At 39.9% G+C, this 144,179-nt stretch overlaps 1 protein-coding gene and 1 long non-coding RNA gene across 15 annotated transcripts; one reads left to right on the forward strand and one right to left on the reverse strand.

Annotated features, from left to right (window-relative positions):
• Positions 1 to 718: 718 nt before the first annotated feature.
• Positions 719 to 109,480, reverse strand: MBNL2 (muscleblind like splicing regulator 2). Of its 14 annotated transcripts, none has more exons than XM_032680741.1 (10): positions 109,332 to 109,449; positions 71,051 to 71,885; positions 35,234 to 35,398; positions 32,094 to 32,294; positions 30,670 to 30,933; positions 24,303 to 24,356; positions 23,477 to 23,630; positions 20,201 to 20,236; positions 18,705 to 18,799; positions 719 to 3,653 (listed from the first exon to the last, which is right to left on the reverse strand). In XM_032680741.1, exons 2-10 carry the CDS (start codon positions 71,222 to 71,224, stop codon positions 3,639 to 3,641), a joined length of 1,158 nt encoding a protein of 385 aa, XP_032536632.1. In that variant the 5' UTR covers positions 71,225 to 71,885; positions 109,332 to 109,449; the 3' UTR covers positions 719 to 3,638. The 14 variants fall into 14 exon arrangements, with proteins under 14 accessions (XP_032536632.1, XP_032536628.1, XP_032536636.1 ...); XM_032680737.1 differs by lacking the exons at positions 18,705 to 18,799; positions 109,332 to 109,449 and adding exons at positions 76,834 to 76,921; positions 79,567 to 79,716; XM_032680745.1 differs by lacking the exon at positions 24,303 to 24,356 and having other exon boundaries at positions 109,332 to 109,480.
• On the forward strand, positions 84,620 to 97,605 carry LOC116783304. The gene is made up of 4 exons (XR_004355625.1): positions 84,620 to 86,798; positions 92,078 to 92,221; positions 94,802 to 96,490; positions 97,493 to 97,605. It is a non-coding gene; the product is annotated as an uncharacterized LOC116783304 (long non-coding RNA).
• Positions 109,481 to 144,179: the final 34,699 nt, after the last annotated feature.

Here is a 144,179-nt window from a genome sequence, read left to right on the forward strand (position 1 = left end):
GTGACCTTGGACTCCTTTCCAACCAGTCTCATGCTTATGAAATGTAGGTAACTTTATGATACAAACTCTTCTTGATTCTGTTGAATTGTATTTCCTTTCTTTAAAGCATTTAAAAAAATACACAAGAGAAGGCAGTGTAAAAAAACCACAGAGCTGCAAGCCAGAGGTTTTAATCCCTCCTCTGTCAGTAGCTTGCCATGTGATCTCTGCCCTTGGGCACACAACTCCTCTGTGATGCTGCTCTCTCCTGAGGAACTAGCAGGTAACAGGGGATTATTTGTTGGTGTAATACTCTCCAAGATGTAGGAAAGAAGATGCAGAGGACATGGCGCCAAAAAAATCCCCCAATAGTGAGGCAAGTATGAGCCACACCGGTGAGATAACCACTGCCTGCCTGCACCCCAGCACTAGCCCGTGGGCAGAAAGAGCACAAAACGGCTGTCTGAGGCTGAAGCATGGCATCCTTGGCACACCATCTCTGGCAGGATAAGGGTATATGCTTCTTCATGCAGCATCTGCATGTGTCCTCATCCCAGGGACTACACTTAAGGATTTGTTACTTGAACATGCTATTAGGGAAAAATTAAAATACAATAGAATAAAATAAAAAGTATATACTTTTGTAAAAACTCCTCTGCTTTCTTTTGGCTGTTTTTTGTTACCCCAGGCGCCTCTTCCCAGAGCCACACCACAAGAAAGGACTGCCCTGGCTCCGCTCTCATTTTAAAATGCTTCTTTTTATTTCAGTGGTTGTACATTGGGTGAATGAATTTAACGTCACAACAGAAATAAAATGGCTATTTAACAGACCACTAGTAATTATATATGCTGAAAAAGAGCGAATGAAGGGGTTTCTTTTAACTATTACCGAAATATTCATTGTACATGTCATCAATTATGCCGGATGAGAGAGGCAAACAAAAAGGTATTTTGGTGAGGTGTTGTATCCTTTGAAGAAAATAAATACTGAGACATCTCAAGTTACTTAAAACCATGTCTCAGCTACAGTATTCACTGTCTCCGTGTTGGCCCATCTCATGGTTCTTTTAGGGGGTTATATTTGTTGTATTTTTTTTAATTAAACAAAGCATTTAAAATTTAATAATTTTCATTAGACTTTTTTTTTTAAAATATAAACAAAGTTTTGGCAAATAATATTTATACAGAAAAATAGTTTTAGATCTTCCCAAATTTTGAAATAGTCTATAAAATTACTTTATAAATAAATAAAATGCAGAATCTGTTGTACACGTATTTGCACATCTCTGTAATTGCCTCCTTACTGTTAGCATAGGTTTGTACTTGTACAGTTTTCAGGAATATTACAAAGTCATAAAGTCGGAAAGTGGATCTCTTATTAAAAATACATTTTCTCTTTTGTCTGTCAGTTTATCTGGATGAAAGACCTGATGTATTTGAAGCTTCGTCATCCATGGGCAAAAAATATTGGATTAATTGTAAAAAACATAGATTAACAGTTATTTTGAAACATAAAAAGTTCACACAAAATGATGTCTTGAAGAGTTATCTACATAAAATATTTAAACAACATGGATAATTTACCATTTAGTATTATACAATAAGCTACCCAAATGCCTAAATTAACTATTATAAAAAAATAAAAACAACTTTGACAGATATAGGCAAGTTGCAGTGTCAACTACCTAGTTATAAGGACTGAGAAAGTCTACAAATATTAGTGTTTTAATAGTATATAATGGTGATACCTTAACTGCTAAAGTAACAAGTTAAGATACATTATTTTTCCACAAATTAAAACTAACGCAACGTTACAAGCACTATGTTAATTTTACAACCGAATTGTGATTATTTTTTTTCTTTCGGATGATCAAATCTCCAGCTTTATATATAAATAGATAGTAATTAGACATCGGACAAACAAGATTTAGCCTGGAAAATAATTTCCTAGACAAATAATAATATGGTTAGTGCCTTCAGTCTTTCAGAACAGGCAGTGCTGCCAAAGTTTAAAATAGTTTACAATCAATCTGAAGAGGTTAAGTTAAAATACTGCAATCACTAATAATGTCCACATAGAAAACTTATGCTGCAAACAATTATACATAATATCCACTTATAACAGCTGTCTTGTTTTTTAAACAATAATTTAAAAACTATGTCATTTATGTGATACATGTGCAACATATAAAATGTGAAATATGAAATATTTGGTACAATAGTGCTTGAAACAAATCTCAAATCAAACAAATGAAAGTTTAATTATACATATATAATTACCTTGTAAATCAACAAAGTATTTAAAAAAGTAAACAACATTAAAATCTGCTTCATCCATATATAGGTATGTATGTATATATAACGTATATAATTGTATTAAAGATATCTTCATACTTTTGTGACATAAAATATGTTTTTAAAGAAAAACAATTAGAAGAACTATTTTTCTCCACTCTAATCTGGTTACAATCTTATAATCCAATTAAAAAAATGCAAATACAGTAATGATTTATTAAACTGAATCTCATTCTACATTCTCAGTGTTCAGTTAATAGCCTAGATTAAAGTCACCTATGAAGTTTCAGTGACTCAACTGAATTTTAATTAAATTAGAGTATCATACAATCTCATCTACAGCCTTCTTTTTCACCTTTTCTTTTGTTAGTTTGGTCTTGTTTTGTTTTGCTTGATTTTACACTTCTAGAAGTTACTTCTTAACAGCTTGGATCTTTTTGGTAACCTGACTATGAGTTTCAAAGATTATTCATGTCCAGTGAGATTTGACCATTGGCATCAGGCTCACTTTCATCAAGTTTGATGTGACAAAATTTAGGCACTTCTGCAAAGTCTCTTTTAAAAACATTATAAATATACTTGTAAAATAATATTCTCAAGACTTTGTTCTTTTGGGGATTGAAAGGGGTATGAAGGTTCATACTGTGCAAAATTTTTTAAATTTTCTTCTGCTATTCTGCTATGATTCAAATGCAACTTCTCCATACAAGTCAAACACCAACCATGTGCATCTAAAGAATTTGTGCTTTCCTTTGGACTTCTTGCTAAAAATATCAGATTGACAGGATGATGTGCAGGACACTGGGCTGCGTTTCACTTCCTCTGTCTTGGAATCAACTCACCAGGGGAGCAAAACCAAGATTTTTTTTTTTAACCGAGACGAAAACCCCCAATCATAGTTCGGGTGAAAATTAAACCTGCAACTGGGGTAAGTTTTTAGCCAATAGAACTCAATTATTGCTGAGCTCAAAAGATTCATAAGCATTGAATCTCATGAGACGAACTTATCTGGACCATTTCCGTTAGTTGTAGTTATGGAGAAAAGACAATATTTGCAAGAATTAAACTATGCTTAGAAAACCTTTAAAACTAAATGTTACCCTTTATGTCTTGAAACATCACAGCTGGTATCAGGTAGTTAACTATTTTAGGTTGGAGTATAGTAAGCATACCATATTTAATATTCATATATGACATAGCAGCACTAGCTTTTTTGAGTTTTTGATTTGTCCATAAGAACAAATTCTTGACTTAGCATGCAGTTTGTGGCAACTCTAGAGAGGAGGAGACAGGGTAGTATGTACAGTAGCCGTGCTTGGCCGTCCGCAGGGAGGCTTCGTGACACTCTGTTCCGCTCCTGCTGGCTATTTCAGGATTATCTGTTAAGAGAAAGGAAAGCGTGATCGCGCTTTTAGGGGACACGGGGAGTGCAGTTTGCCCAGATGGCCAGCGTTGGACTAACTAAGCTCAGGCGCAGCTCACACAGGACAGCATCCTCTATTCTCATGCTGCCTGGGAGGTGCTTGCATTTCACAAACCTAGTCATCTTCCCCTGCACATTGGTCCGCACGTGCGTAAGAACATGCAGAGGGGGCATTTTATGTGTCAAAATACTGGAGGTAGTGCTGAAGCCACAAAAGAAGGGCCTGGCCATAGGCAGGGTGTGCATCATCAGCGTCCTGGCTATCAGTGGAGGTGGAAGCAGCCCTGTGCCTCCCAAAGAAGCTCAGAAGTGCACCATTGCCTGGGGCAATTCTCCAACTTCTACCATGCTCCTAGAAAGACAGAAAATGACTGGCAAAACAGTGGAGGCAGGGCCCCTCACCACTAACAAGCAAAAAGATCTCAGAATTATAGAATCAACCAGGTTGGAAAAGACCTCTGAGATCATCGAGTCCAACCCTTGATCCAACACCACCCTGTCAACTAGATCATGGCACTAAGTGCCACATCTCTTCTTTAATACTTCCACGGACGGTGACTCCACCACCTCCCTGGGCAGCCCATTCCAATGTCTAGATGTACTAGGCTGGGTGTTTTCACAAAGCTAAAGTGTCTTTTCAATGCATTTTTAGCAGCTGCTTATTTCCTAAAAAAATTATCTTCAGATCAGAGAACTTGAGAGGTTTTCTCACACTTCCTTATGCCAGGGAATCCAGGGGATGACCATAATGGTACTTCTATGCGCCTAACTAGTCACTAACCTTGCTGCGTTACCTCCACAGTGTCACAAACAGAGGGTGGAGCAACCATTTTACAGGTGTAAATTCTTGCGTTTCCAACACTGTGAAGGTTCAATGCATGATGGGCCCAGCAACCAACTCCACTTGCTCACAGTATTGGAAAATTGTCCAGATTTCCATCACCTGCCTGGAATGTCTGTCAGTGAAAGTGATATCAAAAGCCAGCGGTGTAATATTTTATCACACCGTTGCTAACTTTTGCTCCAGACTTAAGCACAAGTCTAGAAATTAAGAGTGCATTGCCTGCTCTTACTGTTTAATTTGGCACTCGATGCATTTTTAAGCTGTATTTGTAGGTGGTATGCAAAGCAGTCATGACAGTACTTTGACCTACTTGTGCATTACAAAGCTAGATCACTGCTTAATGCAATATTTATATTAAAACGGGGGGAAATAAAAAGGTGTTTTGAAAGTAACTTCAGCAACATACTACCTCTGACATACAGACCTCCAAAAAGAAACAGGCTTGCCTCTGTGCAAGGCACTTGTTCTAGTCGCCTGCCCAGTCAACGTCCCTACACCTCACAACTCCACTGCCCTGCTCTCTGTACACAACTACTGTCTCCCTGACCCTGCTGAACTTGCCAGCATGCCAAAAAACCATCTTTGATTACCATCAGCACTGAAAATCTGGTGACACGCGAGGACCCATTGTAATGACACGGTACAAACACCTGCTGCTCCAAAGGGCTTAACATCTAAATACATCATACACACAACAAGGACATATATTTTTAATGAACTTCCACCCATTGTGAGCTTGTTAGCTTATCGCCTATCTTCTGTTTCCTATTGAAATAACAAAGAAATACCTTCGCTCAAATAATAAAGCCCTGCCTGTGGTAACTCTCGTCCAGCTCCAGCACGGTGGTTTGACAGTACGTACAAAGAATGCAGCCGTGCTGAAAATAAGAAGTGACCAAGATTTTCAGGACTGATATTTTTAGCATGTTACAACCCAACATGTCAATGTAATTAATAAAGCAGCTTTAGCTATACTGGGTTAGCCATAATCACACAAGTGTATTTAAAGGTTCCTAAGGTCTCATTTAATGGGACATAACCTGAAACCTACTCAGTGTAAAAAGCCCCAGAATTTCAGACACTGCAGTTGACTACACTGTCTGCCAACTTCTGAGGGCATAAACTTGCATTTTCCTATAGCTTTTCTTCTCCCTATACAGGGAGACAGATAACTGCCCCTTATGCCGAGACTTCTTTGGTCAAATAGTCCCACAAGACTGATGTTCCCAATTCCCCCAAAATCTGTGACAGAGAATGCAGAGGGCCTAATCTCAGGCTGTGTCATGGGAAAATGGCAGGACTATTCCTGGCACTGTGATTAACCCAAGTGCCACTCACCCTGCTGTGTGCAAGGCAGGACAGAGGGGTCCTGGGCAGTGTGAAAGAGCAGGGATCCCTTCTCTTCCCTGCCCTGGTGAGTGGCAGTGGCAAAGCCCAGGATAAGGACTTCACTGCTGTGTCCCTATTCCTGCTGTTTCTCTCCTCCTGTCAAAACTCAGGAAACAGCAAAGATGATGTAAACACTTTCCTTTTGTGTGTGAGCATGTCCTGTTTACGGGTTGTGGGTGCCAGAGAAGCAGCTGGAGCCCTCACTGCCATGCTTCTCCCACTGCCAGTGGCTACAGATCTGGCTTGTTCCCACCACATAGTCCTCGACAGGGGATGTAACTAGGGCATGTTGCACCCGACTATTTCTAGTACACGTAGGAGTCCTCCTAGGAAAAAAGCCTCAAGCCTCTCCTTCAGAACAAGCTTCTCCAGTGCAGTCACAGAACTGAGGAGCTACATTACTTTTTTAACCTTAGTCACAAAGTGTAAAACATCTCCCATAGTCTTTAATTATATGTTCACACCCTACTTCTTAAAAGATATCACAACTCTGCCATAGCTACATACACAGGCATCAGCTTCTGCAACTGTTTTTTTTTTCACTGTGTCTGACAGAGAAACATAAAATGCTAAACTGCTTTACATGGAAAACACATTGTGAACCTCTTCTGTTTAATTTACAAACAAAGTAATAAACTGTGATGGAAGACAGAGGCTATCTAAGTCTGCATCGCTGCTAATTGCTCCATCACTTGCATGCTGAAAAAGAAGAAGCTGTGAAGAATTATACCGGTGAAGGAACATGCCTGCAAACACTTACTACAGAATCTGCATTCCCTCGTTACTTGTAAGTAAGTTCAACCATCTTCATGTTCACTGTGCTTTGAAGAATTACATCTCAAATGTATGTATATATGACTTGTCGTATTTGCCATACTATTATATCATTACACTCCACAGCAACGGGATATAATGTATTGACACTTTTACCGTAGTATATATAAGCATAAACCCCTAAGAAACAAGACTATACAATGAGTGTGCATTGTTCCATGTACAAAGGTCTACAGGTCAAGCATGGGAAAGCATTTTCTCATGCTCTGTAAGATCCACAGGTGTGGATACAGACGTGCCAGAAAACATACCTTCTGCTGCTGCACTGAGAGATCTAATAAGAACTCTATTTCCAGTATAAGCAGAATGGCCTGGCTCTTACAGTCTGCAGCAGTAATGCACAGAAGATTTAATAACAGGAAATGGCATTTTTCAGAGGTAATCACAGATATAGGGTACCTTCTCTGTTGCCTTCTTGCTTGTTACCTGTTTAAAGTGGCAAAAAGCTGGCTACCCTTTAGACTAAAATTACTAAAATTGTGCCAGTGATAGTTACCAGACCTCACTGAAACTAGCACCACATAGAGTGAACCTAAATTTCTGCAAGCTGCTTTCTAGCCACCAAGAAGCATTTGCTCTTCCAAATTTTCCATCTCTTTAGGGGTGGCATTTTCAGCTCCTAAATGCCAAGACTTTCTTCCTTGTCTACTGGAGCATGGCTCTTTTAAACCTTTACCTTCAGGACGTCTGAGGAATCACACTGGTCATTAAGCCCCCTGTGCAACACAGAAAATCCCTAAATCCAGACAGAATTGCTCCTAAGGATGGTAACAATTCTGCAGTGTCATCCAGGGGAATGACAACCAAGAGAGATGTTACTGCCAATGGTTTCAGCTTCTCACTGACTACCAGCACATGGTAGTCAGCAGACAAATCTATGTCAGCTTGGGATTTCCTCAGATGCACCAAAGGTGGCCGTGATCAGTCGCTGACTCAAGACTTAAAAAGTAAAATTGAGAGTCTGTTAAATTAAGGTGGAAATTCCACCTTTGTGAACTCGTTTCAACGCCCAGGTTACTGCTTTATTTGATAACAGTTCATTGAATTAACCAAATTACTGAGAATCATGACTAGGTACTAGGAATTTCAAGAACACTGTTTGTCTTGAGATTTTCTGCTTTGAAGCTACAATTCACAAAGCTTTCTTCTCTCTGAGTTAAATTCATTTTCCAGTTCCAGATTTATTATACAACGATGAATACAGAAAATTTACCATTCTGCATGAATCATTGTGCATGAACTCTTGTTCAACTGAAGATCTGTCACAGTGGATCAGCCAGAAAACATGACTTTGCATCTACCTCTGACACATTTCTCTTTCAGAAGTTTTGAAATTATTACTCTAAATCACACTGTGCTCTACAGGCCTTAATATATTTTAAGGGGCATTAAGATTGTATTTGACCTCTGCATTGCAAAGCACTTATCCCTCCAAAAATACATAGTAAACATTTTGGACTGCTCAGCCTTCCATTTTAAAAGCAGTGTAGTAGTAATAGGAGTTTCTTGTAGACAAGATTCATCTCAGATGATTTCAGACATGAATGCCTCAGCTGGTCACCCATTTTACATCTTTCTAGCCTACCTCAGCCAATTGATTTTAGCACGAGACAGATTATCAGCTCATGATGCCATTTTCCCCTCCACCAAATGTAAGAGTTTGTGGTGAACAGTTCACACTGAGGTATTTAACTTTTGGACACCTGCATCGGGACAGATGAATCCTTCCACAGTGACATTTTCTGTTCTCATGTTTTTCACCCAAGTAGCAGACTGGTCAGATATAATCGGGGTATACATTAAAAACAACAGATATTTTCAGACAGCCGGCTCATATCAGGCTGCCTCATAACTTCTCCTGCTTTCTAAAAATAAATCTAACACCAAGTATTTCTTCCCTGTGACATGGAACCAAAGACTATTTATATTTCCCCATGCCTTTGGGAATTGCTTCCAGCTCTTTATTTTTCATTTACTCTTAGATGTTCTTTTGTGGTATGTGCCCTGTTTCTTCAAAATAAATCAGGGTGGTTTGATTTTTTGTTTTGTTTTGTTTTTTAAATTAGAAGTGAAAAAAGATGAGTAAATGTTCAGAGACTTACTGCGAGTAATCTCTATTGCATCAGTTATGCCTAGTCATACTTAATTTTTACTTAGCTTTACAGATGGCCTTTATCAGCTCCTTTTCCCATAGCTTCCGCAGCAGCATCTCCATGGAGCACCATCCCAAACGTTCCAATCCCTCACCTCAGGACTCCCACTGACACTCTCCCAAAGGATAGGTTTTGTCCCTGTCCTCGACTGGCTAACAGCTGAGTTGGCTCCAACTCTCACTCGCATTAAATGCAGTCTGGCTTCTTTCTTTTCCTCTTGATGGCCATAAACTTCATTCTCATTTCCAGCATATTATCATTTAATGTATATGTGCTTTGTTTCTCTCACTAACCATGGTACTCTACCCATCCAGGGGTGAAGGAGGTTTTATCTTATTGTTTCTCAATTAAACCAATGCAATCCCAATATCTTGATCTACTTTACTCATCAATAATGTGACCTCTGATTTGTACATAAAGGGCAAGATGCCTTGAACACAGATGACCTCTTTGGTTGCCTGCCCATACAGTGCCTAACATGGGGGACATCAGGTGTTTCTTGAGGGTTGAAGGTCCTGTTTGTTTGGCTTTCTCATAGCCCATACCCTCACATGGTAATTCTGGTGTCCTGCTCCATCCTCTTTTTTTCTTCCCTAAATCTGAGAATGCCCAGTTCTGCCTGTCTCATATGCTGATAATAAGCCACTGGAAAAGGCTGAGGGTCAGATGTCCACACTGAAGTGGACATCTAGCACATTTTCATTCCATCAGGTACAAGCTATTGGCCATCAGGGTGTCATAAAGCTGACAAAAACCTTGTCTGAATCCCAACTCTTCATGACGACCTAAAAAAAAGATCAAGGCAATTATGGGGATTCCAAAGAGCTCAAGGGTTCAGCAGCATCATTCTCATTTATTATTCATGAAGTCCTGAAAGAGAGTCTAAAGCCACTTGTGCTGCCAATCCCTTAGCTCACTTATGAGCTTCAGTAGGTATTTACTCAAGTAATAATGTATAATATTTAAGTTCAACTTAATGCGTATTTACTTACTCTGGAGAAACAGGATTAGTTGTTTCAAAAATGAAAGCAATCTGGCTTTATTTATTCTTCTTTAAAGTAATAAATAATGCAGTGCTAAAAATTGATCATAACATACTCTAATATATTCTATCAAAATCTATTTTTAAATAATTGCACAGGCAGCAGATAGACTACATAGAAATGAGAAAACCACTGCTATATTATTTTGGGAGCACCCATACAGTGACTGTTTTGAACAGCTACTCAATTTTACCTTTCAGCAGGTCCAAGCTACTGCAATCATCTGTGTTTTGCACTTCCTACTTTTAGGTCATTTTCCTTCTCTTCTTGAATTTTAGAAACTTCCAGAAAAGGCTTATGCAGAGGAACTGAGAGCACAAATGAGTGAAAGACCAAGCACAAGTTGTGCATTATCTGTGAAAGTGCCCATATTCCTCTTGGAGGGGTGTTACTTCTCTGTCCCTGCATTTTCCTAGGCATCCTCACCTAGCTTTTTTTTCTTTTAACGAAACCTGCTTTGCATTTTCCTCCTACACACCGTGCATGCCCAAATCATGCAAGATGAGGCTTCCACTACAGCATCCCTTTTAGGCAAATGTACCACTGCACACAGAGCGTGGGTAGCACTTCCGCAGGTTCCATTGCAGTTACCACCATCCTGAAAGCCCTCCTCTCCCAAAACCTGGAATTCCAGTTCAGACTTCCTTCCAAGCAAGAGCCAGGCCACTGCAACATCTTAACTCAAACACAGAAAGGTACTGAATTTATGTTCATCAAGGTTACTCATCAGACACCCTGCTTATAATACTTGTGTTGGTTTTATAAAACTCACTATATTTATAACTTTGCCAAGGAAATCTTAACCTTCATGACTTTTGACTACTTATCATTTCCTTAATTTTCTTCTATCTGAATGCTCTCACATAAACAGATATACATGTTAGTGTGTGTCATGGAAGATAATACTGCATAAAAAATGAAGTCAGGTAAGTTAACAAATTTCTGCCTTCAGCTGAAAGTCACAACAGATACAACCAACCAACCAACAAATAAATAAATATATAGATTTTTCTTCTGTGGTTACATGGGCAGCCTCCTGCACACTCAAAGACAAAGACTGGCATTCTGGTAGGAAATAAATCATACACTGAGATAAAAATATGATCTTTGTTTGATTCAAGGGAAAATAACTGGAGAAACTAGAGATGTGCAGAAGCAGTTATTTCAGAGAACAGAATCCCAAACAAGTACATCTAGAGCTTTGCACTGCTCCGTGTTGTTAAAATTTTATGATGGAAAAACACAGACTCACATGAGCTGTGTGTATGCACCATGAAACAAACTCAAATGCCTACAAAATTAGATGACCTTAGAAAAATTTTCCTATGTTTAAATAATAAATATATGCCCCAAAAGACTTCTACTCCACTTGTCAAATTATCATTTATTGAATAATTGAAAGCAAGAAAACAAAAGGAAGTTATCATATCAATTATCAACACTTTTTTTTTTTAATTTCAATGATATGAAAGCTAAAAGTCTATAACAGGAAAGGGAAATCTGTTTTGAATTTTTTTTATGTTAAACAAAGGAGTGTTTGCCTTTGCTTACTGCTGATGTTGTGTGACACTGCCATCTAGCAGGCTATCAGAAGAAGTCAGGTCTTAATCCTGCTCTAGGGAGAAGGGTATGATGGGAGAATTTCTAAAAACAAATCAGAGATTTTTCCATTTCTTCCAACTGGCTTCTTGCATATAAGCACGTGATCTAAAATTCTGTATGCAAGCCTCCAGAAGTCTGCAACATCTACAGAGAAACAACATACTATCAGAGACCAAAAACTATTATTAAAAGTAAAACAAAGACTTGGTTAAAGTTTGCATTAGACTAAAATACAGTTCCTTTGCATTTTCCAGGGTAATCTTTTGGCTTTGCTTCCTTTCTACCTTACAGTTTAAGAAAATAAAGTTTTCTTGTGGGCTTTAAGATTGGAAACTCTCTCCTGAGTCTGCAAACTGTTAATTCTGCAAGTTATAGCTACTTACCTGTAACTTGGTGTCAGACAAGATAACTTGATGGAATTGAGGCTTGTGATTCCTGGTTGTCTAGCATGAAAGAGGCAGCATGCAGTTTAAGTTTGGCTTCTCCATCTTGGTACAGGTACAAGGTAAGATGTCCAGTACTGCATTCCACATGCCAAGGCAACATAGATGGGCTTCCTAGGCCCAATTCTGCCACAGGCTGGCTCCCTGCAAGCATTCCCTCAGAAAATGTGTCTCAGAAAGGAACCTGTTTCTCTGTCTCCCTTTTTGGACTTTTTAACGTCAGATTCAAATCACCCTTTCTGTTGTTTGAACAAAATTTTCTAAAGAAGTTCAAACCATGACAGAAGTATTTATCTTGAGATTTTATGGAATTTTTAGACCAAAACTTTCAGTCATAAAAAGACAAAAATTCTTTAGATTCTTTAGTATTCCCAGCAGAAGCGCTTTCCTACCTGTTGCCCCATTCTCTCAGAAACTGCAATTAAAGATTTTCAAACCACTAATAAGAATTTTGTATAGGCTCTTATTTGTAAAGTTCTTACATCTGTTTTCTTTTCCCACCTTCCTTTTCAAAATCTTGCTTTTAAATGACAAAAAAAAGTCCATTTGCTACTATTTACCAGATTTTTCAATTCGTTTTCTCAGTATATTGCTACTCTTCTCTCCATTTACAAGTACAGCAGGTTTCCATGAGAAACAAAGGGAACAGTGAGTAAAAGCCTGTCAGCAGTGCTATGGGCAACCCTCTGCCCCATCAAAAGGCCTCCCAGGGCTAGAGAGGTAGACTGGAGAGGAAGCCCTTTTGGGGAACACCAGGCAATATTTGCAAGAGGGAGCAACCAGCACTTCTGCTTTATGCAGAAGGAGAGATCCGCTTGAGTAGGGGCCAACATTTCAGCCTAAGAAGAATCTGCCTCCCTTGGGAGTGGTGCTGCCTTTGCAGGCACCTTGGCAAGGAGAGGTGTTCTGTTGCTGCACGTGCTGGCTCTGCTCCCTCCCGAGGGAGTCACCCACATACGGTACCTCAAATTGCAAAAATTTGGGATGTTTGTATTTTACAATATGTTAACTAGTTTTTGCTGGGGCAAATATTTTAATTTTCCTTTCCTCAAACATAACTATTTTTATTTTTGCTTCATGTGTTCTAACAGATTTTGACAAAACTGAAGGCTACTGAATAATTTCATAATTAATATCTGCATAATTGCCACCTAATTCAGTGAGAATGCTGATGCATAATTTAAAACAGCTGTGCCAGATAATCACAAGCCTTAGCATGAGACAGCCTGTTGATCTTATATTTCTTTTCAGACACAGCTTATGAATGTTTCACTCTTCTATTGGATCTCTCCTTTAATTTTTCCTTCCTGGTAAAAGGTCATAATACTTGTTGTCACTAAATAACATCTTTAAGCAACATTCTCTGTAATGCTATTTTAATGCTGTCAGTCTCTGGTCCATTTTCATTGCTACAGAATATAAAGCCATGTACTGTTCTGAACTGATGTAATGTTAGCGAGACTCACATCATTTGGAATCATTTGGAATTTTATAATTGTCATCTAATAACCAGGAACTAAGCAAGCACCAATTGAGCTTGAGGACACAGATTAGGACACAGAAACACTGCTGTCTTAACCCCCCGTGACACTCAATGAGGTAATAAAACCTAGTCAGTAAGCCAACAAAGCCTGCAGATCCCTTCATGTGATCACTCAATGCACGCTCAGGTCATCTGCTCACCAGGGTTTTAGTACCATTTTGGCTAAGGTCTCCTGCCTGTCATCCAGTTGCCATTTCAGAAGTAAGTGTGCATATTTGCCTGTAGGTCCTGTATTGCATCTGCCAAGCTTGTGAAAATGTCTTGGATAACCCAGACATCCAAGGTTATCTTAGGATAATCTTAAACGTCACTAGACACATGTTTAGGCAACTGAACCAAGCCCTGTGAGACTTCTGAAGGACAAGCCAGACTACTTTCTAGACTTCATCTGACTAGGCCAATAAACTTCACAGTCTACAATGGGTACTTAAACTTCTATCTTGCATGTAGACACCGACACTCAGACACCAACACTTAAGTGTCTTAATTCTGGGCTAAGTCCTAACGTTTTAATTCTTGTGGGACTCACCAAGGCATACATATAAATGAAACAGTAGTAAGGCTTTCTACTTAGAAATTTAAAGCCCTCCCAAGCAGGTGTTGCCATTATTTAAAATTGAACTTCAACCCCAAAATTCAGAATAACACCTCTCTCAAATAATGTTAGGATAAATCATCCTCTGTTAAACCATCTTTGGTGTGCAGGGTAGAGAAGTCACATCTTTCTGCATTTGCATCAACATGAACATCCCCTCCAAGTGGGCTCTACTTAATCGTTACCTAAGTTTCTAATCCTGTACTTGCTTACAAAGCAAATAGTAAAACAAGAAGAGAAACAAACTTCCAAATAATTTTCCTTAAGATCTATGTCTTTTCTATCATCCTGAAATTACAGTACTGTACATTCTTAGCCTAAAATCATCAATAAACACTACTATTTCCCTCTACAACTACCTGAATGGAGGTTAGAGTAAGGTGGGGGTTGGTCTCTTCTCCCAAGTAACAAGTGATAGGATGAGGGAAAATGGCCTCAAGTTGTACCAGGGAAGGCTTAGATTGGATATTAGACAGTTTCTTCAAAATATGTCAAAATACTGGAACAGGCTGTCCAAAGCAATGGTGGATTCACCATCCCTGGAGGTATTTAAAAATGTGCTGCACTTTGGGACATGGTTTAGTGGTGGACTTGGCAGTCCTGGGTTAACGGTGGACTCTATGATCTTAGAGGTCTTTTCCAACATAAATGATTCTGTGATTCTACCTGTGAGAGAAGCTGAGCAGGTAACAGTTCCCTTGCTTGCTGGAGTATTGCTAGTCCACTAGCTACAGAAGTAACAATTAAAAGCTTTGGTAAAGTTCTTTGAAGTATATATTTACACATAAAGACCATATTAATATTTAAATAAGACTTTCACATAACTCTGTCCACATGCATGCACTAGAGGGAGCTAGGACCAAACCCTCCATATACATGCCCTAACACTGCTTCCTTCTCATGATCATTTCACACTACTTGGAACTTTGCTCCCAGAAAATGCTGTCAGCATCCCAAAACACCTGAACATAAGGTCATTAAGGATCTACCTCTGAAGCGCATTTAAGCAGTTGAGGTTTCAATTCTGACTCTGAAGGGAATGGCTGGAGCAACTGTGAAGGGGGGAAGAAGGAAAAGGGGAAGGGCCTCTCACTTCTGTCTAGACACCCTCCTGGACTCCTCACGTACCTTTGGAAGCCCACCTGCCTTTCACTGAAGAGCTGAAGTCCACCCCCTCAATATCCTCTCACCACAGCCTGGCAGATAAGAGTAAGCGGGGACACTCCCTCAAGGGATGTCCTCACACAGTGAACAGCATGACCACCAGTGCCTATATTAACATAGTCAGTTTTTAATCAGGCTTCATAAAACAGGGTTTGCAGCATTTTTGCCGCATCCTGTTTCCATTGCACTGAGCCAAAGCGATGCTCTTCCCCTCTGAAGTACACTGCAAGAAAATTATTTTGGTTTTTAAAACCTACCCTTTGTAAGTCAGGAAAAGCAAGGGATTCCTCCCAATTTTCCATGTATTCTTAACTGATGTCACCCTGTACATCAGTTTAATCCTACACAATCTCCTCACGTGCCTTGTGCCATACATTGAACACACAATGCCCAGAGTTGCTGGCCAAGCATGACTGACTGTGCGTGTGTCAATGCAGATACATTTTGAGCTGCTACTTGTGTTATTTTCTGAAAGAAAGGATGTACAGAAGACATGAGACAGAGTTCTTTTTTTTTTCAAAATACAAGCTGACAGCACATACTAAATAATTTACTGGACCCAACAGAGTTTTTAGGCTTTTCCAGCCATTAGCTGACTCTAACTTTTGGGATGTCGACTTTTCCTTTCCACTGGTGCTTCAAGGACACCAGGGTCGATCCAAGGAAGACCAGACATTTTTCCCCATGTCAAAATACTAAGCCAAATTACACTAAGCTAAATGATTAAGCCCTGCTACAACCTTCTTTTCATGCCTAGCATTGTGAGTAGAAGTTGTGAGAGCTGAAATGGGACAGGTTGAAGTCTTCAGGTTGTAAAATGAAATACTTGGGAGTACCATACCAGAAGACACAAAGAACGTTATGACCACGAACAAAGTCATCTTAATTACCAAGTTAATAACCTGCTCCTGTTTTGTTTCTTGGGCTAAAAATATACTGAGAGTTAGGACCACAGAGTTACTGTGGGACCTTTCCTAGTGTTGTAGGTTTGTCTCCAATCTTAGGAGGTTGTAAATAAACAGAAAACTTGGGAGTTTTGTCTCTTATAAAGAAGAAGTAACTACTAACTACTTACCCTAGTTTGAAATACATAATTTTTCTACAGTAGCTTTTAAAGACTCGCAATGACTAACACAAAAACAAGAGTGAGAAAAAAAGACAGCGACAGCACGTGCTACAGAAGCCAATGAGAACAGCTGCCAGAGTGGGACTCATCTCCTCCACAAGCAGCAGTGCAGAGCTTTGGTAACATACCCACACCCCTTCCACAGGCAAGAGAAAGAGGCAGGACCCTCCAGGGCAATTTTACCCTGCCCTCAGACGGACTTCTAGAAAAGCAGATGAACTGAATGCTAAACTTCCAAACGGCTGAAGTTAAACAAGTGAAAACCCATCCTCCTGCTAAACCATCCATTAATTTCAGCATGGAGTTGTATGTATACACACACACAAATATATAGCACTAAATAAATAAAACCAGACAGTTTCTATAACTGCTGTTAAATTTAAAATGTTCTAATCCTCCAAAGCAAACAAAATCTGCACTGGGAAAGGAGGGGCTCTGCCTGCCATCCTGCTAGATGAGAAATTGCATTAAGGCACACCTATGTCTTTGTGGCACTAGTTACTTGTGTGAAAGTGTTCCTATTAACTAAAAAAAAAGACTGCTAACTGGTCCTTTTGTAGGCATACACACATTCTACCTTCAGCCACAGTTGGCCCCTCTGGCACTGGAGTGCAGGTGGTGGACCTGCCCCAGCTGCATTTCTGTGCTGGAGAGGGTCCTAGCTGAAACCATCCCCAAACCACCTCATTTTCTCATAGTCCCTTGGCATCTTCAAGCCCCTTTGTCACCACTTTGGGACCACAAAACTACACTGGATACCACCAAAAACTGTTCTGCTGCAGACACTGTTCTGGAAAGGACCGTGAAATACACCATTTGCCTGCTGCTCTTTCAAGCATTTTTTACAAGCTAGCTCTCAGAAAAGTACACACAAAACAACAACACTTTTGGTGAAAATGCTAGAAGCACAAATGCCACAATGTTGGCAAATGAACTTTAAAAAAAAAAAAAGAGAAAATGGACTGGTTTGTGTTTCTTCAAGGAAGTAGGGTGTATTTCAGAGGTAGTATATTTTTCATAAATTATTATAAATAAACTCTTGCAACAGCTTCTATTTTTCCATGGGATACTCAAATAGTTTTGGGAATGACAGCAAAAAAAAAAATAAACCTGCTGGTATAACATTATTAAGCAAAACATTTTCACTGATTTCTTTCTAAGCCCTTGGCAAGTGGAGGGGAATGAATCAACAGGTGAGAATATCCACTGGGTCTGCAACAGCTTATTGCTCTGTCCAGGAGCAACACAAGGAAAGGTAATGGGGACACAGCCCTTTGCTTTCTCTTGGTGAGCAAATGTACTTGCTTCCTCTTCAGTCTGACCTCTCAGAACCTGAGGGAAAACACCTCTCAGGTGGAAGTGCTGGAGTATGGTTCCAAAGCAACGGAAAAGCCAGAGCAACCCAACAGCTGTGCAAATCCTTCCCCTGAGAGATGCCAGGTCCATTAGGGTGGAAATCTCTACAGCCCCAACAGAGGAGTCAAAGCTACGCACTATGGGCTCCAACAGATATGTCTTTCGTGGGAATCAGGTCATATAGGAGGAGGGGGAAACCTTACCAAAACGAAAACTGTTATTAACATAAACTGCAGAAGAAGAGGAGAAAGTATCATCTTTCCTAGCCTGCCTCAGCCAATAACCCTCAGGGTTCTTTCTAATAACATCCTTCCTTGGGGAAATATAATTACCAGGTTAAAGATACACTTTCAAACAGAAAGAAGCATAGTCATAAATATCTTGAGTGCTGTTTAGATCACTAGCATTTATAGAAAACATTCGATTTTTTTCTTTTAATTTTTTTCCAGCTGCCTTGTCCTATTTGTCATTTTTGACAGCTTCCATGCTTACAAATTAGTCACTTCCACACACCTCATGGAGAAGGCTACATGAACACACCTGAATGTTTGAAATCTGTGATGATCTTCCTTTTGAACTTAGGTGTTAATAATAAACTTTTGTAAGTAGTCCAGTACTAAGGTGATTCTAACTCCAGCTGGGTTAATTACACAATAATTAGGTACAAACATCGCAACACAAAACACAGCTACATCATTATTTGCAACAAATGTTAACTCTAAATAAGTGCAACCTGTCCCACAAACACTTGCTATAAACGACTTAAAAATAAACGAAAATTTGATGGGGTAAACACAGAAATAAAAAAAAATTCTCCGGGAGAATTTTTTTTGTTAAAAAAAAAATTAAAATAAAAATCTCAGCACTCATTTAGAGTTCAGGATCTTGTGAAAGAAAGCTTTAAAAGGAGCAAACCTGATTTGCTGTGGCTGTTGCGGCGAAGGGAACACTTGTTGCAGGAGTTGTTGCTGCAGAGACAGTGGCGGCCGTAGCGTTGTGCATCATGGGTACTTTCAGGAGGGGAACCATGGAAGCAATGAACAGGAGGGTGCAGCATTATGGTAAGAGAAGTGGTATTTTTGGCATGGTGAATATCAAGAGCGGCAAGCCATCATCATGGGTTAAACCGGCAGATGGCATGCAATCACAGTGCAAAGCGAGAAAGCGTGGCGGAGAAATAAAAAAAAGGGGAAAATAGCTTATTACAAGTACAATTAAAGGAAGGTTGTCAACACAATCAGCGATTCCCAGAAAAAAAGAGTAAGGACCACTGAAAATGGGACAGTTGTCTCTAAGAAGAAGATTACTTGCACAAGCGAGGTCTTTACCAAAACAGCCCGTTACCTGCATATTGTTATATGGGTTATTTGTTTTCCCCCAGTACAGATATAAATCACTTCAAAATAAAATTCTACTCAAAAAGGCACAGTGGTTTGAACTGGGAAGAAGACTGATCAATGTTTATCTTAATTTTTAAACACAATTAAAAATTAATTATTTTCATGTAACTTCATTTTGAAGTAAGCCAGATACTCGCTGTCTTCCTTTATAATCCAATTTATGCATTTTTTCCTACTAGCACTGCGTAACTGTTTGACTTTATCAGAGTTAAATTACCATCTGCTTTGAGGCAAAAATCAGGAGAGTGATGATGATAATTTTCCTGATATAAATACTACTTTGTTTGCTCTAAAAAAGCAAGATTGATTTTGTGAAAGTCACTGCTTTTGCTCATTTTAAGAATGAATTTTAATCAGCATCTTCATGGGGGAATTATTAACTTGATGTTTTAAGGCTTGATATTTTAACCATTTTATCCGAGTAGGCCCAAAAAAACCCAAAAGTAAAATCACTGGGATAGGGCTATAGCCTCTTAGAGACTGTTGCATTGGACTTCACCCTTGCATGCCCAAAATGTTAATTTCAAGCTGCAAATATATTTAGAGGAGTAGTGAGATTCAGATCACAAGTTTCAACAGAACCTCTCTGGATCAAAGTAGGCATTTCTGGGAAACGCTGATAAAACTTTCTAACACACAGCAAAGGAGAAATAGGCACACCACTATGAAACTTTAAAACACTGATGAAAATTTGCTGGCTTTTTCCAGTATTTTATGATTTTATAGTACTAGCCAATATAAAATATAAAGAGAAATAAAACTCTAAAAACTGAAAAGCAGACTGGAATTCATGGTATTATGCTTTTGCAGTGTAGTTGTTATAGCAGGTGATATCGCGTCTAAACTGCAGCTTTCATCTACAAATCTAAACACTCTGCAAAGTCAACCAGAAGGACAAGCGAACCTTTAATTCTAGTCAGTGTCTAAATCTTGCCTAGGATTTTTGAAACAAGTGAATATACATCATATACAGTATAAAAAAAGAGATCAATAAAGAAATTTGGAACCTACCAATACTGGTAGCGGGTGTCATGCACAAAACTGACCCTGCGTGTCATGCAATGATAGGTGAAAAAAGTGGATAAAGGGAAGAAACAGGTTAGCCGTTTAGAGTTAACATTCAAACTGAGATTCAAGCATAACCACAGAGAAGTAAGTTAGTTAAATGAAACTGTAAGGTCATTCATAGGTTTGCTTTAACACAAAAGGGTGATTGTGTTCTTACTAAAATCCTAAATATACTGTGTGATTTTTGGCACATTTCTGTGCATATTCAGGATACTTCATAAACTTTTGTACTTATTAATTTTATCATTTCACATAGTACTTTCGTAGCAACAAGTTTTTGTTTATAGAAACAGCTTTGATTAAAGGTCACGGTATTTGGGAATTTTAGAACTCATCGCATAATTCAGACAGCTCAATATTGCGCAGATCAACATTCACCAACTTTCTGACATGCATCAGAGAAAGAAGTTAAAATGCAATTAAGACAATATTATTCTGCAGGGGCTTTGCCAAATTTGCGTTTGATGTTAATGTACCCATTCTTAACACAATTGGAGGTGGAGCGGTGCTCCTGAAGAAAATAAACACTACTTTGACAATTCCCCAAGCTAAACACCTCAAAGTGTGTAACATTGCAGCAGAAGGCTCCCAGTGCACCTCAGAGTTTGGAAGCACTGCTTGCCTGGAATGCTTAACCTTTCTGGAAAAGACCAAATGGAAAAAAACATCAGCATATTTTCAGTACAGTAGATACAGCAAGCTGGTGAAGGCACGCAGGGAAGGAGACTGTTCCCAGATACATGCATATTTGACACAAAGCCGAATATGCTTCCTGCATTCCTGCTTAATTACTACCACAGCACCTTAGAGGACTCTGCAGTACTGGTGTAACTATGAATGACCTTACCCAAGAACAGTTCCCAGAGAATACACAAAGTTCCTCCTCTAGAGGCTATAGAAACACTAACAAACAGCAATGGAAAGAGAGAAAAGACCTCTTGTTTTTAAGATCGTTCACCAAACAATAAGGAGAAAGTGACAAAGCAATCAAACTGATGTAAAACAAACAAAGTGCAGAGTTTTGGAGGTAAGCCATGCTAAGTCAAGCCCCACTCTTTTTGTTAAAGGAGCCAGTGGTTAAGAAAGCAGAAGAGTTATATAAAACAATTAAGTTTTATATATATTCCAGCAGCAAAACTCGTTTTAAAATTTAATACACGTACACACACACACACACACACACACACACACACACACAAGGAACATGTTTGAAAATTATACCAGTTTAGAAAATACCACATAATCATTTAAAATGCAACAGATAATGTCATGCATTGCTCCTTAGACCTGGGTGGCATGACAGTCCTTACACCCGCCAAATCCAACCTTCCCAGGAAACGTGGGAATATCAATGCAGCATCTTTAATGGAAAACTCATGACACTCACTCATATAGAGGGGGTTTCCCTTTCCTAACCTTGTCCCATACCCCACTTCTCTCTCTAATATCCTTTCTAGGTGCTGATGGAATTTGAGAAGACCAGGAGGTTCATCACTGAAAGGTTTTCTACTCTGGGGCTTGGGCTCCATCTGCTATGTTACACTTCTCTTTCTTTTTTTTTTTTTTCATGCACTTGTTTTGGGGCTTGCCAACAACCTGGCCTGTAAGGTTTACTTCCAAGATCCACCCTTCTTACCATCAGAAATTTGTCAGACAAAACTATAATTACAACCATTAGCTGGAAAGAGGGACACACAATAAAAGTACAAAAAGTGAGCTACTTAAGGAAGCATGAACACTCCAAAAGTCTGGAAAATATCCAAACGCTCTTTCACTGAAAAAGGTTTAAACTACTGTATTTTCCATAGTTAATTTGAAGTCCTTGGCAATTGCAAATAATAGCAGTAAGCCCCAAAAGGGAGTGCTTAAGAAGGAAAAACACCTATTGTGCTGCAAATTCTCAGGGTTTCAATGTAAAATAAATTTGTGGAAATTTCTGCATGTTTGTAAGCACAGGGCAGTCTTCCGTTCATGTCCAAATAGGCAGTCTCACGTGTTTTTTTTTTCCCCCAAACACTCCCATAAATGTCAATGTGTTTTCTGCCACAGATATTCTAGTGCACCAATGTGCTAAAAATACAGCATGCTATAACTTACTATTACAAATACGGGGGCAGGCTCCAAGGTTGTTACTGAGGCCTTATAGAAAAATTCCATGAAGTCAAAGCCATCTGTGTTTGCTTTTTATCTTTAAAAACATATGGGAATGCTGATAGATTGGGAAATCATCATGTGTTGTGTTTCATTCCTTGTTTTACCGACATTCTTTCTATAAACTAAAATAACATTGCTGAAATGTCAAACGCATTTGTAAACACGTAGTTTTAAATCATTCTGGAAGTTCACACTGGATAACATTCTGATACTAAAATATATTATTAGTCAATTATGAATGAAATCGCAGAATTCCTTAGGCAGGATATTTACCTTCGGGAAGTTTGGAGTGGGGGTGACTGACATAATTTAAAGGGTTATGTTGTTACTGTTTACACAAGCACCTAGCACATTCCTTTTCTTACAATGTTAAAGAGAAGCCCTGCCACCAGCCACGGTGCTCTGATTTTTACAGAGTTATGAGCACTGAAATGTAAATTGCATTCACTCATCTTCAGATCATCCTTATGAGGAAGTGTAACCCCAGCTATGAGCTGCAAATGCTAGGAAAAGTTCTGGTGGTGTTCCAAAATGAGAACCACAAAAATGCATCTGATGCCTCAAAGCCCTTTAGTACAGCTACAGGAAGCAATGTGTTTTGCCAGTATTGACTGGAAGGTTATGGCTGGTGTTCCCCTTCTCAGGGTGCTCGTGTGCAGCTGGGGCAATCCCCACGGCTGCACAACAGCAGCCAAGGGAGCAGGAGGATGCTGTGGCATCTCTGGAGTGTGATGCTTTTCTCAGCATTTTTGTTAGCGGAACTTTGCCCTCTTGTCATCTAGGTGAGTGTTGGCAGATACAAGTCAAAATCCAGCCAATTTAAGGTAGGCAAAAAAGGGGCAAACTCTGGACAATGATGAGCAAGGCTGTGAATGTGCAAAAATGCAGCTTAACGGCATGCTGAAGTTTCTCCTTGAATTGTCATCCTGTGCAAGAGGAATTAAAATAACATGTAATCATCTGTGCAGACTTCACCTCAACTGGGGCAGGGAGCAGTTAAGTGCAACTGCCTGACTTGGGGCTACCTAAGGAACACAATATTGGTTCAATGTGGGTACAACATACCTGTTGGGATAAACGCTGCATGTTGCTGCAACTGAGCATTGGCAAGAGCCTGTTGATAGTGCAAGACACTGGGATTGAAAACGGCACTGGCACCATTGCTTTTTTCAAGTGCTTGTCTCTTTGGTAAAGGGTGAAGAACACCAGGAGGAAAGGCCTGTAAATAAGAAAGTTAGTTAAAATGACGCCATTTTTAAGACGTTGTCTGTAACATATATACAAATATGAAAACTTAGTATTTTTTAAAGCGGCTAAAGATGCCTTGCCATGCATATTAACTCAAAGCACAGCAATGTAAAATGAGTGAAATTTTGTTATTGATAGCAAAAGCATGGTACTATTAACCTAAAACTGTAGCAGCACAACTACTGAAAAGAAACGTTTGCTTTAAAGCAACGAAAATGGCATTGCCTTTAAGTAGGTTTTCAAATATTACAGGGAGAAAAAACCACTTGTGTTTCATTGCCAAGTATTTTCTTTTTTTTTTTAATTTAAATATCATTTCCTATTATTATACAGATTAATGGATTACGTTACACGTTTTTAATTACAAAAGCAGTTTTATCTCAATTCAACTTTTCATGAGAGATTTAAAAAAGATGAAACTGTGTTAGGAACCAAACTAAATAGTCTGCGGTTTATTACGTATGAGAATGAGATGGATAAATAGAGCTTCCGGTAAATTAACGAGTATGTGAAATCATTTCCGGTTGATGTTTGAAAAGTAAAGCGATACAAATTTCATTAGTTGCTTCTCTGAAGGAAAAAAAAAAACCAAAACCAAAACCAAAAAGCTACATGCAAAGCAAAAGGTGAAAGGTCAAAGTACCAGGTCTACAGTTGCTTCGAGAGGTCGCTTCATTGCTTTGGCAGTCGACTGAGTCTTTTAATAACAGGCAGCGAGCACATGATGGCAGTGGGCCAATGGGAGTCAAGCGAATTAACATACAGGTAAACAGCAAGCAGAGGTGCATCATGGGAACGGCATTGCATTTGTGGATAGGTGAGAAGGAAAAAAATATTCTGAATGCAATATACAACATACAAAACACTAGGCATGCACAACAACAAAAATGTCTTCTAAAGAAATGAATATTACATTTTGAATTAGTACCGAAGCAAAAATGCATCTACTATACCTTAGTTAAAAGCATATAAGAGAGTAAAATATAGATGTTTGAAATTCAGGAAAGTTGAGTAAAACAGCAGCTTGCAGACACTATTAAGCATCATATAAACACTTCACAGAGATGCAAAAAGTTTTAAGGATACGCCTATAAGAATTCCTGATAAGTTAGTTAAGTCACATTTCAAAGTGGCAAAATCAATTTGGGAGGCTACATTTTCAAACGTAAAGCACTAGTGAAAATTGTAATGCATTATGAATGCTATTAACATCAGTGCTTACAAGGCAAAGGTATTTTAATTTAGAGAAGTGAATCATTGAATGGATTTGGGATTCAAAATGAGAGAGGCTCTCCTTTGCCAACGTCTAGTTACACTAACTTATCATTAATTCCTTTTCTTTCCTCCTATAGCTGGGTCATTTTTGTAGATTTTTTTTTCCTTGTAACTTACCACATTACATTGAGAGGGAAAAAAGGCTTTCAGAACTGAAAACATACTTGAAAACACACTTTCTAAATTTTGCTACAGTCTTCAGTACTAGCTTCAGGTCAGGAGCAGGGAGTAAAAATAATGCTCCCACTATATAAGTGAACACTAACCTAAGAGTTACGATATTAGTCCAGCATTATTAATTTTTTAAAAGAAAGTATCTAGGCATAGTACATAGGCATATACATTTATGTATATTTTCATAATGAGATCAAACTTATGGCTGATATGATGGCATTCTGTAAAAATCTTTCTCATATAAAATATTACTTTCAAGTTTTATAACGTAAACAGTTCTTAAAAACATTTAGAAAGGAAAGAAAAATTTATTTAGAAATCAAAATTTTTACTTTTGTTTTTTAAACACAGGCTGGTATTTAGCTCTTTTTAGAATATACGGATTATGTCAACCTTGAAATCAGTATGTGGAAATAGGGAACAAAAGTGGTGGGAAAAAAAAGGACAAAATGCCTGCATAGAGCTCGTGGTCACAAGGTTAGCTAGTGTCAACATGCTATAGTCAATGAGGACTATTCTGTATTTTGCAGAATAGTCCTCATTTTGCTTATTCCTTGTTCCTGTCTCTGTTGCATGAGTCTTCTCAACACCATCTGCATCTCTCCTTTGGCACTTTTCTGGATTACATACCCTGATCTGTAGGATCTGCTCATCTGTCTGTGTCCAAGACCCAGACATAACAAGAAACACCTGGTGCAAAATGAGGATCTGGACAGACTTCTGTCTAAGCAGGGCACCGTGCAGCCAAGGTGTGATACCTGCCACAGGTACCACTGAGAGGGCATCACTCTGCCTGTATGGGGCACAGCCTCAGATCCACTCTGCCTTCAGCACAGACCCAAGTCCACACAGAGGTGAAGCAGTACAACTGAATTCAGCATTATGCAATGATGAAGTCCGCAAATTCAAATCAACATCACTAAGAGTAAAGCATTTTAGTTAATTACATTTATTATCCAAAAGCAGATTTTATCTAATCTCACTTGTGAACTTATTATCTGTTTATTATTGCCTTTCTCCAATTCTTCTCCATGCTCTTCTTAACCTCATCTCCCTACTTTGAAGCTTTTGCTGGCTCTCCCCTCAACTTCCACAGCAAGTTCAGTCTCACAGTTTTCTCAACCCAAAGGCTTTAACTTGATCTGTTTCTAAGCCTACTCATCAACCTCGTTTCCACATAGTCTCCCACTCTTTTCAGGCTTTCAAACTGCTCATTTTCCTCTCCTACAGTCATATTTTATTTTATTTTATCCTGATAGTAAAATTTCCTTTGCCTCTTTCTGTTCCATCAGGTTATCTCCTTCTTAACATTTGATCTCCTACATAACTAACAACCAAAAAAATCAATAGCTACAGGCTGGAGAGAAAAAGGCTACGGAAAGGAAATAAAGATAATAATAAAAATTATCAAAGATCCAAGGCATAGTATTTGTCTGCCATATGTCACATTGGCAAATTATAATGTCTCCTGGAATACAAGTAAGATCCACACAGCAGTGGCCTCCATGGATATGCAAGGAGCTCCTGACTAAATTCAAACACAAGAAAGAAAGCACACAAGAGGTAGGAGCAGGGACAGATGGCTCAGGAGGAACTGGGACACAGCCTGAACGTGCAGGGATATGTCAGGAGAGTCAAAGATCACCTGGAGTTGAATCTGGCAAGAGATGTAAAACCCAACAAGAAGGGCTTCTCCAAGTGCATCAGCAACAAAAGGAAGACTAGAGAAAATGTGTTTCCACTGCTGAATGGGGCAGGCAACCTGGTGACACAGGACACCTGGTGAGAAGGCTGAGGTCCTGACAATCCTTTCCACCTCAATCTTTACTGGCAAGACTCGCCTTCAGGACAGTGGGAGACCAGTAGAAAAGTCTGAAGTGATGATTTATCCTTGGAGGAGGATGATCAGGGTAGAGCACATATAAACAAGCTGGATGTACACAAATCCATAGGAACTAACAGAATGCACTAACAGATGGGTGCTAAGGGAGTTGGCCAATGTCACTGCAAAGTTACTCTTAATTATCTTTGAAAGATCCCACCGACTGGGGGAAGTTCCCGAAGATTTCAAGAAAGTAAATGGTACTCCTATCTTCAAAAAGAGCAGGAAGGAAGGTCTGAGGACTCACGGGTTGGTCAACCTCACCTCAGTCTCTGGGAAAGCAATCAAGCAAATCCTCCTGAAAACCATCTGCAAACATATGAAAGCCAAGATGGTGATGGGAAGTAGTCAGCATATATTTGTGAAAGGGAAATTGTGCTTAAAAGCCTTCTGTGATGAGACTGGCTTGGTGGGTGAAGTGAGATCAATGGATGTTCTTTCTCTTGACTTCGAAAAGGTTTTCAATACCACTTCATCCTCATAGACAGCCATATTTAGTATGGGCTAAATGGGAAACAGGTGGACTCCCAGTGCTCTAAAACTCGGAGGAGTGGTTGATACAGAAGACAGATGTGCTGCCACAAAGAGGGACCTAGAAAGTCTGGAGAAACGGGCATAGAGAAACTTCACTAAGTTCAACAAAGAGAAATACCAAGTCTCATACCTGGGGAGGAACAGCCCCAAGCACCAACACACACTGTCGGCCACCAAGGTTTGGTAGAAAAGACCCTCAAGACCTTGGTGGACACCAAGACAACAATGTGCCCTCACAGCAAAGGCAGCTGACAGCATGCTGGGCTGCATTAGGAAAAGCATCACCAACAGGTGCAGAGAGGTGATCCTTCCCCGCTACTCAGCACTAGTGAGGTCACATATGGAGTGCTATGTCCAAGTCTGGGCACCCCAGCACAAGAAAGGTATGGACACACTAGAAAACAGTCCCATAAAGGGCCCAAAAAATGATGAAGGGACCTGGAGCACCTCTTACCTGGGGAAAGGCTGACAGAACAAAGACTTTTTAGCCTGGAGAAGAGAAGATACAGGGGGAAACCTCATCAATGTATACAAATACCTGACAGCAGGGTAAAGATGGGGCAGGGAACAAACGTCAATACAAGAAATTCCATTTAAATGTAAGATTTTATATAAAGGAAGTATTTCTTTTTACTGGTAGTATGGAGCGGGTTGTCGAGAGAAGTTGTGGAGTCTCCATCCTTGGAGGCTTTATTAAGCCAAACAGACATGTACTGGGCAATCTACTCTAGCTCACCCTGCTTGAGCAGGGGAAATGAGCTAGGTGACCTCCAGAGGTCCCTTCCAATACCAACTATGAATTCACATTTTCATTTAGGCTGTACAGTGTTCAGTGATGTTTTATGCTCTCTGAAGCACCATATGAATATTTGGAGTTCCACAAGCACAATGACAGGTAACACTCTCTTCTAACGCATTTTCACTTTTAACCTATATGTGTACCTCTTTTACGGTGGCTTCCCCCTTTCTTTTTACATGATTAGGTGACCTAGTATATCTGAGTACAAATTTCTAACCCTTAGTGTACAGAAACACAGATAGCTCACGTTCTGAAAAGTGGCAGAATGCAGAACTCATTGACCTCCAACAGTCTTACCAGCTTTGCCTACAGTGCTCCAGGCCTATGCACAGCTCTCACCTATATAAGCACCTTGGGCTCCCCTGGGAAGGAAAACCTCTTGGACACAATTTCAACCTGTGAGCAACCTGTAAGTGAACCTTATAGGCAAGCATATGTATTTTTCCCTTTTGCTTTCTAGATCCAACTGAGTATTCTTAGTCATTCTTGGGTGGCCTTGCAGTCATCTAAGGCCATTTCTACCACTTTTTTGTTGTTACTGGCATTCTGGTGATTTTTCATTCACTCTATCTGATCATTTCAAGTCTATATTAACCAAAAAATAGTTGAATTGCAAAGAATCTTGTCTGCTAGCCTAAATGTGCCATCAGAATATTTTGTACAAATTTTTCTGCAAAAAGTTACTCTGTTCTGCTGCCTTCTCCAGTGACATTAGACTGCTAATATTTCAATTCTGTGTTTCCAATGATGCTTTGAGGCTAATGCAACTCCAGTTAAGGCTTATTTAAAATCACAGAATATATACACAACCATTACTGAAGTGCAAAAAACCCCACATAATCCACTCATCTCTCTCCTTTCTTCTTTAGTACAGTGCTTAGAAATATTACACTCTCTAAATGAACAATTAATATTGCACAACAGAAGCTAATCAGAATACAAACCCAACCTTCTTTGCTTTAATTTCCAGATGGTATTCAATTTCTGCAAGCACAGGAAACTTTAACTAAAAATCATCCAATTTGAAACAGAGACTGTTAAGAGTATTAGAGAAAAAATATTAAACCTGAAGAAATATTATTCTGTTTGGTGGTTTATGTTCTTGCATAACTTACCCTTTGTCCCTCAAAAAAGTCTGGTCTTTGCTATTGGCTAAATACAATAGCTTGGGGTAGTTATATACTGTACTGTATTGTGTTCCTGGTAGGCTTTTTACCCAGAGAATAACTGTATTGTCTATAACTATTGTATGCACTGCCCACAAGTCCACAAACCACATCTGCTTAATTATTCGTCCACTGCCAGCAACGAGGACAATGATTCTTCGATTTGCTGCCAGCAGTTTTGTCTCCCAATTCAGATCTTGCATGCTTGATTTATTTAACTTTATCAATACCACTCTAAATTTATCAACTTTCCTGGTAACAACTATAAGAGGGATCCAATACTGGTAAATGGATGGGTTGACTTGTCTGAACAGTTTTAAGTAAGAGGTTAAAATATTGGATAATAAAAGTCCTCAATCTCCTTTCTTCTGACTGTAGCTACAATGTTTTTTCTAATGATTTCCCTTTTAGTTTACTACTTTTAAACCCCATGGTTCAAGTAACTAGCCCATGACAGTGGGAGAGGCAAGAAGCCTCTAGTCATGAGATTCATCTAACCAAAGTTCAAAAAGATACAGACAACACTTTTTCGTCTTTTGGGATAGTTTTGTATCTACAGAGGGCAGTTCTTTCTCATCCTCAGACAGTCACTAATGGTAGAACAGAGCAGTGTGCTGGTTTAGTGTGCTGCTCCACTCCCAAACAGTGAGACCACGGTGGCCAGCTATTTAATTGTCTGACTGCTGAGGTGGAGTGTGTTGAATCTCAGTGGAGGTTTCTGTTCTACTACTGATCTTCAAGGCAAATGCTCTCTCTTTCCTTTTCTTCCTTTTCTTCCAAATTTCCACATGTATATCTGTCATCAAAGAGCTAAAACAGCATATGTGTCCCTGTTCTCCTGGGAATACTGAACCTTACCAGTTTTGTTTCTGTTTGGAGATACTAGGGGCAAATTTTATATATAATCAAGGCAGAGAACAGAAGTGGTATAGAGTGTCATTTGCTTCACTGTCTTGAATAGAAATACAGCATTAAATTAAGGGCATAAAGAAAAAAAGTGCTTCCTCCCATCAAGCAACAGTAATAGTTTTAAAAATTCGTATCTTTTACTAAAATAAAAAAAAAAAAAAAGAAAAATTTTACAAAAAGAGGCAAAAGAGAAAAGAAAGTATAAGCAAATAGCATCAAATTCAAGCAAAATAGGCATCAAAAAAAGGCAGCCATATATGCCAGCACTTACCATCACAGTCGCAGCTGCCGCAGCTGCCTGGGCTGCCACTGCAGCCTGGTTGGCTTGGTGTTGCGCCGCTTTGATTTTGGCCTGCAAATGTGCAGGAGGGTGAAAATACTTGCATTTCTCCCTCATGCAACGACCTTTTATGTAATCCATACACACGGTTACGGTGTTGTCGTTTGTGTCAATCATTGTGCTGTCTGCTGGATGCGCAAAGCGGCAATCAGTCTCTCCACGTGCACAGTTCCCCCGCTGGAACTCCCTGCACACCTACGTGCAAAACAACACATGTTGCAGGGGTAGAGCTCCGTGCAAGATGAAAGGGCAAGCAGAGCCCCGTGCCCCCAAAAGACAGACTTGCCGCTTTCCCCAGTTAGTTCAAGTTTTACAGAAAATTCAATTTATTAAACCCTTCATCTTCTGGTGGGAGAGGGAAATGCATCTATTTTTACCCTTATGTTCTTGGCTCCTCGGGTAGCTCTGCAGTACGGCAGCTAAATGAACTTGACATGCAACAGAAGAATTCACAAGTGCCTTTCCTTTTTCCAGTTTAGAAAACAGCCGGAAAGGATACTTACTGAAGTAACTACCCTTGCAAAAGTAGCTGGGAATGACAAAATATTTTGTCCCTTTCTAACTACACTTTATATTCTTGCAGGCTGACTGGTAGGGAAGGAGTTCCTCTTGCTGAAACTCAGGGAAGATACATGTCAGATGCACTGTATTTTTTATGGAGTCTGCAAACAGAACTGAGAGCCTTCTTAAAAATAATTTTCAAATATGAGGAGAATGAACTTCTTTTCCTAGGAAGAAATGTGCTGTAAAGACTAGTGCTTAGGCTGTTGGGAAAGGACATTCATTTCTGCAAGTCATTTGGCCTTCTTATGTACTTGGATCTCACAGATTCCACTGAGTCCAGCCATTCAGAGATCCATCAACACCCCGGACGCTCTGCACATAACTGGGGGCTTGTCCCTTCCACCTGCTGCAAGGTTGGTAACATTCAACATGTCTATTTGCAGCTGAAGCATGAAGGGTTATACCACTCCCCTAATATTGATCCATAAGGCTACAAAATTCCCTTACTACCAGTGCAGAAAAACCAAGACAGAATTAATACTGAAATAAAAAATATGCTTGTTAGATATTTCATCGAGACATGTATACCTGAGGTATTTTGGAGGTAATGAACTTTAAAAAAGACGAAAATTCATGTTGATGTCTATTAAATGTAAGCAAATGTACTACCTTAAAAATAACAGTGTTTAATTACCACTGGCTGCAAGTGCAGAAATCCTGCCTGGTTACAAATTTTTTTACCTGTAGCAACTAAATTTAAGCCTAGATTTAAACCAACAGCTTTTCCCTCCAGGATCTTTCACACAGCCTAACAGAGGATGTATTTCTAGTCACAGTGGTATCTACAGTACCTCCAGTTTATCAGTCCTGAGGAGCTTCTGGGTAGCAGTTGAACTGGGGACTGAAACCGGTGGACTTCCAGGAACAATGACAGGCGGTGTGGGTAGGATCTCAGTCGGGACTAAGCCAACTCCCGGTGTTACTGGCGTTAGGTAAGGAGCAAAGCTAATAGCCGTGTTCGTTCCTATTGTGGGACCCACTGGAAATGTGGGCTGCAAAAGGAAAACACAGACCTTAATCAATAGCTTACTAGTCGTCTTTTGCTTGTTCTTTCTGGCACTGATTCATTTTCTTAATGAAAAAATTTCAAACAGCTGGCAAAACACACAGCATACTCTCTTCTTTTAATCATGTAACACACTGGAGCAGCACACGAAGAACTGCCTTTTTAACACTATTATTGGAAAAGAGTCTCCTGATGCAAAGGAAGCCATACTTTTAACCTGAATCTCTGTGGAGGTCCAGCTTACACTGCAGGCTTATTTACACATCTAAATGTAGAAATAACATAGACTTTATTGCTTTTTCTCAATACCTGTTTTCCTTGGGAAAACAGGCTATTTTTCAAAGTACCAGATTTCATAGGTGAAGCGTTATTAACTATATTAAAGTCATATTTCTAATAAGAGTATACACAATGAGGTCTTTGGCATGTAACTTCCATCTGTTTGCATACTGTATTTTGCCACCTCCTGCAATATGTTACTGTGGCTCATACATTTAAAAAACTCACCTTTGCAAATGTTTGTGTGCTCAGCTGTCACCAGTGGCAGGCAGAATAAATACTATAATCTCAGCTGGACACAATATTTAGAAAGGGATTATTCAGGCTTTGCTAGAGTTCATCATATGAAAAACTTTGATTGGAGGAAATTATATGGGTCTAAAAATCTTGTTTCATGCCTTCCTACAGTGAGTCAGTGAAGTCATGACTAGAAGAAAGAACACTTGTGTGATGCTAAAACGCAGCCCTGATGAGGCAGAATAGTGGGTTTGTTACCACCGGCTCCACAGGGGGTGGAGGCAGAACATCACTGTGGTCAGATCACACTCAGACCTGCAAAGTGCTTTAGTTCTGCAGAGCTAATGTTTACCCCAGAGAATGAAGGTATAATTATAAATGAGAAAAAACCATGCAGAAAAACAGGACACATCTCAGATTAGCTTTGTCAGAAATTAAGTTTCCAAATAAACCAGCAGCTAGAAACATAACAGCAGAATACTACGACTTCAAAACAGTTTTTAACAAGGGAGGAATGCCTTCTCATTTAGGTGGCCTGCACGACATACAATATGTAAAAATATGCAAGAGATAACAAAGGAGCTGGAAGGGTGGGGGTTTTTTCTGTTTTGTTTTGGGTTTCAGTTTGTTTGGGGTTTCTTTTTTCCTTTGGAACCAATTACTAAATTGTAAGTGAAGGTAACTTAGTACAAAGATGTTTTGAACATGCAGATTAGCCAGGATAAACAACTGTATGGAAATGGCATCTACCAGCCCTAGAAAGTTAAAAATGTGACACGCTCTGGTTTTATCAATGATCAAAACTGCTTGATATCAAGCAACCCAGTTTATATGTCAAATGTGAGCTAAATTCTTAAGAGCGTAATAATGAACATTTATATGAAACAATGGCTCGACTATGTTGAGGACAATATGTGTTATGTGAAATACAAATAACAGCTTTGTATCAGATATAATTTTAAGAATAAATCCACATGTCAAATGACTTCTATAGAATTTTCTTTCACTTTTTATCCATTTGGTCAAGGCTGAGTCATCTTAATCTGGCAATTTATGCAAGACAGAGAAATAAAACCTGGCATTTTTATCACAGCAATCAGTACAGAAGACATTACGTCAATGAAATTGTAAAGTTCAAATGACGAAACGGGCAAGAAGAAAAAAGTATAATTTTCCACTTCAATTTTTCTCATAATACTAAGCAGTGGAATCTATTGCTTCACCAAAACTTTTTCGGATGAAAACTCAAGCAGTAAAAAACCCACAAAATATCAAAACACATTAGGCAAATATAACCAAGATACAATTTGATGAACATGTGAAATTCAAGGAGTCCTGACACCCAATTCCCAATCGCACCTGACAGCAGATGTTTCAAGTACAAAAACACATTTGAAAAAGGCATCTGGGGTGAGCTTCCTGTGACCGAATACAGACATCTGTTTCTGAAATGCTTACACTTGACTTCTGCAGTAGCCCATGGAAAGACAAAGGCACTTAGAAAACCAAATGCAGATGTCTGAAAAAAGCCAAGTGAATGGTAATTAGGAGTGCCTATGTCTTTTGATAAACTATAAATGGACCTTGCAAGTCCAACACAGAAGTTGATGCCAACACTCCAGATGCCTCAAGTTGGAAAAGAAATCCCACTCCAGTGGGATGCCTTACACTAGGCATTTAGATTGAAAAAACATCATCAGCAGCCATGTGTGCAAAGTTTAATTCAGATTACGTGCCAAACCATGGTTTGGAAGTCTGCTACAGTGAGAAGCCCAACTGCAAGGGCAGCCCAGAGCAACTGATGCTGCTCATGTATGCAAGACTCTAGTTCCATGCCACCTTCTGGATTAGAAGCGTCCCAGGCACCATGAGCATCATCTTGAGACAAAATCACTGAGTTTGTGATGTGCACACACCACCAATTCTCTGTTTATCCTGGGACACTTCAGACTCCAACAGAGTAAGAAAATGCTATCCAGAATGACATTAACCTTGGTTCCTGGTATTGGCACTAAATAATATTTAAAGCCATTCAAACCCATAGACTCCTGAGAAACCTGGCATTTCTACTCAAATGACTTACTAGCAAATTATTGTTGTTATTCAAATTTTCACCTCCAGAAAGATTATAGGAAAAAGCCTTGCAAACCTGTCACGAACTGAATGAAGGCAGAAAAGAGGAAAACATTGCAAATTGTTTTGGGATAAAAGAAATATAAATCAAATCTACAGCAACACTCCATTTTATCTTCAAATGCAAATATAAATGAACACATCTCTAGCATCTCGGCAATTCCTTAAGTCAACAGAGAGGGACTATTTTTATTGTTACTAGTTTAGAGAACTTTTACAGGTCAATATAGTCTTCACCTTTACTTACCATTAACACCATTAGAGAAATACACTTACCACTGGCTGTAGTGGTGTCCCTGGAAACATGAACTGCATTTGCTGGGCAAGCATTGCTGCTGCAGTTTTTTGCTGGATTAAGTTGTTCCTGCCATTGATTTCCAGTTGAGTTTTTAAATGTGTTGGTGGATGAAGGTACTTGCAGTTCTCCCTTGTACAACGACCCTGGAAAAAGAAGTCACATTAATCAGCCTCCTGCTTTTGATGATAGTTTAATGCCTGCGAGCAAAATATGATACTATAAACTAAGCAAGAACTAATGAAACGCAGGGTGTGTCCCATGAACTGTCCTGTAGCAGACTGGGAGGAGCGGACGGCCTTGAGCTCTGCCTCAGCCCACCACATCTGATTGATCATTTAGGCTATTAGCCACAGGAAAAAAACCCAAACAAAACAGGAAGGCTTTGAATCAGCATTTTCATTGTTAAGTACAGATCACTGCCATACAATTAATACTCTGAGAATTATCCAGACTACCTGAACTGCCTTTCATAGCATCTTTGTTAGAGTACCTGGTGGTTTTGTGATATAAAAGTTTTTTTATAAATTACATTACATTATGAATAACAAATTGAAACCTTCTTTAAGAGTAATGCAGCTTTTAAGTACATCATATTAAAATAATTGTGTGTGTTCATGGCAGTAAGGATCTAAAGTGGCCACTCTGCTTGTCTTCTCTCATACGTTCACCCTTATTCCAGTTCACTGCCTTCTAGCCTCCTGTTTTTATTACATCAGCACAACTTTGAACTATTTCCATTCAAGTATAAAAGAGGTAAAGCTGGTACTTTTATAGACTAAATTTAGAAGCAGTGCATGGAGCTAAATCTGAAGGTACACAGTAAAAGGAAAGCTCCCAATCAACATGAAAGCAGGAATTTTTAGACAGTAATGAGGTAATAAGAGACAACAAAAATATAGGTGGGCTGCCATCTCTGAAGTGGCTTGTGTTGGAGGAGATGGACAGCTCTACAAGCTGTGTATGCTTGACCACAAATGCAGGTAGAGTGGCATAAGACGCACTGATACATTTTCCCTCAGAAAAGTAAATTGTAGGGTGCATCGGGAGGTTTTGCAGCTGCAGGGCAGGACCTGCTGAGATCAGAAGCTCCTTGATGACAAGGCTCACAAACAATCAGAGAATTTTAAGAGCTGTAACCAGAGGACCTAGAGCGTTAGTCAAACTGCATTTGATACACTCAGCTTGTATAAGGTAAGTTTCCAAATTGAGATGTTTTTAAGAAATGCTTTTTAGACTTTCAGTTCATTGGTATTAGGGCTTTACTATCCATAGCAAAGCAGGAATATCCTCCTACAGCCAAAAAAGCATCAAGATCCCTATACAAGAACATCACACAGTACAGACATACACTGGCTCTGTGTATGCATGCCCACACACATACAGCTACAGACCTTTCAGGAGGCTTTGAATGTCCCCAAACAAGTGTCACACTTTTTACTTAGACACCAAAACACTGCTGATTCTGCCTCTAATCTGCTATAAGGATGTAATAACTAGCTGTACAGGAATGAGTTAAACATGTTCAGGAAGGTTCTCCTGCATTGAGGCTAACAGGAATGCAAACAGCTATTTCCACTCTTTTTAACTATTGAGAACAGCCCTTTCCTGAACTGCCCTGGCCACTGCTTGGGAGTATACCAAACAGCAGAGGCCAGAAAACATTGAGAAAGCTAAAAATTTAAGAAAAAACAATGGTCTCAGTGCTGGTTTAACCTGCTAGTATAGATGCAGCCACTTTCAGGACATCCCGCCTTTCCTTCTGTTGAGTAAATCAGTAATGCTACCTGGTTTAATGAAGTCCACAAAAGGAATGTTATTTTGTCAGCTGGCATGAGCAGAACCAGAAATAGCCATGATTTGACGGAGACAAAAGAAGGCTGGCTCTTTCATTTGGCAGGGACAAGGCCTTTGTCTTCATAATGTTAAACTGGGGAAGGCTCAGCCAAGGCAATGACCATATGCTTTTGTGTTGGCTGATGAGGCTAACTGATTTAGATATTTTTAACTGAGATCTATTCTACCTTAATCTATTTTGTATATGAATGGTTCATACAGCAAATCTAAAAATTAAAACAGCAAAATCACATCAAACTACTGTACCTGATGGAAATATCTACCTGTCGAAACTAAAATGCTCCTTAAATGAGGATTGAGAACAACTCTCCACCACAGTGGCTTCTGAAGTACCTCAAACCTGAAGAGTGCCTCCAGTCTTACCTCTGAAAGCACACAACTACTGTATACCACCACTTCAAGATCTGCAAAGCAACTCACAGTGCACAAAAGATTGGTTATTTCTGAAAACTTTCTAAATAATCCAACCATACAAAAATGTAGTGTCCTCTCTAACCTTATTCAAGTCTGTGCCTCGTTTACTAGCTTTTTGAGCTCCCAGTTAGCAATGAACGTACGTACTATAAAAGAGCTGTGTGGTCCTGCTATGCTGCTATAGAAAACCCTCTAAACAGATCAAGCCTTGTTGAAATTAAATGACCCAAAATAAACTGCAGTGGAATGAGCACTGAAAATAGTGAGGAGATTAATCCAGCCCTCACTATCAAAATTAAATAAATTCTGAGATCAGCTTTTACTTTTTGGACCTAAAATGGTAGCAGGAAAACGCCTAGAAGCGTTTTCATTCCTTTTTTCCCAAATGTTTCATGTCCCAACTACTAATCACTGCACAAGCAAAAATTCAAACTTGTAGTATCATTTCAATCAAATGGGATCCTGATTTTTTTTGTTTATTAAAAAGTCAAATATGAAGTCCAATGGACATGTCAGCACATATCAACCAAACAGCAGAACTGTACACAACGCACAGGTATATTCAACACATTGGTTGGGTCAACATCAATTAGAGTCCACTTCAGATTATTGCAAAAAACTACTATGCTAGGAGGCCACATGATCACAGATACAGAGACAAAGCTGAGTACTTTAACTTTAGGGTGCATCAGTATCAAGTCTCTGGAGAGAGGTTCATCCCAGTTCTTAAAACTACTGCAGTTTAACAGTTGCTCTGCAGACATTGAGTCCCTCTGGCGCACAATGGCACAAACTCAGCAGGACAGGGCAGGTGGCAGGGAAAAATAATTGTTTCTTACAACTTTTCACCTGCTCCCAGATACAAGTTAGAGTCCTGAAACTGAGGGTTTGAAACTGGGTCCCTAGAAACTCCTGTCATCCATGAAGTGAAGGTTATCAACAAGCACATCATAAGTGGTTGTGCACTTCCCATGGGAGTTAATGCAAAAAATTCACTTTCAGTGAGCTGCCTTCTTACCTGCAATGGATAGTAACAATGAAGAGACATCAGATTAAATTCTGAGCAGTCTGTTACTCCCCTCATCCTGGAAGGATGGAACCTAACTCTGACCTTTCATTTCTCTGCCTTTGTTCTCTACAGCTAGCCTAATGCACAGCACCACATTTCATTTAGGTAATGGAAAGTTTTAGCAAAAAATTTACTTTTCTACTGCTAATTATTCAGACTGGGAACATGCTGTGGCTCGTGTTGGGCTGTGCTACAGGCTTCATTCCAGTGAAGCAGTGGGAAAGGGAAAGGGTGCATCAAGGATCTGGGGACTCAAAGGACTTCAGTGCCCATTACTCGGGCACGGCAAGGAGAAGCTCTGCTTCTGCCAGGGCAATGGTCTTGGGAGCTCCTACCTGACTGGCTTAATTTCAAAAACACATCCCTTCACAAGCCATGTGACACTACTAACTTTTTTTTTTTACATCAATAAGTTTTTCTATTAAGAACAATAGGTAGTTTGTCTAAGATCAATCGCACAAGATAGCCCATAGACTAGAGTATATTAAAAAGCTAGGTATGTGCTTTGAATTTTAAGATAAGCAAAATGAGGTAAGTTCAGAAGTAACACCCCATAACTTTGCATATTAACATACTACAAACCCATTTCCTGTCTACAAGTTGTACAGCCACATCTCTGTCTTGAATATTTTATAAATACACAGCTTTCTTCAGTATTTTACTATTGCTCTAATAGTAACAACAATAATAATAATTCATCCAGGCTTGGGAATTCCTTATGCCTAATAATGAGTTAGCTTTTACTTACCAAAATTACCTTTATCTTTCATAAAAATGTTTGAATGGAAAAAAAAAAAAGGCAAAACAATGTTTCTTTTATTTCTTAAGCCAAGAATCAATTAAAGCATTCATAACAATTTCACTCAGGTATTGATTTCAGGCAATATATTGATGCTATTAGTGGGCAATAATACAGCATGCCTCCCCTACCTCACAGCATGACCTAACATCTGACACAGGACATCCCATCACCTTTAAAAGACAGGTTATCTGATGAGAAGCAGAAACAGGAAGGCCTGCTGCCTTGCAGACGTTTGTCTCTTGTTCTGAACCTCGCTCCCTAGGGTGCTTCCAGCTCCCTCTACCCACCTCTGTTCTCCAAAACCTCCCAGCTTCCTACCGTACCCCACCTCCATCCTTCCTTCTCCCCCAGAACACCCTCCCACCCTTCCTAACTATAGACCAGGAAACAACTCATACGATAAATATAACTCGCTTGAGACTTGCATGTCCTGAAGATGTGAATGCGGCTGGCAGACCACACTTGGGTGTGGCTTAGTGCCCACTCCAGCCTTTTCCTTAATAGGGTAGTACTTTGGATCTCTCTCTTGTACCCAGACACTGATTTTTGCATAACCAGTAAGAACTTTAAGATATGTCTTTGAGATGTCTGCTTCTAGCAACTTTGCTTGAAATTGGCTAGGATGTTCAAAAGTTATTAGGGTGAGAGGATGATGCTGGCAAAAATATGGATAGTGCAATTATGCAAAACCTGTTTCCCTAAGAAAACAAGCTAAAATTAACAAATGTAGATGAAATTGTATGATCTCTCAGGCTTAAATATGCAGTCTAATGGGGATGGGGGGGAAGTATATGACTTCCAAGACATGAATGGTTTTAGAAGGCATCTGAGTAACCGGTTATACAAAGGAAAAAGGGTTTTCTGGTTTCCAGCTAGACACACTAAGATCCAAAAATTTGCTGGAATTACAAAAGACACACACATACACACACACAAATTTTTAAAAAGTAAAAATCACCTGATGCCACAACTACCTCTCCTACTGGAAAAAAATATTGCAATTTTCTGCATTATGCCACGTCAGTGAACTTGCACATGCTTGTAAAGATCAAAACACATTTTAATAAACTTGCAACTGTGGGCATGCTGCTTAGCTAGACATCACCTGCTTGGTGTTGATATTAGATACCTGAACATATTACATACTGTTCAAACCTCGGCAGAGCAAGAGCCAGCATAGGCTGCTGTCCGGGGTGATGGCGGCATATGGCAAGAATAGCCACAGAGACAGCAATGTCAGCAGCTGTGGAGGTACCTAAGCTGTAAATACTTCTCTGGAAGAGTTTCTGACAAGAGCAAAAACTGTTTCTTCTCCTTTGGGATTCATCCGGAGCAGTCCCTCAGCAAATGCAGTTGGCAACATGTGTGTGGCCTCACCCAATCGATTTAACAATTTCACCATTATATAAATCAGGAACTTCTCAATTCCAATAATCCTGTGCTCCCTGAGGCTCAAAACAGACCCAATCAATGGGATGGCAGGTATTTTGAGATACTTAAGCTTCTGTTCCTAGCCACACTAACTCTACCACCCCAAAACATCCCGTTCAAAAGTTATTTTTCAAATGCAGAAATACCAAAAAGGGGAAAAAAAACCACTAAGGAAAACACTGACTGTGTATTTATATGCAGAGAGGGATGATTCCTCTTGTTCTACAGAACATGCATGTATACATTACCCTATATATTTTAGTACATGAGAGCTCAATCATTAACAGCACTTTCATCATTCATGGAAAACCCTAAGGCTTCAGTTTGGACTGAGTTAAAAAGTATTTTCCATCTAACGTCACAATCCATGAATTCAGTTTTCCTGTGCAGGTCAATCTGCTTCCTAACTTCTCTCAGAAAGCAAAAAACCAGACATCACAGCTCCATTAAAGTATTCCCTTTGTACTTTCTGTGAATATGCACCATCTCACACAATCTGTAGGACTACACATGCTTCTAGAGTTATGCATATGTGCAAAGACTTAGGGGATTTAGTTAAGCCTTAAGAATGACTAGTCATAGCTTTAAAAAAATGTAACTTAGCATTTTATTTCTTCCTTAAGGCATAACAAAAACTTTCAAATTTTTTTAAAATTGTGCATAATTTCACATCTAGAGTATGCTGACTTGCAAATAGGCATGCTTATTAAAACATAATTCCTCTAGACTAAGCAGAATTGTTTCTAATTTTATAGAAAGAAACACAGATCAGAGTAAGACCTCTTATCTTGAAAATGAGACGTTTGAACTATTTGTGAAATGTAAAAATAATTTCCAAAGGACCAAACTTTACTAGTAATAGAAACATTGAGCTTTTGATGGAGAGTTCAAATACCTCAGACTTCACTATTTGCCGTACATCTTATAAACACAGAGACCTGAAGGAAAAAATGTACTTCATAAAAAAAAAAGCATCTCTTATATTACATTTGAAATAGTTCAGTTCTTGGATCTGTTTTCCTGGAAAAAGAAAAGACACAAACAAAAGTCACCAACAAAAACAACTTAAAAACTTTGCTGAGAACTTAGTTCTGTATTTCCAAGGCCACCTTGCAAGTCCACCCACTGAAGTTAGTGAGCTTGCATACATATTTATACGCACCTACACACTTCCGTTTCAAGAAAAGTAGAAGGCAAATTCACTTGCTAAAGCAGAAATGAAAAAGAAGGCAAAAAACTCTCAGGTGACTTCAGCCTGATTCTGTTTCCAGTAAGCTAAGAAAACCCATTAGCTACTCTTTTAATGACTTCAATTTTTTTTGCAAGAAACTGAAAGCTGGTAAAATAAAAATGAATCATTTTATTCATAAAGTTAGAGAACAAGAACTGCCTGTAACTGACAGAAAAAAATAGAAAAATATTGAACAAAAATGGAAGTCTTACAAAAAGATGGAATGTCTAAATGATATAAGAGTCTTACCACTAAAGACTTAATAGAAGATATTTATTTAAATGGAAGAAGACAAAATGTTCTACTGAAGAGCACATTTGCAATGCGCAAAGAGCTCTGAGTCTCTCAAGATGCTCTTTCAAACAAATGTTGAGCATAGCTATAGAGAATGGTTTAATAATTTGCCTTGGAATATCAAGGGGAGTGTACTCAATATTAAATTGTTCAGAAGAGAAAGAACTCAAGCAGATATTGGAGATGCCAAAAAAAAAGACATTTATGAAATTGTAAGTCATTTGACGAACATCCTTGAGATTACCCTAACAAATAAGAAAAGAAAATTCAGACAGAGAAACAACAGTTTAAACTAATATCAATTTATTTTATTTCTGTGTTTACTGCCTTGAAAATAATTTGAGAATAATAGGGCAATAAAGATTATTTCTTCCTCAATTATGTAGCTCCTTTTATTTTTTTTTTCCCATTTCCCCCACATACTGGCACTCAAAATCAACCAGTTATTTTTATCTTAGCTTCAAGTTTGTCTACCAGCATTGATCAGTAGTACATCACAAGCAACTATGGACAACCCTTGAAATAAATCTTTACTCTAATGCACACAGACAATTTTCATGGAACAAGAGGCAGCCGACACGTAGTATAGGGGAAAAACCCTATGGAATGAACATAAATAAAGCAGAGGGAAACATGACTTTGTGTAGATAAAATTCCTGAAATGTCTGATTTCTATTACATGGGTGGTGAGACTCGTCGCAGGGTGTAGGGCTCCAACAAACACACAGTTCCTCCTGTGGGAGGACTAGATGCAGCCAACCATGGGACTCAAGATGGGTTTCAATAGCAGAACAGTGATCTAAGCCCTCCAACTCTGCCCAGTCAGAGAAGTCAACGCATTCACAGATTCCTGCATTATAGAAAAAATGTCTAAAACCTTTATAGAGTCTCACAATACAGCATTACACACGGTTAACTGATGGCTGGGCAGCTTTAATGCACCTGCTCATCTCAAGGATTGAGTGTTTTCGTGGAAGACAGATGACAGCTGTGTAAAATTGCAGGTGGGACCACACTGTAAGTCAAGGTGACACAGATTTCTGCTGGTAAACAACGTACTCCACCATTAAATTTAACTGAACTATAAAAGAAGATAAGACCTTAGGAAGAGGCAATTTTCTTCAAATTTTCTCAATATCTCCAGAGCAGACAAAAATAACCATTCCAGAAGTAATGCCAGTAAAGTTGTTTGACTGCAGGTCAGCTGACAAGGGAAAAGGCAACAGCAGTGTAGCATAATGGCAAAAGACTGAACAAGAAGATGGGCATGGTGCGGCATCACTTCCTGACCTATCTCTTTCCTCATCTCCTTTACAATTCCCATAAAAAGCCATCAAGTATTCTGACTTTAATGCAAGCTTGCCCATATGAATAGGACTGAGATTAAACTCCCTTGGTTTCGAAACATCACTTTGCAGTGAAAAGGTAAGCAAAGATAACTTTAGAACTGACAGTCAAGCCCTGAGACACCTTATTTCTCTCTTGGTGGCCTGTAAAGGAAAATCACTGTGGCTCAGCACATAGAATATATGCTCTAATGTCCATACCACATGTTCTTCTACCATGACCAGGTTAGAAAAGAAAGAGTGAGTAATGAGAAGTCTTTGCTGCAGGAATGTCCGTGAGCCCAAAGGGTGAACAGCCCAGCAAGGACCAGGCAACAGGCTGGTATGCTGGCAACGGTCCCCTCAATGACACACCAGAATGCTTCAGGAAAAGACATAACATCAGCTGTATGTCATCAAAAAAGAGCAGGAGATATGCCTTAGCAGTGAGGAGCCTGGTTGACTGGATCAGAAAGAAAGCGAGAGGAGAGTGCTGTAAAACTGGCTACATAAGCTTACTACTGAAATTCACCTGGCCAAGGGAGCCTTGAGAAGATGTTTCATTTGAGAGTTGCAGTGAATTAAAGGAGATTTGGAAAAGACCCATTATTTGGAAGAGTCCCACCATATGGAAAAGGTCATCAGCATGATGTAGCAAGTCCATTATGTACCATGGGACCCCACTGGTGTACTACGGAGAAGGGCAGACCGAACACACCTTGAACAAGTCACCTTGGACACCAGTGTGTCACAGCCCCCAGCTCTTGAGCTGGATGTCCAGCAACTATGAACTGCTATGGGGGTGACCTGATGTGCCACTGAGAGTGCCTCTGCTGCTTCTCATGGGGATGCTTTCACCCTGGCCAGGCCACTCTGCACCCATCTGTGTTCTGGGGCTCCCAGTCCAGCTGGGGCTTCCTGGGCCTCTTCCCTGTTGCAGATTTCACACTTTCTTAGTCAATCGTCTTGCCAACAAAAGGAAAAAGCAAGGGCCGAGGACACCTTACATAACTGCAGAGGTGAAAAGTACACAATCTTGTCCCTCTGCAGAGGAGGAGTGTTTATCCGCTCTCAGCAGCAGCGCTGGAACCGCAGCTGCGTTATTAATAAATCATCAGCTTTGCTCCCGGGACTAGCCAGCAAGGGCTGGAGTTTGACACCAGCTCTCAGCTGACTGGAAAGTTGCTGAAAACAAACAGAAACTTCTCGGTGTTTTAGAAACGCCATGTATTTGGAATTGCACGAAAAAGCAGGAATTACAGAAAAAACTCCTAAAAATTAATAGACATGCATTTTCAAGGAAAAATCACACATAAAATCCTCCTTACTTTATATAACTCCTGAGAAGCAGCAAACAAATTATTGAGATGAAAAGATGCCATATCACTATGGGGCTGCTTACAGAGAACAACCAACTGTGCCTGACCTGAAAAGTAAAGGGTAAACAGGCCACCTTTCCCCACCTTTTCTGTATCCAGAGAATGCTCCTCCTCTTCTGGGAATTGGTTTCTTAACATCAGTGAAAAATTTTAGTTTATATCTTTTCTTGCAGAGTAACACACCTTGAATTTTCCTCTTCAGGGAACAGGGAAACCAGCACTATCAGCAAGAGGGGCTGTGAGACCCCTGCCCTGAAGCAGCAGGACATAAGAGTTACCAGTGAGAAATACTCACAAAATCAACAAACTTAGTCAGGTTAAAAAAAAAGGGAGGGAGAAGAGTGGAAAAGGTCCAGAAATTCAAGGAAGAGGAATGACTGAATCCCAGTAAGCCAAAAAAACCCTTTTCTTTTTGCTGAAGGGCTATCCATCCCCTTCCACCTGGTATTAGGAAGCTTCCAGAAGATCTAGCAAAAATACAAGAAATATAATGCAGTTACATTTATCTCAAATGATAGCTTACGGAATTAGGCAACTAAATCAGTTTATGAGAAAAGATAAGACACATTAGGATGTCTTATTACCTTCCCTAAATGATATATTCATTCCAAAACTAGAATATGGGATTGTGGTCTTGAGAGTGCTTATACTTTCTCAATACTGTGTTGAAGGAGAAGAAAATTATTATCTTCCTTAAGACAGATTCTGTGCTCACTAAATAAAATTCTGGGTTAATTTTAAATTAAAATACTTCCTCTAGGTTTTCCAAGCCATATATCCACTTTTGGGGGAACTCACACACTAGACTCCCTACCATTTATTATACTGCAGTGACATTGTCAGTGTATTCTAATCCGTGGTACCTGTCTTCATCAGTGTCATGAGTGGATGCAGTGATACCAACCTCAATGATATGACCACTATCTACTATTTTTCTACTAATCTACTATTTTACACAGCCTTCTTTCCCAGGCAGCAAATAGGCAGTCACATGGTATTTCTTTTAACTCTGACAGTCAGTTGGTAATAATACTCTAACACATGTTCATCTATCTCCTGGCCTGAATGCAAGCTACTCACTCCCTTCTGGGCCTATGCATAGGGCTGGTTCTACAGGATCACATTACGAATGGCTCCGTTAAAATGATTAGTGGATTTATTAATGGATTTATTAATGGATTTATTCTTGTGATACTAGACAGCATTATTCCCACTCTGCACAGAATAAAAGGAGACCAAGTGTGGTTAAAGGAACCAGTTTTGTGACTTGTTCTTCCTTCCCCGTAAAGTTTCTACAGGAGACCGGCAGGCTCCCCTGCAACAGTGACAAACAGATAGCTTTGAGTGTCTGTCTCTTGGAAGTTTTTACAGGTTTGGCACCACACTCATCTGTTTCTCAGGAGAAACTAACTCAGGGTCTGACATACTGTTCTCCAAACAGGAACCAAAGTACCACATAATTTATGACTTTCCTTTGTGGGTAAAGTGTTTTCACTGCCTGCACCTTATCTGAGCAGCAGTTACAAGACAGACATTCCCATCAAACATCTTTTTGTCAAATGCTTCCTTTTGTTTGGGCGCCAAGGGGGAAGAAGCAGGATGCTGTCAGAAGCCAAACGCACAGCCGAGGCTTCCATCGCTGCTTTTTATGCCAAACGGCAACACTGAGGCAGTGAGAAACTCTAGGAGAAAATTATACAACCTTCTCCCTTTCTGCTCCAGAGGACAAATGGAGAGTCCAGAAGTGCTGAGAACTTTCCTCTCTGGAGCAGGAAGGAGAAGAAGATCACAAAAAACAAGGCCTCTAAACTGCAGGCAGACTTGGAGAAAGTACCCTGCCAATCACCTGGCCTGGCAGCATGGCTGAACCATGTCTTTATCATTCCCAGGAGAACCATTCATCACAGCTACATTGCAGGACTTTGGTTTAAATATTCTTCATAAATGTCACAAGGCTGAAGAACATATTAAACTAAAACTCTACAAACCAAAACAAAGTTTTATGGAAGAAAAAAATGTATAATGATCTCATGCTTTTCACAAGAGTGATGCTTTCACAGCCACGAACCATTAAGTATTTGCTTTTATTTTCTATTTTTATTTGTCTGATATGCACATTGTAAAGTGATTACAATTGCCATGGCATGTCAAATTCAACTTAAAGGATATACAGGTTAAAATGCAGTATGCTCAGAAATGCTAATTGTAATTGAGACCATCTTGATTCAGATTTTTCAAAAAGCCTGGACAGTCTGGAAAAGAAGTATTTAAATTCAGTGGTTTTTTTCCCCATCCTGCTGCATTTCAGTGAAGAAAATCTGTGATGCATGAGTACCATTCATCAAGAGAAACAGTCAAAATATGAGATCACTAACCAGAAACTAGACAAGGTTTAGTCAACTCCCTTGTTTAATCACTGGGGATTCAGAGTCTGGATGGAGAGAGGGCAGGAGGAAGTTCAGACAATTCTATGAATTTAACACTAACATATTAAAAACATTTTAAAACATGATAACCATTTTAATCAGCCTGTAGTAGCTAGCATAATTCATCCTGGGTTTCAAGTACAGAATAAAGAGGGACTCTCAAATAAAAGTGACTGCATGAAGGCTGACATATGTAGTACTAAAAGCTATACTGCCATTTCAGCAAGACAAAGACTACAACTAGGTTTTCTTTGTTAAATTTAATCTAAAATCATGCCCAAAAGATACAGTTTCTGATTCTGTAGTATCATGTAAGTTATCATTAACCTCCTACTATCCATTCACAAGGCAACCTACAAAAGTATCACTCTTCAGGCTATTAAATCCCTATGCTATACTACTTAGTAAATAAACAAAGCAATGAAAGCCAAAAAAATATCTATTTTGAAAGATATTTTCATGTCTTCAGGCCAGTCTTGGGGCACATGAGCTGCTCTGTAGGGTAAGTATCAGCATACCAAAAAACACAGTATGGCAACATAAAACTCATTAGGGATCCTCTAGAAGACCTGTGAGCCAGAGGGAGCATTTTCATACAAGGGCAAAGCTCTGACCCAAGGCACTGCTGAATAGAGCGCAAGCACACAGGCAAATGACACAGGAATCTGGAAGGGCTGTGCTTATTTCCCCTCATTGGCAGGCAAGCCATAACTACAGGATATACAGATTATATATATAGGCAGACCAACCACATCGAAACAGTTATATTTTTATAAGAGTACCTTTATACCTCTAAAAATAGGGCCTCTGACACAGAGATTGCTTTGGAAAGGAGTTAAACATGAATGCAACCCAAGCACGTCATTATTAGCCTTAAAATTATTGAGTTCCGTTTGTTTTTGTAGATTTCTAGATACTTTAAAAGCAGACTGGTTAGAAGCATCTTGCCCTTCTACTGAAGATTTTGTGGAATATAGTAAATAATCTCAATCTTCTTTGACAAGTAACTTCTGTAGAAAGGAATAAACTGCCAATGGGGAAAATGTCTTTTAATTAATTTTAAATTGGCATTAAGATTACAGAAGCACTGTTAACATTTTTAAAGAAAATTTCTCCTCCAGTAGGTGTCACCAGGCTTTTTATTTATTTTACTTTACCATCCCACATTGAAAGCCCAATGTTTCATCAGCAAGTGTTTATCCAAACTCTTCTCAGCAATGGTAGTTCCAGTCTTAAAGTTTCAGTGAATAGAAAATTACAAATTAGCTTTAAATGCCAACTCTGCTTTAAGAAGAAAAAACACAGTGAATTTTAAAGGTATGAAGACCTCAATAAAGGATTCATCATATGTACAGGCATCCACCATACTGCAGATCATACTTTATTAGTTTTCCCATGCTCTAATCCTGAGAACAATGAAATAGGGAAACAGCTAAGAATGGGGACATATGACTGAAGGACTCCCTTGGTTGGCTGTATTTAACAAATAAAATGTTCAGTTTTAACTAGCAAAAGAACATTTGATTAGCATATCATAGAAACTAAAGAAAAGGTAAGAGCTATGAAAAACCTTTTCAAACATCAAAGAGAAATGAAACAAGCTTATAAATAGAGTTGCCTGCAAGCAAACAATTTCTGGAATGTACTGGGGAAAGCAAGGGAGAATCCCACAACAAAGGAGACTGCAAAAGCCAACCCAGTTTAACAAGTGGAATTACCAGTTAGGAGACTACAGCAAAACAATGCAAAAACATCAGCAAGTCTGATACAAAGAACTTTTCTCAGCATTTAATAAAAACGCCAGCATAAAGGCCAATCACTAGGTAATTAAATATGCAAAGCCTCACACAAACTTGTTAACTTCTCGTGGAGTACTAGAATTAATGAGGAACAGAAGCTCTCCTGGAGTAAAGCTGAACAATTTCAGACACAACTGATCACGCTGGAAAATGTTAAGCTATTTGAGTACTAGACAACAATTTATATATCATCAAACAGCTGTCTGCCAATTTATCATGTACTTCTTGCAGACACACAAAGACTTGATAACCTATAAAGATCTCAAAAACATGAATCTAATGCTTAAATCTACCTTTTTTGCATGTTATTGAAAACAAACTCACACATACACACTAGACCCTACATATACAGTGAAGTATTTTTCAGATTTCTGACTGCAGCTAAGTGGACAATGACAACACTGCTATGGCAGAAACATGTTAGTTACCACTGCTCTCCAACACCCTTAGAAACCCCACAAACCCCCTGAGGTTGTAGAAGAGTACAGGTAATTGAGCATTTGCCAGTCTGGGAATGAGATTTAGTGAAATTTCTCCATGGCCCAAGCAGGCTTGATCCAAGCAGCAAGTTGGTAGAATCCCTCAGCTGTTTGACACTGCACAGATATTCAATGCCCCTAGCTCCCACTCCCTCTTCCCACAAGACAGAGGGATTATCCAGGATGGCTCTGAGTAGCTGCACCTGGAGGTGTGGGCTAGCTGGTGCTGTCTGCAAACTAATGCCCATCTCTGAGGAACCAGCAAAAAAGCCAGCAAAGAACCCTATCCAACCTAACCCAACCTCCCTCATCTTAGCACTGGCAGATCCCACAAGATACAGGGTGAGCCAGCCTGAACTTGTGTGTGCAGATAATTAGCTACACATAAGCACCTATTTAATGGTCTTCAGATAAACATCATCTTCTGTTTAGAAAGGTAATTTACATACAAAACAAACTGCATCCGATCTTGTCTTCTTATCACGTTCACGAACAGATCAAGGGCTAACACTGATATTCCTATGTCTCCTTATCTGCCCTATAGTTCAGAAAAAATTAATTCATAACGCAGAAGTTTATTTTTTTCTTTGTTTAAACCTAAAATAAAAATACACGTAGGCATTCCTTAAAATGAAAGTGCTTCAAGGACAGTAGAGTCAGATAAAAATATATGGCCTGTTGGCTAGTTCACCATCACCGGAGAAGTGAAAACTGCTATTCCAAGTACCACAGCCAGGAAGTATTTAGGACAGACATTCAGCCAACTTCAACTAACTCCTGAGCAACAAGTCAACAAAGCCCAGTATCTGTAAATGCTCTGACAATTTATAACATTAAAAAAGGGTGAAGAAAAACTTCTAGCTCCTTTCAAAAAAATATAAAAGAACATAGAGGTAGAAGGTGAATGCATCAAACAATAAAACTTCAGTAAGTGAAAAACAAACCTTGTGGAAAATAATTAAATCAGATGATAATGCACTCCAATACAAAATCAATTACGATGATAAAATGGGTAAAACTACAGTGAAAATAAAGTAAACATCTAACTTTGATGTCCAAATGTAGAAATTGGTTGAAAATCTATGAACACAAATCCTCATACCAAGAAAACTTTCATATTTACATATGGCCACGTAAATAGGTAAAATTAATAACTAGGAATCCTAAAAGATTCCTAAGTTTCTCAAGCTATCATTATAAGACCATTTTTATCAGTTCAGTGTCACTAATAACAGTATTTCTATGATTCTCTGCCACATTTGGGCTCTCTGCAGCATACGACAACCTGTTATTGAGTTCAGTGGTATATGAATTTGGAATACCAAAAGAATGAACACTACAAGGCAACAGAGCTCACATTTCTCTGTCTACTTCTTAAGAACCAAACAACAATAAAAACACCCACTAATTTTTTATTATATGTAAGGATCGAAATTAATATTAAAACAGAAGTTTCAAAAAGAAGATGTGAAAGGTTCTAGCTGTGGGACCTTAATGTTTTGCTAAACTATTTAATAAAACATTTACCACCTACAATTTTGATATGGTATTACGGAATCTGGACACCTCCCCACGCTCAGTTCTCTCCTATTCCCCTTCCTGAGCAGTGGCAACAACAGCTATCAAGGCTGGTGCAGATTTTGTTCCCCTCTGGGACCCTTTATTTCCCTCCAGAATGCAATCTGAGGTAGCTCTCTCTTTCCCTGCTGTTGTGGTCTCCAGCTCTTCTCAAACATCCAGACTTTCTGCAAGTTGCACACTTCACTGCAACACACGCTCATTGCTTCTGTACTCAACAGAAGGTTACAATTAGGAACACTTCAGTAATTACTTAGATGAGCTGTTGTACACCTCTGAATTTGTCTTCATATTCTCAAGAGCAAACCACAGACTCTGCTTCTCAAGAGCCACTGCAGCTGCATACAAGTAAATAAATAAAAGTCACTTTTTTTGATGAATGATTCAGCGTTTAAGAAAATAAAACAGCTGTACTGTGTTAGAGCAAGGTCCATCTAGCCCAGTATCCTGTTTCCAAAAGCAGTCAGCAGTAGATGCCTAGGGAGTAGTATAAGAACAAGAAAACTATTTAATGGTATACATTGAAAATATTTTTCACATATCCTTGACGGAAAACAGAGATGGAATTTTGACAGAAGAGAGAAAAAAAGCAAAAGAAAACAGAGTCCAACACACACACACATTACAAAAGCATGAAACATTCCTTTCAAAATAAAAAGAGAAACGAGAGGAAGATAAATCTTATAGATTTCCATTTTTCTTTCTTTTTTTCTAAAGAAGCCCTCAGGAGCAAGAAAAAACCCAGAAACTCACTTGCTGTTCACAGAAACAGTGTAAGTACATACTGATGCACACCACTGGTCAGATAATTTTGAAGAACACTTGACTATGAGTGTCAATGGCTTTTCTCCTGTGAAAGGGTCCTTAAAGAAATGTACAGGTAGGAATTCATGTTGTGATACCATAGCCGAGAGCTCCCAAAGTAGTTAAATTAATGGATTTATAAATACAGCTTCAAAAAGTATATACCTCAGTCAGAGGGAAAGCCTGATGCACTTTAATTTCCCAGGTAGGGGAAACTGAGGCACTGTACTGGAAACAGGCAAAACAGACTGCACTTAGAAAAGTACAGAAAGTGTGGGAACAGTGAAGTGCTCCATGAAATCAGCTGGAGGTTTACGATTAGTTGGATATGGGATCAGTTGCAGGAAAAGTCATCCATTGGGACATCGGCTCAGATGTCAGAGGTGCAGAAACAACTGCTTTGATTACACTGTTAAGCTTCATATCTCTGGGACACCAGATCCATGCTTTCTAGATCTGTGTTTTTCAGAAGCTCCAGATGAGCTAATGAAAAGTGGTGATGACTCTTGCTTACTTGGGAATGGGAAGAGAGAAGCATCAGGGTATGACAGCAGATGATGAACTGGAAATTGGAGAATGAAAACTATCATGAAAGAACAGAGTATTTCTAGCCAGTGACATGAACCCCATACATCAGTGCAGACACAGATCGGAAGGTGTTCGGCTATAACCTGGAGATGGAACTGGCCACGGCAGAAGAGAACATCATGGATGCTTTATCAACTACTGACTGACAGTGGAGATACAGTTGTGACAAACCACGGAAAAGGCAATTACAGCCTCAAGAATGTATCAAATAAGGATTGCCTACTAAAGGCAAGGTGCCGTGGCAAGGCCTCTTCCTCTCCTGTGGTAACTCGCTACTTGCAATGCTACACGTGTTTCTGGTCACCAGTGCCCAAATAAGTTGGATCTGACCAGAAGCAGGCGTGGGCGAGGGCTGCCAAGGTGACACAAGGAGAGGAAAGCCTGTCTAACAAAAAGAGAAACTGAGCATGGAGGGCTTTTTTGACTGAGTAAAACAAAGGCTAAGGAGGAGTATGTGAATGTTCCAGAAGAAGCTGTCGTTGCAGGAACGGATGATGGGAAGCAGGAACGTGGTTGTTTCAGCTGCAGAATAACAGTCGCATTCAGCTGAATGGAGGTGAACTGGCAGTGAATAAGTCCACACTGGAAATGAGAAGAATGCACATGAGAAGAGACACTACAGTAAAGTCTTCTGATGGAAGTAAAAAAATCCTCACAAAAACCCCCACATTTAGTATGGAGATTAGTAAATAACTTTAGCAAGGAAGTTACATGATTGCCTATGATAAAAATCAGTATGGAAATCCCTCAAACCTATCTTCTATTTCATGAATAAAATAGGCATAGATAAAACAGAATCACAGAATGATAGAACTGTGTTTGAAGGGAATTGGGTTTGGGTTGGAAGGGAACTCAAAGATCATCTAGTTCCAACACCCCTGTCATGGGCAGGGACACCTTCCACTAGATCAGGTTGCTCTAAGCCCCATCCAACCTGGCCTTGAACTCTTCCAGGGATGGGGTATCAACAGCTTCTTTGGGCCACCTGTTCCAGTGTCTCACTACCCTCAGAGTAAAGAATTTCTTCCTAATATCTGATCTAAATCTGCCCTCTTTCAGTTTGAAGCCATCACCCCTTGTCCTATCACTACAGGCCCTTGTAAATAGTCTCTTCCAGCTTTCTTTTATGCTCCCTTTAGGCCACTCTAAGGTCTCCTTTGAGCCTTTTCTTTTGTAGGCTGAACAATCCCAACTCTCTCAGCCTGCCTTAGGAGAGGCTCTTTGTGGCCCTCCTCTGGACTCACTCCAACAGGTCCATGTCTTTTTTACCTTGGGAAACCCAGACCTGGAAGCAGTACTCCAGGCAGGGTTTCATGGTTGGCTTTCTGGGCTGCAAGCAAGTATTGCTGAGTCATGTTGAGCTTCTCATCAACCAACGCCCTCAAGTCCTTCTCCTCAGGGCTGCTCTCAATTCATTTGCTACCCAGCTTGTATCTGTGTGTGGCATTGCCCCAACTCAGGGGTAGGACCTTGCACTTGGCCTTGTTGAACTTCATAAGGTTCACACAGACCCACCTCTCAAGCCTGTCAAGGTCCCTCTGGATGGCATCTCTTCCCTCCAGTGTGTTCTGCACACACAGCTTGGTGTCACCTGCAAACTTGCTGAAGGGTGCACTCGATCCCACTGTCCATGTCACCAACAAAGATGTTAAACAGCACCGATCACAATACCAACCCCTGAGGAACTCTACTTGTCCCCACTTGGGACACTGAGCCATTGACTGCAAGTCTTTTAGTGCGACCATCTAGCCAATTACTTATTCACTAAGTAGTAGTCCATCCATCAAATCCACGTCTCTCCAATTTAGAGACAAGGATGCCATGCAGAACAGTGTCAAATGCTTGGCACGAGTCCAGGTAGATGACATCAACTGCTCTTCCCTTATCCACCAATGCTGTAACTCCATGGTAGAAAGTCACAAGATTCGTCAGTCATGATTTGCCTTTAGTGAAGCCAGATTGGCTTTCACCAATCACCTCCTTATTTTCCACTCATAGTTTCCAGGAGGCTCTGCTCCATGACCCTGCTGGACACAGAAGTGAGACTGATTGGACTGTATTTCCCTGGGTCTTCTCTTCCTTTTTTCCCTTTTTAAAAATGGGGGTTATGGTTCCCCTTTTCCAGTCAGTGGCACCTTCACCAGACTGCCCCTACTTCTCAAAAATGATGGACAGTGGCTTACAAACTTGCCTGCCAGCTCCCTCAGGACCCACAGATACATCTCATCAGGTTCACGGACTTACACATCTCATCAGGTTCCTTATATAGTCTTGAACCTGAGCTTCCGCATCAGTGGGCAGTTCTTCATTCTCCCAGTCCCTGCCTTTGCCTTCTGAGACTCTGGTGGTGTGGCTGGAGCACTCACCGGTGAAGACCGAGGCAAAAAAGTAACTGAAAGTCTTGCTCAATAGAGCACTAATAAGCAAAGTACTCGAGTGGGCTCAGGTGCCTCCAGTCTCAGTAAAGTGTAAAACAATGCAGAGTGACGCTTAAAGGAAAACCTTTGCTGAGCAGCACATATTATAAAAATAGATATGATATATATATCATATATATGTCATAATTACTTAAAAAATAAAAAAAAATCAACCTCATTGGATTTTTGAGCCTCCAAGCTCACACTGAAGAGCTGCATTACAGGTAAAAATTTAAAAAGGTGAGGAAAAAGTGTATTCACATTTTGCCTTATGTCTTTCAAGAGTCAGTTTTGATGACTAGAGAAAACCTCAACAGAAGAGCACACTTTCCCACTCCGAAGTTAACAGAGAAGATTAGATAAAGATTAGATATTCTAATGTGAAAACAAAACCACTGTGTGCTTGATAGATTTTGAGAATCTCTGGCACGCCTTATTTTTAAAAAAGCTGGAAATGAAGTCTCACTCCCTGTGGGAGGTAGACGTTAGTCTCTTCCAGTGCAAACTGGCACTTGTAACCTGCTCTCTGTAAAGCCTTCAGGGTAGCACCGTGCTGTGGGTGCGCTGTGAGGTAGCTCAGTCCCTTGCTCAAAGGGCTCTCATGCAATCTGCCTCCACTTTGGGGAGCCCAAATTAAACAACTGGGACAAAAGTTCAGAAGGGAGACCTGACTTTAGGTGCTACATTCAGGGGACCTAAATTAATGACTTGTTTTTCCCCTGAGCACTGGATTCCACTTCAACCACCAAGATGCTCGAGGAAGACAAAAGTCTCTTCGTAATTTTGGGGATGGATCTCTTCTCTGAGCTGCAGAAGCAATCTACAGTGCACTCAATTCCTCTTAATTCTACTGCTTCACCTTACTCTGCCAGTTTTTTGGGTGTCAAGAACCCATGGGCAAATTGCCACTGCCCTGCAGGAGTGACTCCACATCCAAAGTATTCTGGGCCCACCCCTCTAGTTCATAATATGTGCTAAATATTTCATGTGTGTATCTATATATATATGTATGTGATCTATGCATTCATGGACTCCTAGGTGCATAAGCTGTGTCAGAGATGCAGCCTCTTCCAGATATTTTAAAATACTCTTTTTTTTTTTATGAGTATTGACAGGCACACTTTGTATTTCCAAGGCACTCTATAAATATCTAAAAATATGACCCAAAGAAGGGTTTGTGAGTACAAAAGTTAGTTTGTTTTTTCCCCAGCTATGACAGCAGGTCTAATAGAAAGTATTGTCTCTCCCTGCTAACCTTGAACGGCTTAGTAATTTCCCCTCCTTCTGAAAGAAAAAGAGAGTATAAGTTAAAAAAAAAACCACACAAAAAACCAGTTACATCCTTTTCACAAACGGGAAAACAAAGGAATAGCAATGGTTGTTAAGCAATTTGCTTCAAATAACACAGCACATCATGTCAAAAGCCACCATTTAAAAAAACATCTTCCAATACCCAAGGTTATCTATGACGCAAGTGGTTACTATGACTTGTAGACTGAAGAATTACTATTACAGCTCAAAACAGGTAGATTCAGGTATTTTGCAAGAGAGGTGTGCTTAAATATTATATTGATATCTTCTATTTACCATTCACAAATTTTAAGACTGGTTTGAGAGAAAGCCATAGTCATTGCAGATTATAACTAACATTTACAAATACTGTAAATTTTACATAAATTTTTAAGGGGTTGGTACTGCATCGTCAGACAAATGCAGCCTTATAGAAAAAATAGAGAAAAATATCACCTTTAGGAAATTGAAATTAAATAAAATTTAAGGACATCTCCTCCATGTTCTTCATGGAAGGGAAAGCATGTTAAAGTTGCTGTATTTATATTGCTAAATTATGGTTATCTATTTAAACTGGGGTTTTAATTGGATACAGTGTCCACATAAGAAATGCAGAGTCAAAAAAAATCAAACTAAATTTTAATAACGATCCTGCAGATACTATATCAAAAAGCTTCAGCCTCCGTTCAAAATCACTTGAGGGCTTTTTTAATTTTTCTTTGTCTATAGTTGCATGGTAAATTTTTTTCCATATGATAATGCTGTTCTCCAAGTCAGTCTAAATTAAACAGCCAAACCAGAGAACATGCAATACCATCTAACCATGCTCATAACAACTGGTATTCCCATGCTCTCTGTACCTGCTGGGTTTTTTATCATACCAGAAAACAATGAGTTTAGAGAGAAACTTCCTTCATGTTACATGCAACACCGCACATTTGTCCACAGCTTTCCTCTTTCTATGTGTCTGCTTTATTCTAGGAAATGTCTGAAAACCCAGCACACTTTTCCAAACTGCGTTGTACTCTCTGTGGTTTCCTCCCAGTATCTGCAGAGATGCAGGACACCAGTGTTTACTACCTCACCAGTGTCATGCTCTCTTCTTTTGGTCTGCACTACTCGCATATCATTTCAAGTGATAAAGCCATCTAAGATCACAAGGATGCTGGGATCAACAAAACCTGTTGGGTATATCAGTTAATTAAATTCTGTTGAACAGAAACCAAATCAATTTGCCACCATTTCTTTATGGTCTCTAAAGATGCTGCACAACTTACTGCACCACTTTTTCATTTGATATTTCCACATCTATAGCAATAGGTTAACCAACTAAATAGAATTTGGCCATGTATACAGATATGTTATGAATTAATTAACTTTCACTTGCTACTTAATTAGCCCGTGATAACATTTCTCATTTCATATTAAAAACTTCCTTGCTGCTTTCACATCCATGATTCTCTCAAGCTTGTCTGAGATGCACAGCTGCTTTATAGCAAATCAAAGCACACCAAGATACAGCTGACACAGATCACAGTGGATCTTTTTGCAACATCCAGGATGAAAGGCAAATAACTAATTAGAAAGAACAGCCGTATTCAATTACCTAATAATAAACTCCCCTGCTCATTAAACACATTATATATATTGTAACAGCTGGTAGACTGAAATATCTGATAAAGGAAGACCTGCTTATAGCACTGTTGGTGCTTTAGGGAAAGCTGGCTAAATGTGTTTTTTTTTTATAGTAGTACCTTTTTAAAATACCTACACACGGAACAGTGGAGAACTTAATTATACTGCAACAATGTCAAGTCTGGGTGAAGAAAGTAAGAGTGAACATCTCTTAGGCCAACCTTGAGTAATTCGAAAGACCATCTTACTCCTGCACTAGGACACAGGAAGAGCCTTGTGGGCTGCTGCCCCGAAAACAAAATGAGATGCCATGAGCTCAGGATAAAATGGCATATGGTTCTTACATAAAACGTAGTCACCTTTATTTCCAGGACAGTTTTCTTTTTTTTTCTTTAAGTGGCTGCCTAAAGAAAAATATGTCTCAAGAAACCTAGCAGCAGAGATGGCAACTGCAAACCCCCTCCTTCCAGATGAGCTTTCACCACAGACTCTAGTGTTACACCTTCTCTTGCTCTATCTTCCTGCCTGTGTGATTTCTGTGGTGCTTTCTAGACAACAGCCAGCTTCAGTGAGGGGTGTCACCTTCTCCATCTATCATCCATCACCCTTTCACTGCCTTGCACACCCATCAAAAATAAGACCTAAATATGCATTTGTAATGGAAATTTCCTTCTCCCTGAAGAAAAAGAAGTCATGGTAAGTACCAACGACTCAGTAAGATAAATCTGCTATTTGAAAAGATCGAATATGGAAAATATCATGAAAACTATGCTCAACAAGCAAGCAGAGGGTAAAGGTAAGAGAGAATGGCTGTAGGCCACTCTGTGCCACAGCTCTGCCCAACACATTAAATGTGTTGGGCATATCATTAAATATCATTAAATGGGTAGTGCTGCAAGCACTGACACAAATGAAGGCAGGGGTTTTACATGTAGGATTGCAAATCCCAAACCTCAGATTCCTTGTTGTTAACTGTATTTCAAGGATCACTTCTTGCCTGCATTCTCTAAGATCCTCTTCCATTTGGATGGGCTTACAGGACTCTCTCTCTTTCTCCACTCTAGTATTAGGCTACCTGTTTTTACAAAACTTATAGGAACTTAATTATCCTTGAGACGACCTCTTTGTCAAATATGGTTGAAACTGGCCAGTGGGTTCAGAAGTTAGCATGGAAGGAAGGACAGGGAAGCTGACTGACTGTGTAAGCCTCATTTCCTTAAGAACCCAGGCTAAAAACAATTATAGCCAGAAGGTTCAATTAAAGAAGGAGACTCATAGATGTTTCCTGCACTTCAAACACAAACTGGTTCATGCATACTAATCAGTTAACACAGCTCTCACTGAAGGAATGAGAGTTTTGCAGCAAATTAATATTTATATTGATTTATACCGAGAACTGTGGCAGGCTAGAACTTCAACAGCATCAACATGTTCATCAAGAAGCACACAATCACTTTCATACTAACACTGCAATTTACAGGCGCTTACAGTATCTTCATAGCTATATCTACACACCTTCAACTCTGCACATGCAAATCCCACGCCTCCATTTTTAGTAACATTAACATATATGGTATCACCAGTGCTTTGAAGCACACAGGTAAGGCAAAATGCATTTGAGGAATAGCCTGCATTTTCATGACATTCATTATTATCCACTGCTTTAGGAAAATCACCATTGAGATTCTGTTTGAAAAGCAAATATTTTCCCCCCTTTTGAATCAGAAATCAACTACATGTGTATTTGATGGCACTTGACATATGTTCATATGTTCACATCTGCAAATAAAGCAATGGAGAATTATACGTCAGGGGAACGGGATTTCTTGTAACTTCCATGTTTTTTCAAATGCATATTCTGGTTAATTTCTAGCTTTAAAATCTTCATGAAGCAGTAGCAGTGGTGGCTGTTTAATTTAAATTTGCAAAAGGTTGCCCATCTTTTTATTTTTAAATAGGCTGAGTTCACTATCATAACATTCCTGTGCCCAGAGAGATTTTCTTTTTTATCACAGATAGCAAAAAAAGAGCCCAATTACATGGGTCACAACTATTTCAAATCAATGAATTTGCATTAGCTGTTCATGTTACTAATGGTGAACTGCAAATTACATGCTGAAAATGTTCATCCCCTTCTTGATCTCCACAAGGGCATTCTTCTGCTACAGAAAATAGGTTTTTTTCCTGGGAAACCTATACTCCAGCTTTCCTCTTAGCTAGGTCATCACTGTGGCAAATGCACTGTCCACCTTTTTATTCAAAGCAGTTGATGTCAGGGTTTCCAGTTAGTAAAAGATCTAACACCACCTCTCAAGAAGGGCTTCACTGTTGCCACAGAGAAGTCAGCAGGACCATTTGGAGCACTCTGGGATATCCTGGACTGCTGCACCGTGCCAGCAGACGTGACACACTCCACTGACGTGTCACTGAAAAGCCATCAAGAGTAGTCTAGGGAATCTTAAATAGAATCAGATGCTTCTGATTGGGCAACTGAATGAAGCCCAAAGACTCATGTCCTATCCACAACAAATAAGTACATATTAATTTTAAAGTGATGGCCTAATCAAGCAAGTGATCTTAGGGAAAAAAACAAAAAAAGCATTATACGTCTCTTGACCTTCACACGTTATATCTAGCTTAAAAAGTTGGCTTTTACTGAGTGTTTTACTTGGCTGTGGCTGAAGGCTAGAGGCCTATTTGATAACAGCTAGTGGGGCTTGGTCTAGTGTCTGACATGCTCGATTTTATTTTTTGGCTCACGAGGAATCAACAGAGAAGGTCCCAGCAGCTCAGTTAGCTTTTGAATGACCGCTGGACAGTTCTTACAGCCACTGTGTATCTTTACAGGTGCCACCAGACTACATTCGGTAAGCTCCTCTCCTGACAACATGTCAGATGGTAAATGAACCCATTCAGTCAGACACATAGCTTCACTGTGGAGTGCTCAGGGCCCAAACTGAATTTCAAGCAACAGTAAATAAATAGGGTTTTTAGAAAGTTTAAGAGCTGCCTGGCCTATGGGACATGCAGGTGAGGTGGCAGCAGCACATGTGAGGGGCTGCTAGCCCAGGCCATCCATGCAGCTACCATGACACTGCACACAATAGAACCTCTCACATTCAAGCCAAGAAGTCCTGTCAGCAAGCAAGGGCTGAGAACCTATAATGCCTCATGAAAAAGGGTACATCAACACTGCAGCGACTGCGCTAGGTCACCTGTCAGTCAGAAGCATGGCATTGCACAGTGCCATGCTGTGGAGCAATGCATGAGCTCCCAGTGTGACAGCTGCCCACAGGGAGCAGGATGGCTCCCTTGGCCCCTTGAACCACCAAGTGCACACAAGGGTGCTGCACCACAGCTGCTATGTTCCTCATCTGTATTCATGCAGTTTTCCACTTATTCTCTACTTGTTTGTTTATACCACGCAATGATTTGATCTTTTCAAGAACTGGGGCTATCTGACTTTTGAGGTACTGCTCACAACACCTTGCCATACAACTCATTAACAAAGCAGACAAGAAGACAGTTTCTTTTCACCATTCTTAACTTCTTTATTGTGATCAAGACCTTGCAGAAATCTAATCCTGAGTGGCAGAGCATGCTCACAGCCACAAGGCAAACATTAGTGTGGAAGAAATGAGATGCTTATAATTTCCTCCTGCATTTCAGTTGTGGAGCTTGTACCTCACAGCAAGCTTTCAAAGATGTGTTCTAACATCTCTAAAAACAGCTTTCCTTTTATTGCAATAGCTTTCCAATAAAATCCCTCTCCTCAAAAATAAGGTGCCAGTCTTCATATGAGACAGAAGTTGGGAGAGGGGTACAGTTGTAAAACAGACTTGCAAATAAACTCCCCGGTCCTTGTTGTGTTGATTTTTAGATTTAAAATATCTTTCCAATGCTGGGGGTAACCTGGACTAATAGGAAGACAGGTCTTGTCTCTTCCAGGCTTTTCCATCAGGAAGCTCTCTGCATCTCAGAACAATCCTGTCTTTTGTATTTTATGATGCAGTCAAAGTATAACAGCTTGGGAAGAACAGCTGACGCCTGAGCTGAGAGAAAGCTACGTACACAGGGCCAAGGGAAAAAAAAGCGCCTGGAATGAAAGAGGAACCACCTGCCAGAAAAATAAAGGAGTAGGTGGGGAGACCTGGAGAGAGCAAGCCTGTGGGAACAGTGAATGACCTGAGTTAATAGGGAGCGTGGAGGAGGAGTGGGCAGTGAGCAATTGCTCTTGTGTTCAAAATCCTAGTGATGGGATGAGTCAGAGACTCTGATTGAATTTTGCCTTCACTACACCCACAAACTGGTTATTATAAGGCTTAGGGGAGCATGGATTGGTGCAGCAACAAAAACTACACGGTGAATTGATGGGTATATGAAGCACCCCCAAGCACCCAAAAATCTGAAGAACATCTGCCAAACACCATGCCCTTTCATACAAGGTTTCCTGTGGCTCTAACTAATCTGCCTTGCTGCTCTTCTTCATGTAATTAAACTTAGACTGATAACCAAGTAGCAGCTGCATCTGACCTGAAGGGGTAGGCAGACTACACCGGAATGCTCTTTACAAGTCTCTCCTGGAAGCAGTAAGCTCCAAGAGTTAACTCAACCCAGCAAGACAACTGCCCAGGAACTACTAAATATTCCTTTAGGCTTTCAGGATAACATGATTCAGTGAACAAGAAGACAGATTTGTATTACCTCTTTCCGTGACTGTTCTTTAACTGCTTTTGCTCTCAACCATTTCTGCTCCTGGTGCTCATCCTCCTCCCCAGGCCAGGGGCCAGGCGACCTGCTCAGCAGGGAGTGCTGGTAATGCCCACTCGCTCACACTGGGCAGCCCTAACAGGCCAGAGGAGGCACAGGCTGCCGTGACACATCTGCTCGTGAAAACTGCTCTGACCATCAAGAGGCTTTGCCACTGAACAGCACCATGGGGAACTGGGCCTTCACATGACTTCAGAGGGTCTGGGTAACTCAGTGATCAGGTATCCAGCCAGATTCTCCTTTGAGAATGGAACTTAAGTTAGAGCAAGGTGTATAGTTTTGATATCTGGCAGGTTAGGTGGTGACAGGTGATACTAGTGACAGCCAGGAGAGCTTCTTGGTGTTGCTGCTGAGAGACAAATGAGGAAACAAAACAGGGCCTTGAAGGAGACACCCACCTTTTCTAACAGCTTTGTAATGGACTTCAGCTAGTTCAACTTCTCTGCTTTTTGTAGCTCCAGTTTGAGGGCAGAGACATGGGCAGCAGGTTAGGACTTGCTCCTCTGAGCTGACTTGATGACTACTGCCCCTCTACCACAGAAGCCAGCCCTCGGCTCAGCCCTGGCAGTCCACAGGGGCTCTTGAAGCTTAAGTGTCACAGGCAGCTGTGATGAGCTGTGCCTTTGCTCTGAGACAGATGAGAAATGGCCCTTTCAGAAGAGAGACAAACCCTAGCGAGAAGCATGGTCCCCTCTGCAACGAGCAAACATCCACAGCCTTTTAAAAAAAATTTATTAAAAAAAAAGAATTTAAAAAAAAAAAAAGCTAAACACCATGTAACACAACAGTTAAAGGGTTACTGCAGTTCCTCTCCTAACCTGCCAATTTAAGACAAGCTTATGGATTTTGAAGTGTGTCAGCCCAGCAGTTCAGCTACTTGGTTTTTAATCTTACCTCCCTTTTAACCCTTCCAAGCCAGAAGAGCTGGCATGGAGACAGCTATGTGAATAGACAGAAGGGAAACAAACAGGAAAGAGGAAGTGTTGTACCTGCTGGGAGGACTACAGGGGAACACTCGAAAATAAAAATAAAGAGTTTTTTCAGAAAACAAACAAGAACAGGTGACTGAGCACACAGAGAATACTAAAGAGTCCCTAAACTCAGAAATAAGAGAGGAGTCTTCAAAAAGAGATTGCCCCTTCTTAAACTTCCTTTATCTCAATTTATGCAAGATGGTGCTGCCTAAATTTGTAGTTTGTAGTTTCATCTTACATTTAATGCAGTTTTTCCCTTGCCTTTGAGTCAATTCAAACAAGTTGCATGTCTGCATAATTGCCTGAACAGAGATAAAAACAGGGAGCTAGCTGTGATAGGACACAAGCCTGGATGTAACCCTCTCTTTTAAGCAGCTGCTCACAGCTGCACAAGTTGGGTTGAATAGGAGAAACAGAGTCTCAGGAAATAGGATGGCATAATTTAATGTAGGATCTGACACCTTGCACTTTATTCTGCACCCAAGAATTGCCATAGCCTGAAAAAGCAGGGCCTTTGGGAATCATACGTGTCCTGGGAACAGTCTTTTCACAAAGCAGATTTAAAACAATAAGCCTTCTCTCATGAGGCTTCCTTTGACCCCACTGTCTCCTCCAGAGAGGTGTCAGTTGGAAAAACCCACCCAGATTCATCCTTAGGACAATGCACAAGAGATTCTCTTCTGCTTTTCCAGTGCAAGAACTGGGGGCATCCATGAGATGAGGAAGTTTGGAAAGAACAACAGAAGTTGGTTTCCACATGGTACATAACAAAGTTGTGGAAGTCCTTGCTGTGACATGCTGTGGGTGCTGGAGGTGTACGTGGTTCAAAAAAAAAGCAGGACAAATCCAGTGGAAAGATGGTCACTATTAGGTACAATGCCTATAGTACCTATTAGGTATAATATCATGCCTGGACAGCACACCACGAGGAGCCAGTAGAACACTCCAGGAAGCTGTTGCATGTTTACAGACCACATCCGAGAACTCTGCTACTGGCCATTACTGGTCACTGGTCTAAATGGGGCTCATGACTGCCACAGGGTGGCCACTGATATTCTGAATACAGATGGAGCCTACAGAGTTAACTCTCAGTCATCTAAAACTGGCCTTGGTTAACACTTTCTCTTCATGCCCACACCTTGCAGCAACTCAGACACATGAAAACTTCTGCCAGGTAGTGTTCTCAGACTACCTGGAATTTATTGGACTTTTTACAAGAGAAAACAGAGGTGGGTGAAAAAGAAAGTTTTTGCTCTGCAAGAAGAGTGAGATCTGGATTCTGCATCCTCCACTGGAAGGTTTCACCCCACAACTTCCACATTCCCAGAGCCCACAGCTACTGAAAAGGGCAGCCTATATTCTGCTGAAACTGGGTCACTGTGCAGCAAAGTAGGCAAAATTCATGGGCCCAGAAGGTGTAAGCCGCTCTGTTGCCCAAGAGAAATCACTTTGCCCATTTCGGTCATTCTTTCCCACCAGCTGTAGGCACAGTACTTGAACTCACCTTGTCTTTGAACAGTGTCACACCACATAACCAGGTGATGGGCACAAATTCAGCCAGCTAGGACACTATAAACACACATTTAAATACTTTCTAGTATAGACAAAACTAGCCAATCCCCTTTCCATGCTCATCTATAGTCTGTCCAGAATGCTTTACCTGCCAAATACAAGCAGGTATTATCTACTTTCAAGTGTGAGATGATCCTGAGTCCCTGACATTTGTAAAACATTTAGACCCACAAAAGGAATCACAGAAGGCAAATGAATACCTGCTCTGAGCTCACTCTTGTACAAACAGCCTGCTCACCTTACAAAGACTTTTTTCCCCCTTTTTCTAAATAAAGCTGAGGCCATCTTAAACGGATTATTTTTAGTTCCAGATATTTCAGCAAAGTGGATATTCCTAAAATTTCTTTTTATTTTCCTGTAATCCTTTTAACTTGGTAAGCAGGTCTCTGTGTACAGCTTTCAAATACCTTTTATTTTGCTCTGCCAAATGAGACCAGATAAGCATAGTCTTAAAAGGCTTTCATGAAAATGCAAATGAACAGTTCACAGTAGTCTGCTGGCTCAATACACAGAAGAGTTTGAAGAGTTTAGACACTAGCAAATAGCTAAGAAAAATACAGAAAAAGTTACCTGTAGCCCTAAAGAAGCTTTCGCTTCCTTGTTACCACCATAAAACTTGCTATAACAGTATCTTCTGTTATCTGTATTAGCTTACACAACATATTCTTCTAGTAGACAACCTGGTTATAAATCTGAGTCAAGAAATAACACCAGGACTGAAAATCCAGACTTGCCTACGAACACGAGACTTAACTCCCAGCAAAACGCACATATGTTCTTATCTGCCAAGCTTTGCCCCTTTCCCCCTCCTAAACATCACCATTAATTTTAATGTTTTTTCTTTTTAAAATTCTGATTCAAATACAGCAAAGTGTTGCATGGTCTTGTCCGCACACATTATGTTATATATTAGTATTCCTGTGAAAGGATTTTGTTCTTTACTACTAGCAGGACAAGAAAGCCTTGAAAACGGGTTTGCTTATAGTGTCCAACTTGGAGGGATCTAAATGTTATACATTAAGTGTTATATATCCATGTTCTTCACTTTTAAATTAAGCTACTTGAACCCAGGCAGAAGTATAAAAATATAAATGAAGCAGTTCCTGAAATTAAAACTTTCCTGTTAGACAGGTCACTTGACCGACCCTTTCAAAGGCATCAAAAGGGGAGCCTGTAAGGGCTCCAAAAAGGTTTCAGGAGGGTTTAAGGCAGCAGACAAGGCTCTGGCTCTGGCAGTGCTTCCTCAGCACCCGGTATCTTCCCATTCACTATCAGAGCTCTGGGCCTTGCCATTAGAGTTCCCCTTCATTCACCTCAAGCACAGTCAACCGGATTAGCCCGGAGACACTTTCATCCTCACATTAAGCTCTGCAAGGTCACTTGCCTGGTACAGTTTTGGGTGTGCCTGTGTGGCCACACTGGCTGGCAAAGTCACGTGGGGTTTCTGCTGGACAGAGCCCTGTTGCTGGAGGCGATGTTGTGGCCAGCTAACGGGCAGGCATCTGTCTGACTGCTGCATCCATCATCCACTGGGTGCACAGGGATGATCCACCTGCACTCACCCCAAAAATGCCCTGCTCAGAACAGACTAGACTCTGTCTTTCACCAAAGAGGGAGAAACAAACGCTGAGCTGCATCTCAGAAGCCTATGCAGCGGAACCTGGCTTGAAACCAGAAAGTTTCTGGCCTGAATCTGACCCAGGCTCATTAGTCTTTAGCTATTTCTGTCTAGCCTGGAGCACCTCACAGATGAAGGATATTCAGAGCCCAGACAGTCTTCAACGGCATTTTGGATGCTTAAAACTGTAATCAGTCCAACGGGTTGCTGTTGCAACTTTTGCTGTGTTAAAAGTCAAGTATTGCAAGGACAGATATTGGGAGCCAAAAATCCTGTCTCAGTTAAAAACAAATAAGGTCTGTTAAATTCTGTTGACCTTTTACTTGGAACCACTGGACCTACAAATATACTTCTTTAATACAGGAAAACTTGGATTCTGATGCAATTGTGTTACTCCAGAAGCCCAGCCTAGGGCCACAGTACTGTCACCAGCAGAAGTGACTCAGTGCAATGCTTGTGCCACACAGTCCCTCTCCCTGCTGCAGCAACTACAGCAACAACTTAGGTTCCCAACCTGGGGCACTACACAATCACAAAGGTAGCAGTGAGAGCACAAAGGAGGACACAGCACAGCACAGAGGCAGGTGTCCCTGGCTGGGATTATATCCTTCAGTCTCGAAGCCAGCTTTTGCTAGTTTAGAAAAATCCTAAGGCTATGGGCAAGTCAGTGTGAAGATGCTTCTGGTCACACAGTCACAGGATAGTTAAAGTTGAAATAGTTCTCTGAACGTTATCTGGTCTATCCCCCTGCTCAAGCAGGTCACCTAGAGAAAACTGTCCAAGGACCATAATCCAGACAGTTTTTGAGTATGGCCAAGGATGGAGAACCTACAACCTCTCTGGGTAGCCTGTGCCAGTGCTTGGTGTGCAGTGACAAATTGTTCCCTGATGGTCAGAGGGAGCCTCCTGTGTTTCAGTTTGTGCCCATCACCTCTTGTCCTGTCACTGGGCACCACCAGACAGAACCTGGCTCTGGCCTCTTTGCACCCTCCCTGCAGGTATTTATATACATTGACGGGAGCCCCCTGAGCTTTCCCCAGGCTGAACAGTCACAGTTCTATCATCCTTTCCTCATGGGAGGGATGCTTCAGCCTCTTCACCATCTTTGTGACTCTTCACTGGACTCTCTCCTGTAGCTTCATACTGGTGCTCTGGCAGCCTAATCCAGCTGGCAGATAATGATACCATGCTCCCTTGTCTGCTCAGGAAATCTGGAAAGAAGATGGCATGCAGGGGAGCATATGTCCCTACCCAAAACAGGAGTTCTTTTGATCAATCAGCATGTAAAGAAGAGTCTGTCTCAGAGTGCTGTATCTTGTGTTTGACTGACTTCTTAGGGAGCAGCTGTTAACTATCAGGCACCACCTAAATGTAAAATAACTCCATCAGAGACTAAAAAAATTTTCTGTCTTCCCTGGGTAGATGTTTATTCAAAAAGACTCAACATACTCACTATAATATATTTTTACAGCAGGGACACCAAATCAAGACAGTTAAAAGGCTAAGTTTCCAATGCTCTAGGTGCTATGTAAATAAATGCTAAATAATTGTGGTTCAATGTTCAGCAAGAAAAACAGCTCTTGGGGTTTTTTTTAAATTAAATTCTGATTTTATCTAAAAGTCTAGACGATTCTGATTGTTTATTTACATGAAAAGGTATCCCGCTTGTTAAGTGCCAAAGCCTTACTCTGAAACTGTATGATTAACACCAGTATTTCCAAAAGCTACGCATCAAGTAGGTTTATTTGACTAATGACCAAAGTCCCTCAACCAGCAATACACAAACTGAGCTAACCAGGCACATTCTTGCTGTACATACAAACACTCTTCCAAATAACTGAGATAATGGCTGTGAGAGCACCAGTCGGTACAGCCCAGAGCCGTGCACTCGCAGTGATCCCTGACAGCTTCCTGTGCACTGCAGGGTCAGGTAACACACCAAAACGAACAGCTCCCACTCATGCTTAGAAGCAAGGAGCTGCAGGTGAAGGCTCTGTCATCCCATTATTGGATCTCCCTCTGTGGGCAGCACGGTTTATGGGAAGAAGCCTGTACCTCCACCTCTGCTGCTTCAAACCACAATTTGGCTTCTTGGTATAATCCCATCTTTACCAGCAATTTAACCCACTAAACCCAACTGGAAGACACAAGACAGAAGGTACAGGTCCATGCTCCCTTCTGCCGGCTGGGAAGAGGGTGATGATGGGCAGCAGGACAGAGCAGCACCACTTCAGCCACCAGAGCTGGGCTGGAGTGGGCTGGCCCCTCAGGGCAGATGTCCTCCCACACTAGGACAAAACATGGCTGCTTGCCTTAACTACATTTTTTACATGGTTTTGGACTTCTCGGCATTGAAAAATGATGCTGGTTGTCAGTAAGTTATCCACTGTGATCCCTCAGGATTTCTCTTCATGGTATTATTAGCTTAAGTCTATGACTCCAGTTTTTATTCGCAGGCAATAACCCTCCCTGAACAAAAGTCTCCAGCTTAATAGCCGGCACTTCCACTGTGAGTGTCAGTGCTACCAGGGACAGCAATGCTCTCCTTGGGCATCAAGGACAGGTGCATCACTGCTTCAACCAGGATGATGCAGTGGCAGCAGATCCACCTTCCTGCCAGTCCAGGGATAATCAAGCCCTGCTACCTGTGTCCAGCCTCCCAACCCATCCCTCAGTCTTTATAATAGATAAAAATAGTACACAAAAAAACCTTCTACTGACCTGCTTATTTTTTGTAAAAGTGGAGTATTGCCCACTTGCTGCAGACACTAGTCTGCCTGTTTAAAAAAAAAAATTATCCCACTGGCAGACAACCAATATATGAGAACATCTACAAAGAAGCTGCTACAGTTTATCGGCAGTAATCCATGGATTAAGGTCATTAATAGCACTCGATGACATACTGCCATGACTGCAAAGGTGCTCTTCTGGCTTACAGGACATATAGAACATAACCCCCTCACAAACATTTCCCCTGAGATGCTTTCTTCTAAATCTTCAAAAGAAGAGAAGAAATGAGAAAAAGCAGGAGGAAGATATCTAGCACAGTATCTTGCACTGCGTTAAAAAAATAGTTATAATGAAAATAAACAACCCTGAATTTTCTTCTCTTTCACACTGATGTTTTCACAGTAAGAGAGTTCTTATTAACTGAAATTTTGATCCTCAGAGCTAAATTTAAAAAGCAAGCCAAGACATTCTCCCATGCCCAGAAGATAAAGCCACAACTAAAACTTTCAAAATAAAATCTGTAATGCTCAATTCTGCCCTTTAATTATTTATATGAAATAAGCTTTCTCTTTCTGTTGACACAAGAACACAAATGTATCGTCATCAAAAACACTGTGTACTCCTCAAATCCCATGGGGTCATTAATCTTCTTTTATGCAGTACATGAAGTATTTTCACAGAATCTTTAAAACAGTTTTCCAAAGTGTGCCTGATGTTATTAGGAAATCAGAAGAAGCTGATGACCTAACAACAAAGTAGAGAATCCCTTCGCTCTGTTCTAAACTTATGCTCCTATCTGCACTACCTATACATGTAATTACCAATGCTATTAATTTATCTGAGTCTCCAAAACCAAGGGTAAACAATCAGTTGTGTCAAAATAGAAGTAATAGACTTTTATTATTTCTGTTGATCTAAATGAAAGAATCTGCACTCTTTACATATGATTTGTTTCATTAGGACTCTGGGAATGGCCTAGTACTGTGTCACTGTGTATTTTCATTTGCTGTGAAACAATTATAATCCATAAAATGTACTCAGGAGAATACAATAGTCCTACCAGTTGGAAGCAATCCTGTATTCCATAGTCATATGCAATTTCTGTAAACAACACAGTGACACTTGAAAAAAGAAATCCTTAGAAAGAAATCTGAAAAACTTAAATAAACAAACATTATGACAAACAACATTTGTTTTAATATATATCTTACCAAGAACAAGCCACTTTCTGATTAACCTGGTTTAGTTGTAACTCATCATTTCACATTTTACGATGTAGCAGCATTTTTACTACACATGCAGTTTCTTTTCCTTACCTTTAAGGAATCAAAGCAGGCAATAACTCTTCCATTTTCAACCTGGCAACTTTTAGGGGGGTGTGCAAATTTGCATTCTTCATCAGAGCGTGAACAAGTTCCCCTCTGAAACTGCCTGCACACTTCTAACGTCAGCCATTTTGTATCTCTTACTGGAGTAACATTCAAAGCCATGATGGAAAGTTGATTTTGAACTTGTAAGTTGCTGTCAAGTGAATTATGCTGAAGAAATTTCCAAAACAAATGAAGGAGAGAGGGGGAAAAAAAAAAAAAATCAGAAAAAACCCCCACTTCAATTCCAGTTAAAAAGAAAGTTTAAAAAATGCAAAACAAAACTGGGGAACGATTAATGATGTCCAACACACACAAAGCAGAATAAGCAGAGAAAGTTTATCAGCAAGCAGTCACTCATCAATCATTAAGTCCCACTTGTAGACTTTTGGCTGGGCAAATGCATGCTCAGTTGCATTTCTATCTGTAAAACACGTGGGTTTGTTGATTGTAATCACCGATGCACCAGTTTTAAGCCAAGGTCCATCAATGCAACAGCAACTCCTTGATAGAATAGCAGTTCTCTGACGGTTGCTTGCCAGTATTGATTGCACGAGAAGAGCAATGCAGTCATTTGTTCATGTCCCAGGAATAATAATAACTCTTCTTTTTCTGCTTTCAGTTTCCCATCAACTAATTGGCAAATGGAGACAGCTGAGGTATCTTCCACCACGTGTAAGGTGAAGGCAATGTCTGGCTGGCAAAGACAGGATTTTGAGAACACGGGCGTAGCAGTCCTCGCTCATAAAAGTGACTTGGCAAAGGCACTTTTTAAGTCACTGACCTGACAAAACAAATACAGCATCAGTTCACGTGCAACTCATTCAAATGAACATTACGAAACCTATCGTCCCTTTTTATCAGATTATAAACATACAGCCAATGCTCACTTGTACTTCTTCGGAAAAAAAAAAAAAAATCATCCTCCTTCATGAAGTTACACGAGACTAGGGAATAACCAGTTGAAACATGTACTGCAGTAGTATTCTAGGCAGGAATCCAAAAGTTAGGAATGATTTAAATAGATGAATGTGGCAGATACAATAATTAGGCACGCTGGTTGTGAAACAATTCAATCTAAAGTGTTTAGTCTCCAAAACAATATACAAGAACCTGTTTCCATGAATTTATCACTTGGCCCTTTAGATTGTGTTACTACATTATAAGTTGTTACTCATTATTTGTTCTTCCTTAGAAATGAGGATAGTAGCATTCTGTTCAGATTTTTTTGTCTCTCCCTCTATTCCTCAAGGGAAAAAAACAAAACAAAAAACTGTCATTCAAAAATTACAGGGGAAAAAAACCTTCCATATTCAGACAATAGAGTTAGTTTCCCCATAAACCTAGAGGCTGTTTCATAAAGGCTTCATGAAAAGGCTCAACACTAAGTCATCATCCTCTAATGAGACCTTTCTAATATGAAGCAGTCTTTATCTAAATATTCCTTTAATTTACTTTCGTGTAGCTTTACAGATACATCATTCAGCATCAAAACTCAAGACTTAAATATGGCACTTAAGCTATTTGGGTATTTCATAGATAAACATATCTGAAAATCAAAAGAGTTAGCTATTATAAATATTTTTAATCACTAACTATTTTATACGCAGACAGTGAAGCCATGGACATGGTGTTTCCTTCTATTCAGCTTCAAAGAAACACAACTACTTTGCAGATACCAGCCAGAAACAGTTGATAGATTATTTTTGAGCAAGAAAAAAGAAAAGGGGACAGACTGGAATACGAGAGATTTTAAAATGAACCAATAAAAGTAGCTCTAAAAACACTGTCAGCTTTTCCGTGCCAGAACAATTCATCTGTTTTAATTGAAGTCAGTATTGCTAGTAGTGTGAGTAAGAATTACTCACATACAGTTTCAGGATCAGATCCCAGTTCTGACTTTTAGGTCTTAACATCAAAAGGCTTTTCTATTATTTACCAATGCTACCAGAAAGGGTTTTACTATGTGACCAATACTTACACCAAAATTTGCTACTGCTAGCATGAATAAAGGAAATGCAATGCTAATTGCTCAAAAATTCAGTTTCAAGTCCAATGTGCAATAAGATGGATCTGGATGACACTCAGCTAGCTTCACCCAATCATAAAGAATAACGAGGTATAAGAGAATTAGTACAATTTTAAATAATTCTATGCAATTATCATACAGTACATGAATTAAAAATTCCTCAAATTAAATATTCCATCAATGTTATGCAACAGTATCGATGAAGAGTGAGATTAAGCTGAAAGCATACAAAGAGGTGAGAAAATACTTTTAACTGATGAAAAGGAAAGAGAGGAGGAAAACCAAAGAGAGCCTCTCCACAAGAGCTTGTTGAGCTGATAGCTTGTTGGGCTGATGATTTAGCTGGCTAAATGTAAAAGAGAAAATACTCTCCCTGGAGCCACACATTCCAATTCAGAAATGTCAGTAATGGTTTTCAGTAACAGAGGCAGGAGATAGACTGAAAGTTTGGAAGAAGGGTAAATGTTATACAGCACACTGGTGAAAGTCACAAGTAGTAATACACTGCAGGGCTGCATACCACTAAAATTGACAAAGTTGTTTCTCAAGTAGTAGGTGTTAAGACTGAAAAAAACCAGACGTCGCACATGGCAGCAAAGCAAATAGCACACAATATAGAAATTGCAGTAGGCATGGTTAAAAAAAACAAAAATGTGCACAGCAGGATCACATAGGAGATTCATGAGACTGCAGCAAGAATTCATACCAAAAAGCATTTGAGGGTGGAGGGTAGAAGAGTGAAATACAGTGTCATCCTATTTCTTATCTTCTTGCTATATTAAGATCTTCTAAAGAAAAGGAAATATAAAAAGGTCGTCTCAAAAATCCACTTCTTGTCAAACATAACAGCACTATCTGATTTCTCAAGAGTCACCAAGTGCTTCAGGAGTTTCTACTGGTGCCAGAACTGAGGCCCTTCTGAAGAAAGCCATGCCTTCAGCAGGAGGCAAGTGCAAACACGATCAGATTAGAATAATTTAGAGTGCTTCATCCCTACCATTCACATGGCCTACGGGTTCTTGACCACATCCTAAGCTGTCATACCTCCTCTGCCCATCACCTGCACCAGGAGGGTGAAGGAAGAGATGACACCTTGAAAGCCTGAACATGAGGGAAGCAAAACAAGGAGAAGGGAGAAAAAAGACGTTTGGGGAATAAAATTATGGAAGGAGTAACGAAAAGTAAAATTCAACATATGAGAAAAGCACTCAAGAAAAGGAAAAAAATGGGAGAGGAAGGTAGGAAAAGGAAATAGCTGGAAGAGAAAGAAAGGGAGAGATTTCATAGGAAATGAGTAAAAAAGAAAATGGGCATGGAAGAAAGATGGAGGAAGGATGTGAAGACTGGGGGAGAGCAGAGCAAGAAGGAATTTCAAAAGGAAAGCAGAAGAGATTGTGGCTACAGGAAAAATCCAGTAGTTTGGGTAAACAGGGAAGTAAACGAGGGGAACTAAAATGAGATGTACATAAGAAAATACAATAATAATAATCCTCAATAAAATGGTCACAGGCCATTACTAAGATCAAAGCTCAGTCTGTTGCAAAACCCACCCACCCTGGTGAACACCAGGGCCTCCAGCAAATGGCAAACTCTGCTCTTCCTTCCACTGCTTCTATTTATGTCCCAACATATCAGCCAAAGTTAGCGGGCTTGCCAAAACCAATGGAACTTCACCAGCCTAGAGCCCTTGGTACCAATACCGCTCCCTATCCAGGCAGATGGTTTGCTCTTTTGTTTGTTTGGGGGGTTTGTTTAGTTGTTCTGTTGCTACTATCATTAACATCCCAACTCAAGCCCTGGAGCTAAACAAACTAGCAAAACTGACACACTGACAACTGAGATACAAAATGTTCTTACTGAAGCTGAAGAAAGTACTCAACATAAGTATAAAAGAACAAATAATGTTTGGGTTTTTTTACAACTATTACTGTTTATTTTCAGTCTCTCATACATCTGGATTAATGGAATTGATCCAGAATACACACTTATGAATGCAGTTTTTTGTATGCTAAATTAAATAAATTCATGGACATGTATTTGTAAAAACTATTTAGCTTTAGATCCCTCTTTTCAGATAAGCATTACTTCCCTTTTGCGGAAAGCTAGCAAGGCATAGAAAGTTATAAAAAGGCGTAGACAGTTTTAAAAAAATCCTTTAAATTATTAAACTAGACAAAGCATACGGACACAAGGAGCCCCCAGAAAAAGTTCTCGTTCTGAGGAACATGAGACAGCTGGCATCTTTAAGAATTGCAAATGAGCACAAAGCCCTGCTCTATTACAAACCAGCTGAATCTCTCAGCTGGAAAATAGGAGCTCTTGCTATCTACAACATATGGGGTGCTCCGGTACAGCAGTTTTACTTATCAGATAGGTTACGTGGCAATGGATTATGTAGTATCTGCCTAATGGAGAAGCTGAGACTTCCTGGACATGTTTTATTCATGCTTCAGTAGATAACATGTAGTAATGAGTAAAGATCTCATCTTCAAAAAGTCAGCTCTGCAGGTGATGACTTCCAGTCAAAGAGCAGAGTCCTCTACATGGTCCCACCACAGATATCTAGCGGAACCACTAAGTTAACTCAAAAGGTGTTAAGTTTTACACTTTTTGAGATTTAAGCACTCTGTATTATTATTCATCACATTAAAATCTTCGTAAGAGGTGCCAACACTGGGGCTCAATTTGTTGCTCCTACTGTCAAATTTTGTCAACATGATCCATGTATTTCTTCTATAAATACACCAGAAACTCAAGAATTAGAGAGTTAGAAAATCTTCAGTTGTACCTAAGAGGGACTATACAGTTTGAAGTATATAAACTCTTCTTTCAAAGCAAGCCAGAAGAGGTGTGCTAAATAGACTTAGCTTTACAAGTTTGATCATTTACAATGCTCTGTTTTAAAAATAAGGAAATAAAGAGGAAAAAACAAACAAACAACAACCAAAAAAACCCCAACCCAAACCCACAAAACCTTACTATGCTGTGGAAGCAAAGTGTTCCATGTTCTTTGTGTCACTAGCAAGGCAGAAACCTGACAGATTGCTGCCCAAATCACCCTTCAGCAGGATTCCATGTCAAAATTTTAAGGTCTGGTTGGAAGCTGCAAGCAGCAGAAAACAGGCTCTCTACCCTCAGATAGGGTTAGCCATAAGCATTACTACTTTCATGCTCCACAGTGTAAGTTCATGAACCAGCAACATCTTAACCATATAGTACCTTAACTCAGATTCTCATGATGTCCCTTTTTGTTCAGGATATAAACCGATCCATAAGAAACAACACCTTCAATTTAGCCACTCCCTTCAGCTTGGACTTACTAGTTTTGAATCAGTGATTTTTTCCTGGGTCAGGTGATGTGGGCCAAAACACAACCATCTCCAGATGCCCTAGGACATCCAAAACCAAGGATTAACCAATGTGCCTCTTCCTCCAGGCGCATCTTCAGACTACTGACAAGCATTGTGTTCCTTCAAAAAGCTGTTGCTCCTTCAGTGATTGACCATACTTGCAAAGGAAACTTGCTTTGCATTTCACTATGCTTATAGACAAAACACAATGGAAAGATTCTTTGCATAAGTTTAACGTGTAGGAGTCCTTCTATAACCAGATCAAGTTAAGATACAGATATTTGAAAACTGACATTTACTAAACCCCCACTCTCAAGACAAGGAAAAGGCATCTAAATCCCACTAAGTCATACCTTGTGTTTGCAGCTGCACAGTGGACTCCACTTTCAAAGCACTCAGGACACAGCCGTATATTTAGGAGACACTGGCACGTGCTTTAATCTAAAAGATGATGGGACTTTGCTTCAGTTTTTCAACTAAACCTCATTTTTACACTCCTAAATGTCTTTTTCCCCCCATTGTTTGTGCTTTAAATAGCATTCAAAACTTTAGATTCCGATTTAAAGCTATTTAAATAGTTTTAATAGCCTTCAAACAGAAGAGAAGCTGCACACCAAAGGACAGCCACAACCCCACGAGCACACTCCACTGTCGCTTTAAATTCCAACTACCTGCCATCTCCTTGACTGTACTGTGCAGTTTTCTCTTGCCCTCCCTCAGACTCCCTGCAGAGAAAAGCAAGTTTAATCCCAGGCTAAAGCTGGATCCATTATGATCTGCCTCATCAGGTGCAGAATAAAGCCAATACAGCAGCATAAAGCACCCTGCATCACATGTGATAGCCAGCTCAACAGAGACATGGCCACTTGCTCATGCCCCACACCTGAAGGAGTAAAGAGCAGAGAAGGCATGACAGGACACCCTCCCTGTGGTTGGTCTGACTCTGCTTTGCAAGCTCCTTTAACTAGAATGCTGTATTCCATGGGACATGTTCCCTGTACCTGGAAAGCAGGGCTGGCTCTCAGGCATCATATACTAATTTAAGCCTCACTGTGCCCCACTAGCCAATACAGAGAGGATCTTGCATCAAAATATGCTAACATAAATAAAATAAGAAAGAAAGTAATTTTACAGACAAATGTGACAGCTGGCATGCTTGTTAATCATTAAATAAATTACAACTTAAAGAAAGAACATGCAAGAGATTTTTGTGTGGTGGATAGCCTTTTCTCATTCCATCAGCTTTCCAGAATAGGAAACAGGACCAGAAGTGATGCAATAGCACAGAGGTATCATTTATCAGTGAGTACAATTATTACGTCAGCTTTGTGTTCTTCTCTTTAAACCAATTTCTAATATTCATATTTTTTATATGTACCCTAGTACCAGCTATCTAGTAAGACTGGACAATGTACAGTAGAGTATAGTAGTGTCTTTGCACAGTTCTGTAAAAAGACAGCACTAAAACCAGAATCAGGCTTCTGGCTCTTCTCCAAACTGTTGTGAAGTCACAAAAAATAATATTCCCTAAATTCAAGAAACAAGAGAGATTTCCATGAAACATCATCTGTTCTTTTAAGGTAAATATGAATGGAAAAACTTTCTGTCACCATAACATTTGTAAAAAAAAAAATTCAACTGTAGTAGAGCATGATGAATGTACTTTCTTCTATAAATTTCAAATGAAACTTATGAACATTTCTTTAATCACTTTCAGAGGTTTTTCCACTTTAAGATGTTAAGCAGTTTCCATCTGGCATCAAGCAAACTAGCATTACTCAAACAAGGAAGAAGCTAGAACTGCCCTATCAGAGAAAAGCAGCCCACTGGTTTGATCAGATGGCTAGGAGCCAAAAATACTAAAATTCTAATCCTGGTTCATGTATTAATTCGACCTGAACCCAGCTAAAGTCAAAAGTGTCCTGACTTACAAAAGAACCATTATTTATTTTATTTGCTTGACCTGGAGATTAACTATTTCAACATCTCTCTTTGCCTGTTATACAACCAGAGATGAATACTTGCGAGCTGTGATTCAAATATATACTTTACTCACAGACGATCCTAACTACCTTAGTTAAGCTGACAGAAGTCCAGGGACAGACTAGAAAACACCAGTCTGTTTTATTTAAACTGAGCATGACCTTCAAATCAGTTTTGCTAAATGAGCCATATTTTCCTTGTCGAGATCACTAATGTACCAGGTTCAGGCTTTTTAGTATGTCCCACGCTATTTACAGTATGGCAATGAGCTTCTTGTTAAAACCTGCCGGTTCACTTTGAAGCTGGATTTACAATATAATAACACTAATGTCCTTTGTCCTCGGGGAAGCAGGTGAGGAGGAAGGTGACTGTGAAACAACAGACACAGCCCGGGACCTTTTCAGCAACCCACTATACTACTTTGCTAATGGACCATGAAATATTTCTGCTGAACTTTAGGTCTGTAGATGACTGGAGCCCACAAGAGTATTTTCTAACATCAAAGTGCTTCAAAGTCATGATGAAAAAACTAATGCTTATTATGCTTCTGTTAAAATGCAATTGCAGAAAACAGTTTTTCTTCTTCTAGCAAACTTTTTTTTTTTTTATTTTTACAATGATCTTCATCCTATTCCACTTTACCTTCTCCTCCTCTCTTGGTTTGTACCTTCTTTCACAATCTGTAACTTAAGAACTTTCTGGTTTTAAGTTCAAATTACCCTGATTTTATCCTCTAGGTGTATGAATTTCATAACAGAATTCTGTTCCCACCTTGACAAAAGGGCAAAAGCAATTTCTGTTTCTGTGCCTCGGCAAGCAGAGTTAATCATCCCCGGCAGCAATGACGTTATCACTTGGCCTCTTGTGGACACAAATGTTTTGCTTTTGGCAGAGTGCAGCACATAATAGCTATTAATCAAACCCAATTCCCCAGGAAAGGGTACCCCAGTCCATTAAGAGCTTCTACCCACACCCAGCAGCAGACATGCATTGTATTTACTTTTTTTGGGACTACAAAATATTTATAGAAAAGTGTGCTTATGTACTGTGAAATTTTTATAGACTGACATAGAGGGAACGCATGATCAAATGACTGTTCTCACCTGCCAAAGGACCGATAACATGATGTTACACAGGAGCACAATTTAAAAGAACTCAGACTGTTGTCAATTTTCTATTTTCTCTACTCCAGTTTTGCACTAAGCCAAGAAGGCAGAACTCTTGCCGAAGTATTTATTTATGTGACAAGCAGCATCTCTTTTGCACTGAAAGATAAGTTTGAATAAACCAAGGACTCCATGTAAATTAAGACACTGAAATCACAAGCTGCATGTGTTTTAAGACTGCCAACAGTATTATTAATAATACACTCCAATAAATTACTCAGCTCTAGGAAGTTGCATGGCACATCCAAACCAAGCTCCTGAGGTGAGGGCAGCAAGAGCACTACCTAATGCTATTAACTCCGACTGCCTCAAGTGCTAAATCCATTCTGCTGAACAGATTCCCTCCATGGAATCTAGGCAGCATCACTGTTATGAGATAAAATACCTGCATTTCTGTGTCCTTTTCTCCATTTGCATTTTACCTAAGAACAGGATAACAAAATGTGCAAGGATGACATGAGCAGGTCAGCCAAAAAGTCCATCTTGCCCCAAACGCAGTCTGCAACTATGGCTGACACCAGATATTCACAGAAGAGTACAGAACCAAGGTAGGCAGAGCATGATAATTTCCATGAATTTTCTCCCAGAAACCTGTAACTGATGTCTTTGTATTTAATAGGTCTCACTGGATTTTTCTTCCATGGATTTGCCCAATCCCTTTTTTAAATGCTGCTCTGTAAGAAATGTCCTTTATCATGTGCATGGCAAGTAGGATACAAAGAGGGAGGCTAACTGGTTCTCATAATTGTTGACAAAAGCCTAGACCCTCAGGAGAGGAGTGCAGATATGGAGGGAAACATTTCGGGACTTCTTTGGAGATTCACAAAAATTTGAAAACCATAAATGGAGCTGGGGAATAAGGTTTCTGATTACAAAACCCCTTAAGAAAATCTGTGTTGTAACTGCTTTTTCATTACCTCTGAGTGCATTAACTAGAAGAGAGAATGTTGCTTTTCCTTCCAGCAAAGGTGGAACTTGGAGAAAAGCACTTTTGAAATCTACCACAAGAGGAAGAAAGACCAAGACCCCTTCTTCTGCACCCCAAGCTGCATCACCTAGGAACACTCCCAGAAACAATGCTTCCTTAGTGATATAACAGAGAAGCAAGAAAACCTCAGACTATGCCCAAAGGAGCCCAGAATGCCCTCTTACATTCTGCCAAACCCAAAGCATTTAACAACTATCTCAAACACATTTCGGAAGGACCAACACATCACAACAGCAAAGTGCTTTCAGAAGGGCAAAGAAAAAAGCTCAACAGTGTCTTTAGCACTCAGAGTTGCCCAAGCAAGCCTTCATCAGAGTCCATTTTATCAAAAGGATTCAAATCCCCTTTCACTCCATTAGTAGCATGCACACAACACACAACATCACTTTTATTTACTTCCAAAACTAAAGATATCCTTGGGAAGCAGAACATATGCGAGTGCTTTACTTCTTACATATCTCATGGGACATACTGCAAAGCCTGATTAAGCGCCTATGCCAGAATACTTTATATCTTACAGCAGTTAAAAAGAAAGAACAGCAACCTAACTTTAAAGTCACCTATAGAATAGCAGATAATTATCAAGTACCTTCAAAGCCAATTTAATTTTACATTTTTTTCAATAATGTTTTTAGGCTAACATTCAGAGTGCAAATATTGTCTACAACAGCAACTGAAATCTCCCACCAAAAGCCATTTCTTCAAAGACTCTTCTCAGTCAAGAAGAAACCAGTAATGGGGTTTTCGGCATGGCCCTGAAGAAAAAAAGGTAGTACTTAACTGATCATTGCTCTCTTCTGAAGGTAGGTTGCCTTTTCGTGTTGTAAACAGACACGGCTTCCTGGCTGATTATCTTTGGTCCACCAAGGCAAATACAGAAAATATTTAATCAAGTTAAGATGACAGTGAAGATGACAGTAAGAGACCTTTTTTCCAAAATTCATGCTATTTATTTGTATGCAAACTCCCCCCAAAAACACAAAACACCACCACCAACAATAACAACAAAACCCACAGAATCCAAACAAACCCAACATTTAAAACTTCAGAGGCTACCTGTGTTATATTTGACAATACATGATGCAAATTCATTCTCTCTGGAATAAAATAAATTTGCATTTAGTGAACCACTATTTTGTTGTCAAATAGCTATCACAAATTCAGAAAGCAAATGCATTTCCTCTAAAATTGTTTTTTCAACTGGTGGCAGAGAAGCGAAGAGAGCTTTTTTCCAACTACTTGTAGCTTCTGGTGAACTTCTGTTTTCCTGGAAATCTTGAATATTTGTATTTAATCCTGAGGCAAATAATGGAGTTACAAGTGGAAGGAGCGCACAGTAACTGTGTGCAGATGTTGCTACCAGAGCAAACATTTTTTTTTCTGATCTCTAGGATGATGACTTTTGGGGTTGGTGTGCTGTACTGCTACTGACCTTCCTTTTTGCTTGAGCACCAATTAAGAAGCACTGACCCAATAAAAATGGGTCATATCGATCTGTTGTTTTGATTTGTGTAACATGTCTCCCTCAGTTCAAGAAGCTCACCAGCCACTGCCATTTGAAGAAAGTTACTTTTTAACTCAGTTTCATTTTAGAAAATAGCCCTTTTTTTAATTTTTAAGTAAAAGGAGACAAAGTACTTAAACACAAAAAGGCTACAAAGACACAAACTCGGAAAGTTTATTAGCCTACAGTAAGGACATTGGATGAGTTCATAATCATTTTCCTGACATGTGCATAGTTCAGTAGTCTGCAACACTAAAGGGGGACATGAACTACATTCATATTTCTGGAAGGGAAAAAAAAAACCAAACCAAACCACAATAAAAACCCTGCCAGTATCTTTGAAAAGCAACTTCAGTATACAGACTATTCCTTTTAATTTCTCTTAGCTTATAATTTGAAAAGGGAATGGATTCAGGCAGCCATACTAACTGGTTAGGCAGAGTTAGTCCAGTACTTCTATGTTCCAGACCCAGCCATGTCCCTGTCTTAAATAAAAAAATTTCTCAATATTTAAATTACAGTCTCTCTATTTTAACTGAGGTATTTAATGTGAAAATAGAGCAGTAGGAAAAAAATCTTTCCTACTCTCAACCAGGTGTTGTTGAAAACTTTTTCTGAAGGAAATTTCAGCATCTCAAGGCCTTCTCTGACTGAAAGGTGAAAATACTGGAGGGGGAAAGTAGAAGTATTTTAGCAACATTGAAAGAATTCCACCTCAACACTTTATTTTCATATGGTTGAATCATTTTATTGTAACTTAAGTGTTATCATGGATAAGCACACAGTTATTCAGGAATATACCATAAATTGTGTTTTAACAGGAAAGTTGAAAAATCGAGTTCTTTCATGCCTTGACACAATGAATTGCAATGTTTTTGCAGTGAGCACTGAACACATTTCCCATAAATGTTTTGACAGAGCACTTTTTCAGACCTTCTTCTACTCTCTCTGCTTACCTCTAACTGCAGAGATTTCTTTCTCCTGCTGGGGACAGCAGCACTGCTAAGCACAGCCTGGCATTCACCAGCGCTTCCAAAGCAATGGAGACTCATCTGACACCGAGCACAAGCAACTGGCTTTTGGCAAGAGACAGCTTTCTGCTCACACTGCAGTGGAAAATTTGGACTGATTAAAATAAGTCTTGACATTTTTGTCCTTTTCAAAGGCTTAATTCATTTGTTGTAGTTCAAGCTTAGTCACAAAAGGATATTTAAAGCCACACTTTATTTTGCACTTTACAATATGTATTGTCTTGCATAATTTCTGTGTTAAATCATAATTCAGGAGCTTCCTTTAACAACGTACAGATATCACCTTGATATACAACACTATTTTTAAAGACAATGTCAAATTTACTGTGTTACAAAGTAATAAATAGCAAAAAAAGGAAAAAAAAAATTGGATTTGGCCAAATAAGTAACATTAACAACACTACTCAGAGACAAAAAACTGTCCATGTATAAACGTAAGAAGTGGACTGCTGCTGTTATGCTTACACATATTTTTATTCCAAAAACAACTTTTCAAAAATGACTTAAATGTGTGGGTTGAATGTGCCTCATTTTAATGCAATATTTGTTTAGCTTGTAAATAAGAGATTTAGCATCTTCTAACCTTCAGCCTATGTACACACTGAGGCCCCTGACACTTGATAGGACTTTTTTCCATTTCATACAATATTTCCAGGACAAAGCAGGTGAGACATAAAATCAACAGACCAAACCAAAATAAATAAATAAATTTTAACCCGCCCCCCCCCCCCAAAAGTATGCCCTCCAGTAATCCTCTGCAACTTTACGGGCTGCAAAGTTTATATTACCAATATTTGCCTTTCACAGAAATACACACTTTATTACAATGCGTAGAGTCTAGAAATCCTGAAAACCTACTTGAGAGGCCCTTCTCCACATTTATCCCTCTGCCCATCACCTGAAACAGTAGTAACCATGGTACCACTTTACAGCAACTGAACAGAACTGCTCGTCTGCTACCAAAAAAAAAAAAAAAGGCACTGTTATACCCTGAAAATACAGAAAAGGGAGAGACAACAAAGATGCAGTGGTATTCTAGCTCTATGCTTTTAGGATTTCTTATAGAAAAAGTTCACTCAATTTACATAATGAAGAGTGGGTTTGCTTTTTTAAAATTTAATTATTATGGTTCTATAAAGCTGAATGGAAATCCACAATTAAGGTCCCAGGTTTTTTCACCAAACAAACAAGGTCCATCAGGAAAACAATCAAAGAACAATCTTGTTGATGCACAAGGCACAATGTAACCTAAATTTCTTAACTGCAGCACTGGAGTCAATACAGCCACACAGACAAAAAATTTTAATCTTTTTAAATCAGAAATTTTAGTATTTTTAAACCAGAAAAGTAGAAACTTGCTCATCAGTCCTATTACAGGACAATCATTCTACCTTCAAGTGAAGCAATTCAAAGATGAAAATCATCACATTTATCTTTCTGTAAAGTGAAAAGTATTGTTTCGGCGATTGGAGACACAAGGGATGAGATATCAAAGCAGAATATTACTACTAAGTCTGTTTTAATTTCATTTCTATTTAAGAAAAAAGAAACAAACAAAGCAAAATAACAACAACAAAAAAACCCAAAACCAAACCAAACCAAAACAAAAACCAAGAAAAAACCCCCAAACCACTAACCACCTTACATATGACAAGAATCCTCAAGTTTAAGGACCCACTACAGAACCCTACTGCAGCACAGCTCTCTCTTGTCCATTTCACTGGAACCCTGAAAACATCAAGTGCATTTCGTAAAACCTTATCACCTACAAATGTGTTTACAGGCAACTGTCAATTTTTATTAAGGAGTACAGTTCTGACAATGGTAAGGAAAAGCTAGAAAACACAAATTCTAAAAGCTCAAAATTAAGCAAAATAAAAACAAATGAATCATCTCATCTTTGTAACCTGATGATTTTTGTGGAACTCAGCTACTGTAATGACATAGGTCTTATGGATGTTAAAAGAAATTTATTTTAAAAGGATAGCTAAAAGGGCTAAACATTTGCAGACAGTATGAAGACTGAAGTCAGAGCAAACGTTCAGAGTCAACAAATTCTACAAAAGCCCCCAAATCCAACAAACTCACAAGATTAAATATGTTTTTACTTCTAATAATCTACTGTAATTTTCATAATTAAGTTTGCCAACAGCTTACCTTCTCTGCTTTGCAACATAACCATAAAAAATAAGATAGTTTGCAGTTAACATAAAATTTTTGCTAAGTCATACCAGAAGCCAACTGGGAAGAGTTACAAAAGGATCTCATAATAATGAGTACACTGGATGGTAAAATGACATCAGTGTAACATAATGATAGGCAAAAATAATGCAGATGAGGGGAAAAACAGACAAGCAACGAATAGTATATACACAACACTAGGTTCAAACAAGACACTGCTACAGAGGAAAGATCATATGGACATTACAGGCAATTCGATGAAGACTTCTGCCAAATACTCAGCAGTTAATGGAATGTAAAGCAAGCAAAACATTTGGCACTATCAAAGGAAAACAGAAAAGAATTACACTACTGTGTATAGTCATGGAGCATGTAACTCTGGAATGATAAAAGAGTAAGAGAACAGCAATAGCACCATCAGCACTACGGAAAGGCTTACATATACAAAGAGGCAACAGTGAGGCTTTTGACAACAGAAAGAATATGAAATTCATACAGACTGATTACAAGGACCACTAAATTTTGACTAGGACGTGGGGGCCACTCAGTGTTTTACCAGTGGGAAAGCCACACAAAAGACAGCTACCTCTGCATACAGCAAACTGCACAAGGGTGAAGTTAAATGGCAGGTGACGTGCTGAAGGTCAAAAACGCGAACAAGTTAAAAAATAACTTTTCGGCTTAAAAATCAGATTATTTAAATAGTCACCAGAATCAACACTGGCTACTATGGTCGAGAAGGAAAGCCCTCCTCAGTAAGCCTCTCACCCCTGGTGACTTGAGCCATGTGCCAGTCAAGACACACACTGCTGTCCTCAGCTTACCCTTCTGCCTTCTCCACCTCAGGATGGTAGCTCCTTAAAAGCAGTGCAGTTCTGCAACCAAAGATGGCTACAGGTCCATAGGGGCACACTGATCGTCAAGCCCTCCTGTGAGAAACTCAACACCTTCATCTCCTGTTTCAAACAAACTGATTTCACAGGTGGCAGACTCATCCTATCTAGCTTCGAACAGTTAAATGCATCACTAGCGACCAAAAAGCATGATCTCCTTCACCGTCCTCGTGCCATTAGGGAGACAGGCACCTCCAGATGATGATACTCAGAACATGAAGGCACTGGCTTTATCTCCTGGGGCCATCATGAAGCCATCTAGTCTGACCTAACTGGACGGACATATGCCCCACTGCCACCCAAGGACTGGCAGGTAACACCAGCGACTGTGCCACCTGCTCTGCATTCCAGAGGAATAATTTACCAACTTGGGAAGGCAAACAAACCCTTGCAGAAACACATTTATTCTCAGGCCTTATTCCTTCGTCTTTTTGTTGTGTCCTCCTCTCCAAGAGACTAGGGAAAGAAGTTGGGACAGAACAAGAGTGGAAAACCAGAGAGATGAAAGGGACTGCACCCCTAATGCCCCATGGAAGTGTCCAAAGACTTCCAGCTCCACGGGCAAGGTCCAGGTGATGGATTCAGTTCCAAGTATTGCTCTCCAGCTTCTCCCCTAGAGATGGATGTTGTGGCTTCTTACCACTTAGGACCTTTTACAGCAAAGATTAAGCTGATGGTTTGTTCCCCGCTGGCGTCTCTACTTCAAAGAGCTGCTACTGTGGATACTAAAGCCTTTGAAAGTGGCCTCACTGCACAAAGTCCTGAGCATTAAATGAGGTCTTTAAAAAAAAAAGGGGGGGGCGGGGAGGGAGAAGAGAAAGTGCACTGGCTTTATAAACACATCAGTGGGTCAACTTTCAAAGCTTTTCATGTCTTCTCTAATGTGGCAATGAAAATCTTGGGGTTTTTAGCCATGCTCCACCCTGACCTCCCCCAAGAAGCTCCGTAAAATTAGGGCAATAAAACAACCTTGTCCCAGTTGGGGACAAGCAGAGGGGAACTAAAATACACAATGGAATTGTAAAAAAATACGCATGAAGCAAAAAAGTTTTTAAACACAAGCACTAGAACTCCAGGACAGCGGCGTGCCGTGCTGTCAGAGCATGTTCAGCATGCCAATAAGGACTGCAGCACTGCAATCCCCAGCACCGCCAGCCCACGCACCGGCATCCTTCTCTGCAAAAGACTCTTGCCGGTGGGAGGAGTTGCCCCAGGCCCCACTGAGTTTTGGCTATCAGGGTGAGGTGATGAAGGTGGGAAAGCTGGTATTAGTCTCCTCATGGCAGACAGAGGCTGTAGCTGGGGATGTTGTACCACAGGTGAACACAGCCATCAGGGAAGTCTCATATATGTTATCGCAGCCTTTCAAGTAAATAAGAGTGAGACAGTGCTGAAGTCCTGAATCATTGACTGGGTGCAGAGGTACACTCCTGCCAGTGCTGAGCCCCCCTGCCCCACCAGAGGCACAGCCAGAGGTGCCTGCTGACAAACCAGTACCGCTTTAAGCTTGAAAAATGCATATAACTGCTGATAACAGCACTGCAGACAGCCTGAAAAGTGGAAGGAAATACCAAAAAAAGATAAAAATGGACTAAAACTGGGCTTTGCTGTCCAACAAGGCAGCTACTTTCCCCATCTCGATTTCAGGAGGAGTGTACCACAGAGAGCTGCCGAAAGAGAGTGTCAAGGCACAGACCCGACATGCTGAAATCTTGCATTGAAAAATCATCCTTCTGAGTGCTTGAAAGTAATGGAAATCTTGCCACTTGGCAATGTTAGGTTAGTTTTAGGCTAGGTTCAAAACACTGTCCATAATACCTATAAAGAGCAAAAATCATGACAGATTCAGGAAATTAGAGGGTGGGGGGCTGCACCATTCGGTATATCTGAAAAGTATATAACAGAGTATTTTAGTAAAAAAGCACCAACAACATTAAACTCCTCAGAAACTCAAGGAAAAATGTATTCAGTCTGGATAGGAAAGAATGCTAGAAGGTTAAAAAAAAATTAAATTATTTGTGAGGTCTAGGTCTTAAAAGTGATGAAACACAAAAAACATACTGAAAAGCTGCCTTCAGAATTCCCACAAAAAACCCAAAACAAAACAACAACAAAAAAATCTCTAACCAAGTCCTAGCTTCCTCCTTCCATAAAACTACCAAGGGAAAACACTTCTGCATTTTTCGTTACTCGTACTCTCTAATTCTGCCTATAGTCAAAGGCAGAATTGTACTCCCCGTAGGAGAGAAGATTTTACAGCACATGAACTTCCAGACTGACCTGGTCTCTATTTATGAGTTCAGCAATATGCGACACCCAAATCTTCCCAAAATGCTGTTTATCATCCACCCAGAAACTGATAAAAATAAATCATTGATCTAAATAGAAAAAATTAATAGACTCTGATATGAACCATCTGTTCCTATTTCTGGATCCATTTCTTTATGCAGCGACTGTACCACTAAATCCCTCCCACTGTCTTTATTAGCTATTGTTTCTGTCTTACAAAAATCACGAAGATGAAAAAACCATTTTTATGAGTGTATATGTATTATGTATGTGCGTATGCATCTGTCAGCATATATCTAGGTAGAAAAAGGGGGGGGGAGAAATTAAAAAAAAGAAAAATAATAATTTTAAAAGAAGAGTGTGAACCTCTGTGTTTATCAATTTGTTTACAGCAGAGCGCTTCTAACTGGCAAAGTTTCACGTATCACAAGCCCCCCAGGTCTTTTCCCAGACTTAAGACTCCAGGAATCCTGCAAGTCTTCTGAGGAAGCAGCAAGTTGCACACTGGCAGTTCTCAACAGCTTTAGTAATCATCAGTAGCACAGAGTCCTCTATAAATTAGTATTTCTTTGTGTCAGTTATAAGGATGTTGCATTGAATCCCCTGTTAGGTATGCTCTTCAATTTTCACATCCCTGAAGTTTTCCTTTTTTAGCATGCTTGAAATATTGAACTAAGAACTTGACATTATTGGAGGGAGAGCTTGGTGTTTCAACGGCCTTATTACAAAAGAATAATAAAAAAATGTGGAAATGAAAAAGTTGGCAGATTCTAGAAAGGGGCTGCATAACTTTTTTCCCCTCATGTACTCTCTATTCCAAATAGAGCCAAAAAGTTTTCTTCTAAAAGAAGACTTTTTAAAAAGAAGACTCCGTATATCAATAACCAACAACTGTCACTGCATTTGCTAATAATGTATAAGAAGATTAGTTTAATTAGTCAAGCAGTTAATACTGCTATTATTTGAACTAGTTTTCAGCACTGACACTCTCTTGAAATTAGTTTTATATTCCTCAGGCTATAGTTTCAGCCTGTTTACAGACCAGTTACATAGCACTGGTTCACATTAGTTAACCATAACACATTGTATTAAACATATCAAATTAGCTTCCCAATCAAAGCTTTTAAAAAGAAAATACATACTAGTAAGTTTTAAAGCAAGTGATTTCATTCTCTTTTGCTATAATTTTGTAACAGTAATATGCATAAAAAAAGTGAAAAAATAATTTGGCTTAAAAAACGGTGTTTCTTGCCTGGAAGAGGAAAAAAAAAATCCTCCAAGTCAGAAATTTCTAGTAACATTAGGAGTCAAGGTATCACTAATAGCTATCACATGAAATTTAAATCTTAGGAATGTGTCTAATGATTTAGAAAATTAAAACTGTATGCAAAATCATTAGTAAGGAATTCTAATTGAACACTAAGTCTTTTTCTCATCTCTCAATGCTGTAAAACCTGAATATTTTACAGAGCTTTTACAAATAAACACAGCACAGACTATTCCTAACATACTTGTGAGCAACACAGAAGATAAATTCACAGTAGAGGTGAGACCTGAGTGCCTGAAATCCCACGTAACATTGAGCCATTTTTCTTGCTTAGAAAAAGAAAATAAATTGTAGCACACAATTATCTTACATTTCTGTAAAATATACACTTACAAACTAAGAACTTGATTTGACTTTATAAACACTCTATAGTCAAGCACTATACTTCAGGACCTTCATTAGAAAATTCTACCTTGGAAAAATGAAGAGACTAATTCTAAACAAAGTAATTATTCCTTGAAAACAGACAGACTGCACACAGTAAGACGTTATCACACTAATAGCTCTGACGAAATCCACAGAGCAATTAAGCTAAATGAAAAGAGGTATCAGAATGTGGTCCAAAACACTTTTGACATCAACTATTTACATAATAGATGTAAATACAGAATGTTTACTACTACCTCTACCCTCCAAGATGAAGGTTCACTTACCTATCCATGTAAAGTACTACTGTATATACGCCTTAATCAGGAAGTATTTTTTAAAATCCTTCTGTCACTTGATTGTCTGTCAGTAGTTTGACTCAAACTATTTGTCTGAGTGATGACTGCAAATTTGTACTTTGGTATTCAGGCATAAAAAGAATAACTCTATATATTTTGATCTCCAAGGTATGAAAAACAGCCACTTAAACCATTTGAAAGTAAGAGACTGCCTCAAAACAGGAGACTGAAAAGTTTTCTCTGAAAGCTTTGTGTGAAAATTGTTTTATTTTCAAAAATTGTTTGTTTGCCTCACATTTTATAGCTTGAAAAAGATTATATCACTTGCTTCTAATTATTAGTCTTTGCTTCACAAGCTTAACAGAGTGCACACAAACAACACATTTAAGCATCAATAGTGATAGACAGCTAAATATACTTATCCATATCCTATGGATTTATAATAATAACGCTCTGCATCCTGACATGTGTTCTCCTCGTTAGCAAAGCCTGAAATTCTCAGAAGAAATGAGGCTGATTTTATTTAGAAGATGTAGCATTCAAAAATGACCAGCTCATGAACTGAATACATGTCAACAACCTTGCTGCAGGCCTTCAGCAAGTACCTGGCCAGGGAGCAGGGAAGTTGTATCAACCTCCTCTGAGCAAAGTCAGTTGTGAGGAGTCAGGAGGTGACATCGGCCGTTCTGAGCACTTGTCCTGTACTTCTCCTTGAAAAACAAGAGAGGCGATGGACAGTTGGTCTAGAAGGGCCTACTTAATGCAATACTTTTAAAACTAGTGTAACTCATTCCTAGGATAAAAGAAGTCTTGAAGCTTTCCCCAAAATTACATCAATGAAAGGTTTTCTAGGCAGTAAAACATCCTTTTACCTAATTTCTCTTTAAGACATTGATCTTTAGTCTTCCTCGGTTCATACACTTTTCTTTTTCCTACCAATGTCCTATTTGAATAGATACACCTACATGCAAGGTTCATGGCTGTTACAGGAGAAATAAGATGACAACATTTTCTTGCTGTCTCACCAACTGTTAGTCTTAGAAAAAAGAAAAAACTAAAAACTCTACTACATACTGTACATATAAACGATGCTTCTATAATTCAGCTGAAGTCAGCATGTTAATTCAGGTCGCTAACTGGGTGAAATCCTGAAAGGTATTGAGCACTATCAATGCATATGGCAGTCTGAGAAAGTTGAAGAGGCTTCATCACATCCCAGGATAAGGAAATGTTCTCAGATCCCTCCTGCAACACGATGGTAAAGTTTGCTTTCCATCTAACAAATAATAATAGCTAATAACTACACTATTCTTCCAGAATTTCACAGACTTCTGCCTAAACATCTCTTCCTTCTCTCCAGAGCATTTAACATAAATCTTAACCATTCCTCCTTGAGGCTCCTCCCCTGCAAGAAAGTTGGTACGCCTTAGCACAGTGAAATCATTGCTCTAAAAGCCAGCCTGCTCATTAAATTATTCTGCTAGCTGTGTGTTCTCTCATTAAAAATGTATAAAGATCAGATAATTGCAGCACATATTATTAACCTTGTTTTCCTTCCTTTCATGTACAGGTTCTGTTTTGCTGCTAAGACAAAGACCTGGAAAGGACAGGGGAAACACTTAGCTAAACTACAATATGAAAAACTCTTCCAGCTTTCCTTCAAGACCACAAGGAATCACAGTGCAGTCAAAAATGCCCATACTTTTACAACAGGGTAAAATACTGTACTATCGTTGTATGGCTCCTTAAAGTCTAAAACAGGCAGTCTTGGCTTTAGTTAAAGCCTCCAATAGGGAATTATTTAGATCAGCCAGTCTAATTCAGCTAAATCTTCAAACATAGCTGCTATAAACTTCACAGATTTCCAGGCTGACTCCTTCTCCTTCTTAAAGCTAGGCAGCACTTCCAGACAACAACCCAGCTAAAAATCCAATTAGGGTAGCAGCATTTCTGAAACATACTGACCTATTTCTTTTTTTACTTGTGTTAATATGCATATGCTCATGTTCTATTTCTGAAGAGAGCTATTTACACTGGAAATTAATACCCTTCGAAAACAAGTGACCATAAAGTCCACCTATTGCACCCAAACAGAATCTATTCACCAGAGTAGCACTGTTTCCCCGACTCCCCCAAGCAACACATACAGTATGCAGCATACTGCAGCAAACTCTTTAAACATTCGATAAAAGACAAGGATCCTCCTACCTTGTTTAGCCCTGTCTATTCAACACATTCCCAACGTCAACAGGAACATCTGATATAAACAAACAGCCATATCTTTCCCATCGCATCATGGTAACTAATTCTCACGTGAACGATGAGCAGCCTGTAATTTTTTTTTTTTTTCCTCGGAAAGCCTTGTGCCTTATCTGGGGATTTTTCCTCAGATGATGAAGCAAAGACACAGCCTAAACTCTGTTGCTGAAAGACTGCAGCCCTTCCTTCTCACAGAGCCCTCCCAGCATATGGTAGCCAATCACACCCAGCTTCGTCAGCCCTACTGCTCTTAAACTGATCCTAAAGGGATGATTGACACGGCAACACAGCACTTCTAATGTGTAAAAACAATGCATCCATACCAATGAACCAGGAATTTCCCTCGCGCAGGGAAGGAGTTTTACTGGTGAGGTAAAGCGATACCTCCACGAAATAACATACTCTGCAAAAACAAACAACTCCCTTCCCCTCCACTGCAACAGCAGCTATACCATTTCTTGCACAAGGATTTTCAAGGCTTTTGCTAATTGTAAATGCGTGCACAAACAATGTTTCTGAAACTGCAAAACTGCAGTGATGCTGTTTTGGCTGTAAAGGTGAGCTGTGCACCATAATATATCAAACCATAATGTGCAGCCAAAACACACTCCAATTCACGCAGTAATATTCTCATTTTAATACTGCATAATCTTATGTGCAGCACCTGCAATTAACTGCAATACAAGCGTAACATCTTTCTGAATATTTCAGACTGGTTGTTGGGGACTGCAGGTATGGGATGCTTCTCAATGAAAACATCATCCAAATGATGGTGCTTTAATTCATATCAGCAGCAGACAATTCACGTCAGCAGCATCTAAACTGCAGTTCGTGCAATTAGCTTGCAACTAATGTTCATTTGTATCAAGGTTCTGGCATAAGGACTATGATACCAGTTGCCATTTTCAAGTCAAGCTGTGGGCAACTCGACACACTTGTTACGCAAGGTCTGCTGTCAATCAGTTCTCCCACAAATTTTACTAAAGTTTTAAAACACGAGAACAAAGCAGCCAAGGATTTTTGAATAAGAGCTGCAATTAAGAAAAATACAGAAAGGAACTTAAAGCTGAAAGTCAGTCTTTATCCAGAAGGGGATAAAGATTGCAGTGCAACACTACTTTAGACAGCAGTTTAGGCAATTCAAGCCATTACACAAAAAAAATGTGCAAAACGTGTCTAAAATGCCACTAAAAGTTTAGAAATATGAATAGACAAGAGGAAAACAAAGCTCTCATTCACTGGTAGCTCTGTCCCAAGGCCCCATTGTTTCCTATGGACTATTTTGCATATTATAAACACAGCTTCCCAAAAATCCATTATTCCTCTATCCTGTAAGCAACAACTCTCCTTTGGGCTCCACCATCTCCCACCCAATTTGTGAAAACCCTCCCCTTCCAGGCATGGATGAAACATGCTCCTGCTGAGAAGACTCCTGCCAGCCAGCCCTTGTTTTCTATTCAATCACCCCCTCCATTCTGCTCTATTCTGCCCTATATAAAAAATCCCAAACAACGCCCCTGCCTCTGCCCCCCCCCCAAAAAAAACCCCAAACACACAAATAGTTGATTCTAGTGGGTTCAAGAGACCCTGGGGACAAGGGTGGTAACTCCATCCATTATTAAGATGGCTTGGTGCATCTTGTCAGGATTTTCCACATTCTTTCGACTTTGCCAAACTCGAGCTGCCCTTGTTAAAATTTTCCATGCTGGACATCTGCTGCAGGATTTTTTACTTTTCTGCCAAGACACAGTTTGCCCATTTCTGAGTTAGTCTAGACAAAACCATGTTCCTCTGCTATCCTTGTAACTTACGGGGGAACTGGCTCCTCTGCCCATGTTGGGGCAGTCTCAAAATTTGGCAAGAGCTGATCCCTTGCTTTTTTTGGGTTTGGGGTTTGATTTTTTTTTTTGTTAAAATCAAGGCTGCTTTTTTGCTATGCATATGAAAATATTTTCCTGTTTGACAAAGCTTTAAAACCTGCAAGCATTCAGCTGACTCACAGCATCTTTTTGGTTTTTGTTTCTGACCTCTACAGTGCAAATCTCAGAAAATGTTCTGCAGTGAGTGCCCGTCTCCTTCAGCCATCCGTCCGCATGCGGCTGGAAAGGCACCAGCCCCACAGTGCGACTGAGCATGTAATGGGCTCAAGTTACAGGAGATTAGCAGGATTTCCCCTGTAACTGCTGCTCCCATCTGCCAGAGACCAGACATTGGAGCTGACAGCAGGAAGACAATCTCGCCTGTTGCTCTCATGACCCTTCGGCTGGTGCCCCAGGGACATGCATGAGACCAGCCCTTGAGAGCACACGGCAGAGAGGGTGTCAGAAAAGGCCAGTGGGCCAAAGCATGGCATGAAGCTGAGCAGAAGAGGGAGAGACAGCAATGAGAGGGAAAGAGAGGAGGACACGCAAGAGACAAGAGTCTGGAAATCCTGGATCTGGTCAAGCAGAAGGTTACAACACAGAGGAAGATGGTGCCCAAACCAGAGAAGGGAGAGTAAGCAGCACAGGCACCACGAGCCACCAGGAGCCATCCACCCTCTCCACAGACCACATGCACATACCCCAACATGTGGCAAGATCTTCCGTGGTCTGTTAGTTTGCCTCTAAAGAGGGAGGAAACTTGCAAGTTACCTCAACCCCTAACCCCCCAAACCCAAGACAAGTCACTAACACAACCCCTCAAAAGGTGAGGGTTCAGCACCGCCTCCACAATCCTATTTCAAATGCCACTGCTTCACAGCGCATACACTGGTCTTCAACCACTGTAGAGCTTTAACTGCAGTCAAACAGGGTTGAGGTGCTCCCAGATACCATCCCTAGGACTCCTGAACCAAAACCACAAAACTAGCAGCCACACAGATCCTCGTTATTATGGGTTATTATGTTTTAGATCCTCTTACTCCAAAGGATCAGAAGCCCCTCAACTCAATAGGGAATGCCGAAAAAATATCACATCCCATTTGTGGGCCTTTTAGCTAGGACCTATCAAAAAGCTCAAGAGAAAATGTATGCTCTTTCTCAAAAATGGCACTTGAGTAGTGTCATAACAAGGTATGAATTCATGCACTACAGAAAAAGGTATTTTTAAAAATAGTTGCTCTGTACACTGAGGAGTTAATTGTTCTAAAGTGACTGATTCCAAATGGAGATATGCCCATGCGCCCATTCATTTTCCACATCGGTTACAAAGAAAAAGGCCAGAATTTCAATTTTCAAGCCGATTTATACAACCATTTTATATATTTAATTGCAAAACAACATCATCTTAGAGAAGCTGAGAAATTCAGATGTCAAACTCAACAAAGAATAACAAACAAAGGTAAATTCCCAACTCAGAAAATGCCATCTGCTCTGCTTCACGTGCTCCTGTAATTAATGAATCAAGGGAAAAATGCTGCTAAAGGTGACTATTACACACAATTTTCTGAATGATGTTGATATAACTTTTGGAGAAAAGGACAATTTTGGAAGTAATAAAGAGGAGGAGAACTGAAAAATGCAGAACCCACACAGTTGTTTTTCCTTCTTTACTCTTGAATCATAGTGATTAGGTCTAATTCCAGAAACAACAAAACTTGTCAATTTAAAGAGAGTTTTGCAAGAAGTGTGGAGCATATGTAACACTAACACTGAAGTCACCAAGCAATTTAAGTGACATTCAGTGTAACAGATAGATGATCTTGAGCCTTGCACAGATGACCTATGGCAACAGTGACATTTTGGTAAGTTCAGCAATGATAAAAAGAACTGCAAAACTATTTCCTGTGTCAGTAATAGACACTTCCTTTAGTAACTTCCCACAACTGTTACTATGAGCAAAATTCAGCCTTGGTAGCTATGGTCTGAATGACAGCATAAAGAAAAGTCAAAGCAGCTGCCAAGATTTTAAAACTAGGCACTCATGCATAATACCACTGATGCCAGCATTTGCAAAATACCTCAATCTCTGTATCAGAGCTGAAGTGATGGTAGAAATCACTATAGATTAAAAAAATTAAGACAAATGTCAAAATTCCAAGTTACTAACAGGAAACAAGTATGTTGTTCTGAAAGGGCTGGTCTGATTTTGGTTTTAAAAATAGGGTTATCAGAAGAACTTTAACTCCAGCTTTTCAACTGTTTTAACTTCCTAGAACCCAGACATCCCAACATCTCCCTAATCTAGGAAAACTGGAGATTGTGCTCAGAAATGAAACCAGACTATTCTATTTTCATCATATATTCTGAAATATAAAATGAAAACACACCACAGAAGCAAGCAAATATTCAAGTTACATGTCAGGAATCAATCTTACCAAAATTAAGGTGGCTCCTGAAGGACTTCCAAATGGTCTCTCTCCTTCCGCCGCTTGCACAAGGAATTTAAGCCATGTCTAAATTGTGAGATCCAAGTACATGGGTTCAGACACACATCCAGTCTGCATCCTGACTTTATTATAGTGGGACACCGATTCCCCATCAGGATGAAAACTAAGTACACGTGCACCATTCCTTCACAGGGTGGTTCTAGTTGGGAAGGGTGATGAAGGCATCAGCCAGAGGAGAACTGCAGTACACTCCAACCAAACTTTTGTTGCTGAGTGTTTGAGACACATATACTGGGTGCCATGGAAGGCTGAGCTGCCTCTGGATTTTAGCCTTATGCATTTAGCTTGAAATATATTTGACCAAATATACACAACTACATTTTACTGAGTCACTTTACTCCCCCTCTCTCTTTATAGTCACTGAAGAGAAATAGGCATTTGTGGGCTGTGATTCATCCTATCCCAAAGCAGCTATTCTAAGAGATTCCATCATATCCTAAAAGCATCTGTGTTTTTCTACTGGTTACCTGAGATGGTCACATTTAGGCTTCTTCTATCGTGTCCTTCATTAAACATGTAAGAGATAAAATCTTACTACAGAAGAACCTTTATTAGGAATATAAATATTTAGACACTTTAGTTACATGCACTCAATAGCCCTTTTGATTTTCAAATTAATTTCAAATAACTGAAGACATTATCCTATAGCTAAAGGACACCTCTATTTTGACAATGTACAGTTACAGCTTTGGTGTAAATCCTCAGCTTGCCATAAGCATGTTCCAGCTATGTTGCTATATAAGCTACATAAGCTTGTTCTCTAAGCTATGCTGAACATGTTCCAGGGCTTTTTTTTCCCCTGACTGAACATCAGTCCTTGCACTCAGTCACACCTTACTCCTCTGAATAACTCATTGACACCAAATTAACATAAGAGGAGTTGGACTGGGATTCTCCTCCTGATTTTCTTTTTCATTTTGGACGTGGACCTTTCCGGGGAGAGGGAAGGTTGGTAAAATAACCCATAAGCTAGGTACTATAAACTGGCAAAATAACAAGCTAGGTAAAATAAATTGGCATTTAAATTGTCTTACTCTTAGAACACAGAACTGTGCAAGTTTTTTCAGGAAAGTGATTCTATTATTTCTCCTGACAGATGTAAAAAAGGTGTTTGCAGTTTGCTCATCTGAAATACCAAAATGTTAAAACATTAAAATTTAAATTTCAGTCATCCAAACACAGATATCTAGTACCTCCTAGATACCCCAGAGAATTCCTGTTGGCCTCCAGTGGCCACTGCTGGAAGGACTGGTTTACTGGTACGTCTTAGATCTGCCAGCCCTACGCAGACATCCCAGATATAAAATTGTCTAGTGCCATTTCAGATGCCATATATTTAGGTACTTTTACCCATCCAAAAATGTAACTATTTCCTCAGAAATATTCTTTTCAGAATAGATCTTCCCAAATCATCTAGCAGAATGTAAAACATAAAAAAGAGAAATCCTTTACCTTCAGCTGCTGAACCCTACTCAGAATATGTTTTATAAATCACAAGGAATCATAGGGTGAAAGCATGAGCATAATTTAGCCAGCAACACGTATCATAAATTCAAGATAAATCCTTCTCTTTGCTAACTGAATTCATGGCCCCCTAGTTTGTACAATATCTACCGCAACGAGGGAATTATCTGAAGGAAGCCTCCAAAGCCTTTGACTTTGGTTGAAATAAACACCAAATGCTTAAGCCTTCATAAAAATGTATTTTGAAACCAAGTGGTTATGAAGAATATTTTCCAAATGTGTCAAATTAAGAAGAAAACACATGTTGTACCTTTAAGTCTTAAAAACTCAATTGGAAACAATATGAAGGTGTAAATCGTCACTACTCAGATGCATAAGTCATCTTTAGTAAGACTCCCATGTGTTGAGAAGTTCTTCTGTTGCTGATAAAAACATGCTCCTTCCTCCACAGATCCTTCCATGACTAATTTCCTCCATAGCCATTGTTCTGGCCTCAAATTTGGAGTAGTTCCTATTCGAACCCACAACAGGAGGAAACCATTTGATAAATCACCTTTTCATAAAACCTACTAACCTCAGCCACAAAGTCACGTGAGCATAGTAAAACCCTCTTGTGTTTCAAGGAGCATAGGTGGAAGGATACATATATTAGACTTCTGCCCCTTATCTTGTGGGTTTCCAACCTACTGGGAAGACACAGGAGCAAGATTTGTCCTTCAAAAAGTTCCTAAATGACCAAAATTAATACTTCACATAACTACATGAGAGATGTATTCCAATTAAGTTTTCTGCAGGTAAAACAAATATTTTTAAAATCTTCTATGAAGCTTCAGTTATCAACCTCAATTGTATTCGAAATCCTGCATGTAATTCCAGCAATGCCTCCAAATAATACATCTTCCAACCAGTGATGTAATGAGAATCTCTAATTATCCTTTAAATCCAGAAGCTCTATTTTATTACTCCATTATAAACCCGAAGGGAAAAAGATGCCACTGAAACTAAGCTACATTTTGAATTTTCCCATCTTCAATTAGCACAAAAATAATTCAACTCACTCTTTCTAATTCATTAAAATTACCCTATTGTTTTTGCACACTACTGCAATACAGGTGTAAAACAACCCAACGCTATTTAACAGGTGATGCTGCCTCCCATTTCCTTACAAGCTGCCACTTAACAGCCTGAGTCTGTAGGGTATACGCTCAGGGGCAAGCAGGAAAATCAGCAAGCAATCTCCACTGTAAGTAGAGAAAATAGGCTCCAGGAAACTTTACAGCAAACATGAGCCAACTGGATAATTTTTGTTTTTTAAAATCAGTAAGAGTAGGATTCAATCCCTCACCCCTTTACAGCAATTAATAACCTGCACATGTAAGAGCAGAGGACTCCATATAATTAACAAAGCATTACTTTGGCAAGAAGAGAAGGCCTGGACTATAAAAGTACAGGGTTCTATTTCTTTCTGTGAAGTATGGATGACAGGTAGGAGAAAGCTATGCCAAGTGAACTGTTGGCAAGCAAGTAGTCTTTTGGTTAGCAGGCAGCTCTGTTTTGTGAAGTCTGTGTGTGTGTTCATACAAGCCAGCTTTTCTTTAAACATCAGACTTACATGCATTCAGTCATGAGTTTTGCACCAAATTTCCATTTGTACCTCAAAACAGGTTGCTTTGTTTCAGCTTGCTCTCTTCACTACTGTGAAGTGTCAGAAATACTTTGGTGTATAATGCTTTTAAACATTACACGTGGATCTTCACCTAATTACTCTGCCACATAATACTACATACATGGACATGAATCTTCAGTTTCCCTAATGTCATGTAACAGAAACCAAGAAATAAGTAGCTGTACATACAAAGAGAAACAAGAATTGTTTTCACTCTGAAAAAAATAAGTAAACAAGTACAAGTAATGAAGAGCAAGAAACAAGGTCCTCTAGCAGAAGCACTGTGTGGGATAAAATGGCATCCAAAAGCATGACCTCTGAAGACAGCATGTTTCAAGTAGTGCACATTAATATTTAATCCCAGAAAAAAGTAAGTAAATTACAGAAAGAATGCCTCAAAAATCAAAATGCATACAGGGCTTCATTCACCAGAGATTCAAAGATGGAAGGGAGAGTTTATTTGTAGGGAAATGCCTGTAAGGGGATAGCATCCAGCTTTCTAACACAGTGTACTTCATCTCTTCTGAATTTTTATTTGACTCTCCTCTTCCTTGCTCTCAAAAAAAAAAAAAGTGTTATAAATTGACAAAGCCATTCATTTGGCTATTCCCCCTCATACCAATTCTAATAATGATAAAATATGGCCACTAATACATATTAGTGGAGCCAAAACAAGAATAGAAGGTATCCTGTCTGCTACCTTTGGTTTACTTAAAGGTAGTACTAAGCAAAGGGGTCTGCAGAGAAAAAGATAAAGATTACACAGCTTTTTTGCTGTAGGGTATGTAGTCTTATGAACTTAAGATCATAAGTAAAATTTCACTGCAGACCACCTGCCCTCTTGGCAATTGTAGTGCTACCTCATCCCCTGAAGCTATTTTCAGCTGACCCATGGGTTTGCCTGTTTGGGCATTATTAACCATCAGAGTTCTGCCCCTTCCCTCTGGGACAGGTGAGACCAAAAGAAACCCGTGGACAAAAACATTCTGCTGGTCCTCAGGTCATGAATACTTTGGTCAACAATACTAATCTCAGTACAGTTCACTGAATCATTATTGTATGAACTACAAAAGCTGTATTGAGGACATGAAATTAAATTTACCACCAGGCATCCCACAGTAGCTGGTCAGCTCAATCCAAAGTTGTCTAAAAAATTCTTCACTTGAGCCAAGTCTACTTGAAACTTTGGTTGTAAGAAACCTCAGGGTTTCCAGCCTCTGACTCAAGAGAAAACTATCATCAAGAGTGGCTTTGCCTTGGTGAGTTCTGAAAAGCTCAGAGGGCAGATACTTGGTTCTCTGGATGATCTGCTGCTGTGCTGCACTACTCTCCTAGTAACAAGATTTTCCTAACATCCAACCTGAATCTCCAAAGAAACAATTTGTTGTCAAGGTCCCTTGCTGTCATCTGGCACTACTAAGTAGAGTTTGGTCCTATTGTCTTCATAATCATCCTCTAGTAGCTGTAAACAGCTACTGGACTGTCCCTTACCCTACTTTCCATCCAACTAAAGAAGCCTAGTTCCCTCAACCTAGACCCCTGTTCATAGAAGTAGCTCCTCACTGGATCTAGACATGGCAACAGGACTTCATCTGACCTAGAAGTGCCTTTAACAAAAACTGTGACCATTTGCTCAATTCATAATGGATTAACTACAGAGACTTCTAGCTTTCTTTTCCCTTTACTATTGGCAGCATGTATAAGGGACTATCACTCAGACGTTTTGCATTTACTTCTTTTGATTCCTCTTTGTACTGCTGACAGAAGGGATAGGTTAAAAGCTCTGGATCCTGTACAGAAATGTCCACAGAATTTTAGACCTTTCTATTTCAATACTCTCAGGTATTTTGCATAGTGAATGCACCTTCATTTTACAAAGACATGCCAAGCCACCTAACAATAAAAAATGAAGTTACCTGTGCTTATCTATAAGAGTTCTTTATAGGTCCTTCAAAGAGCCCAAAATTTCATGCAGATGCTTCTAATTATAGCCATCTCCTAAGATTTCCTTTTGAGACAAGGTAACTTCCAAAGTACTGGCAGCTCAAAAAAACCCACAAAAACAAAAACAACAAACAACCTACCAACCAAAAAACCTAACTTTTAAAGATATCCCGTTCATTCTGCTTCAGTCTATTATGCAGAAAGCAATATGAAACTAAGAAACCACTGACAAAATCTTGCGGGAGTAAGCTAAGTGGAACTACAGCAGTTTCAAGTTATTCCTCCTGTATAGAAAATTCATCATCTCAATCTTAAAAGCCTTCTGCACAGTTCTGCACTGACTCACATTTTCCCCCATCCCAGTTTGTTTCCAGCAGCAAACTCCATCAGGGACTCAGCAGCAGCAGGGATCAACTCTAGCAGGTTTGGAACTGCTGGTATCACATAAGAAAAAACACTTCAGTCATCTTTGAAATTTGTAAAGAAAAATGATGTAAGCCTTTTAGAAAGCAAGAACGGTGCTGTAATAATCCTCCTGTCAGCCCCAAGGCCATCAACACAATTCAGATGACCAAACTGCTCTGCTGCTTCGTGAGGCAGGAGTACCGAGCTCCACCCATCTCTGGCCTCCAGTTATTGCCATACCATTAGTCAAGAGGCCTCTTTACAGCTCAGGAAGTGGATAGATTTTTCTTCTCCCTTCCTCTAATTCACAACAGCAAGGACAGGTTATTTAAAAAAAAAAAAAAAAAAAGATTGACTGAAGCCACCGACACTACCTCCTTCTGAGAGAATGTGCTTTAATCTTACCATTATGCCTTCATCCTTCCTGTCCACACTCACCACTGCTCCCATAGGAGGCATATCCAGTTCTAACTATTCCCAGGATTCAACAGCTTACACCTCCAAAAAGAATCACAACCTCTTCTGTAGCACCCAGCAATGTGAATGACACAGCCCACTTCATCTGCCATGGTACAAAATGGAATGGGCTTTTCAAAGAATTACGAAAAGAAACAGTGAAATCAGATACTTTCTGCTGCAGGTAGCAGCAGAAATACACTCCACCACAAACAGGAAGCAAAGAGCATAAAGCATTATGAAATTAAATGAACGAATTGAGTAACATAAGACATACCTCTAAACTGCCAACAGGCAAGACACAATCCCAAGAGTGAAATACCTGATGTACATTGCATCACCCAGAGATGTCTAGATGACATATATATCATCCCATGTCTTTTTTTCCCCCTTCTCAGAATACAGAGTCCAAACCCCAGGCACAAGCAGACAGAAGTAGTACTTAATTCACCTGTTTTGTAAACATTAAATCTAAGGTACCTATAGTAAGGAACTTTTATTAGATTTCATTAACCTGAAAAGCCAAAGCTAACATTTATTCACTTAAAAATTACAATAAACAAACAGTTTGAAGAAGGCTAGCATTAATATCTTGCAATAGAAGGTAGCAAAATGTCCCAGAATTATCAATCTTGGGAATTCCAACGGATATATTGACAAGGTTGAACATGCTAAAGTCCCCCAAACTCACATTCTTCTGTTTTTTAATAAAATGCCAGTTTCCTCATAGTCCCCTTGGCACCTTCACAGGTCACATCTGGTCCCACCTGCAGAGCTGATCATATTTTTGACCTAATGCTTGACAGAGGAGTTGAACATTATGGATATCACAACACTATTGCAGTTACAGAAGGAGCAGCGCCTGTTTCAAGCAAGTGAAAGCCTCAGCAGAGCAAAGAGTGAGAAACTCCAAAATCTTTTAGCACTTGCAAACAACAGCAGGGCAAGGGCTCACATATTAGTAGTGATCAAAACCACAGTCAACTCCTGACAACCACTACTGCAGTAAGACACTCCAAAAATCACCCTGTTTTTGGTATCTCACCATACACACACATAGGACAGAAATTCCCAAAGAGAATGGCAGGTAAATGCTGAAATAACTAATGCATCAAAGCCTATGATAGGGCCTTCCATGATCAGGGCCTATGATGTCCATACAGACATACTGGACAGCAAGTAAATACTCTACTTTGTGAAAACCTTTTGCTCACTTGGAAAGCCCCCTCACGAAACAAAAACACGCCTCGCTCACATCCACCAACAGCCAGCTTACACTGCTCAAGTCGAGCACATTTAGACATGGTAGCACCTTAAAACAGGGTGTCTTTTTTTTCTCTCTGAGACCTGTGAATTCAATCCGTACTCCTTCCAGTCTTAAATCATTAACAAAATGGAAGTCTTCTTTCTCCTTGAAAATACGACAGTCCTACCATTGCTGAAGAAACTCACCATGGATATACTGTCCTGAGCAACCACTGGCTAGTGCCAAGTCCCCTGTTCATGAAAAAGATAAGTAATAAAGCAAACTGTTGGTGCACTTAAATAAGCGTAGTGCTATAGACCAGGGACACCAAACTTTAGAGAGGAGAGGGATCTTCCCATACTATAAATTATCTTCTGTCAGAGGAGGTATGGGCTGATATATAGTCAACCTCCCAGACCTCCTTTTTGATACCATCAGGCATGAAATATTTGTCTCACACCAGGGAGGGGGGGACACCTCAAAAAGAACCACAAAAATATTATGAACAGTTTGGGTCCTTCCTGGATAAACTAAGGGCAATGGAGAAACAGGCAGCAGTGGGAAGCTGCTCCCCCATCACTTGATCCTTCCCCTGTAAAGACCTACAAAGCTCAATTTCTGTATACACTGCGTTCTAATATCAGTGTCAAACCATCAGGTGAATCAGCTAGAAACAGTCTCAAATTTTCCCAATGTGGAGACACAACAGACCTATTTACCCTTCATTACAAACAGCTGTAGCCACCCAAACAAGGAGGAGTAGGGGAAGTCAAACCTAAACCTGGAATTCAGTGGTGAGCAGAGGAAAACAGTCAAGAGTTTGCAGACAGACAGACCCTGGTTTTGTTGCTTTAAGATACATGATCCCAACGGGTCATAGGTCAGAAGTATTTCTGGACTTTACACTGACATTATACTTTCATAGTGAAATGCTACTCAATAACAGCATTGCTGCCTCAGCTCTATCTAGACAAAGAGTGATCTGCGTCCCCAGTGCACTGCAGGCAGCCCATGAAGCCTTCCAATCTCAGAAATCTGATTACTCCAGAATGTGTTATGTCCTTCCCCAGTAACACAGCTGCACACCATTATCCTCCCATCTTCTGGGCTGCATCTTCACGGTGCTCAAACACCTACCTGCAATCTTACAGCTCTCTGTGGCCCCAGCCCTGGGCAGCAACAGGGCTACTTTGGGCTCCGCAGAGGAATGGTCCCTGACAGTCATGATCGCCATTAGTCACTCGATGTGAGCTAAAAACATTGGTGTGTAGCTGCAAGGCAAGAGAAACTGTTGAGTTCTTCAATAGTAAGATTTTTGAAGAGGTCTACTCCTCCTGTAGTTGATTGAGCCATACACTTTTATTCCAAAGTTAGTTGAGTGTTTTGATACTGTGTTTCTCCAAAGTCACAAGCGAATCAATTGTGTCAGACCCAGTTATCATAAATAATCCGACCACAATGATCAAGACAGCAAAACGCACAGGGGAAGTAGCAGCAGCAGAAAAGAAAGAAATTGTTTTTGTTTTCAAAGGTTTATTCACCAGAAATGAGGGACTTGAAACTGAAAAGCATTTTGGATTAACACTCTGCCTGACTTTCACTTCAATGACATTTTAATGAACATTTTCTAAGTAGCTCTGCTTGCAAATGAACGTGGGAGAATACTGAAGTAAGGTAATGGGAAGGAGAAAAAAATAATCCATCAGTCATTTTATCTCTTGGATGCCTCTAAGGAAATAAATAATAATTCATCAGGGGAAAAGTGATCCAGCAAAGATTCAATTGCTAAAAGACCTCTGGAAAGGAATAATAAGTAGACTGAAAAGTCTGAATTAAGATAGAGGGACATGAAGAAAGATACAGTGTGATCTGGAAGCCAACTAGGTTACTTTGTAATTCTTCAAAGAGGAAGGGAGCATGTTCACATCTGCCCTGCGTACTTCAGCCACAGAGAGCTAACAATAAACTGTCAGAAAAAAAAAATTACAGAAGAGCAATAAATGTGATTGTAGGACTGGCTGGAGCCATGTGAGTGAGATTTCTACCCTGATGACTGACAGCACGAAAATACCTTCTTTGATAACAAGTTTAATATGGTTCGTGGTTCTTTATTTCTATTTTTATTGTCAAGTTGGACCAAATTCTGAAACCTTCCAGCAGAGTTACAGCAAGACCTGTGAGTGCCTATTAAAAGGGGGGTGAGGGGAGTGAAGGCAATATAAACAAGCAAACTGTTCATTCACCTTGCATGGCATGAGTTTCAGTGTGGACATGCCAAATCTAAAAATAAATTAGGCTCTATAATTTTACTCAGCAGCTTAAGGAGTAAAATAATCATGCAGTGTTACTGAGATTCCAAGAACTACCCATAGGATGCAAAAAATCTAACACCATCAGGCAGCAATGGGAATACCAATTTAATACGCTTTTTTTCCTTCCTAACATAAATTGTTAACAGAACTTTTTCCAGTGTCTTGTAACTAAGCTTTTAACCCAAAGAAAAGTAAGACTAAGAAGGTTCTCCACATGGCAGTCATGTGCCACTGGTGGCAGGATTCATGTACTACTTTTGCTATGGCAGGTATACCACAGTTTAAGAATTCCTAGGTTAGAAGAAAAAGTAGTCTGTTTAGTATTGCACACTACAATTCTAGACATTCTGCAACCAGCAGAGAAACTGCAGAGCATCTGGAGTATAAGAGATGGAAATTTCACCCACCAAGTGTTAGCAGCAAGTAGACTTTATTTTTAATCTTCTTATGACAACTGTTATTCTGTAAAAGCCAAATTTAAGAAAATGATGCTCAAATGAAGATTTCATCATCACAAACCCAAACATACCAATGCCAAAGATTTGAGATTTTGGCAGGTTTTCTGTGGACTAAAACCAGGCCATTTCTTCAGAGGGGGGGCCGTAAATAATAAAGGAGATAAGTTGCAGAGGGAAAGTATGTTGAAGTGACATGTTATGTCATCCACCCACCTATCTGCACAATGCAGAAGTACCACTCCTGTGGTGACAGCAGGGATACCTCAACAAAACAGCCCATCTCTTCAGCTGCAGGAAAACATTACTGTACAGGCACTGTGCTGCAGGTTACCTTGCACAGACAGACAAACACACCCTTACACTAGTGCAAAACACCACTGTGGCCCACTGCTATTCCAAATTTCACTCACATGTAGATCAGCCATAGCATACGCCAGCCAGCAACTATGGCAGGTGCCAAAGACTGATGTGCCCCAACTGGGAGCTCCAGCCTGTGTCAGAAGTTCTGTTGCTATGATATCCAATTGAGCAACACTAGCTGGCACCCCAGCACTACTTTTCTCTCACCACAGGGAGAGAAAAACTGCAGGGGTCTACCCAGGGGTTCATGCACCCTCTAAAAATATGAGATTGATGCCACACAAAAGGGCCTTGTCCATAGCAAGAAAAATTACATGCCTTCCAGCAGCAGTATCAGCTATACTGGATGAATGCAAATAGTATTAATACCAAATACAAGTTACAAATTGACATATTTGATATAATTGATGCTGCTGGACCATCTTTTTTTATTATTATTTATTTATTTTAAACATACTCAAAAACTGTATGAAAGATGTTTTCCTTGAGAGTAACTTTAGAGCATTTCCCAGAAGAGTTTAAATATGTATTTGGCCCGAAAGCCTACCACAGGTACCTTTTTCATTTGTGCAGTATGGTACGTGCACGCACAAAGGGAAAATACAGGACAGATGGTTAAATCTATGCATATTTACCAAGGTACGAATACCATGTTAAAATCATACATACTAGGCCAAGTCACATGTTTAAAATTAATTACACTTCCACCACTACCTACAAGTCCACACTACTTTAAAAATCTACAAGTCTGAACAAGATACGTCAGTGTGACATGATCACTTAAGTATATTAATCCCACATGGATATCCTCTGCAGCTGAATTAAAGGCACACAAGTTGTTCCATGCTACTGTTCAAATACATATTCAGCCACGTTACTGCTGCCTGTTCTCCTTCCAGCAGAAATGCAAATATGCCCAAAAGAAACAGAAAGCAAAACATCTGGAAACAGAAGCCTATAGGCAATGTTCTCATAGCTCAGAAAATACGTGTGTACGTTCTGTGTATATGTAGACAAATACACGTACGTACAAGGAATAAATATATCGTGTTTCCACACAAAACTAGTAGTAACAAAAACATTTCCTTTCTGACAGTTTTTTCCCCCTGTCACACTCACCTTCACGGGTGACAATCCCGTGTCATGCCCCCCCACAGACCCCCAGTCTGCCCAGCGCTATTCCCTGCTGGACTCAGCGAGCCCCCGGCCGCAGGGCTGGAGCGGGCGGGCATGGAGCGGGGAGGGAGGGTTTGGAGGAAGCCGCTGGGGCGGCCACGGCCCCACAGGGCCCTTTCCATTTCCCTTCCAGAAGTAACACAAAGTTATGACTCCCGCTCGCCGCTCTCCCCGCTCGGACCCCGTGCCAAATGCTGAGTTAACAAAACCATAAATCACCGCTGAACCAGACGCGACGGCCCGGCAGCAGCGCCCGCCGCCTCCCGCCCCGTCCCACGCCGCGGCGGCTCCCCTCGGAAAACGAAAGGGAGGCGAGCGGCGGGGGCAGGGGGCACCCGAGCTGCTGGGGGCTCGGGGCGCCTTCCTGCGCCCTCGGCGGCGGGGCGGCGGCGGCAGGAGGGACCGAGGGACCAGGTGTGGCGGGACGGGCAGCGGCGGCAGCTCCCCGCGCAGGGAGGCGGCGCGGGCCGCCGCCGCCGTCAGGCTCCCCCGGGACCGGCGGCATCGCCGCCGCGGCTCCTCCGCGGGGCGCCGGGCACGACAAGGACCCGCCGCCACCGCCGCGCACCCGCCACGTCCCCGCGCGGCCCGGCCCCGCGGCGAGAGGACACGGGCTGTCCCCGCGCCCTGGCCCCGCAGCAGCCCCGGGGCAGGGCTGGGCTGGCGGCGGCGCGGGGGGACCTGGAGGCGGCGCGGGCGGTTGCCTTACCTCGGAGCGGGGCGCGGAGCAGGGGACACCCGGTTCTCCCACCCGGGCGGAGGCGGCTCCGCGCAGCGGCGGCTTGTCACCTCTCCCGCCGCGACCGCGACGGCGGCGGCTCCTCGCGTAGGGGCGGTCCGGCCCCTCCCTGCCGGGGCCGAGCGCCGCTCGCACCGCCCCGGGGCCGGGCCGGTCCCGCCCGCCGCAGCCCGTACCGTCCTGCTGCCTGCCGGGGCCGGAGCAGAAGCGGCAGCACAAGGGCAGCACAGGAGCTGGGGCTCCGGGCCGGCGGGAGTGTGGGCCGGTCCCGCGGTGTTTTGCCTACTGAGCGTCTCCTCCGCAAAACAACGAGGGCAACGCCGGGCGGTGCTTCAGAGTAGCCAAAATCCTGGTTTTGCGTCGTGTTGCTCGGCTTCCTTTTCCCTGCTGGAGCCATGGCGTGTCACCGTTATCGTGGACGGGTTTCTGGAGGAAACAAACGCGTGGCTTGGTTCCCAGGGTTCATTCTTCACGCATTTTGGCCCGAAGTCATGAGCAGTTTCTGTCCCCGTGAAGTGTCGTTCAAAGGCAAAAAGGGTTCTCTTCCCTCACCCACAGCAGCTAGTGCAGGCCCCGGGTACCCCTCTGGCCCCTTTCTCCCAGTCCCTGGAACATGGTTTGACACCTTTCCCTAAAAGCCATGGAATATTACTCAGCCAGAAAGAGGGGCAGCTCCTCTGATTCCCTGTTTTCCTCCAGCCGATCGAACTGTGCTTCTGCTCTTCTGCAGATCAAGCTAAAGGTGGGGTTCAAAAGAGCTGTTGGAGCACTGACAACTCCGGCCGTGTGTGCCCAGCGACCTGTGGCCCCCCACGATCTCAGCAAACCCCTGCCCTGCGGGCCCGAAGGGCTGAAACCTCATCTGACAAACCCTGCAATTCATTGCCAGGTCTGGACAGGCTCTCCAGAAAGCCAGGCAACATCCAGGGGTGAGGCTACAGCTAACCCATCCTCAGTAGATCTTAACTGCTGCAGCATCCCAATGTAAGGGCAGTGGAGTAGAAAAGAAATCAAAAAGCAGCTGCACTTCAATTTCAACTAAATTCCTTTAGTCTGTCCCTGAGGTCTTCCACAAGAATCAGTAACTGAACATTCAGATTTCTGCTACTGAAAAATGAGTTACATTTTGAGAAAGAAACTGACCCTTTCAACTTAGCCACATACTTCTGGTGTTAGGAGGCTGAAAAAGAGACAAAAAGAAAATCCTTTTTTTTTTTTTTTAAAGTAATGAGCAGAGTGACGAATTAATATTTTAAGGCTAATTAGAAACCAGTTCTAACCAGTCTGTTCAAGGAGACCCCGTGGTTAAATGTTTGAATATATCCAATGAGCAAAACTATGGTAATATTGCTCTACCTTGAAAGGGAAAATGGAATAAACACAAAGTCCAGCCAGAGCCTAGCTGAGGATGCCACCAAGTACAGTGAGCATCCTCTCCCTGTTGGTAGGAGGAGACAATGGCTTTGAAAGGGGTGGAAAATAAGAAAAGAAAAAATCTGCTACTGCTGCTCCAGCTTAACCCACTGCTGAAGATGGTAGTCCATAGGTGACCAGGAGCAGCAACAGCAACATCTCTATCCATTCCTTCCCTCCTTTTGTATGATTTTGATCTTGGTGAATGGCAGTTCTGTGAAGGAAAATAAGTGGAGCAATGTCAAGTGACATGGGAAGAATATTGAGATGCTGCTTGCCACTGTAGGGAGAAAATTCATACGGCCAAAGCTCAGCTGGAGTTGAAGCTGCCAGAAATGTGAGAGACAATAAAAAGAGTTTTTTCAAATACATTAATGGTAATAGGCAGTATAGAAATATAATTGACCCATTACAGGATGAGGATGGTCACCTCACAAACAGGAACAGAGACAAGGCAGAGGTGTTTAATGCTTTCCTTGCTTCTGTCTTCAACACAGATGATGGACCAAGGGGGTTTCAGTGCCCTCAGCTGGAGGACCGTGGCTGTGAGAATGATCAACTCCCAGTGGACCCTGAAATTGTGCAGGATCTGCTGCTCTGGCTGGATCCCTACAAATCTATGGGGCCTGATGTGATTCATCCCAGAATTCTCAAAGAGATGCTGATGTCTTCACAAAATCTCTTATGATTTTTGAGAGGTCTTGGGAATCCAGATAGATCCCAGCTGACTGGAAGCTGGCGAATGTTGTCCTGATTTTCAAGGAGAGGAAGAAGGAGGACCCTGGAAACTACAGGCCTGTCAGTCTCACTTCAGTGCCTGGTAAAGTTATGGAGAAGATTATTCTATGATAAGTATTGAAAAAGACCTGAAAGGCAACACAGTCATTGGTCACAGCCAGCTTCAGGAGAGGAAAGTCCTACTTATCCAGCCTGATTTCCTTTTATGACAAGGTAACCCACCTAGCTGATCAAGGGAAGCCAGTTGATGTAATCTTTTTGGATTTCAGTAAAGCGTTTGATACTTTCTCTCCCAGAATCCTTCTGGATAAACTGTCCAGCACACAGCTGGATCAACACATCATGTGGTGAATGAGCAGTTAGCTCACGGGTCGAGCACAGAGGGTAATAGTGAATGGATAACATCAGACTGGTGATGTGTCACTAGCGGGGTTCCACAGGGCTCCATCATAGGCCCTGTGCTCTTCAACATCTTCATAAATGACTTGGATGCAGGACTGGAAGATGACACAAAACTAGCAGGAGCTGTTGACTCCCTTGTAGGCAGGGAGGCCCTGCAGAGAGACCTGGACAAATTAGAGGACTGGACAGTCACCAACCGTATGAAGTTCAACAAGGTGAAGTGCAGGATTCTGCACCTGGGATGGGACAACCCTGGATGTACAGACAGGCTGGGGAATGAGATGCTGGAAAGCAGTGCCACGGAAAGGGACCTGGGGTCTTGGTTGAAGGCAAGTTGAATATGAGTCAGCAGTGCCCTGGTAGCCAGGAGGGCCAACCATGTCCTGGGGGGCATCAGGCAAAGCATTGCCAGCCAGTCAAGGGAGGGGATTGTCCTGCTCTGCTCTGCACTGGTGCAACCTCACCTTGAATATTGTGTGCAGTTTTGGGCAATGTAATATAAGAAAGATATTAAGCTTTTAGAAAGTGTCCAAAGGAGGGCAACTAAGATGGTGAAGGGCACTGAGAGGAAGCTGTATGAGGAGCGGCTGAGGGCACTTGGTCTGTTCAGCCTGGAGAAGAGGAGACTGAGGGGAGACCTCATTGCGGTTACAACTTCCTTGTGAGGGGAAGAGGAGGAGCAGGCACTGATCTCTTCTCTGTGGTAACCAGTGACAGGACCCAAGGGAGCAGCCTGAAGTTGTGTCGGGGAAGGTTTAGGTTGGACATTGGAAAAGGTTCTTCACCCAGAGGGTGGTTGGGCACTGGAACAGGCTCCCCAGGGCAGTGGTCACAACACCAAGGCTGACAGAATTCAGGAAGTGTTTGGACAATACTCTCAGGCACACAGAGTGTCTCTTGGGGATGGTCCCATGCAGGACCAGGAGTTGGACTCGATGATCCATGAGGGTCCATTCCAACTTGGCATATTCTGTGATTCTTTGAAGTGAGATTGTAAAACTTTTTTTCCTGGCACATTGGTTTTTTAATCTTCATTAGATGAGAGAAAGCAGAACTGAAGAAGTTGTTAAATATGCAAAAAGTCTCGATAGGATGTTCCATCACTACAAGTTTTGTGCACAGCTGATGTCACAAAACATAGGATCTCCTGAGGCCTCCTATTAGGCATCTACTCACAGTGAAGCAGGATTAAATGTATTTCAGGCCAAATCCAACAGGAGCTTTTGTCTTGCTTTTAAAAACCTCAAGTGAAGTGCCTATTCTCTTCAGGCAACTTGGTGTGCCCATTGATAGTTTTTTAGCAAGCCCCTCTTTCTGCAAATTAACCTAAGTAAATTTTGTCTTCGTCTTTTTACTGTGGACGACAACTGATGTTATCCTATTTGCAACATTCTTTTACATGTATATTTAAAGCTATCATGAGGTTTATATTCCTTCAAACTTCTCTTTTTGATTCAAATTGTCACATTTTCCCAAACTTCTATCATTCTTGTTGCTCTCCTCCAGTCATTTGAATGTAATGTCCACAATAGGATTCTGTGGACCAGCCAAGCCCCAACAGTAATGAAGAAAATAGAATAATTAATGGTGACTTACATATAAATTTTTGCCAATAAATCCCTCAATGAGATTTGTTCTTCTTGCGACGGCAACTTCATACTGACTCATTGAGTAGTGGGTCACTGCCAACAGCACCCTTTCTTCACCGGCTATTCCCCATGTGAAATTCTTGCCTTCCTGAATGCTAGCCGGTATTTGCCCTCATCTTGTTCATTTTGCATACAAAATTGAGAGTATTTTTTAGTAGCAATAGTTTATCAATGTACATTCTGAAGTGGCTTATTGATATTAGTGCATGGATCATTAATTTTGCATATTTCTCAAAAAATAATTTCTCAGTCAGGTTAATGAGGCTTAGTCAATGCTATGCTACTTTGAAAGGTGCATCCTAGAAGACTGATGAGAAAGCAAGGCAAAGTTAAATTCCATTAACTCTTTAATATTTGCATGGCTTTTTTTGTCTTATTTGTATTATTACTTTTTAAAAGAGTATACCACAAGGACTGAAGCTTTCTTATCATTTAAACAAGATGTATGAATAGAGCTATTCATATTTTACAAAATTGTATTCAGAAATTTTGCTGAATTTTGCTGAAACTTGATAGCTTATCTGTCAAATCTTTTAACGGACCATAAGATCCATTTTTCTAGTCTCCGCTCCGCTCTCTGCTTTCCTGCTGCACCATCTGTACTTTAGGGGCTTGCCCTGAGGCCACCCAGCAGCCACGTCCCCTGCCTGGAGTCCAGGAGCATCCTACTAGCTAGCCTGCAGAAGGTGCCAGCACACATCCATTTTCCACCCACAGCCATTCCCCCACCAAGTGGTGCCCTCATGTGTCTCCACACATGAATTTCGAACATTGGGATTCCAGAAATTTGAGAAACCTGGTATACACAATCTCTATGCTCTGCAGCGCCTTCCTCTGGAGCCTCAAATTGGTTTGGGAATTTCCTACGAGGGAAGATGTATGGAGTAGATTAATTTGAGCCCATACTGGCATAATCCGCAATTTTAATTGGATAATAATGGCCACCAATAAAATTCAACATCTGTCTCAGATTCTGGCAAACTCCCAAGTTCAGATACAAATTCTTTTTGCCCCGTAATTATCAAGGCTACCAGTATAAAGAAACTTTACAAATGACATTTTTTAGTATCTATATATTCATGTGCTGCAGCAAGGGAAAGTTGGCATGGTTTTACTGATATTATGCCTGTCTTCACAAGTTAAGATGAATTTGCTATTTCAAAGGCCATCAAGCCAGTTCAAGCCTATATTATTTTTATAAAGAACAGAAAAATTCAGCTGAGTATCAATTTTTCTTATATGTGGGCAACTATATATGTACATACAGAGGCCACTAGGATTCATAGCCAGGGCCATAACTCATTTTTCTTTAATTTTTTTTTGGTAGTAAGAAGAAAACATGAAACTTTGCCTATGAACTCATGCAAGTTAATTGAAAAAATATTTTATTATTTAATGCTGGATCATCAAGTTTCCATAAGCAATTCACTCAAAATTTGTGTAATGCCATCATCCAAGGAAAAAAGTGCAAGCTGCTGCTTCTGCATAAGTTTTGCAACATCTTTTTTTCATGTATGCAACATTTAATTTGTTCATATGACAATTGCAGCATCTGTCCCATCTGTTCAGGATGCTCTTGGGAAATAGTACTTCAAATACATTCACGATACGTTTATTAGGAAGTTTCACGGAATTTCATTATTTCAGCATTCAAGGCCATAGTGAATCAATAGATTACAGACACCATGTGCCATGTGCTATTAAATTTTCTCAGGGCACAGCCAGACAGATGGCACAGTGGCATTCCCATCTTCAGCAGTCACAGCAGAAGCTATCTTATCCCAAAGCAGGTTTGCGTGCTACACTCAAAGAAAAGGAGGAACTGAGGTTGACCAAGGGCCTGGTAGGGGCTGGCTTCTTCTTTAATCTGTAGTGATGCCAAGGTGATGCCAAGAGAAAACCCATACCCTGTCATCCAAAGGAAGATAGGATCCCTCTGGCATGAAGCAAATTATTTCCCATTTATAAATTTGTTGAAATTTTTGGCACTTCAGTCATTGTGTGAAAAAGATGTACCAGACAAGCATCTGAGAAGGAAGGTTCTTCATGTGCCTTCAGAAAATTAGTGCTTTCCCACCAATGTTTCTGCTTAATTCCAGTGTGTCAGGGTAACCCTCTACCCACAAAGTACAATTGGGCTACTGTGCATCAGAGAGGAGCCTTTCCATGCTGTGACAGCCAACCAGCTGAAGCCCAGACATACAAGATTTTAATATATTCATTGTCTTAATGAAGAGCTGTAAACGTAATGAACATTTGAGTGCTCATATCCTCCAGCAGGACTGCAGAGGAACATCTCCATACTACCTACATATATATGACTCTTCTCTGACCCTGTGGCCAAGTGACACTGTATGTTATATGCACATGCTTAAACATTCTTCTATGCCCCATCAAGCCACTTCAGACTTTGATAAACCACACATACTGCATTTCTCAAGCCCCATGTTTTAAAACTTCTGACCCTGAGCCTCCCACTCTATAGATATAGCTTATGTTGCCAGATCCCATATGTAACACATTGTTACATATTTGACCCTTTTAATTTGAAATTTTTTTTTGATTGTGACTCTCAATGAGAGGATTCAGACCCACTGACAAAAGCAGTACACACTCCAGTATTTACTATCATCTGCAAACGTTGCTATAATATTTTACGTTATCTAGGTTATTGATAAGAGTATTAGGAAAAAAAAAGTTTCTGGGGAAAAAAACCTCATTACAATAACTTACTTTGTTTATGTCTTTTCATTAACAATAAGACCTGGAGATCAAACAGCAAATCAGTTCTTAATCATTGTAATGTTAATTTTATATAATGGAAGTTCTTTTAAATCAAAGGGTTACTGTGGTATTGACTGGAAAGCTTTGAAGGAATCAATGGCTGTTATGTGAACATAGTAATCTCTAGCACTCAGAATTACACAGTTTTCAAAGCAAGACACACAGTTCATTTACAAACACACAGTGTGTTTACAGATGCACATACCCCAGCAAAAGAACTATAGTAACTACTTTTTAGGATGCTGTGTTGACTGATCTTAATTGCATTTTAACCTCTAATTTTTGCTAATAAGATACCAAATTAGCAATCTTTTTGCTATGGTTAAGAATTACATCATTATTTATTCAATAAGTCCTTTCAAGCTTTTCAAAACTGATGCAACTTTGACAATACTCTTCTGGAATTACCCATGACCTAGGCAAATGCCTTATTAGCAGCTGAAGACAGATACTTGTCTAGCTCTGTTAGGACTGAAGTTTAATTTGAGCAGATCCTGGCCTGCTTGCTATCTTGTAGGCAGTATTTTTTTTTTTTTTGCTTCTTTCTCACATGGATATATAATCCCTTTGTTCCAAATACCAGAAAACTCTTGTACTGTTTACCTACCGTACTTCACATATACTTATGTAGGATTCTTCCTTGCTTTTTCTCCTAATGCTTATTAAAAGCATCCTTTACTGAATTTAACTCAATTGCCTACCTGTACTCCAGCAAGTAACTTTTTTTCTTGTTACTTTTAATCCCTGTCATTAATTACTTTGTTTCCCCACCTGAGTCTTTACAAATTGATTTTCCATCTTCTCATTTCCTCATTTCATTTTTTAACCAGGGTGGCTTTCTGCCCAGTAAAAGCTTTACATGCTAATGAACTCATGTCCAACTGGCTATCTTTGAACGACGGGCAGTATCTCGTAACACTTTCTACTTCAAAGCCATGTTCTCTGTCCTTTTTGCTGACAATTAGCCTAAGCTTTGGATAATTAGCTCTTTTAGAGTTTCACAGATGAATATTGGTGCTACCATTACATGTTTAGGCAAATGGAGTGTAATCAGATTCTAATCAGAAATACATAAACAACAGGGTAATTTTTAGAGTGACAATTAACTATTCTTTGTCAAGAGTAGGTCTTATAATGAGTCATTTCCTTTGAGAGTAGGCATGCTGCATTAAGAAGCTTTAAAAAGAAAATAATCCTTCTCCTTGAAGTTCATCACTTTTTTTTCCCATACCAACTATCCAGCAAACATCCCTAGTTTGAATTCATCAATGGTATCTATTTTTCATCTCGATGCTTTATATGTAGATCATAAGCTTTAGCATAATACATATTGTCATTAGGTAAGAGCCAAATGTTTTGACAACTCATATATAGGAGAACGCATTTCAGGTGTGTTTTACCCTCTACCTTTTAAAGCTAATAGAGACAATAGCAATAATCCAACCAAGCCTGCATTATAATAAGACCTACATTCAGATCACATCTGCTTAAACTCATAGCATCAAGAGGTCAGACATTGCACCAGTTACCCCTGCTGCCATGACATTATCTAAAACAGGGCAGAAGTTAATGCTGCAGGTTCTCTGCTGGAGGAGTTGTATTTTTTAAGTAACATTCTTTTTGTTTTTATACAAAACTCCATTGTGTATCTGTTTAACCACATGCCTCTTTAAAATATCATTTTTGTACCCAAATGTAACCAAACCATATAACTCTGTAAAATGATAGCTCACGTATTTTTAACTATTGTTAGTCCCTTACCAGTAAAGTTTTCTTAGACTCATTAATAAAGTTGCTAAAGTTCATACTTTACAGTTTCACCTGCATCTATTTGATAATTTACAGGGTGGGAATTGCATCACTGAATTCTGTTTCAACCAAGGACTTACCTTTAAGCATTTGCTTATGTTTATCCATATTTGTCAGGCCACTTAGGTATGTCTTGGAGTTCCAATGGAGCCTTGGTATGTTTAAATGGCTTGCTGAATAGAGATGGATTTAAGAACACACATTTGCTTACTGGGGTTTTTGTTTAGTTGGTTTATTGTTTTGTTTGGGTTTTTTTTCTGGAATAGAGATTTATTCTGCAATTTAGTATACATTTTCTGTGTTTCTCCTATTAAATATCTAGGAATGATAGATGTTTGAGAACTTTGATTTTAGAATTATCCAGGAAAAACATGCAAATATTCTTGTAGTTTATAATTTGAAATCCAGAACAAAGCATTGGAATATCCAGTCCCTTATAAACTATAGCAAGTTTTTAAATGTGCAAATGACTCTTATAGGGATATGCTCGATGAATACTTAACAGATCCCTATAGCTACTGGCACAACTTTTATGAAGTTATGTCAGAATTTTATACCTATGCAGCACTACTGCAAATGAATAAAGTTTAAATAATTAATCTCCTTCTACATGCAATGCATTAACAAGCATACATGGCCTCATAGCTACCTGAGCCTCAGTTATGGTGTGAAAAAATAGGTAAGAGTTTCCGGAAGCAGAAAGGTACAAAACCAACATAATGATAGAATCATTTAGATTGAAAAAGACCTTTAAGATCCTCGAGTCTAACTGTTATACCCAACACTGTCAAGTCCACCACTAAACCATGTACCTAAGCGCCACATCGACACGTCTTTTAAATACTTCCAGGGACAGTGACTCAACCACTTCCCTGGGCAGCCTGTTCCAGTGCTTGAAAACCCTTTCTACAAAGAAATTTTTCCTAATATTCTACCTATACCTCCTCTGGCATGCCTTTTGGCCGTTTCCTCTTGTCCTGTCACTTGTTACGTAGGAGAACAGACCAACCCCTACATCACTACAATCTACTTTCAGGTAGTTGTAGAGAGCAGTAAGGTCTCCCCTCAGCCTAAACCCTCAGCCTTTCCCTCAGGCTAAACACTCCCAGCTCCTTCAGCCACTCCTCATAACCCTTGTGTTCCAAACCCTTCACTGGCTTCATTTCCCTTCTCTGGACATGCTCCAACACCTCAGTGTCTTTCTTGTACTGAGGTCCCCAAAACTCCATTCACCACCACTCCCTAGGCATGGCCATCTATCCAGATCTCAACACAGTTAACAGTGCACCCATCAAAGCCATGAGCAGCTGGTTTCTCCAGGAGAATGCTATGGGAAGTGGTGTCAAAGGGTTTACTAAAGTCCAGGCAAACAACATCCACAGCCTTTCCCTTATCCACTCAGCAGGTCACCTTATCATAGAAGGAGATCAGGTTGGTCAAGCAGGACCTGCCTTTCATAAACCTATGCTGGCTGGGCTTGATCCCTTGGCTGCCCCGCATGTGCTGCATGATGGCACTCAGGATGATCTGCTCCAACATCTTCCCCTGCATCTGACTGAAAGGCCTGTAGTATCCCAGTTCCTCCTTCCTATCGTTCTTGCAGATGGGTGTCACGTTTGCTAGCCTACAGTCAGCTGGGATCTCTACAGTTAGCCAGGACCAATGATTAATGATGGGTAGTGGCTTGGTGAACACTTCCACCAGCTCTCTCAGTACCCTGGGATGCCTCTCATTGTGTCCCATAAACCTGTGTGTGTGTCTAAGTGGTGTAACAAGTCACTGACCATTTTCCCTTGGATTATGGGGGCTTCATTCTGCTGCCCAACACTGAGTCTTCCAGCTCAGGGGGCTGGATGCTCCTAGAACAATTGATCTTAAAATTAAACACTGAGGCAAAGAAGGCATTAAGTACGTCAGCCTTTCCCTTCACCTTCAATAAAGGATAGAGATTCTCCTTAGCCTTCTTTTTGTTTCTAATGCATTTATAGAAACATTTTTTAGTATCTTTTATGACAGTAACCAGATTAATTTCTAGTTGAGCTTTAAGTCTTCTAATTTTCTGCCCTGCCTAACCTCATGACCTGACTTAATGAAGTAAGTCATGTAAATTCTGACATGAAAAATGAGTGTGGAAAACAAGAGGCAGCTAACTCATTTAAAATTTTTAATGCATTTAAGTAAAATAAAACAAAATAAAGTAAAATAAAATAAAATAAAGCAGAATTTTCCCAACTGCAACAAAGCAGGTTCACAAACAGGTGCTACTGACTGCCCCAGTTCCAACTGCCATCTGAGTTGAGTATTGCAAATCTATCTCTGCAATGAGAGAGGAAAGGCTCATAGAGGCCAGTCAGGAGCTGCAGATGAGACAATCATGTTGAGTGACCCTGGCAGAACATGGAACTGGAACTAAGCAACCAATTAGAGCAATACCAGAAGAGTTTTTATTTCCAAATCAATAGCAATACAAAGTAAAGCAGCAAATGGGAAAATGATACATGCTTTCACATCTACACAATTCATCACTAATGTACAATTCCTATAAATGCTTTTTTGTGGATGAATCCAACACCGCACCATGAAAATTAGTGTATCTGTATGTTAACTTATGGAGTATCTGGCAACTGAACAGGGAAATCTTGTACTTGATTTTGCATCTTGTACTGATGTTATATATGGAATAAAGCTCCAATTTGGCAACACAGAACTGTTTCTGTTACCGATCTTTCTGATAAATTTGGAATTATACAGAATTATTAACTCAGTGGAAATCTGAGTTTTGGGCTTCAATTTCTCATTGCCGAAAACAAGAGCTGGGAGACTGATAGTGTCTTTTTTGCCCCCAAGGAAAACTACTACAGTCTTTTTAAATATTCAATAACATCTTCTTGCTTCATGATCAATACTTCACAGCACTTTGCCTCCTCAAAGTGCAAAGCAAGTGCTATGAATTCAATATAATGTTAGACTAATAGGCTAAGGATTAAATTCATTTAAGAGAATGCCATCAAGTCAGAAATTACATTAAAGTAAGCCTTCTTGTTTGTGTTATTGATTAGAACTATCTGTGTTCTCTTCTAAGACTTCTATGCCCACCTACGTGGGTCCTGTCTACTTTAACAAGACTAACGCCAATCCTAAACTGCCTGATGTCTTTTACACTTTCCCTGTCTGAGCCATTGTAGAGTTTGTACACACTTCATACCAGTGCTGCAATATAAACAAAGTCCTTGTACCTTCAAAGATGCAAAGGCTCATGCACTGAACTTAATTCTTTGTATATATGAAGAGATTGTCACAATATCCTTTTTTGTTGTTGTTTTTCTGTTCTCAGTTTCATGCATGTGGCCTGCTGTATTTTTCATTCCAACACTCAAGATCAGAATTTTATGTCCCTTTTTACTTACAGCAATCTGTACAAGATCATCAGTACCATTTCACCCCTATATTTAAATACTCATCTAAAAGATTTTCTCTGATAATATTTTTAATAATATTGAAAGCAGCACCATAAAGCTGTGTGTTCCAAGTCTTGCAGATAATGCTGAAGACCCCTACATGTGGTTTGCAACTGTGTAATAGCACTATAACACTTCTAGCAGATCCTTCAACATTTGGCACCCCCCCCCCCCCAGTCTGATTCATATTCTCAATCTTTATAATGATGGGTTTTGGATTAACAGAGAAGTGGATATCTACAATCGTTTCTGGCTCCCAAAGAGACATGTAAATTAAGCCTGTTGTACAAGTTCTTATTTCTCATCAGATATATCCAGAAAAAAACAACAGAGAAAGGAAGATATATGGACACAACATTTTATTATGCTTAGACTCCTTACATGAGGAACTGTGGTACCACAGTCTTCTTCAAATTGTCTTCTGAAGTATGTGAAATGGCAATGAACAGTGACTGATATTACGCTTGCATTATTTACAACTCTTTAAAAGGAAGATTTAAATTATTCCTTTAGTTACTATGGTAATCCAGGAGACCTGTGCAGCCTCCAGCTTTCTGAGTAAGGAATGAACTGTTGCTTCAAAGCACTTTCAATATTGCTACAGAAGATTATTTATGATGCTCTTTTTTTTAATCTTTCCCTTTTATATTCCTTTGGTTGGTAACACATTGGGTGGTTGTCATCTGGAATGGTGACTTCAACATGATAATTCTGGCATCAGATCTGTAGATAGCAAGGGTTAAAGACTTTTATCCTCATGTGTAAGGAAGTAAATTTAGAATTGCCCCATATCAGATCATAAAGGTACGCCTGATTAAAAACATATGAGGCAAAAATTTTGAATTTATTTTATTATAATATTGCATAGAATTTTTTCCTTTCTGTTTTGTTGTTGTTGTTGTTGTTGTTGTTGTTGTGTTTTGTTGTTGTTGTTGTTGTGAATTGGTTTGGGTTTTTGTTGTTGTTTTGTTGTTGGGTTGGTTTTTTTTTTGTTTGATTGTTTTTTTAATGTCTTCATTGGAGGATTTATGTTGGAGATAAGATTTAAGTTGCCCTTACAGATATGCTTTTTATGTTGAAACTTATGAGAAATGTTTATAACTACAACCTCTGAACTTCACTGGATAGTAATAAACATTGGTAAACTGCTTTAAAATATTACTCTATTTACTCAATTTTCATGCAATCTGTAGGTAAATATTTTTTTTTTAAAGAATGGCATAGTTTTGAAAGGTGAGGGATTGGGAGAGCCTTGAGACCTTAACTCACAGAGATGATGTGATGCTGAGTAGTTCAGTAACTGCAGGTTTGTGTATGTTCTCTCACCTTTCTGCCTAAACCTCAACTGAAAGCAGCAGTGGGCTCAAGAAGGCATTTCTGTCTCTATGCTCCTCCACCTGCTTACTGTCCAGATACCCAAGTTATTTGTTAGGTCTGGTGAAAGCGGGTTGGTGTTTTGTGATGCACCCATCAGTCTTCAAGAAAATCAGCCTGACATCACTTATTTCAGGGAATGGTCATCTTGATGATAACGGCTTTCAGATATTACTGACTTGGATTTGATTTGAATCACAGGTAAAAGGATTAGCTTTAAAATTGTTTTTTTACTTGATTTTTTCTCATTTGAATGTCGTGAATATAATCTGTATTTTTTTCATACTAGGCACAACTCTCAGGGTTGATTAGAAATTATGATTTCAATAAAACATACTCTTTTAAATTTTCTGCTGTTGCATTTTCCCTAAGTTTGTAAACGTAGAGGCTGTTAAGCATTCGAGAGTCTTGTGTAGGCTTTGCATTCAAATAATTTTCTTTTTCCAACCTGCTCTATACACTACATGGAATAATTCACAAAATACAAGTTTGTGTAAACAGTCGCATTTCAGTGGTAGTCACCATCTCAGGACTCCTGATAGCTTAACTTGTTTCCTTGGTGTTTAAATCCATTACCTATGCAGCATCATAATGTAAGTAAAATTCATGTTGATACAACTCACTCTTCTTTCCAGAGGAAGCCATTGAAATAAAATATTTGGATTTTTCCATCTCATTATAGCCCACTCTTCAATTTCAAGCTTCTCTTATGTGCTTTTTCATGAGAAGGCATGTGGAACACTGGTTTTTGAGTTGTATCTAAATTGCACACATCTTATTAATCTGAAGGAAATTTTGAACAAGTAAGCAAATATAATTAGAAATTAATTAGGCTGTTTCTACACTGAGATTTTGGCTTGAACCCTTAAAGCAATTTTAAATCATACTCCTCAGTTGGTCACGTGTTACATTAAAGGAATGGGGCTTGTATATACAAACTAGATTTCCTTCAGAGAAACTAAATCTCAAGCCTCACACCAGGTGCTCCCCAAATGTGCTCCATCTCCATGTGGGGGTCCAAACCACAACACCCAAGCCTAACATCAGATAGTTTCTAACCACATGTGTGCCAGAGACATTTGGTCCAGAGCACCCCATTAAACTCACACTGAGTCAAACCTTCAGACCACATTTATTGAAGATGTAGAAGGCTCAGCATCTAACAGTAGATCTATTGATCCACTCCTAACGCATCATGCTGCTGACTGACATACACATGGCGTAGCCAGAAGGAGGGATATATCTGCATGCCTTTTCCAAGCCGTTGTGCAGAACCGTGTGCTGAGAGAGTGGCTGTGGTTGACTGAATCACAGCTACTACACCTTGCTACGAGATGTGCCGATCACTGCACTAGCACTGCTACAGGGCTACTATGTGGCTCAGCGTGCAGGCCAGCTCATGCCTGCCCACCAATAACTCTGTGTCCATCCTCAGGGCATTGTTCCATGTGTGCTGGAATGTGGTTCTGCACAGAGCTTCCTTAAGAGCAGGAAGATCACCCAAAGTCGCCACTCCCAGGCTTGGGGCCTGTTCCTTTGCCCCTCGGAGGAATGTTCTAGTGATGGCATGCAAAATTATACAACGCTATCAGATTTCAGCCAAATCAGACCATAGGTCACGTACAACACAGAGATGTCTGGAAAACAGATGCTCCTCATGGATTTGGTTATCTAAATGTATGTTGTTGATTGCCTTTTTCACGTTAATGAATAGAAATCATGGGAAGCCTTCAGACAAGATATTAAAATAAGCATGACTGTAGTGGGTCCAAGAGGTCCAAAGACGTTTTGCAAACACACTTAAAAATGCAACAGCTCTGAAACTACAGTGAATACTTGACACAAAGTGTTGTCTCTGTCAATATGCATAATATTCCCCTTATTGTTGTTGATGAGATGTTCAGAATAAAATTCTGAGGCTTATTTTTAAGCCTATTTGCGGATTACTTCCAGCAAGTCGGTTTTACAAAACAATCCTTACACAAAGCACACAGTGTAGCTCTTTATAGCAATATATTTCCTATTCCCCTTTTTTTATAGTTACTTTATAGTCCACTCATCTTATCACATAAAAGGAAAAACACTTTTATTACTGAGAACTGACTTTCATATGAAATAGCATAATTCAATACTTTTCTGCAAGGTAGGAAAATTAATCCGCCCTTGTTAAAAAAACCCCACATGTTTTCATTTCACTCTTCTCTTTATCAACCAGAGAAAAGATTAGCAAACTTCAAACATATGTTCAGTATTTCAGGTAAAAATCCATCAGTGTATTAGGAAAAATCAAACTTAGAACAGACCAGAAGACAGTTTCTCTCATCACACAAATTCAAAGGACATTTACCAGAACACTCACTTGCTTGGCCAGAATGCAACAAGAAATGGCAGTTCAAGCATACACTTAAGTGCTAAGTACTAATGCTCAACATTAAATGCTCTGCCATCTCTACAGCCACCACGTAAAAGAGCTTTACTTTTTCCTTTTCTGTCTTCCAGTTAGTTCAGCTTCTTGACCTGTACTCATCTTTCCTTTTCTTATCAGGCATAGAGACAATGTAAGACTAATATCTAGAACAGCTCATTAAAAAAATAGCATTATTCCTACAGGGTACAGAGGACTGGATGGCCAAGCAGTAAAATTTGCTGCTGTGAGATCTTTTCCTACAAAGTAAAGGAGAAAGAAGGAAAGAAATTATTAATATCCTTTAAAAGATAAATCCTGAACACAACCTTGAAATGCTTTCTAGCATTTCACAGAATTCCATTTTCATAAAATTGATCTTACTGCTTCAAACATCAAGCAAATAAAAGGAAGAAAAAGCTTAAGTAACTCCTGAGTGTCCCAGCTTAAGGCAAGTAATGTTCGGTATTCTAGAGATAGTCACTGAAGCTACTTGTCACTAGCCAGAGATTCAAAGTTATCATATGGCTCAAGGCATTTTAAGGGGATATACAGAAGCAACAATGTCACAGAGGCATTTTAAGGAGATGTACAGAAGCAGACGGTAGTTTAGTGCAACTCAATAGTGAAAAAATGGTTAATTGTAGGTAAAAGAAAAAGGGCCTCTCACCCTCAGCAGTCCTTCAAACACACTTGTTGCAAAAATGTAAACACTCTCTTACTGTTTTTGAGAATGAGTCTTAAATCAGCCAAGATAGTCCTATTGGAGTCAAGCAAAAATGAACACCATCTAGTCCTAATGTGACCTCAGCTGCAGTCTTGTGGGCAGCTCTGCCCGCCCATGCTTAAGAGAGAGGGGCTGAAATTCCAACGGTTGCAAATGATATTCAGATAATCCAGGGAATGGAGGTCTTGTTTTACAAGAGGAAACTAAAAGGCTTTGGATTGCTTAGTGTAGCAAAAGGGTGACTGTGGGGGACTATGATTCATATCACGTGCTTAGTCTTGTTCCAAACTGCATGGATTCTGACCAGCAGGCCAGAACACACATGCTCGTTGGTTAACGGGCATGTTTAAAGTCACACTGGAGCCTCTCCAACAGTGGCCTGCTGATGTGCTTGCCTACCTAGAGAAGCTTTTAGTTCCTTAAAACTCATGAAAACCTGAACTTTCAATCCCTTTGACAAATTCAGCTGAACTCAAGCCACGGCTTCCAAAGATACTGAGTCTAGAGCGAACTGAAACGGACTGACTGACAGGCAGAGACAAAATCAATAGTATCTTAGGAAAGCAGCTATGGACACCTCATTAAACATGTATGATGATAGTAAACACATCTTCAACAGGGAGATAATAGTGAGACAGAGTGGTGAGGGAAAAACAAGAAATATTTGCACGCATTGAATAAGCCAAGAGAGAAAACAACTTTGTTCAGCAGGAGCAGTGTATTACCTTTTGTGCTTCTCCATTAAACAAATGTAGACTACAAGTAGGAACAACTACATAAAAGATACAAGAAACAGCATACCACATTATTATTTCAGATTACAGCAATCATAGTTTAAGGAATTGCACCGAGGGAAAAAAAATCAGCAATGTGGTTAGTGAAGCTGCAGCACAGTCTGCCTACAATAAGTGCTACATTTTAGCATTTAAACTTGTCTTTTATGAGGTCTGGTTCAGCCTGGTACCCAAAACCAGAAAGAGATGGGTATCTCTGAAGACCTCTACCTCTTAACTTAAAGAACCTCAGTCCTTACTTTGGGAATGGTGATTCAACAGGCATCTAAAATTGAGCTGCAAGTTGACTAACCAAGATGCATGAATTGAACATGATACTTAGAGTGGAAGTATCTTCTCAAATCCTATATTGTTTTAAACCAATACCTTACTGACTGTAAGAAAGAACTTACTTCCATTAGGTTTTGCACATGCACTGTGAACAACACGGTTTCCTGTTCCCCAGCATTGTAAAGCGTAGATCCCTCCCACATACATTCAGCATTTCAACCTCCCACTAAAACTTTTCTATCTAGTTAAGGAGACTGATGGAATGATCAAATAGGTTTAACTTTCATCTGCTGTCATTCATGAGTTTATATAAGAAAATGTTGGCGTTTTCTCCCTTACATGTCATGAGGGAATTAAATTATTTTTTCAGTCAGATTTATTTACAGGAAGCAAGATAAAAATTTAAGACTCCTTAGAGTGCCAGACTGGGAGGACTTGTAGTCAAGAATTAAAATCTATTTGAAACACTGAAACATTGTTGTCTTGTACTCATGGATTATAATCAGCAAGAACCACTGGTGACATGTTCTGCTGGTGTCCAGGCTTTACTTAGCAGTAGGTATTGATTGCAACAGGTTGTCAGTAACATAGAGGAAGATTTTCATAGGAGGATAAAGGCAATGAGAAATGGCAAAAGAAGACTTTGTGAGGGTTGGAGGGGGTCCTGTACCACCTGCAACAGGAGGACTGCAAAGAGAAGTGACTTCTGTGTCATTTCTGTGGAGCATGGCTTCTGAGACATATATGCACAGCAGAGAACTGGGAAAAAAAAAAGAGCACAGTAGATTCCATGTCACTCTTGGTCAACTACAAGGAAGATTACTGCATCACATCAGTCAGTAGAATGATGTATGCAACACTCCCAGCGGCTAGGAGACAGCTTCCTCCAAATTGCTGAAGATGGCAACTTCTCTGCCTTCCCTTTGCAAGGGGCAGTGCACACAAAACAGATTGAAATCCAGATGCGGAAAGCTCTCTAGTGGCCCTTGTCTTCTGAATTCTACCAGAAAACACGAGCATGCCATGTTCACCTGACAAATATGTCTCTGTGAAGAAACCATATGGAGATACAGAATTGCAGTTTGACAGAGTTTTTACAGAGGTGAGGACTTCTTTTCAACAAAGTCCTAACTCCTTTAAAAAAAAAAAAAGATTAAGAAAAAAAGAAAAAAGCCCCAAGAGCCTATTCTATGTTATTTTGCAGTCTAGTTATCCACAGGAAGCCTGTTTAATCTAGCAACTGCCTCACATTGACTGCAGGCCAATATCTGGATTTGACCAAGAAGACCACGGCATTGCTATAAGGCCTCAATGAACTAGATTACCGTTCAAGATCAGGTCTAACTAGCATCATAATTATGGAAAAGTTTTTCAGGTGAACATGATGTATTTCAAGGAATAGAATGTATTTAATACTTACAGTATTCTAGCACTTGCGTGAGATATTAGAGTGTGAGCAGCAAAGCACAGTCTGGGCAGATAGACTGGATGATCCAGTATAATGAAACACTTTCATTTCTAACATCTGTAAAAATGTCTCTATTTCAGGAATTTGTGACAATGATCTTTACTTACTGTATTTTGGATTAGTCGTCCAAGTAATATGCTTTCCAAGTATTAGCAGATGGAATAATAATAGCCCATCGTTGTAGATGGCAGCAGGCGTAAACAGGAGCAGACATTAATTATAACCCTTTTGGTTTATAGCAGCAGAGACCACTATCAAAAGAAAAAAAAAAACAGGTAAAAGATAACTCTTCACTATCAAAGCTTCATTTCCTAACAACAGGTGACCTAAAAAAAGAGAGAAAAAAGTTGAGATTATGCCAAATCTTTTTTGTTGTTTGTTTTTGGGGGTTTTGTTTGTTCGTTTGTTTTTAGTTTGCTTTTTTTTGTTGTTGTTGGTTGGTTGGTTTGGGTTTCATTTTTTAATGAAGTACAGAGACAGTTTGGAAAAATGTTTTTGATCTACCTATTGGCAGATTACATTTGAAATCATGAGGTGTAATATAAGGAGAACAAAAGGAATGGTGATCTGAGAAGTATCAGTAGAAAGTGACCGCATACTAAGAGTAAGTGCTTACCTATCTGCTAGTAGTGTCAGAGTAAAGTTGGACGAAAGGACAGATGGCATAAAGCCTAAAATACTGCTTCATAGTCAGTCATGGCTGGACTTTGCAAACGAAGATTTGGGCAAAATACTGCTTACACTTCTGTTAAAACACCATTTTTTTGATATAGCAATGTTATCTTTTGCTTGGTGTGACAGTAGAATAATGTCAACTCTTCTTTGCCTCAATTGCAGTTTCTTATTTTCATTATTGCAATAATAAACCTGCTTTTTACGCTACAAATATTTTGAAAATTATTGCAGGGAAGACTTTCAGAAATTTAGTAATTTTTGGTATAAATCAATTCATAGCAGTTGAAGCAGTGTTATAATCATCATAAGCATAAGGTTCTCTATCTGTGTCATACTTCCCAACTTTATTACTATTTCTGTGATTAGAAAATTTTTGTCAAGGTTTTAGAAAAGGTAATAAAAAGATCATGTCAGCCCTGAAGTCTCCCTTAGAAAGATAGGGATGGATTAGGGAATTTTCTCTCAAAAGGAGATGTGATTAAACCTGAGGTTATAAGAATATACTAGAAACATTTTTAAATTATTGGGATAGATCTGAACTTAAATCATGTAATGCTGCTTTACTCTGGAGATCTTTCAATGCTGAATCTGCATCTTGAGATAATCCTGCAATAATTCTGTTTTAGCAGTTTCACGTATTTTAGATTTTCTATTTGTAATCCTGAAGTTGACCAGAGTTGTTGGATATACAGGCTGTGTAGAAACCATTTGAGAAAGAGTATGCATTAAAAACAAAATGTTTTGTCCCAAAGATTTGACACTGATCCAATTGACCTATCACAGCATAAACAAATTGCTGCTATACTACATGAGCTTTTGCAAAACTGACCTGCGTGATTTATTGGACTGTGTGTTTGTGGTCTCATCCTCTAGGTCTTCAAGGCTAACAATTCTTCATTGGCCTGTTGTTGGAAGTTTCCAATAACCTTGGCTATGTATCTGATGTTTGATATGTACCAAACCGGTTCAATTTGATTTTTAATGCAGCACCCCAGCTCTACTTTTCAACAATATCTTGTCCCAACATTTGGATAAAAGTTCTTGAAATCTCTCTTCTGATGAGATTCCAGGAAGGAGAATTCTGGGGCATGCACGGAGAGGCACGCACAGCAGACCTCCCTGAGGCAGGGGCTTCCTCTGAGGTGTTCAGCCTCGGTATCCTCAGACTGTTTGTTGTTTACAGATGCTTCTGCATAAAGCTTGTTCTAACAAAATCATAAACTGCCATTCTTAAAAAAGGCTGTAAATCAAAAAGTGCTTAGCAGTTTAAGACAGCACTGCCGCTGAAAGGAAGGGTCCCCAATCTGTGGCTCATTCCCACCTCTGTGCTACTGCTGCCCTTTTGTGGACACAGCTGCTTCCACGGCTACATGCCCAGTCAGACACGACATCAGCTCAGGCCCTGTGTCAGCTTTCAGCCTGATCTGTTACCCAGCCTAGATCATGGCGTAACCGCGCAAACACGTGTGGCTCCATAAAGCAGCGAGTGAGCAGCTGAGGACTAGTGAAAGCTTATTTTGCCTTAAGGAATTCCTCAAATTACAGACTTGGCCACGAGCCACATGCAGTGATGATTATGAAGGTGGTCAAGTCCTGAAAAGACCACTAGAAATGTCAGAGGGACTTACCCTAGTGAGGTAAACAAATAGCACAATGTCAGACTAAGCTCTGTGTCTCAAGATAACACATGTGTAAAGGGAACTTGGAATTATTTGGAATTTTTATTCAGGAAAGATACCTTTTTACCAGTAGGGACAGCTCAAGTGAAAGCCTTTCTTCAGTATGCAACCATATTCAGAAACAAAACCTATCCTTAGATTGCCTGCATGCTGAGAAAAAACACACAATAAAAATACTACGTACCCATTATATTAAAAGAAAACAGGTTGCAGCAGTGATTGCACCATCTGCCAACAGAACACGTTACAAAACAGAGGTTGTGGGTACTGAGAGGAAGGCAACAGGAATGATCAAGAGTACAGAAAAAACACACGTGAATAGATTGAAATGGTTGGGATCGTTCATTTTACAAAGCAGAAATTTTAAAGAGAGCATGATAATAGTATTTAAAGTAAGAAATGGTACAGGCAAGATAGATAAAAACCTTTGTTGAGACAGCTCTATTCCCCACTCAACACAAGACTATGGAGACATTCAGTGAAATTGTAAGGTAGCAAATTAAAAACTGATAAAAACTAACACTTTTTAGCACAATATGTAATTAGAGGATGTCGTGCTGATGCAGACTGTGGGGTGCACGAGGTAATTTGAGGTTTCTTACCCCTCAGTGAAAGAATAAGCTACTTAGAATGCAGAGTAAGGTAAAAACCCAGGAAGTCAGGTAGTTACTATGGAGCAACACTGATTGCCACCAGCTGCCAACCAATGTGAGCTTGGTATCTTTCACAACTTGTAACCATCTGCCTTTTGTCTTGTGGAGGGGTTTGTAATTTGACAAAGGCTCCCATCTTCTGAATTCTGTGAGAGATGTCTATTCAAAGAAAGTCAAGTACATTCACTTTATGAGATTCAATGTATACAGGCATGGAATCACATGGAAGGGGGATTTCCTAAGAAAGAATGGTCTATAAAGGGACTTTTGCTGCACATGGAAGAGATACATTATCACAGAAAATGTCTATTCTGCTTCAGAAGAGATAAACTGTCATGTCTAACAATTTAGGCGTATTTGATGCAGCCAGCACTGGGTATGGAGCCAAAATGACAGTTCCCATTTTCCCACCGTTGGGCAAACAGTGAAGACCAATACATGAAGTCATCAAAATAAATCATGTTAGAAAAGATCTAAGGCTGTATTTGTCATAATTAAAGAAAAAAATCTGCACATAAAACACTTCCTGGGGGGCAGGGGGAAGAGCCACATTTCAGAGCAGACTGCTGACAAGTGACATTATCCTGTGACCTGCTGGAGACAAATTACTTGCTGCACACAGCAAAGCTGAGTGCAGCTGCATTCCACCTGTGGGTTTGGAACACAGACCCCACAGTCTCTATCACAATATGTGTCCATCCATGAACGGGGCTCTACGGACGCTGTTCCGGCACCTCCCTCCCACTGCGAAATAGGGCTGGCGGAGGGCACAGCCGAGGCCGTGTGGGCCACAGATCCCCCAGGACACTCTGCCTGGGCATGGTCACAGGGAGGCCAGGAAGGGGAGGTCCGTCTGCTGCTAGTCCCCCACTCCTGCCCAGCAGCACCTTCTGCCTTTGAAAGAAAGGAAAATACCAGTTGCTACAATTTTAGTCACAAATTTACTGGTATTTTTTTAAGAGGAAGCAAGACCCAGAGAAGCAGTAAAAACTATGTTGGTTTCTCCTACTTTAAGGTCCTTTTCTGTCTCATCAGCTCTGCCCACTTGTTCTCTAAAATTCTTCTCCACTTTGATGAGCTGGCTCTAATAGGGCAGCCGTTCTGCTCCTCCTCATTCCCCTCCACTGATATGTCCTGCAGCCATGGAGATTGCTCTCATCTAAAAATGAATTATCACAGAATCACAGAATCAATTAGTTCGGAAAAGACCTTGGAGATCATCAAGTCCAACCTATGACTGAACACCACCATGTAACCAGACCATAGCGCTTAGTGCCACAACCAGTTTTTCCTTAAACACTTCCAGGGACAGTGACTTCACCACCTCCATGGGCAGTCCATTCCAATGTCTAATCACCCTTTCTGTAAAGAAATTTCTGCTAATGTCCAGTCTGAACCTCCCCTGGTGCAACTTAAGACTGTATCCTCTCATCCTGCCACTGATTGCTTGGGAGAAGAGACCAACCCCCACCCGGCTACAGCCTACTTTCAGGTAGTTGTAGAGAGTGGTAAGATCACCCCTGAATCTTCTCTTCTGCAGGTTAAACAACCCAGCTCCCTCAGCCACCCCTCATAAGACTTGTGCAACCTGATTTATGCTACCTGACTTACAGTAGTAGCTCCATTGCTTCATTTTGGAATTACCTGCTGCTGTCTCTTTATGCAGCACAGCCTTACATACATGGTTATCTGCTTTCTTCCTTAGCCCAGTTTTTCATCTTTAATAATGTTTGGGTTTGTATTTTTTTCTGTTACATTACTCTGTGTTTGGTGATTGGGCTTACAAAGGAGCAGAACTAGTCTAGTTATGGTCAAATTTTTTCCCTCTTGTAATATAATTTTGAATATATATTTTCTGACTTCTCCCTTCCATCCTGTTTATGAGGAACAGAGCAGCCCTGTAGTAATTTTTATATATATGGTATGAAAGGTGGACTCATGCTCTTGGAAATACCTAAGCATTGTTGTTTTTAACAGGGCTTCAGTAGAACTGAAAACACTTGAGGAACTGGGCTTGGTTATTAGCACAGTTGCAGACAAATTGTTACTTTAGTTCAGTAGCAGTTTGTTTCACTCTGTGAGAGCACAGGCAGAAGACAAACGATCATTTTTAGCAAAGTTCTTGCAATTTGATATAAAGCACAGCAACTGTCCATAGAAGGTTAGGACCTATTTGTCGAAGAGGTCCCCAAATAATTTTTTGCTAGCAGGGTCAAGAAATAAAATGAACCAGAAAACAATCTAAATTGATGAAGACATTTTTCTACAGAGAGCTGTGGAGCTGTTTGTGCAGAACAAGCACATGCCTGGAAGGCTGAAGAAGACTCTGGAAGAGTATATTCTTGGAGTATTATGATGGCAAAACTTTGCCAGACTAGGTATCTGTACTGTCATTATAGTGTTTGGGGAATGGTAAATCCCTCTAAATTATCTTTTCCCTTGACTGTTAAAATTTCATCTCCAACTGATATTTTGTTAAAAAAATCTTGCGTTCACAGACGACTAAGGGGAACAGCTACATCCAGACTGCCTGTATGTTTGGTACACAATCTGGTAGAAGAACTGTAGAATTGGCACCCTGAAGTTGTCAGACCTCACACTTGAGGAGACATACCCAGATAGGAGAAGAGACAGCTCTCTTGCTACTAATGGCGCCTGTGCCAAGGACTGTTAAAGCGCCTTGAGTTCATGGAAATGCTGGAAGTAGCACTGAACAGTATCTCTATATTTACTAAGTGAAGAGACAAGAGGGAGAGCATGGCAATAGTAAATCCAAATGACCTATTTGGAAATGTAGAGGTCATTGCATTCATTTTGTAACAGCTTTTGTTAAGTAATATTAGCTATATAAAAGTGCTCAAAATTGATGTTATTCTAGGCAGGTTTGTCTCTGAGGAAAGCTAAAGACCATTTTGGCTCCTAACCTCAATGTATGTCCTGTCACTTTTTTGAAGGAGAGCTACAGTAAGCCAGTGAAGTCAAGCAGAAAATACTGGACATAAGTGAGAAAGATAGAAAGAAATCCACTGTTTCTCCACATGGCTAAAATAAACCAACATGGTTTTCTAGTTGAAAAAAAACTGCCTATTTTGTCAGCAGAAGCACAATGTTAAGAGTTTACCAAAAGAACCAAAGCAGAGACAGACTGCCTAACTTTGCAACGTCAACACAACTTACATTCAATAATTAAGCATGAGACTGACATAATGAGACAGGCAATAACCATATTTCAGGTTCAGTGGTTCTCAATAACAGCACTGGAAGAATACAACCGAGACTGGAGACAAGAAGGTTATTTTTAGAAGCACTAATACTGGGGCAGTGATTAGAAATAAGGATCATTTTATCAGGTAATGAGTATTTTAACCAACAAGTGTAACTCCTAATGTTTTGAGACATAACTGTGTGCCAGAAGTCAGGACCAAAAGCTTATATAGGGGCACATTTCTGCAAAGCAAAAAGCAAATGTTAACTGCTTTCCTACTTGAGGGAAGAGAAAAAGGGATGTTTACTATGAGATTTTCTATATTTTCTACAGTGTAGCTGAGAATCAGCTGTCTGCTCCTTTGGACAGGGAAAAAAAAGATGTAGGGAGCCCCTGAAACAGGCTAGAAAACTTCAGGTGGGTTATATGAAGGAAGAGACCATCACTGACAGATAATGGAGGATGAGGAAGGAGACTTCATTAGTGCCACATCCAGCCATTGTCTAGAGGATGTAAAAAATTTTTGACCTAGCTCTTTACTCCCAAGCAGGTCTGGAAGAATAGGGCAAAAAGTCCATACCAACAGCAGTCTAGTAGCTCATCATACAAGCTTTGACTTACAATTAGGCTTAAGGATACAGCTGTGGCTGGTGGCTGAACAATGTTCCACACACATGACTGAGACTCCAACCTTGAGAGCACTTTTTGTGGAAAGAAAATGCTGGCTGCAGGTTTTATTTGGAGGAAGGTGAACCCAGAAAAATATTGTCACCCCTATGCCTCCAAAAGAAATCCTATGGAAAGAAAGATTGTTTCTGTGTGGCATTTCCTTCTAAACTTTAGATGAATACGTAGAGGTTTTTGTCTCACTAAGACAATGAAATCATCAATATTTTTGAAGAGACAGTAAGGCTGTCTTGATGTGTTTTTTTATTGAACTTAAGATGAGATCCAAACTAATCCATTGATATTTTGTGAACTGCTGTTTACAGCTATTAAACCCTTACATGCATTCATCAGTGGAAACATTACTGGTGACTAGTACTGCTAAAAATTGAGTATTGCAATGGGACTACATGTAACAAATAAATTCTGTTGATCCCAATGAATGTAAAATATTGCTGGGTTTTTAGTAGTACCCAGTGGGATACAGAAAAGCATTCCTGCTGGTATGCTAATCTGTTCTGTGATCAATAAAAACTCTATGACAACACGAGACTGGATAAATAAAACTGTGTCTATAATTAATGTATTCTCTTCTCCCAGAGTATTGCACTGCTCTTCTGTACCTCTGAACTTCTCTGCTCTCACTGCACCACACTAGCCATCCTGCATTTTTATCATCTGCTATTTTGTTCTGCTTTTTCCCTTGTTATTGTTTTGTAGTGTGTCACAGAGACAGCAGGAGGGTAATAGTGCTGTGTATTTGTCAAATGGCTACAATTGGGGGAAAAAGCCCAAACCCACTAGCCAAAACAAATATCCCAGCTCTTATCAGTGACCCTTTGTGAGAATAATAGAAGAGGAAGGAGACCTTGAGCCTATCAACAGCGTGGTAATTCTCCACATCTACTTGTTCCAGCTGTGCAGCTCATCAAGATCCAAAGCACTTTTGATACAAAATCCCAGGTCTGACAAGAACTCATACTGTGCAAAATGACATTTGCCAATCAAAATAATCATCTGTCTTCTCTTCCCTCTTGGTTTTCCACTGACATTCCTTTGCAAGTCATATTTTCTTATCTGTGGGCTAGTAAGAGAGTGAGTGAGTGTGCCCACAACGCTCAGCACATCCAGTCCACAAAAAAATGGCATTTTTCTTTGGGACTTTTGAACAACAGAATCCAGTGAAAATTCACAGATTATCAGAGCAGTGTCATCTTCAAAGCAGCTGATTTCCAGTGCCCATTTAACCAGGTGAAATGATCATATTTTAGTGAGGTGAAATGGACAAGTCCAATTAGATCCTTGGTACTTGTGGATGCAACAGTCCTGCTCAGCAGTTATCTCAACACTTCTAGTCAATCTTATTGTGTATAAATTAACCTAATGCTCAATGTAAGTTGTGCTGTGATACTGATTTCCATTGTTTTGACCTGCTGTAGAGCAATGGTAGCTGATGACTGCGTATAGCAGGCAGTTGCTTTGCGGAAAGGAATATGTTGAAGGAAATCGTCTGCACGTAATACAGATAAAGTTGTTTTTGCTTTTATGTACTCAAGACAACCAGGGTGTATTTTCAGCATCTACTATGCAGAGATAATGCCCCTCTCCAGAAGACAAGACTGGCTACTCCCTGGGGCTGGGATGACGGGTGGATGGCCAGACAGGGCCTTGCCAGCCAGGGCTGTCCCACAACCCCAACCAGGAGCAGGACAGCTGGGGCACCAGGAGCAGACCCAGCTCTGAGCATCAGGCACCTTCCCAGGGATGGGTTGAGTCTGCCACAGGACTTCAGCCTTGGCTCAGTGTGCCCCAAGCAGCATCTGGTGAGGTAGAAATCTTAGCAGCAGGTTGTTAAACCAAAGCTAGAGTGCAGAAGTAGTACCAGGTTTTCCAAACTTCACTAGTGAGAATTCTTATGATTTCAGAAACATCTTATAATAAGTATATTAAACTCCATTTAATGCACTTACTTTGAAAACTCTCTCACATATATCTAAATAAGTGTATATCCTGCATTTGACATGAAAGTGTTTACTAACCTCTGAACCAAAAGCCACTAAAGAGCTGCAAATACAATTAATTTGCTGCTGAAAGTAGTTTGTCAATTCCTAATAGGAAGTCTTCAAAGGTAAACAGCTATATTTAAAGTAATTGAAACACACTGGTGATTGATGGGAGTGTTCTGGAAGCCCTGGACATGTTAAAAATGAAAATGTTGCCTAGTTAGTTTTACAGAGTGAAAGACACCAGAATTCAGTTCTTCCTTATCTGTGCATTAATTTTTATAATTATGGTATCACAGAAAGAGATTCAGGGGGTGGGGATGGTGGGGATGGTGGGGGTGGACAGAGCTGCTATTTTGAAAAGATTTATATCTGCAAACTGGGAGCAAGGGTAGGGGAACAGGGAAGTTCCTGTCAGAGAGATTTCAGATTGTTAAAACTTACTGAATGGATGACAAAAAAACATAACTTGAGAAGATAGAAAATATTAAATTATTGTACATTAGACAGTACATTACATAGTTTCTTTATCCAGTGTCCCATGAAATGAAAAAAAAAAACCCCGAAAACTTTGCATTTTGCTTCTAAACCACTGTGTTCACTGAGCACAAACAGTGATACGCTTTTCCTGCAGGAATAACAGTGGTGGTATTTGTAACTGTGCATACAGCGTGTACTCAAGTGCATAAACAATCCCTATTTTCTCCTCTTCATAGGCATTTTCTCTCCAGATTTTTCTATTCTACTGAATGTGCAGTGCGGTAGTTGTTGTACAAGTTCTAAAGAAAAAAAAGATTTAAACTAGACAGTGTCAGACCAGATATTGATTTGCTTTAGTGTCAAGCAAAAATATGTTTCTCAATCACCTACTATGGGGAATGAGTGAAGGAAGACTCATTCTTCCCTCTGTTGGAAGACCCAGCTTTGGTTTGCTGTAAGAGAGCAGAAGTTTAAGTTTGTCCTATATCTCCTGCAAATTTAAGTTCAACATCTAAGTCACTTCGTCCGTATACCAAAGTCACAGAAATTTAGTGTCTAGTTGAAGGCATCTAAATGAGGCACCTCCACTGAAAGCTTAGTTCCCAATGGTCCCTGCAGAGAAAGTGGAGGGAGACAGCCCTCTAGAGGTGTCTGGTTTGCCCTATTGAGATATGAATTCCTTTCCGGAGATACCACCATGGAAAACATTAAGAATCTGCATTGTCATTCAGTTGTCAAGTATTTCAGTTAAGTAGCTAAAGTGAGAGGGCATGAACTTTTCCTGAAGCTCTCAAACAAAGATTCCCTCCCTGAGATTTCTGTTGTCCAAGTCTTTGAACAATTGCTCTTTATAGACTTTATTGCAGATGGAGGACATACGTGCACCTTTCTTAACATCCCCTCTCACCTGCAGCTTAAGGACTCCTGAAGTGAACGCAATGAGGAAGCCTTCATGTCCAGGTCAGGCTGATGTGTGAACAAATGTGAACAAAAGCAACCAACGAGGCTCATTGAAAGGTTTTCCAAGGCAAGGGGATGGGAACAGTGATATTAAAATGTATCTTGTTCTGGAATGCTTTTGTGTATTCCATATTCTCTATCACCAGATCCTCCAAAGCTCCCAGTTGATACTGAAGTACCTGAACTTCTACGAAAACCTAACTTAGAGTTAGGAGCTTGGTTGCCTCAGTACATTGTGGCCTAATGGCACACGAAAAGCTTATTATCTATTTATGAAAGGCCTTGTTTACAGGCTTGTAAATAATGCAGATAAATTTTATTTAATGATGTGAATAAATTTTAGTTCTGCTTCCTGTATTAACAGTAAATGGCTGCTGTTTGCTATTCGTTGTACTAATAGTAGTTCCCACAGAGCAAGACAGATCATAAAATGCCAAATTAAATCAATTTGAGGTTCATCTTGCCCTAATGGAGTGGTACAAGATGGCAATAGTGTGACTTAGGACCACAAAAAGACTAAAAAAAAAAGAGAGAAACAATATTACTTGTAAATCAGACCTCAAAACTCAGTAAGTTTTCCCCCTCTGCATCAACATGACTTGAAAGTCCAAATGATTTTTACTGAGAGTTAGGTTGCATGGTGCATATACCATCTTGAAATGTAGTCTTAAAGCTTTGATAAAGTAATAAAACCTTAAAGAATCATAGAAGTGCAAATCATTGCCAGAGAGTTGCTTAGTCTGGGAAGGAAATAGCACTTCAGGGTATCGTTGTGGCCTGACTATACATAAATGCTTCAATGCTGAGTACTGTACAAGAGTTCTGGGGTGTGATGCAGCTCTGAGTTAAGTCCAGGGAAAACATTCTGCTGTCTTCAGTCAGAACTGGACTAAGGTCTTGTTTCCACAATAAGAGGATAGTCTTGGTAAAAAGGCAGGCTGAGTTGTAGTCAACTTGACTTTATTTTTCTTTTTTGTGGTTTTTCACTTTGTAGATGCCCTTGCAAACTTTTACCTATTCTAGGAGTCCCATGAGACAAGACCATTCATGCTGATTTCATGGAATGGACTGAGAAGTTTCAAGAGGCTGTCTGAGAAGTACTTTATGCCTCTGGCTAAAATCTGAAGTACAAATCTACAAGAGAATAGGGAATAGGGCTAAGAAAAACAAACAAACAAAAAAGGGAAAATAATTATACAAGAGAAAAAAACATAGCAACAGCAACAAAAACACATTTATCTCTGAAGCCATGAGCTATTATACTTTATTCTTCATAGAGGGAAGAAAGAATTAGAATTCTACTTATGTATATTCGATTGAAAGGCATGCAAGTAAGGGATTGAAAACAGATACTGATGGATCTAAATAATCGCTTTTCAAGGTAGGAAATAGAAAGTTATGTAATGATCTCAGAAAACTGCTTATCTAAAATCACCATCATTTTAAGAGGAACCTCATTATGTGTTTGTTACTTGAGAAAGAAATCCCGTATAGACAAAGCTTAAAGGAAACAATAACAAAAAAAGCAAAGGGTAGACACTGTTTTTTATCTAACCACTCATTCCTGAAGGTTTCCATCACAGAAACATTTGAGCATTCATGAATGCCAGCCAGACCTTCAAAATATCCACGGAACATGTCAGAGTTTCCCTTATTTACTCTTAATGGATAATGTTATTTCCTATCAAAAATTGTTTCAGACTGGAATTTAACCTCTTCTGCATGTGGGGATTTTTTCACTTTCCATTGGTATATATGCACTGTATTTGGAGAGGACAGTGGCAGGAAAAGTAGTAGGATAAAAATCAATGCTGTTTATTTTTCTTTGATTAGATCGAACAGCAAACAGTGTAAATTTGAGTAGACAAAGAAGTCTGTTGTTCCATTTTTGGTTGAGATTAACTGCTACACAACATGAAAGCTTGCACAATGGTCTAGAAAACTGCTATCAGACTAAAAGGATAACAAAATGTTTTGGACAGAAATACAAACAATGGTGAACAATGAATATCTAGCAATCTATAATTCTGACAAAGGTTTTTCTTTGAGGCTATGTGTTAGAATTACACACACATACACAAGCTCAAAATACTGCAGTACTCAGCATGATTTATGTACTTGACAAAATGCCTCATAGTAGCACAAAAATAGAATTATACCAGGTGCACAACAAATAGACATGCTACTTTTAAAAAACTCAAGTAAGCCAACTGTAGTGGGAGCCAATGAGAGCAGATGATCGACATATTTATTTTGAAAGCAGCCAGAATGCCTCAGCTTTCTTCAGTCAAAACTATCTAAACTAAGTCATGGCAGTCCCAGATTCAGCTAATCTCATTTATGGCTCTATTATCAGGTGAGAGTAAGAGTAATTCTTTTACTCAGGCCACCTTTCTCATTTCTCATGACTATTACCATTGTTTGCTTTTACTGTCCATGGTCAGATAAACCTGGGGCTTCCTGAAGTTCCTATAACCTGATAAATAAAATCAATAAATATAAATAAATATATTTAAATATATATAAAATATATAAATAAATATAAATAAAATCACAGAGAAGTATACAAATAGTCCAGGCTCCAGGAATACAAGAAAACAAGCCAGTTACACAAATTAGTGAGTTGATACAAAGTCCAGGGGAAGGGGACATAATTTCTCTGGTGCGGCTGAAAGATGGGAATGGCTCCTCCTGCCAATATAGCGTTGTCTTTGAATGAGCTAGACTGCAACACTGAATTAAAAATAAGCATTCCTTCTCACTGATTTTTGCTAAGTAAGGGGAAATATCTTTGAATATTTGTAGTAAAATTTTAGATTTAAATGTAAATGTTTGAAAAGTAGATGACTGAGTAATTTTTACTTATCAGAGGAAAGTAATTTTCAGAATATTTTACAAGAAATAGACTGGGTACTAAGGAAAATCATAGAATCATATAATCATAGAATGTTTTGGGTTGGACCTTAAAGATCCCCCCAGTTTCCATCCCCCCCAACATGGGCAGGGACACCTTTCACTAGACCAGCTTATTCGGAGGGCCATCCAGCCTGGCCTTGAATATTTCCAGGGATGGGGCAACATGTTCCAGCTCCTCTGGGCAACCTGTTGAGGTGCCTCACTGCCCATATAGTAAAGAATTTCTTCCAAATATCTAATCAAAACCTACCCTCCTTCATCTGAAGGCCATCATCTATATAATGTCTAAGTACGGTGAATGGTAGAAAATGGGGGAACAGGATAAGCATAAATCTGGTAATAAACAGCAATTTTCTAGAATCTCATTCTAGTACCAGTGTAAATAAGATTCAGCCAAGTAGAAATTCTGCTGATGTAAAGTTATTATTACTAAAAGTTTTAAGGGAGAAAGTAAATGTCCTGTCTGTTAGCTGTAAGGACAATGTACTATTTGGTCAAATTGATATCTTGGCTTTCAGAATTTATGGATGGTGAAAGCAATTCTTGATAAATAACTTAGGTGTGGAGGTACTTCGTAGTGAAGACAAATCAGTACAGGATTGGAAAGGAGAGTCAGACAGGAAGAGAAAATAATGGAACAAAAAAGCTGATCTGGAACTGGCAGAGGAAAAGCAGAAATCAAAGGTTTTATGTGAGCAGAGAAAGAAGTTTGGGAAATGTGACAAGTAGGTGAAGTACAGGAATCAGACAGCAGAGGAAGCAGATTCAAGGAAGCCCCTTAACCATGACACAGTGATTTTACCTTGCGAACTGGTTCAGGATGTTGGGAGAGAAGGTTAGGAAACCAGAAAGAGATCATAAGGAGAGGACTTGCACAAAAGAAGTACAACAAGGCTGGCAGTACGCAAAGCGAACAGAGTTTGTCGACTTTGAAAGAAAGCTGCTGATGCGGATTTCGGTGGTCGTGTTGTGTTGGCTCTGAGAAAGGTATCAAAATGGAGACCCATTTAATGATGTAGATCTCTCCTGGAACAGTGGTAGTGTACTTTTGTCGATTAGCATTTTAATGAGTCATAAGAAAATATAATATGCGGATGTATTCTGTGCACAAATGCTTGAGGAAATGAAAGACTGACTAACAACCATTGCATAATTTCAACATGGAGAAGTTATTGCCCAATTCAGATGTCAAAACCATGCAAATAGAGATGCCTTGGTTCTACTAGGTTAATGTTCAATTTGTTTTATTACCATTTCAAACATAAAGGAACACAGGCAATAATATTTCTGATTTGGATATTTAACCTTTATTCCAGTAATTTCTCTTCTGGATGAAATGAGTCCTAGAGTTAAAGCAATCTAATTGAGAATAAGGTTTGTCACCTAGTTCAGTGATTAGGCAAGGGTCTTTACATAATAAATCTGACAATATTTTCCCTTAAATCAATATTTCCAGGACAAAAAGGTCTGTTCTGTAGACCTTCAATTCCTGATTTATTGAACACAGCTGTTCTCAAGTTCTGAGTTCCTTTAGAACAATAGAAAGCAAAGCTGACAACCACTTTTTTCAGTAATAAAATATCAATTTATTGAAATGGAAGTGATGTCTGACCACAGCACAGGGGCCCCCAGCTGAAGGTATGTCACATCAGCTCCTAAGAAGGACGAAAGCATCCTGATTTTAAAAAAGAAACTTTAAAAATAGTAATTTCCCCCCTTTTTTCACAATATTTGATTTGCTTGGTTCATCAGAGCAGAAATGGATTTTGAAATCAGTTTTCCATACAGTTGGCAAAGGTTGTTTCTTAAACGACTTTCCTTGCACAAAGGTATTTAATGTTCCCATGAATAGCATGAAGAGAAGGGAATACAAAGTACCAAATCAGGGAAGAGATAGTTACGTAAATAGGGAATTTAAGACAAGGAGCCATTAAGCACACTCCTATTAGTTCAGGAGTGAGTCCTTTTCAAGGACAAGGGAAAAACAAAATGTACAATGCAGCTCCGTGGCGGTAGGTTTAACATTTTAATAGCTGGCACGCTGCCTGTATCTGATGCACTTGTTCAAATAGGCAGATGCTGGATTGGATAAATGGAAGGGCATGTAAGGACACAGAGTCTGGCTCCTTGCTGCATTTATTATCACAATAACCCACCAACTACTGAATGTGGGAAGAAAGTTCCCTGGATGTTAAGAGAGGCTTTATACTGACAACCTGAGGTGGAGGTTTTTACCATGATTAATGGACACTAGAGTCACAGAACGACTGAAACTATTCCATGTCCAACTC

The sequence above is a fragment of the Chiroxiphia lanceolata genome, chromosome 2 (genome assembly GCF_009829145.1).
Source record: "Chiroxiphia lanceolata isolate bChiLan1 chromosome 2, bChiLan1.pri, whole genome shotgun sequence".
Taxonomy (NCBI): domain Eukaryota; kingdom Metazoa; phylum Chordata; class Aves; order Passeriformes; family Pipridae; genus Chiroxiphia; species Chiroxiphia lanceolata.

What these genes read in the sequence shown, in the direction of transcription:
- MBNL2 (XM_032680734.1), bottom strand. Translation starts at nt 71,224, where the DNA reads ATGGCTTTGAATGTTACTCCAGTAAGAGATACAAAATGGCTGACGTTA. An exon ending in TCAGGACTGATAAACTGGAG is followed by an intron (nt 30,934 to 32,093) that starts GTACTGTAGATA and finishes TTTTGCACGTAG; the next exon opens with GTGTGCAGGGAGTTCCAGCG. An exon ending in TGCAGCGTTTATCCCAACAG is followed by an intron (nt 20,237 to 23,476) that starts GTATGTTGTACC and finishes CATGACACGCAG; the next exon opens with GGTCAGTTTTGTGCATGACA.